This window comes from Xiphias gladius, chromosome 3 (assembly GCF_016859285.1).
Source record: "Xiphias gladius isolate SHS-SW01 ecotype Sanya breed wild chromosome 3, ASM1685928v1, whole genome shotgun sequence".
NCBI lineage: Eukaryota > Metazoa > Chordata > Actinopteri > Istiophoriformes > Xiphiidae > Xiphias > Xiphias gladius.
This window is the reverse complement of record NC_053402.1, coordinates 23,621,531-23,765,709: the sequence shown is the minus strand read 5'-3', so window position 1 is coordinate 23,765,709 and position 144,179 is coordinate 23,621,531. Positions and strand designations below refer to the sequence as shown.

The following is a 144,179-nucleotide window of genomic DNA, read 5'->3' as shown; positions in this document are numbered from 1 at the left end:
TGTCCCAGAGTGCTTTGAGGGGAAACCTGTGAGCGTGCATGTCGGCGCGTAGAGCAGTTGCCTTTTTAAGGGCTTCAGCCGCTGCTCACCTCTGGGGAAGAGATAAATCCTCTCTTTGGCCAGCGAATGAGGCTTCAGAAAAGCTCCAGAAGCTGCTTGAAACTTAGACCATGTTATGGACCAGCGCAAAAAAACACCAATCCTAAACATTCAGCTCTTCAGTCTTTTCCTCTGGCACTGCCCAGTTCAGTGAGACGCAGATGTACTCCATCTCTGCCGGAGACACCTGTCCAAGCTGTGAGTCCCCTCTATCAGAGATTCTGCAGGGCGACGGTTGTCTCCGTTGCCCAGCCTCCCTTCGTCCTGCTCCTCCTCCTCCTCCTAGAGGGAGCAGCACTCTCGTGGGCGCTCCATCAAAATAAGACTGGAAGAACCGATCCGGCTGCCCGGGACGAGGCTGTCAGCGGCCTGCGACAGATGGCCAGAGCAGGGGGACAGATGTGAGTCGGCCGCTGGAGTTTGGAAATATCTTGTAAAACGCCTTTTTTTTTTTTTTTCCTCGGATCAGCCCCCTAGCCCCCCCCCCCCTGGAAACACACGTTGTTTGCTTCTTCTAGTCTTCAGTGAATTGCACTTTCTTTCGCTACCTGCGACCCTCCGTCCCCCATCGGCAGAGCTTTCACTCTGACTGCGCTGGCCGGCTGTAATCCTGACTCCTACACTCCGTGTCACAGGAAGGGCTTGTGAGCTCTAATCATTATGTAGTAAGGATTTATCCTCTCATTCTCCCTCCCTCCTTTCCGTTTCCCTCCCTCCACCCCTCCCGGTTCACTTCCCTCCCCCTGCTGTCGGAGCGCCGGCCGCCCTACAACTCTCAACATACTACAGCCTCTTTTTCAGCCGTTACAGTATAATGCATCATCCCTCCTCACTCTTCCCTGAGACCCTTTTATTTGTCAAGTCATTCTTTTGTGTTTTTCGGCTTCTCCCGCTACGCTCTGTCTCTTGTCCGTCTTGCTGCAGCTCACATCAACAGGTTTGTCCTTCAAATGTTCTCTGGGACAAACGGAGGCAGTGCTCACCTTTTTCTTTCTAGCGTGTGCCGTATGTGTCTGTGTAAACACGGTCTGCATGAATGTCTACGTGCCTGTGCGGTATTTGTGTACTATATATTGTACCGTACTGTGCGTTTTACCATATGCAGGCATGCATTAGAGCCTGAGCGACTGGCCGATTTCAGCTTGTCAAAGATGCATCGCGATCGGTGCACGCGTCGGCCAATAACCAACAAGAAATTTCGGCACAGAAATTGCCAAGGATTTGTTTGAGGTAATTTAGAAACTATTTCATGTTTGTCCATCAGGAAGAACTGGCAAGTTTGCCCGGCTCAGTACATACACTACACATACACTACCACAAAAGTATGTGGATAATTGCATATGTCGCTCCAAAACCGAGGATTTAATCTGCATCTATAACAGCCTCCACTCTTGTGGGAGCTGCAGGGATTCAGACACGAGAGCGTTGGGTGATGTGAAAAAGAAAAAGTTTTACCAGGTGAAGGAAACAAAAAAAAGTTTTACCGGGGTCATTTTTGTTTTTTTGGTAAAACATCCCACTCATAGGGGGATGTTACTCTTTTCATCTGTGATAATGGGGGGAAACAAACCCTGGTCTAACGTCAGTAAAGCTAACGCTAGCGGCAGATTAGTACTGTTTAAAATACATTTCTAGCCAGAAGAAAGACATGACAGGAGTCTTATGTAACTTGCTAACACACAGCATATGTACCTTGTGTGCCCCTCTTGGGGCTCCCATAATATTGGCCTCAAAAATCCAGTGTCTTTTTATTTCAGTCTTAATGTATCGGCATGATTACCTGCATTTTCCTGTTTGTTTATACTTCTTTCTTCCCGTCACTCCTCGTTTCCCTTTTGTGGTAACTTTGGGACATTTGGGAAAAAAACCACGTCAAGAAGAAACCGACTTTTGATTTTTCCATTAATGCGTCAACGCCCACAAACTGCATCCTCGGGTCACTGTTAGCGCTGCATCCTGACTTTGTTTCCTGTCTTACGCGCGCTTTAAAAATTGACCGATTCTCCTCCTCTCGTCTCGGTTTCGGGAGCGTAGCGATTCGTTTGGCTTCGCGAATAAGCTGCCTGGCTTCATGACCCTCGGGACCTGAGCCAAAAACCTTCCAGCTTTGTTGTTAGTGAGGAGATCTTTTAGTTTGAAGAGATTTGCTGTCCGTAAAGATATCTTTTTTGTGCGTGGGTCCAGGAGTTTCGGAATATTTGGGACACATCACTCACTGGAAAGTGACGGGGTAGACGTCACCGTCTTATGTTAGTAAAGCCCACTTCTGACTTCTAGTGGTTTCACTGACCACTCGAAGCCTTTAGCGTTTGTGTAACAGTATCATTTAGGTTTATTGTGGATGAGATAAATGAAAATGATCCTGCAGTCCTAGAGTTGTCCGGGTCTTCAATGATTCCCGCACAGCTCGATTGCAATAATTTAGGACTTTAATTCGAAATTCCTGCTATTGTTAGAGAGTCAAAAAAAAGTTAAGTATTTGATTGAGTGCCCCCCCGCCCACTACTTTACACGACAATGATGCTTCTGAAATTCCATAATATTTTAGTGTTTCAGCCTGAACTCCGCTTTTCCACCTCACCCTTGAGTTTCAACAAGTACAGAGCAATTTTGGCCGCACCCACTCAAGCACTTCCAGGTCACAGTTGTCATATATTTCACTGCTAAGCTGCAAACAGTCTCCCCCGCAAAGACAACTGAAAACTGCAGCAGAGCACAAGAAACAATTCATCTTAATTTTTTTCCCCCCCGTGGATGAATCCCTCGAAAAACGAATCCTCTCTCAGAGGCAGGAGGACATCAGTGGGATTTTATGAGCCTGTCAGGGCTGCACTGAGGGATGTGTCAGCGAGGAAATATTTGTTTCTCTGCGGACGATGGTGGAGGCTGGGCAGCATGACCCCGATCGATCGCCGGACCATAATAAATGTCCACGAATCCCCTGCTTGTGATCCACAGCTTATAGAGTTGGCTTTCCTTGATCGATTGGTGATCGATAAGGCAAACAGATGGGACTGTAAAGCAAGAGATAATTACGTGTCGGCCGGGGTTGGGTGGGTTTTTCGGGTTGGGTGCTGGTTGTAGAAGATAGAGGGAACATCCTGTGACTGCGGTTTGTCAGTCGGGCACGTGGTACAGAAACAGACTGGACTCTGCTTAATGCTGACGCACACACTACTCATACCTCCAGAACTTTCACAAGTCAGAGTTAATGCTAATATGTACGAATAAATCCTTCTGTAGAAATACGTGGACAAGATTCCCATCAACATACATGGAAACAATTACTTCTTTGATTTTTTTTTTTTAAATGAAAATCTTGTCACACAAAGATAAAAACAAACAACTTTTTGGATCATTGCAGACCTTCCATTAACTTTTCCACTACCAGAAGCCAAACCTGCCTTAATATTCATTCAGACTTCCTTAAATCTTTGTAGAGTTTTTATGTCATCGTGGCGATTTTGAAAATTTTTTTTGAGGCAGTAAGTTTTCCTTTGTGGAAAATGATTGAGTCTGTGGGGGGAGGCGCGCATTGCTGTCTTCCACTGTGTTTTCATGACACTGCCACTGGGGGGTGCCAAAGTAGGAAAGTGGTTCTTAAAAAGTATATAAAAGTACTAGATAACTTGTGGCTGCTCAGCAAAGGTTGCATAGACCCGCTTTGAGGATCAAATTCAGTTATTTCACCGATTCCGTGTACATTCCCCCTTAACCTTAACTGTACCCGTACACCTGCTTTTACCTCCGTGTTTGCATGAGCACGCTGGGCACCACATGCGTCCTTTTGTACTTCAAAGTTTTGGTTGGGTGCAGCCTCAGAAATGAAAGCGAAGCATCGACCAGTTTCAGTTCAGCTCGGGAACGGTGGTTGCAGTGTATCGTGATGTGGAGCGCGCTCAGCATCGGACTCCGAGCGAAACCACAATGCCGATGGCAGAACGTGTGCAGAAGAAAGCGCCGGATGAAGGTCTAACCTGTCATCTACAGCGGTGTCGCTGCTGCTGTTTTCTGCTGCTACTGCGGCTTTAAAAACACAGTAACCGCCGTGAATGATATCGTTTCTGGTCACGTTTACATCGCGTGAAATCTGAAGCTACTCCAGCGCCGACCGGAGATGATTCAACCCTCGACCTGCCCTCTGAAGGATGTATGACTGATTCGGACAAGTCTGAACGCTGTAAGACTTTAGGTAATATCCGGGTATATAAGCAGTTTAATACGTAAAGGTTTTGGGGTATTTTGGAGAATAAATGAATAGTAATTAATAGTAATCTAATGAATTTCCGAATGAATTTACTGACAGGAGAATTGCTGGTAAATGGACATTATTTTAGAGCAGTTCTGATCTCTAATGGTCCTTCATGTGACCCTGAGTCGGACTCTGACAAAAGTTCCTCTTGACGAGACGAGGCTCTGCGGCCAGACGCGTTCTGCACACTGTTACTGTAGACTGGCGTTCACAGCGAGCTACGAGGCTTTGGCCGAGCAGGTTGGCCAAGTGAGGAGGAAGTAACACATGTCAGGGGCAGCAGCAGAGGGAAAAGCAGGCATATGCTCTCTCTCCGTGGCCTGGCCTTCCTGCTTGACTGGACAATATGGCAGAGGGGCACACGTGACCCAAAATAATATCGCCACAGACGGAAAACCAAACGTCATCTCAGCCGTCGCTGTGGCTGAAACTCCTGACATTTACAAACACGCTCCCCTCTTTTCTGTCAGGGTTTGCTTGGAGCCGTTTTCAGTGGTATATTCCTGTGACCGAGGCGGAGAAACACAGCGAGGTAAAAGGCCAAACTTGGCTGCTGCAGATCCCGTGAGGGATGCTGAATTTATCCCCGTCATCATCAAGTATTGACCAGTGCCATCTCAGCTTACACCCTAAAACCTGAGTTTCTCTGCTGCACGGCGAGGCTTTTCTGTCTCACTAAGTCCAACACTGCTGCCTCTGACGCCAGGGTATAAATGTGCTTCTCAAACATGTTGTTTGACTGCAGTCAAGCTTCTTGAGGTTTTTATCCTCCTACCAAGAATGAACAGCATGTGCATGCACTGCAGTATGTAGTTTAATACCTGCTTCAGCATCTTCCCGGTCCGCATTGATCCAGGTATTTTAAGATCCAAAGAAGTCTGGATTCAAACGAGGTTCAGTTTCAAGGTTTTTTTTAGTTTTCTAGATCTCTCGGTTACACGTAACCATCGTTTCAACAGCCGGTACATTATTTCATTGTGAAGAAGGGCTTTGCTACATGCTGATTGTTTTGTAGAGGCCTTGTCTGCGGTCAGTTACGGTCAGCGCTTACCCCGGTGATGAACACGGTGCGATCTGTGCGCGACTGCGTCACCATAAAAGCCGCCCCATGTCTCGTCAGCCGAACCCTTTTTGTTCATGAGGCGGCAGCAGCAGGAAATGTTGGGGTTGTATTAGCAGTAACCAATAATCTGATACGGCTCCAGAGGGCGATTATTGAACCAAGAGGCTTCTGTCAATGAGATCAAATGATGAACAGCAACCATGAAGTACGTACATGCATCGTAACCTGTTAATCCCTCCTGCCTATGAGGGCAGTCTTAATCACGGGACTTGTGGACAATCGTCAGTTACTGAATTTAAAATATGTCGAATGACCTTTGCTGAAAAAAAAATGCAGACTATAAAATAATATCCAAAATTGGGGTTGAAATGGTAAAAATATTAAGGATTATAACGTTTAAGTATCAGAATTAAAAACAGAGTTCAAATTTGCCGTCAAGTGAAATCTTTGTATCCAGATTTTGAGATTTTCCTGCTTTCAGGTCAGTTAAAGGTTAAAGGATCACGTGCTCCACACGCTTTGAGCGAAATCTTTCGTGGGATTTTATCCATATTTGTCTTGATTAGATGTAGTCTCAATCTGCAAAGTCGTCAGGTAAACATTTCAGATTTACCTCTGAAATGAAGCGGAGGAAAAGAGGACGTCTCCTAAAATGGACATCTGAATACAGTAAAAGTCATCAACACAACAAGTTCATGGGAAGCTGCCCTCAAAGATGAAGCCACGTCCACAGCCAAGTGTTGGAGTCTGCTGCTCTGGGACGTTAGTCTCCATGCCCCCAGGTCGTTTCTCTGGGGTGCCGTCGTCTCCAGGCTGCGCACTGTGGTGTCGTTCGGCTCTTCGGATTTCCCCTCACCAGCCGGCGCTTTGTGAAGCCGCTCTGAACGCTGGGTTCGCTGGGTGTCCTGAGGCTTGTCCGGCGTTTCCATCCGGCAGCCGGGGGGGGGGCCTGAGAGCCTGGACACAGCCTGTCGTGCCATTAAGCATCTGTACTCTCCGGGAGCCCGTGCCAAGCCGAGACCTGTTGCCTGATGGATGACGCAGCCACAGTAAACCACCCAACGTCACTGTTCAGGCCGCTGGTCCGTTTTCTCTATTTGCTGCCATGTGTTGCCAAAAAAAACGGGAAAAAAAAACGATCTGTATAAACAGAAAATGAGGCTCCGCTGCATTTTTATAGAACTTGTCTGTTATGCAGGAAAGTGTGGATCCTCATTTATCACATATCTACCACCTGCAGCTGAGCCTTGCCTGGCTCTGTACTTACAAATGAGTGTTCACACACAGAGCTGATGTATCAGTGTCTTGCAGTCTCTTACTTATAAACTTCCATCGTTGTCAAAACACACGTCCCGGTGGCAGACGCGTGCTGGTGTTATCCTGTAACTCACAGAACTCCAAAGACGAGGGGAGAGATGGTTGCTGTCCAAACCCATTAGCTGAACACTAAACCCCTGCGTTTCCAGGCGGACGGCTATCTCTAGCTCTACAGCACGCAACGGGAGGGAAGGAGCGTTAGCGCAGAGGCCCTGCAGCAAACTCTGCACCCCATCAAAACATCGGGTTTCAAGCCCGGTTTATCGAAATAGCCGTGAATCTAAGATCGCAAGACACAGTCAATCCTTAGACCCTTGGTTTGGAAGAGGAAGGACTGCGCATTAAAAATTTCAAAAGGAACAAAAATCTCAGGAAGAGCCGCAGAGCAGCAGGGATCCTTCTCCCGGGACAGAGAGACGTGTAATAGCTGTCACTCGTACGGTGTAGACCCTAAATGACCATGTGTGTAATGACATGGGAGGCACCAACAGTGTTGGTGTTTGGTTGTGTTGGCAAAAGTGAATGAATGAAATGTGTCACTGTGCCAAACAAGCTAAACAAAAAAAACAACAACTAGTTTCTGGTAACATGTAGAAACAAGGCAACATGATTTTTGTATGTTAATGTAAATAAAGGAAAACGAAACAAAAAAAACAGCCTTTTGTAATGTTTTGGAGTCACTGCAGCCAGATGTGCACACACCCTTTAATATAAAGAGAAAGCTTCAGATTTCTCTTGATGTACCAAATGAGGGCACAGCCCACCAAGACAAACCTCTTCCAGGCCCAGTCCTGAGCCGTAAGGGACAAACTCAGCGGTTGCTCTCTGAACCAAAATTCCAGGATGCTCTCTGCGGGCGAGCATCACTTGTTAGCACCAGCCCCGGGACCTCACACACACATGCGGCGGCCGAGAAGTGTGTCCTCAGCACCCGTCGGGACAGCTGCGCTCATCCCCAGTGTGCCAGCGCCCTCTGCAGGACGCTCGGAGGGCCAACCTGACACCATTCAAACACTCTCTGATCCAAAGCTTAGCCCTTCAGCGACAAATAGTGGAGATATCAAAGGACTGGAACCGTGCATTTGCAAGGAACCGAACATGTTCCACTATTTTCCATGCTCTACACGCAGGGCATCCAACTGCACGGCCCTTTCTTGGCTCCGGTACCACGGGGGCAGGCTTGCCAACCATTCCTATAATCCACAGGGTGAATAAAAATGGATTTGGCTGGAACAGGCGCCCAGTAAGCTGCCTTAAACCAACCGGCAGGATCGTCCACAGCACAGATTCGCTCATGTACATCCTCCTTTTTTCACAGGTCACACGCTCCCCGCTGGTAAACGCACACTTTCACCCCAAAACACTTGATCTGAAACTGGACATTGGACTAATCAGACATCAACTGCCTGACTAGCATCTTGCAATTCCCCTCTGAAATCCAACTAAAACCCAAGGTTCAGTGTTGAAAACAGAAAGAGAAAGATTTCACTGAACATAATTTACTTTAACTGCATCCTCAGGTCATCAGTGCCTCTTCACGAGTGCACTAACTGAACACGCGATCCCTCTTGATGACGACTTTCCAGGCGAGAAGAAGCAGCGTCGCTGCACACGTTAGTGGGGGACGGAGGCCTTGAGAGTGAGCGATTGTTTCCTGGCACAGCGCCGTCTCCTCTCGCCGTCTCCAGAGGCCTCGGCCGACAGACGGGTCACAGCGAAGCCACGCTTTTAAATCCGGTGTGCAGATGGACACCAGTGGTGGTTCTAAATCCTCAGCGCCTTGGCACCGGGCTGACGCGGGGAGAGAGGAGGGAGCAGGGCTGGACCGATGCATCAGGTCGATACTGCAGCTCTACTGCGAATCACATTGTGGACACTTAGAACAGTTTAGTTTACCCCTGGTGCCTGAGCCTTCCTCACTTATCAGTCAGGGAGGAGTTTCAGGGCGGAAAGCATTTCAAGGCTTTTGGCATTTTCGCCTCCATTAGATCACAAGAGAGAAAGACGGAATCCACGTGTTTACCTGCCGAAATCCCGCATTTAAAGTGATATAAATAATCAATATTTTTTCTAAGGTGGGCTTCACTTGTGCTAATTATTTCTAAAATGATTCCATTGTGCTCAAGTAGCAGCTTCAGAGATTTGGATTGTAAAAACTAATAAAGTGAATTTAGCTTTACTGGATTTATATATTTATTTACCCACTTGCTGTATCATCATTTTATTAAATTGTCTTCAAACAAACATTAAAAACAACTAAAACTTAATAATTTAAAGGTTCACCCAAATCACAAACTCTGTAACTTGGCTGAACCTGCCCTTCAGCTCAGTAGAATTTCATTCTAGAGTTTATGTTTCCCGCGACGGTGTGACGATGGTTTCAGGGGCTTTTCCTCACGGCTGCTCTCACATCCAGGAACTCTAGCTCCAGCTCAGCGTCCGGACCTGCTGTTTTCTGTGGGTGAAGATTGATTCATTTCTTTATTTTTTTTACTAAATCCAACATATGCGCTTTCAGACAGGAGAGCATGTTGTCTTAAGCTGCGGTGCGTTGATCACTGTCCAGTGTTTTAGAGATACTGGGTACAACCACAAAATGTCGGCTGTGAGCGGCTTTCAGAAACAGTCATACTCGCACGTGGATGGCAGGGATGATTCTGTCAGAGGTCGAGCTGTGACGGACCGTGACATGGCAGAGTCGGCTGCAGCGGTTTGGGTAAAAGAACAACAACTGTTGCTTTCATTCCTTTGGAAAGGAAACCCCCTTGGCCCTTTTCGAAAAGCTCACCAGACCCAGACTTTCTTGTCGATCGCTTCCACATCTGACTATTGTTAGAGCCATTCATGTGGGTTTGAATCTCTCTGTACCTGACCTCCCCTCCGAGCTCTTCTCCCGCTGAAAGTGCAGCTCAGCAGTAATGAGCTCGCAGTTCTTTTGGCTGTAACAGAGATAATTTTGGGAATGGGTGAAAAAAAAATTAAAAAAATGAAAAAAAAAATTTGCTGCAGGAGGCAAGTTAAAGATCCCTCACTTCTCTTTTTAGCCTCCTAACGGCGAGTGTAGCAAAGGAAAGAACCAGATCCCGGAGGCAACGTCTTGCGCCTTGTTCCAACTTCTTCTCCACCGGATCCTGCGACTCAACGTGCTTCACTTGATCAGTGTCTCTGGGAAGGTGACTGGGTCGCCAGGGGGTTTCTGAACAAACGGGAGTCCGCTGGATGATAATACTGGTTGTCGTTTCAGCCGAGCAAAGTCACTCATTTTGTCACCGAACAGACAACCTCAGCTCGAGTGAGGCGTTGACCGCTTCGCACGCTGTCGCTTGAGAACACATTTATGACGGCGTCTCTCAGCTCTCGCCCAACCGGGTGGGGTTTAGTAGCCAAAGGGTTTGATACATTCTTTGTATTTGTTTGGAAATCTGACTTCTGTTTTTTTTTTTTTTCATGAGAAATAATGTACTTTATGTACACATTTATTTAGCTGACAGCAGTTTTTTGTTATTAGATTTCAGTCATATATTGAGCAAAAATTCCTCACTAAATGTGAGGAACTGCTGCTTTTCACCGTCTTGTCTCATTGTAAACTGAATATTTCGAGGATCTCGACTGTCGGTCGGACAAAAAAGACAAATGATTGTGTGTCTTAGAGCTTTGGAAATTTTTCTCCAGGCATCTTTCTCCATTTGTGAAACTTTTTTTTTTTTTAAATTAAAGGATAATCCGTAAATTAAAATATGATCAGATGGGTCAATCAGTAATGAAAGTAACCGTTAGTTGCGGCTCCATCCCATGAGAGCTTTGGTATTACCTACCCCGGCTCATTAGTGTGTTTTCTCACACACTCCTCTCTCTCCTCCTCCCTTTCCCATTTCCTCCTCCTCGGCCTCCTTTTCTCATTTGTCGGTCCGTCTCTGCCGTCGTCGATACGCCGCCGCGTGCCAACAAAGTGGGTTTTCTAATGCCCAGCTCTCAGATCGCCCAATTCCCCGCCTGACCTTGCATTACCCACAAGGCTGCGGGTCAGCGGCAGCGCGCTCACCTAATCCCACAAATTGTAGCTGGAGCTCCTGTTCTGTCGAGCCCAGCACTTTTGTTTCCATTTATAGCGCAGCTCTTTTCAGGATTCTTATTATTTTCCTTAATAGGTTGAAGGAGGGAAGGTGAGTTTGAGCACGGCTGAATTCCTAATGACAGCACCTCCACACTGATGTAATGGGTATTAAACCACAATCATATTAAGCCGTCCAGAGTGGAGTGAGTGTCACACAGGCCAGTATTTCTTCTTGCCTTTGTGCTTCATGTTTGAGGGTGGGGGCGCCCTGCTGACGAGGCTGAACGCACCTTATTCAAAGGTAGTTTACGACGCGGCCCGGCAGGCCGAGAGACACTCAACGAGCGCGGGACGTGTAGTCACGTCAGTGGGACGCCCGCTGCCGGTCGACCGTAATCACTGCAACTCTAGACAGGACGTCTGCAGCCTTCAGCATAAAACTTTTCAGCACTCAAGCTTTTAAAACTCTGCTTCACGGGAGCCCGTTGCCGCTGGGCAACTGGATAGAACCTCACGCTGTTCAGCAAAACTTAGTTCAAAGCCAACAGAAGTTTATTTTCAAGTGTCGTGCAAAGCCCAGAGTTTCTCTAAAGATGCCAGATATAACAGGCTGAATTTTGCAGAGCAGTGCATAAACTGGTGCACAAGACGTTTAGAATATTTCCATTTGATGGAACAATGCAGCCATTAAAAAAACATAGAGACTTTGAATATTTCACACAGCGTAAAGATCATATTTATATTCGATACAGAACTGGAACAAAATACCAGGGAACGAACGTGATACTGTCAGAAAGTGTGGAGTGAGATTGTTTTAACAGCCGTAAAGCTTCTCTAGAGAAAACAAAAGGGGGAAACTATGTTGGGGTTAAAATGTAATAACACATTACAGGTAAATGTGCTGTATTCACTTCAGATTTCGATTCAGATTCGCAGCAGCATTATCAAAAGGAACAGCACAGATCGTATAGATTGACTCCTTCCGCAGAGTTAATGTTTCCTTAACCTCTGACATTGACTTTCATGCTGTGTTTCGTATAATGTCCAGGTTCCGATGCCGTTGCCCCCTTTCGAGGAGGGAAAGAACACGGGGCGCGTATGGAAGTGAGAGGCATCATCAATAATGCAAAGCTGAGGGGGACGCTGCAAATATTCAAAACCGTTGAGTTAATGGACAAAGTTAAGAAGTGAAACACCAAATTCCCAAATTTTCTACAAACGCCGTCCTGCCCGTCACACACACCTGTGCGAAGTGCTGGAACACTTTGTCTCCCTGTGTCGGGACCAGCATCCTCTTTTACTTACAATGCCACCATCTTCTTAAGTAAATCGTAGTTTCTGCCAAAGTAAAAAACAGAGAGGAAGTAAAATACGACACTTTGAACATTTTATTTACTGTGTGTAAAGTACAGTAATAGACGCAACTACTTTCCTTCCCCCCCTTGAGCTTGTTGCACACATTCAAAGCACAGCCGTCACTGCATTTCAGAGGCTTTTTTTCCCGGTGGGCAAAAAAAAAACCAACCCTAATGTTGGAGTTAACCGTGGGTGCGTGCGTCCGGTGTGCACGTCACAGCTACCTGGGACCGACGCTGTTGCCCAAAAGGTCAAAGCGTGAGATGCCCGTCCTCCCCGGATGTCTCGCTCGCTGTGATTTTTAGGCGTGCGTGTCCCTCTCCTGGACAGACAGTGCAATTACGGCATGTTGGGTTCAATCACCGAGAGTCGGACGCCGTGCGTGTCTAAGCTAAATGCTGCCAGAATGAGAATGTCGGATGACCGAGGCTACAGAGGGAGCATGTCATGTACAGCTCTCGCCTTTTGTGTCCCTCTTTGCACCTGCTTCATTTATTCATTACTACTTGTTTTTAACCTGACAGGCTTCACCACTGTTTCATGAAATGGCCCCTGTTCTTTCCCTTTTAAAAGGCTCTCGGCCCCTCGTCGTCGAGTCCAACGTAAAACTTCTCAGAGCGACGTTAGGTGAAGCCGCGCCGCAGATGGCACTCGGCTGGGCCGGGCGCCGCGGCGTCGGCGGCAGACGGTGGAGTGCCGTGCTGATGGACGCACTGTCTGAAGCTCCAGACAAGAAACCTGCTAGTCCCCCTTCCACTCAGAAACTGAGGAAGAAAAAAAAAGGAAGCTATTTGAAGATGTCATCGTGGGTTTTGGGGGAACTTGCAATAAACATTTTAGACACTAATGATCGATTAATTAATCATAAAATAGTGGACAGATCATTCGATAAAATAGATACTATTTAAAACTATAGCACACAGTGTAGACCCCGGACGACCCAGAGACAAAAGCACGCTGGCGTATACATACCTACAGTACACACTTATATACAAGCACTTGCAAAGGAGGACATACTTAGAATAAAAGAATGTAGTAAGAAAATACAGAAAAAGAAAAAGCGAAGGGTAAAGAAATGCAACGACTGCGTGCACCGGAGGCAGACGTGCAAAATGACCCTCGGATTGATTTGCAGCTATTTAGGTAAGTCTTTGCATAATCGATACTTTTAAGTGTACACACGTGCACCTACTGCAAATACACCCGGCTGCCGGTTTATCAGGTCCACCTACCCAAAACTAATGCAGTGTAATACGACAGTCCTGCAATAAGTCCTGCTTTAACAATGATAATAATAATAATAATAATGATGATGAGAATAATAAAAACTTGCTATTGAAACTAACTGAACGCAATTCATACAAAGAGATGCAATACAATGTACTTCACTAAGTGTCACAGCAAAGCAAAGGAAACCCTCTCGGGGGTTGTAATGTTCAGTAACTACCTCAGAGAGGTTTTGAGATAACACTGAATTGTGATGCGTTTTACTAAGATGTGTTTCCAAAATGTGGCGGACAGAATATTAGAAACCCCCCATCAACATCCTCCAGTGATCACACGGTTGAATCCACGGCTCTCCAGAACAGTTTACAGTTTACCTTCATAGACAGAGGATTTAATGCAGGACCGTTGTTCCAGGCCGCGTCTGCGTTAGTTACCTGGTGACACACAGTTTGTACTCATATACAGCCACAATATACACAAACAGTGCCGGTCAGAAACCGCTGAGATTAAAAAACTGAGATGAATTAGAGTGACGTAAATACTTCATAGACTGAAGAGGGAAATGTGTTATTACCTGGTTCAGATTCAGGAGTAATTTGGCTCGTGAATCACCTTCGTTAGTGTCGTTTGCTGCCAGAGTGACACGAGGGAGTCCTGGGCCTACAGAATGGATGGCGCCCACAAATATTTGAGCTGTGTTTTTCTCTGACACCGACAGACTCGCCATTTTGTCAGCCGCTCTCTGCTCCCCTCTGCTAGATGTGCCGTGACTTGATATATCGGGTCCTCTAGCCCCTGCCTTGGCTCAAGTCCAAGGCCCATTTTTACAGATGGAGTTTTACGTTGGCCATTTTAGCAAAGCACCCTCCCCATAAAGCCAAAGTGTCTCATCGCTTCATAATTATGTGATTATGGTCAATTGCTGTGGTTGGGGTGACAGATTCTATTTGAGCCCAACAGATGCTTTTATCATATTTTAGATCCCCATTTGACCTTAATCAACCGTTACATGTATGAAATAAAACGGGGAGATAATATTTCACTCCTGAGATGGATCAGGTGTCTGAGGAGACGTGTGGCTGCGAGGGGGCTGAGCCGAAACGCCCCGGCTCACACAAATACGCGGCGGTCGGAGCTGAAAAGCGGTGCAAGTGAATGAATTACACAGCAGCTGCGGCCACCGGTGGAAGTAAATAAGACAGATAGATGGTGCCACCAGGTGGGAATTAGACGACATTACACTTACTGTGTGGGAACTTGTGAAATAATAGAAAAAAACACATAAAACAGTCCAGCCGGTGGCTCTATACAGTCATTCATTGTGTTTTTGTGCTGTTGTTCGGTCACATTATCCCATCTCAATATCATTTTACTATAGTTGTTGGCTTTTGCATTTCAAACAAACGCTACAACTTTCTTTTTTTTTTTTTTTCCATTGCGTACAGTGATAAGTCTGCTTCATTTCACTCTCCCCCGGTGCAACGTACAGAGGAAATAGGCTGAAAAACATTAAAACAAATAGCTTGCGGTGGTGAAATGGTTCCGGTAAGATCAGTGTTGAACAGCAATGTGATGACTTTTTTTCTGGCCACGAGTAGTGTAAGGGATTACTATTAGAAAATCAGTTACTGCGACACAGCGGGTAGCGTCGCTAACTTCGGTTGCTTGGGCGTGTCGGCCGGGGACGTTGGCTTGTTTGCGGTTGTAGTTTATTAGATGGTGTTGATGATGTGAAGGGGTTGAAGGAGACTCCGCCGACACCGCCTTGATTGCATATAAAGGTTTATTACAAAGAAGTACAGCGTCAAGTCAAGCGTCTGCAGATCTGCTCGTGAGAGGGTGTGAAGCCGATGAACCGCTCTGAAAACAGGCCTCGGTCACCGGCTCTTAAATGAGGCCGTTGTTTTCCTAAAAACTGTCACTGACGTATGGTTTCCCTTCTGAGGACCTTTGACCTACGGCCTCTGAGCCACGCCTCTATTTTCCATTCTACATATATGACCATTCACCTCACGGTCTGACTGGCACCTAGGCGACACAGGAGGGTCGATCAGCTCTGCGTCTGTGTGTTCAGTGGAGAGTCTGGTGCGGGATGTGTTGGCTTGCTGGAGGGGCCAGAGGCTAGGGCAGCTAGCTTTGTGGCACTTTGTGTCAGGTATGAACTGAGCGCTGCAACAGTTTTTTTTCCTGAAGACTTGATCTCGTCACTTTGGACGAGAGCGGCGGCCGAATGAAGAGATGTTGCCTAATCTTGTTGTGCCTTCTGGCTTGCTAACATTAGCCACTGGTAAGTCTTCTTTTGGGACTTACCTGGTTTTGTTCAAAGTGAAAAGTGATAGTATAGAATAGGGCCCATGTGGCCGGTCTTGCACTGCTCGTATTAGGTGCTGTAGCATGAACCAGGTCATCTCTTGCTGTAGAATATGAAACACATTACCTGTCGGAGTCAGAGACCGGATCGTCGGCGGAGCTTCATCTGGCAGCCCCGAATGTTTGCAGCGTCCGGCTCTCACCCAGACCCTGCCGTGTTATTTTTCCTTCCTCCTTCTTTTAAAACTTACAGTAAACAGCGCTGCTCCACGTGTCACTGACGGCAGAGTATAAGTTACTGCTACTGCTGAAGTTACTGCCGATAAAGTTACCAGTAAATGGGCTCAGCTACTCCTGAGCTTAGACTTTTGCTTAGATGAATATTCGGGCTCGACACCTATTTAAATATTGACAGGCCTAATGTCGCCCTTTCTACAGTACCACAAAAAAAAAAAACCAAACAAACCCCACAGTACCTGTATTTTCATGGTGATAGAAAACCTCTTTCCGTTACTGACGCTAACTTTCCCTCGGGCAGTAGGCGCTTTGGATTCCGCCATCTTTTCTCCTGCGGTCAGCCAGCCCGGTTGTTGGTGTCGTTGCCTCCAAGGATTTGGGATGGCGGAGCTTCTGAAGGAGCACTGGAGGAGGGGGGTATTTGTTTGGCCGTTGAGTTCGAATATCAACAGTCTTTCTCCGGCATTGCTTACTCCTCCGTAAGGCGTAGAACTTCTCCCCCCAGAGGGGATGATGAAGGTTCTGATTTGGGCCAAACCAGCCGTGTGTTGTCTAGCTCATGACCGCTTTAAATCTCCTCTCCGTACTGGCAGTAATAGCGGCAGAGCTATCACTGTGATCACTGCATCTGTGTACGCACAAGCAACAAGTCCTCCAACCTGTCCCTGCCCTCTGACAGGACCCGCAGGAGCATCCCCTGAAATGGCGAAGTTGCCCTGGAGCGGCAGGCGGACCGAACCTTTGTCGTCACGGTTGCAATAAGAGACGCGAGGTTAGGCTTATGGAAGGGCTACAGTTCGGTCAGGTTTAGGCACCAAAGCTACTCGCTTAGGTCTGGGAAGAATGATCATGGAGTGGGCTCAAGTAATTCCCTAAGGTAGGATGACCTCCGTTGTCACGGTTACAGCAATACAAACACAGTTAAGGTTGTGGCTGAAAGAAGCGACGAGGGAACAGCGGCCTCCTGTGTCGAAGTCAGCCACCCTGACCCCGGTTGTGTCCGAGGTTTCTTCCTGCTGACGGGGAGTTTTTCCTCTCCACCGTGGCCCGGTGCTGGCTCATGGCGGGAACTGTTGCGCCTGGCGCTATACGAATAAGATTAAATTGAATAGATTGAAGAAAAGAGGAGGAAAATCAGTCATCATGAACCATTGCAAGCTTCTGTGTTCATTCTGAGTTGGCAGAAATAGGACCGAGCTACTAAGTATTTACAGAGGAGTGTGTTGGTCCACACTTCCACTTCTCTTTATAGATTTCCATTTTCGGTTCACAGTCTGAACATTAGTACCTTTCTGTTTTAACCCTGATTCTGATCGTTCAACCTAATTGATGAAAGAAAGAACTAAAAGTCTGATTTATTTGGATTCTTGGTTGAGGCCTCAGGCTAATAAACACTCCAGAATTCACAAAGTGCTGCACAGCATATTCACCTGCTGAAAGAGAGTGTGGGCAGGCTGCATCGTGCACATTTTGACGTGGCACAAATAACAACAGTGTTTTCAGGATTTTCAATTTTTCTCTTTTAGCTGAGACAAAAAAAAAAAAAAAAAAAAAAATCCCATCTCCCCTTGTTTGTAGACACTCGGAGGATTAAACAAAGTCAACAGTGGTGGCGAGGCAGTATTTACATTTCTGTTTTTTGCTTCACCTCTTCCCCCCGAAGGCCTGCGTCCGTGTTCCTCCTCTCGCAGGCTTCGTGCTCCGAGTTTGTCTTCGCTCCGGTTGGGTAAATGGCGGCCTCTGCGACAGACAGGTGCTCTCCATCTTGCAAACCCCGAGGGGGTTTGGCATAAGACAAATGGGCCCGGGAGCGTCGCCACGCCCCGTTCCACCTGGCTCATCTCTTACGGTCGCAGCGATGCTGTGTCGTGGGATTTGTAGTCTTGCCGCGAGTCCCAGTCTCGCCACCAGCTCACAGAAACTCATCAGTCACCACAAAACCGCGCCGAGACACAGAGGCTGTAGTAGACAAGTTTATTAATGATAATAATGAGGATGATGAGGATGATGATAATATTAATAATTAGTCATAATTATAATAACGTTAATGTCATAATAAATAGAACTCTTCATCTGAAGCACGTAAAGAGAAGCATACAGAAAGAGAAAAAACAAAAACACAAAGTTCAGAGTACAGAGCCAGAGGAGGGGGCAGGGACTTCTAGAGACATTTTTTTAACCTTTCAATATATCCATTTAATTTTTTAACATTTTTAAACTTTATTTAACTGGAACATTTACAAAAAGGAGAAAGAGATAGATTTTAAAAAATCCTTATAAATAAATTTTGTCATTATTAGAACAAAATACAAGATTTCGGGGAGTCAGAGGATGTTTTTTTTTTTTCTTTTCTTTTTCCCCCTGAAAGGACAGATGGGGGAGGAGGGGTAAGGACAGGTGAGGGTTATTATGTACATAACACCAGGAATACAAAAGGGGCCAGTCGACTCACGTACTAGATGGCTAGGCGGGGAGGGGGGGCTGGGATGGTGGGAGGAGGGTGTCGCATGGGGTGGGTATGTCGGGGGTCAGGGGCGAGGCGTGGGACTCTCGAGGGAGGGGAGGGGGGGGCATCCTGCTAGTGTCACAGCTCAAGCAGTTGTGCTCAGGAAGATCAGGACCAGTTCGTTATACTCAACGCATCAGAGGGAAAGAAGGGAGGGTCGCTTTTTACCCTGCCACCCCCCCCCCCTCACTCCATCCCAGGGCTGAGGTGCAGGCTGGAGTTTCACAGAGACGCAGAAATCCACTGAGCGAGCAGAGACAAACCACCACAGTTTGGTGAGAGTCGGAGTGAAAACTACCTGGACGAAAATGGCACCTGAAAAATAAAAAGATGGACGATTTTCTTAAATCCCTACCTGACCACTGATGCTAGCAGAGCTACTAACGTGGAAGACCAGCCAGACTAGCTAGTTAGATTAGGTCACTTAAAATCAACATATCAAAAGATAACGTGTGATGTGAATAAAATCTCTATGACTATTCATCATCACACCGTCAAAACACAACTTTTCTTTCTTTCTTTTGTTTTTTTTCTGTTTTTTTTTTTTTTTTTTGAGTTATTTTGCCTCCAAGCGGCCCAAACAACTTCAAACCAAGCAGCCGAAATATTAATCATTGCAGCTTTAATGCGGCTACGCTGCATTCCCCCCCCCCCAGTTTGTACAAAGACGGCAAAGTATTGTAGAGCTAGCGAGCTGCGTTCCTGTCCATCGGCTGTTTGCTCAGTAAGAGTTCTTGACACATGCTACAGGAAATATAATATTTTTATGAAGGTTGAAAATAAGTAAATGACCAAATACTAAAGAAGACGTTATGTACTGATGTGCCTAACTTAGTGTTGTACATCATTGATCTAATTGTGAACTACAAAAGACTGCAGATGAACACGGGCTTCGAGCTAGCTTTAGTACAATACTGAGCAACACTGTACACTGTCCCTTACTACTACTACTACTACTGCAAATAATGATAACAGTAGTGATCACAATAGAAACAATGAGAGGTAAAGATACACGGGGTACAGGAATCTGTTGAGTTCCAGTTTGAAAACCAACCTTTCAAGTTGCACAAACTAAAACAGCGGCACCCTAATATCTGGCACGCACGTCTGCATGACTCTCCCGTAGAAATGCTACATATTGACCTCTAACACCAAATACAATTAAGGGTTGAGTCATAACAGTTTCTTATATCGTGTAAATTTAGCCAAACGCCGCTCGGACAGAGGAGAAAATGAGCAGCGATGCAGCTCAAATCCCACGAAAAGAGTCAAACCAACACCGAATGTCTGTGTGTGTGTATCAAAGCCTGATACATCCTATTCCTCTGAGCTCCATTAGTGTCCAGAAACGATTAAAAACATATCAACGAGCCACGGTGTTAAACTGGGTGACATGTTCCTTCATTAGCATGAACACAAACGCGCGCCAAATGCGCATTATTCCACTGCTGAAAACAGTCCCCAACGGATGCACTATTTACTCCAGTGTGTTTGATAGAAACTACATTGGCCAGCTGTTTGCTTTGAGAGATTTACGTCTTCAGTGGGGAGCGGTGGGGTTGGGGCAGCGTGCCACAGAGAGGCTGGAAGGGGGGGGCCAGAAAGCATCGAGAGACGAACTAACACATGGCTGGTTTGGGGCTTTTCCTGGGATTTGTTGACAAAATTGAAATGTACAGTATAACATAATAACACCAGCCTTCCCCTTTGAGATTCGATGAACTAGTAGCTAAGTGGAATGAGTAGGTAACAGTGGTTTCTTCCAAAAACGTGCCTGTCACACCTGACATCACAGCTTTTTGTTGTTCTTGTTGTCGTTTGTTTGTTTGCGAAGTGCATAGATAAATTAGTGGACATCATGTGACCGAAGCTTAATGATAATCAGCTAAAAAAAAAAAAAACTGTGGTTCTTTGTCTCCGCCAGTGAACTCGACCGCCTCCCAGGAAGTTCCCGTCAAAGTAAAACTCCAACCTCCTGAGTCTAGTTCTGACCCACCACAAGTCTGCAGTGCCGCAAGCGGGCCAGACTCAGAACCATGTGACTCTCAGAAACAAACCTACTGGTATGAAAATGCTAAGCCTGCATACGATCGCTGCATGGGAGAACAAAGGACCGACTTTACCCCAATTAGACTTCACAACAGTTAGTTGCCATGATATAATATCTTTGTAATATATGAGAAGCTGTCTACAGATGAACAGAGGTCATGTGGGTAGGAGCCCTGATTCAGAACAAGTTTTTTTTTCTTTTTTTCTTTTCTTTTTTTAAACCTGAAATAGGATGAAGTTAATCAAGAAGTGTGAGGTGAGATTTACTGTACAGGATATTAACAGTACACACTGTAGTTTTGTACAGGAAGTCAGGAGCTTAACCTAGTGTTTTACCCTCTTGGAACAATTCACACAAAACCACTGCCAAGTGGTGTACCCTGAACTCTCAAACAAAGTTGTGCTTCACCCGTACCTGCTCGCCTCTGATGACAAAGTTTCTTCTCAGGGCCAGCAGGTTATTTCCAATATGCAATAAAACCTCCCGCCCACCAGGGTCAGCATGAGAACGGCAGTTCATAAACCGAGGCTTCTGCAGGAAGCTGCGAGCCGGGCTCCACCAGCGGGGCTCGTTACATTAGCAGAGGAGCGAGCGCTTCCTCAGCAGTAATGAGCAAAGGAAATCTGGGTCACGTCAATACGCATCCGGGCTCCGCCGCCATCACCGAGTCCCGCTGTCTCCTGATCAAAGAGCACTGAGACTGTGTGTTCAAATCATACTTTGGTTCAAGTAAGAGAAGAAAAATCAATATTCATCAACTTTTCATTTGACACCTTGCGCTAATTAGCAAGTCTTCGCAGCTCCGGTGAAGGGCTGAAATTACTGCAGAAGTAATTCTTTTCCTGAAGTGTCTGTCGGGTAAAAGTAGGATGTGATGTTTTGCTGTGAATGGGAAAATATGTTGTTTGCGATTGTGTGCGTGTAATTCAGAATGTGTTGTAAATCTGTGGTTCGCTGCTTAGGGTGTGTGTGTGTGTGTGTGTGTGTGTGCGCGTGTGTGTGTTGTTTCGTGGAGCAAAGGGGTGGTGGTGGTGGTGGGGGGGGGGGGTTTGGGGGAGATCAGTTCACACTATCACCATCACACTTTCAATCATATAACACATGATCACATGTTACAGTAAATATCAGGGACATATTTAGTTGGAGGGGGGTCTGATATCTATGTTCGGGGGCCAGAGGCTTTCCTGCCCACCCCCTCTACTCCCTGACATCACCACAGCCCATATAATAGATATGTATATATATTTATATACAGAAAAAGAATACATACTTATTGGACACCCTAGACATTAAAGTACATTCAAAGAACTGAACCATCATTCTTGTTTAAACACGTTTACAGTGACTCTCCTGATATAAATAATTAAGGTTTCGCTTCCACCAAATTAAAACTTTTTTTTCCTCTTTAAAAGTTTTCAGTGCGGCAAAAAAAACAAACAAACAAACCCAAAAAAACAAAGAAACACACAAATAAATATTTTCAGAATACACTGACAAAAAAAATTGACATATTTCAGCCCTCGTTCCTTCTTACCGTTGGATGGGCACTACTGTATTTCTATAATGTTTTATCTAGCGACATAGTCTATATGCCTCAGGCTTGTGTTTTGGTTATGCACCTGCTGATGTAGTACAATGGGATTATTCGATTATAATTCAATTTGTTACATGGACGTTGATGAGTTATTCTCGGCAGGTGGAAACGTGCATCCTCGGTAGTCGTATGCACCTTGTCATCGCGTGGGTCTGATAGTTAGTCCGTCGGTGCAGAGTGACACAAAGGCTCGGGCTCGGAGTCTGGCAGGTGAGTAAAGTCGGCGACTTCTGCGCCATTTTCTTTGACTAGTCCTCAGTCATTGACCTCTGCTGGGGCGTGGAGAGGGGCAGACCGGGGAGGCTGGGTTTTAGACCGTCTCGCCGTCCCGCCGTGGCTCAACCCCCCACTCCCCAACGCTGTAAACCAGTGACGCTGCCCATTGGGGAGGGCGGGGATGCCCAATGGTGCTGCCAGGAGGAAGTGACATCACAGACAGTATCCACAGGGGACGCTGCTAACAGTAGGCGCTGCCGGCCAGTGACACCGCAACAAGGAGGAAGGAGCGGCATCACCGGCCTGAAAAAGGAAGGAAGTAAGGACGGTGGTCGGGGAGGTTGGAAGGAAGAAGGCGGAGCAGTGAGACCAGGAGGCTGACCTTTGACTCCACCCACAGGAAGTACAGCGTAGAAAGTGCTTCTGCCTGGGTGCCGAGCTCTCCCTGCCACCTTTCTGTTTATGTTTTTGTTTACACGACCTCGGCGACAGAGCAGTGTGCCATAGAGAGAGGAGGGGGTGCTCCTCCCTCCTCCTTCCTGCATACCACAGAATCAGCATCAAGGGCCAACTGTTCATCTCCCTTACCAAAAAACATAAAAACAGATTTGTACATATATACTGCTTTATACACACTTTTTACCATTGTAAATCACAAAAGTATAGAAAAATAAAATGTTTTATAATAACGGGACACTTTTCTCTCTCTCTCTGTCTTTTTCTACCCGGCAAAAAGGTGGTCCCTGGTGGAAACTGGCTCACTCCGTCTGTCAAGTTTGTGGCTGGTTTGACACCGCTGCCGCGGCGCCACTTTGTACGCCTCCCGTCTTCCCTCGCCAGCCTCAGTAGAGGGACTCCTTCTCGTCTTCTTCTTCTTGTGTTATTTTCTTAAAGCTAGTTCTCCTCTCTTCGTTGTTTTCATCTGTGATGTCCATCAATACTGAGTACAGCTCTTCCTTTTGTATTTACTGGAAACAGGGAAGAAAAGCGGGGAGATTGGTAAATATGCAGAATGGCACGTGTCTGATAGGCATACATAGTGAGAGGTGCGATGAAAAGTCAGTGTGAAGCAGCTCGGTGCAAGTTTATTTCTCTCTAAACAAGTTCTTAGGAGTGAGGATCCTGTCACGGGCTAGGTAGCTATTTCTTTGAACAAAAAACATATATGGGATAATGTATGGAATAAACAACACACACTTGCCGCAACAAGATTTTTTGCATCTATGCAATGTACACCGTTACAATGAGGAAAAGTTCACAAGGCAAGGTTAAGACACAATCGACGGAGTCGAGACAGCCGAGAGGAAACAATGTTTAAAACTCAACTGCACAAAAGTTGGAGAGCAGAGAGACAACAGCTTCATTCACTTTTCATCCCGCGCTCGTAATGCGGCATGAAAGAAGCGGGAGCAGAGGCCTGCCGCCTGCACAAGGCCTAGCGCCGCTGCTCTCCCCAGAATAAAGATCAGAGTGCGCTGAAATCACACAAGCGGAGATTTGGCAGTTTGGCAGTACAAAGTGAAAAGTCTCAGTGTAACGGGGCAGGATGGAAGCAGAGGAAGCAGAGGGTGGGGTGCGTGCAGGTCGGGGGCAGGCGAGGAGGACGTCCCGGGACCCCCGTCATGACAGATGCTCGCTAATTCGGAGTGATCTTCAGCAGCTCCGTGGAGCTTCTGACAAATAAATAAATAAATGAATGAAAGAAGACGAGGCTTTAATTTTGAAATGGCTTTGTAGTGCATTACCCCCCCACACACACACACTTCTATCCCAGAGAGACAACGGTCTACCGAGTGGCATTCTCAATCAGCGTCTCCTTGTGTCTATCTCTTCTCATGGAGGCACTGGCCTGAGCTTCCCCACCTCCCCTGTCTATCCGCTACCTCGGATTTACTGAGTGCTTGCCGGGGACCCACCATGCAAAAATATCCACACGCAGTCTTACGGCTCAGCACGGAGGGAGCACAATAGCGCGGGTGCTACAAAGAGTTCTCGCTGACAGGCGGCCTAGAACTGGAATATATTAATCACCAACGGATATGAAGGATTCAGGAGAGGGTTGGATCAGGCACTAGAGCCTGTGCGTCTTCCAGTCGTTGTTTGTTAAAAGAAGTCTGTCTTTAGAAATGAAAACTTGAGCCTACTAAAGGGTCACTTCACCCAGAATACAAAAAGAAAAAGGCCTAGCAGTATCGAGCCATGCAGATAGTTTTTGGGTTTATTGTCCCCGGCTTTGAGATGTGTGTTTCTGAGATTCCCGCTGCCACCCCAGCACAGTGGAAGTCGATGGAACGTAGCTCGCGGCGCTCGCGGCATTCAATTGTTGAAACCGACGTGCTCAGCAACACCTCGTCCTGCCACACACAATGCCGAGAGAGTTCAGTGCGATGCAATCTTGGCCTGATAGTAGGATAACTGCCATTTTGCCGTTTTGCCCTGACCAGTTTTAATCGAGTGGAGCATCCATCACGTCAACGTCATTTTCAGTCGACAAGAAGCTGCGGGATTGGTCGGTGGGAGCAGTTGCCTCGACTCAGTAACGTACACGGTCAGGTTGAGCTCATCCACGGTTAGCACTGTTTATGTGGCCATTTTTCTCTCACTACTAGCCAGCTATCTAGTAAGGTGGTGTCCCCATTCTTAACCCCGCCAACAAAGCTCTCATTTTTGATTCTCCAACCAGGGAAACGTCCGTAAATCAGCACAGGAACAGATATATTTGAATTTCTGAAAAAAAAAACAGCGGATGCAGTCTGCAAGTAAGAAGTAATAAAGGTGGGGCTACTGCACCCTGAGAAAACAGAAGCAAGAGACAGAAACGTCTCCAACACTGATGCAAATGCATTGGCGTCCCACTGAAACGCTTGGCAAATACAAAAAAGGCTGTACAGAACAATGGAACTGAGTACACCTGCGAGAATTAAACAATAAACCCAGTAGTATTTTGCAAAAGGCTATCACAGAGTGTAAAAACTAAAATCCACCCGTTTTGGACATTATGGACGAGTCCGTTTTTAGAATTCTCCGGAAATCTTTGTTTTCTCCGGTATGACTTGCAACTTTTCTGTATTTGCTTGTGTTTTCTCTGTTCGCAGGACGTTTGGTTGTGCAGGTAAAAAGTGTGTTTTTCTTCATTTGCTAATGTCGTCAATTAGGCGGCATTGCGTCGAGCGCTCATCCACCGTAGAAAAGGTCCCTCTTTACTAACTACCTGCATCGCCAGACACCGCTGGAGGTGAGAGTGTGTTTTTAAAGAACCAAACAAAGCACACACATTGAGAAAAAGCAATCCAAATGCAGATATTGATGGAAAACCATTAAGTTGACAACAACATCCATGTGCGAAGGCAGACATACTCTTCTTATAACTGCTTTATTCTGACACTCAAAACAATCAGAGATTACTTATGTCACATATTGACAACAAAAATAATTCATGAATAAAGAAAAAAAAGTCATAATAGTATACTTTTACCTATGAAAGTAACCCAAAAGAAACTTACTTTACACCTTTCAGACAATATATTCTCATTATAGAAATTACATACAATTCAAGAACAAGTTCAGCTGAATTGAAAATACACAGATAACCCCACTTCATATAGGAATACATATAAAACAGTTACTCAGAGAATTGCGATATATCGTGTGTGTATATACATTTAAATGTATTTACAAGTACTGTAACTTTTTTGCTTGGTTCTTTTTTGTACAAATCTTTAAGGTGGATTAATAAATGCACCTGCCAGCTTATCAGGGCTTAGTGAATACTAGTAGTAAATATAAATGATGGGTAAAGAGTATTTTCGGCTGATATGTAAACTTATCTCAATACTACTATTAATAAGTACGAACGAATGTTTGGACCACATAGAGGTCTGGTTGCATATTAAGCTGGTTATGGAGTACAACAAAAGCAAAGTAAACCAAAAAATATCAAAGTGTTTGTTTTATAAATTCACATTTAAATTACTTTTGACTTACTGTAAGCATAATAAAACGGCTCAGACCTCTACAATACTGATACCAGAGTTATTTACATGTTATGTTTTTACCATTTAAGCCTTGATAAGCTGACACTGAAACAGTTAAACAATGCTAATTTTATAACCTTTTCTGTAAACTGTAGACAAACCCGTGCAGACTGATAGGAGCAATTCCAGATGACAGAACCCAGACTCGTCCCTGTAATAACATGACAGTAGGAAAGTGTCATCTGGCCTCATGATGACATATTTCTTGGGACAACGTACTACGTGCGCCCACAGACATGTCTCGGTTTTTGTTGCGTTGCGGTTCGGCAGATGACCGACGGGTCTCTGACACTGGAAAGAGCGGTGATGCTGCAGACGCCGGTTACTTTTCCGGAAAGGCTTGGGATCGAGGAGCTTAATAAGAAGCTTACAGATACGGATGAAAACGGGTAAAGGCGGCCGGCCTTCAGTTTGTCCCATTGCTCGGCTCGCCCAGCAGAGAGTCCCGAGCCGGTGGAATTATTGCCCATGGTGCTGACGCCATTCGCGTTACCCGGCCTTTCATGATAACGTTAACAGTGACCCGTGTGAATCACGGGTCACTGGGACAAACTGTTTGTAATCTGATGTCGGTGTCGATTTGAGTTGTAAAGTTCCAGTTTCATGGGACCAAAGTCTTAATTTGAATAATTCGGTCGAGCGTCCGTAGCTAAATGAATCTGCCACCTTCTTTTTTTCGACGCCAAGCAGCGCGGTTGGGTGTTAAAAGCGTGCACATGCGCCACTCGCCTGTTCAAAGCGATGCAAGAGGACACAATTATTTTGGTGCTGGCTTTTTGTTTTGCACATTTTTTGCCGAGAAGAATTTTGTGCTTTGGGCTAATATCTGAATGATTTGATTACGATCGGAGATATTTGCATATAAATCAAGTTTTCCCTATTAAACATTCAGTGATCTTTGACGTCGCTTAAAAATATGATATATTCTTAATGCAACATTACATGCTGTTAATCTACGAGCAGAAATTATAAATTCAAGGGGGCAAATTAATAATTAAGTTTAGTTTTTTTCACACAAGAGACGAATGCTTGACAGATGATTTAAATGATTAACTATACTGTAAAGTTTGAGTAATCAGCTAATTAATACGTCAGTCCTGTGATAAACACTGTCATATTGGAGATTGTAGTTTATGGTGATGTTTTGGACTTCATTATGTTGTGGGGTGTTTTCTATCATTTGTGCTCCTCCACATGCTGTGTATATGTACATATGGTGGCCAAAAAAAAAATGAGGAACACCCTTTTTTGTTTTTTTTGCTTTCTTGTTCTTGCTTTCTTTGTCTCCGGGACCATCTGGCTCCGTACTCATTAGATCAACATTGACATAGCACCATTCTGACGTTGTTTTTCGACGGACTTCGTGTGTTTCGGAAGGTCTCAACAGACCCGACAGCCGGACATATCCTCACTCTGCGTACAACCTTGTCCCTCACCATGTTTCCTTTGCGTATCGCATGCAAAGGCGCGAGCATGTTCCGCTCAGACGACGTAGTTAAGGAGACCAAACGGGTCAAACTCCCGAAAAGCCAAAGTAGTTGTTCGTTCCTTGAAACGAGGAAACGCTGGAACACGTTCAGAGCCTTCGGTTTTCCTGCCACTGACAGATCTCAGGTCAGAGTTAAACTATCGTGATGTTATTACAGGGACTTAGAGTGAAGTCATGTTAAACTATTAGCTTGCTGCAAACTACAGTATGTTAGCAAACTGCATTCACTTCCTCTTTCTCTCTTCTCCCTTACACACACGAACACACACATTCTAATGCATATATATATATATATCTATATATCTATGTGTCTATATAGATATATATAGATATAGCACATAGGTCCACACATTCAGATCAGAAAACCAAAAAAAAAAAAAAAGTAATTCATTCCAGTCTAGTTTACTAATAGTGGTCACTAACTGAACATCCACACATGAACTCTGCTGCAGAGTTTATATGAGAAACTCCTACAAATGCACAAACCGGTTCTTCCCATTTGAAAATGGTAAAAATAATATTCAAAGTTTGTTTCGACTAATATAAAAACCCCAAATGGTGCATACATACTAGCATATAAAAGGAAGAACAATGTTTCTTTACCCACATAAAGATTTTCTTTGACTCATGAGATAATGGGTTAATTTTCTTTTTTGATATACAACATTACTCTATAGTATTTTAACATCTTGACTAAACATAACTAGCTGTATATGATACCTTTATAAATATGTTACATCTCAGAAAGGCTCGAAAAAACAAACACAAACCAAAAAAAACCCAAAAACAAATAAAGTGCAACAAACAGATTTTTCTTTTGAGACCACAAACACTTTTGTGAGCACGTATAAATGAAATATTATTGGCAATAGCTTTGAGTCGTATTTCCATAGCTGCACTGAAATCTTGACAGCCAACTGTAGCTACACAGAGATCTTCTTTTCAATCCGCCTCACGTAGCACAAAGTTGTAATAGAAGCCAATGCGCCGACTGCATGTCGACTAAGAGGCGAGCACGGCTGCTCTCTACACACATTTCCATTGGGTCCCCTGACTCCTGGGTGCTTTTATATGATATCTCACTGTACTTCTGTGTGTATACAGTGTAAAATGCGTTATACAGTATATGTCTACACACACACACACACACACACACACACACACACACACACACACACACACACACATATGTATATATATATATATATATATATATATGTATATATATCTATACATATATATAAAATACATCAGCTTTAATAAAGAACAACAGTACAGTCTTATTTTATCATCCTCTCTCAGGGTCTCTGCTTAAACAAAAATCAAAAATCAGCTCTTCCAGAAAGCCGTGTTGCAAAGAGGACAAACCTGCTGGTTGTGTTAGTAATGAAACTATCCTGCCTGCTGAGAAGTGAATAGCACTGTATTCTGGTTTGTGAGTTTCAGTTAGCTTATCCTGAGGTAAAACATTTTGTGCAATGCTTAAAAAAGAGACCGGTGACTTGTAGCAGAACGGCCCTCTGTCAGGTGGACCCGCCTCAGTGCTGCGTCATTGCCGTGTGTGTGAGTCGATGTGGAAAATGTTTGGGACACTTCATCTGCCACGGTGTATTAGTGAGGATATGCAACCGTATCTTCTGCAAATGGAGTTCATATGCAGCTATTTTGCATGTACCGATTACGTTTTGGGGAAACATACGCTTGACTGACCAGAAAAATAGAAACCCAGGAATAATTCAACACAATCTAGTCGGGCACCGCAACCACTGGCTATTTTCATGAGTGACTGTGTTTTTGTTTTTTGTGACCGACTAATCAGAGAGTCTATGAAATCACTGCGTCCATCACAGTTTCCCAGAGTTTGTTTTGACCAACTATCAGTCTAAAACAAATTTACGGTGATACACAACAGTGAAAAGCAGGAAACGGTAACTTTTAGGCATTTTCCTTAATGTTTGTTGATTATAAAAACACTCCATTTTCTATCGATCGACTAATCAGTTAACTGACTAATTGCACTATCCCAGTAAAAGGGTTCTGTGATAAATTTTATTTACAGGCTACAGTTTACTGTTACGCGGGACTGCGTGCGAACCGAATATTCGCAACACCGTCCAATATAATGCGTACAAATGCGACATCAGGAACTAGAGCTACAGAACGTACACGCGACTAACACAGAGACATCAGACGGAACTACAATCCTAAAATCTGCAAAACGCTCAATGCAAATGCGAATGAAACTAGATTTTCCGGAGTACTGTCGAGGAGCGACTGGAAAGGGCACTCCGCCAATTTTAGACATGGAGTTGAACTTCCTCGTTATCGGGACTATCCAGCCTAAGAAAACACTTCCTCCGGAGCAGCCTTATAGAGTCTGAAAAAAACAGCACTGACGTCACCAGGGTTATCATGGCTTGAGCTTGGAGTCAGAGTACTCCTCCTGGGAAAGTAATTTTGGGTAGCTAAAAGCACAGGGTTCATTTGCTCTGTCCTCGCATGCAATTAATGACGCCAACACAGGCTGGTGCTCCTGCACTCAGCACCCCTATTTGCCTTTGGCTCCACTTGTATGAAATGCAGCACGGCCCTCGTCCCCGAACGCAACTCAGCCAGCGTTACATTTCTCCCAAAACACAAGCGCCAAAGCAGAGTAGCTTCATGTAAACGTCGGGTCATTGGCAGGAGACCGGGCCGGATTATGAGCACTGCGAGTCCGAGACAGAAACCGGACCCGCGTGACCCCTTACTCTGCATGCCGTCATACCACGTGGTGCAGCTTGTAAGACTCTACCGCAGGTGCACAACAGTGGGACACTCCAACGTTTAAAGAAAACAAAAGCAATCAGAGCAGTGCCGTCTTTGAACTAAGAATTACCAAGGCATGTTAGTCAGCATTCGGACTCGGTTCCTTATGTCTGCATGTTCAATGGAAAACAGAAGGTTAGAAGGGTAATTAACTGGGATGGATCAGTGCCAACCTGATCAGACCTGGTATGTTTCCTGTTTGTTGTGTGTATATATATATATATATTACAAAAATGCCCCAGTATATTCTTAGTCAGATGACAGCGGCTGTATACACACACCTCTGAGCATGCATCATGCGTGCTGCAGTAGGCTCACATTGGTTATGGTGACACAGCACCCATATACAGCAATCAAGATAATGCACATGTGCATAAAACTTTCCAAAGGAAAACCAAAAGCACAAAATGAATACAAAACAAGAGCAGACCAATGATGACATCAAAAAGGTTGTTGTAGAAATATCGGCTTGAGAGGGTGTCAGGGGAGGGGCTCGGCATGGGGACCTGGAAGCTTTTAGTTTGATTTAGCTCCCCACCAAGGACCGCTTGTTTTGCGCTTGTCCTTTTTTCTTTTCTTTTTTTTTGTGTTTAGATTGTTTTTTGTCTGTTTGTTGGGGTAATGTCTCTGTCTTTTCTCGCTTTTTTTCTTTCTTTTAGTAGGGAGTGAAGCGACTGTACCCTCCTCTGTATAGGCTAGCCTGCAACATCAAAGATGAAAAAGTACCAATCAGTATTCAAGTGACAGCAGCTTTAGTCGGTTTCTCTTTCTCCACAAATTTCCTTCCTTTTTCCATGCACGTTATTTATTTAAATTTTAATATCGTAATAATGGTTTTCGTGTCGGGTATCGTCAGGAGGCGGATGACAGTTTGACATGTTTAAGCCAAAAATTGGTTTTGTTGAAATGATTGATTGCCTAATGCATAGACTGTGGGTGTGTGTTAGGAACAGGGTCATCAGGAGGTACGTTGAATTTGGAGCTTAACTGGTGCAGTTGATGGAAATTAATTGTTGGATTTTTTTTTAATACAGTAGTTTAGGAAAAAAAGAAAAAACTCCTAGAGACAAGGGGCCTGGGCTTATGTATTTTCCTGAATTTAATACATTAAGCAATAAATTGGAAAATATTGTGCTTTGTGCTTTCTCCACTTAAAGAAATCCGTTCCTTTTCAGGCTGTAACAATATCAGAGATTCAACCAAAGCAGAATAAGTTCAGAGAGGTTTAATCACAGCTCCTTTTCAATTCTAGCAGAGGTGCCTGCACCTTTCTGGAGGGGCCAACCACCACAGGATATTAGTCCTTAGATTTAGCACCACGCTCAAGATATCTAGGGCAGGCACACACATAAAGCATGCACGTGTGCCTACGCATGCACACCTGCACATGCGCGCACGCACACACACACAGTCTCTCCTCTCATCTTTCGGTGGCTCTACTGCAACTGGGAATTCAGACAAACTCCAAAGGCTACTGAATGTCTTCAAAGGCTAATTTTGCCTAATTTTGGGAGCCCTCTTGCTTGTACAGAACTTTCATCCATATGTGACGCTTCTGTGTGCTGGAAATGAGTAAAGAAAAATTTCCAACCTCAACCTCAGAGGAACTAATTATTGTATAGCTTTTAAATGCAAAAATGCCTCCTTTCTGCTGGAGTGCCATTAATCAAATATGATAAAAGAATTAGGAACCAAACGGGTCTTTTCTCTTTAGCTCATGGGTTTATTTGATGTCGGCCGTAGCAAGGCCTTCTCCCAGAAGCCTCGCCATTTGGTCAACGCCACAGGAACACACGCACACACACACACGCACACACACACACCCCTCCTTTTCAATTCTAGCAGAGGTGCCTGCACCTTTCTGGAGGGGCCAACCACAGGATATTAGTCCTTAGATTTAGCACCACGCTCAAGATATCTAGGGCAGGCACACACATAAAGCATGCACGTGTGCCTACGCATGCACACCTGCACATGCGCGCACGCACACACACACAGTCTCTCCTCTCATCTTTCGGTGGCTCTACTGCAACTGGGAATTCAGACAAACTCCAAAGGCTACTGAATGTCTTCAAAGGCTAATTTTGCCTAATTTTGGGAGCCCTCTTGCTTGTACAGAACTTTCATCCATATGTGACGCTTCTGTGTGCTGGAAATGAGTAAAGAGAAATTTCCAACCTCAACCTCAGAGGAACTAATTATTGTATAGCTTTTAAATGCAAAAATGCCTCCTTTCTGCTGGAGTGCCATTAATCAAATATGATAAAAGAATTAGGAACCAAACGGGTCTTTTCTCTTTAGCTCATGGGTTTATTTGATGTCGGCCGTAGCAAGGCCTTCTCCCAGAAGCCTCGCCATTTGGTCAACGCCACAGGAACACACGCACACACACACACGCACACACACACACCCTCTCGAGCCTGTGTTAGCTCCCTGAGCTCCCAACACACACAACATTAGATATTTTTAGGGGCCAAATCCTGTCTTCTACTTTCATCAAGAGGACGATTAAAGTGTCAGAGAAATGGAAGGAAATTTGGAGGAAAAAGAAGAAAGAATAAAAAAAAACATTCAAGCACATTTTTTTTAATTAAGTAAATGAAGAGGAAAAAAAAATGTCTTAATTAATGAAAGCTTTTAGCTAGCAGCTGCACCGGGGAACTGAACGCTTTTTTTTTTTTTTTTTTAATGTTGTTGAAAAATCGCATGCATGCCGGAATGGTAAATTCAGTCATTTCTCAAGCAGAGAGCACGCCTCCGATCAAGCTTGTGGGCAGGAGGGGAGGGCGAGACGACTCCCTCCCTCCGTCTTGCTCTCCCTTTCATGTCCCACGGCACACTGCTGCATGCGTTTGATGGTCCTTAATCTCTAGGTTTGGTCTGTGAGCTGGGTCCCATCCCCTCATCGTCATAAAACAAAACCAAAGAGAAACTCTCTCTGTTTCAAAAAAGATGTTCTTTTATTTATCATCACTTTTCATCTTTGATGTTACAGTAGCTGCAAAAGCTAGCTAAAAACAGACATTAACAATTCAACTTCATCCCTTCAAGTTTGGCATGGCTGAATGGAAAAAAAATAAGATGATCCCACTCACTACAGAGTGAGTTGAGTGATATAGGATGAACAGAAAGCTCGGAAATGTAATTGTTATGTAAGATGCAAATGTTGTGTTCAACAGAAGGAAAAAAAAAACACTGCAGTGATCACTCATTCTCATTTCAGGGGGTTACTTGTATCAAATAAATATTGCATGAGGTGAGCTTGCGTGGCATAACGTTAGTTAGTTGGCACTACGTGTCTGAGAAATGTCCGCATGCCGGGGTGTTACAGTGCTGCTCAGCGCCACTCAGGGGTGCCGGATAGCGTGACAAAAACCAAATCAGTTAATGGATAAACACACAAATAAAAACCAGTGACCACTGCAGTCTCCGGTCTTTATTTTGGAGTGTGAGTCGTGTGTGTGCTGGCTCGTGTCGTGATGCTTCACAGAGGGCACAGACGGTGACAGGCGGCGGTCTCATTGACTTACCATAGTCCCCACACTGTATGTGGCAGCGGGGCCAATCGTGTGGTGGTAGGGGTCTGCTGTTGCATAGACTCTGCCATAGCTGCACAGCGGGAGGCACAGAGAACACGGTCATTGATCTATCATTGACGAGGAGAGCAGAACATTTATGCATGCTTGTTTAATGCTCAACCCCTCAAGTCAACGCTTTCAAGTCTCTAACACAATCAGTTATTTCCCTCCTGGGCTTCCTACATTATACAAGGTGGTTCAAAAAGGAGAGTTCAAAGGTTTGCGAATTATACTTGTCTTTTCATTGTCATCTTGATTAGGTGGATGGAATAGTTAATGAGCACAGAGAGAGGGAGACTGAAAGAAAGAAATATGCAGAGAGGGAAACACAGTTGGTGCTGGAGGGCTTGGTCTCTCACCCTATTCTTGTTTACCCAGGCTGCACACTGGGCTCACACCCCTGTCTTTTCATTGTTACTGGTTTGGAACTAATCCTTCCAATTTCCTTCTGAGACAGGACAAGATGTGTCTGCCTTATTTATTTATTTATTCGACTTCACATATTCCTTTATTTACTTTCCTTTTTTTTTTTCCCCTCAATGCTTGCTTGCAAATGAGGGTCTGCATGGAGCAGATAAGGCACACCCAGCCAAGGACTGAGGGCACCAAATCAACCAGGAATAAAAAAAGTGGAGAGAGGAAGAAATTCTCCTAATGGAAACAACAAGACGTACAGCACTCGCGCCTCTCGCAAGAGCCACATCGAGTTATATAAGATCTCAATATGGCTTGGCCCGTTTGAGTCCGGCAGCACCCAAGGTCAGTGAGCAGGACGTGAAATCAGAGGGGCTGTCTCGGCTCCTTGGGGAGGAGGCCGGTGCCATGAGATGGTCAGGGGAAGTCTCCGTGGTCCTCTTATCTTCAGTGAGCACTGAACCCCACAGGCCCTGTAAGGCTTATATACTGTATCTACAAAATGGCTCTCGCAAGAGTGGCACCGCTGACGACCGGCGGGTCAAACCACCCCGTGCAATGTCACAGAGCCTCAACAGAGCTGGCAGGGTCTCTAAAATGTGACTGGCTCTTCACAGGGTCTCCTTGATTCATCAGACTAGCTGTTATGAACCCTGTTTAGTTACTTAAAGGGCTTTGGTAATGCAGCCCGTGAGCACCGTAGGCTTTTCAGATAATAAATATTTCATATTTCACCGGAGTTTCACACGCCTTCCACAATCCCGGTGACCTCTTTTTATGATTGGCCGACTCCTCCACGGTTAAATCTGATAAGGTATTGCCGAGACAATACCGACAAACCCCTATTGATCCGATGGGCATGACCGCTTATTCAAAAGGAAACAAACAGACAAAGCAAAACAAACAACTTGGGGGTGAATTACATTAAATCTCAGGGAAAAGTATAGGCAAGAGAAACAGGAATTAAATCACTCTGAGAGAGAGGAAAAAAAAAACGCTGTCCAATTTCTGCTCTCGCCGAGCACGGCTGCTCATAATTCGAGCTGCGGCGAGGCCTGATAAATCTTACATTATCGATATGATCTTCAGGCTCTCAGGCAGGGTGTACGTTATCACAAGTGACATGCTCAATCCTTCCCAGATTAGATTCCCAAACCAGCCCACATCCCGGCTGACAACGGCTTTCAGGGGCCGAAATGAATCAGCGACGCCTCCTCAGACGGAGCACACCTGAACCAGAGTGACATCACTCAGAAGTGATAGAGTTCCTGCCGCTCCATCTCTCCCTCTCTCTGTCTGCCTACCTCCCGTCCACAGACCTGAGGCCATTCATAAATACTGCAGTGATATACTCACTCTCCCATCACAAGCACAGAGTCACGACATATATCACCGCTTTTCTCATTGGGTCCAACAAGGTTAGTTTTTTTTTTTTTTTCTGTGTCTTCTCTAGCTCTAAGCTAAAACTAATGCAGCAGTTTGCCTAATAGATAAGATCACTTGGGGATAAAAACCCCAAGAAACCAAATATAACCTATATTGAATATTATAAAATGATGGTGAAGCGGTCCCCCAGTCATCACGGACATTACACATCTACATTTGGCCTGTAGATGTTTTGCTTTTTGTTCGAAAAACACAAAAATCCACCCTTTGCTTTTAGATTTGAATCTGTCACTGTATTTTGTGGTGAGGCGTTTTGTGATGAACACATTTTCCATCAGTCGTGCGTAACTTCCTCTACTTGACAACCTGCAGGTTCGACTTGTTGCTTTAAAAGTGCCACGTGTACGTTTCTCTCTGCCGCTGAACTTGGTTTCTTGCCGGGAGCGGGTGGTGGTCGTGGCGGTGGTGGCGGTGGTCGCTTACCAAGAGCCTCAGCCATCATTGCATTTACACTAATAATAAGAGCGTACTATAATCTCTGCTCTGAGCAGCGCTAGTTCTGCGGGGAAGCCTGGACGCTACAGTGACTCGCTAGGTGACGAGACGGGCCAGGTAGGCCGGGGCTAGCCTGTTAGCATGCTAACTTCAGTAGACGAAACGAAGTGATAGAAATAGAAGCAGAAGAAGAGTTGACACTGGCGACGCTTTCCACCGATGGAGACGGCTCGTGGCGAGTGAAGGACCGAAGTTTGATCCTGGACTGGCAACGTCTCTTCCAGACTGGTACGTAAACAGCTGTTAATGCTAACGTTGGCTATGTAGCGATAGCAGAAATTTACATACACCAGTTTCAAAGTTCCCATTAACATAGAAAGCTTGTCCTACATAGGATAGATGTGTCATTCTCGTATCATTTTACTCTAAACTCAAAACGTGTTTTATCGGCATTACATTTTGTTTCCTATGTCTGCTGCTGATAGAGGAAAAAAAATCTCTCTGCCTGCTCTTTCGATGGGTTTCTCCATGTTTTCTTGAGCACTTATGCAAAATAGTCGCTTAAGAAAGAGGCTCTTGCTCGCGATGATTTGATTTAAAAATTTTTCCGATTGCATTTGAGCTGTGAGGGAAATCTTGACGTGACACCAGATTGTCCACGATGGGCATAAGAGAAACAGACCAAAAAAATAACAGAGTGGACACGGAAATTCCAAATATCATCAGTCCAAGTTTTTCAGGGTGGTTACATAATGACTCACATATTGATTTCTGATATAATTAATGACCTATAAGATCTGGGACTGTTGAAGCATGCCGCAATTTGTACATTCAATAGTCTTTGCACGATAATATGGTACATTGAGATTAATTGCAGTCTCTCAATGCAGCCTACTTATTAAAAAGTTGAAAACTGGATGAGAGGGATTCTCACCTGTCACTGTAAGCAGCGGTGGTGGTGGGCTGGGCAAATCTGTATGCTGCATAGCCACCCTGTAAAAACACCAGCGTTAATCAATGATGAGGCACAACCTGCGCGGCAGAAGGTTAGATCTCATAGACACAAGAAAACACAATACAGACACGGAGCTCTGCATCGCCTTAATAGTCAAATGTCACCGCACGGCATTTTGGTCCTCAGCCCACGTTCCCCGACTGCAAGTTCCCCATCGGACACCAGAGGGTGCTGTTCGATGTTTGGTGTGTTGGGCACGGGGTGGCAACAGGGGAATGAATCATGTTCTGAGAGGCAGCATATTTTGGGGGAGAGAATCATTGTCACGCTAGAGGCTCATCCCAGGGGCAGCAACAGCATAACAGGCCACGTGAGCCAACTCCCCAAATTCAGCCCATTTTTAGATTGAGGAGGCTCTGCTCCTACATTATTGAAGAGCTCCTTTTTCCTTTACACGACCCCCCTGGCTCACAAATGAAGTAAGAAGGCAGAAGACGGTCGGACCGTTGGGGAGTCAGGACCGCTGTATTCATTTGGCAGAGTGGGAAAGGAATTAAAGACCTCATTGTGGAGTGCTGCTATTACTCTCTTTGAAAAATGAAGCTGTTCTCCCACTGTTTTTCTATTAGTGCCAGTAGAGTGTGTGCCCATCTGCGTCCATACGGTGGATAGGTGGCTTTTAATAATGCATGTTTTCATTCATTTTTAAACTCTAGGGGGAAGACGTCCGATGGAGAGCGGGGCAGAGAGGCGACGGCGTGATGATTGTGGCCACAGCTGCACATGAAATCAGGTCAGGGGCGGCGTTTGAATCCCTCTCCCCCCCCGTTCCCCTCAAGATTCTCCACGGGGACAGGAAGTCACTGGACTTGAGGCAGATGACTTCCTGTGGGGCGGCCATGCCTGGGGACTGCGCTGATTACAGCAACAGCCTGAACAAACACATCCAATAAATCACTCTCCCTCTTTGTCAAATCCTGCACACAACAGTGCAGCACATTTGTTATTTCGTCGTGCAGAATGCGTGTGTTTGTGCATTCATCTGTGTGTACGCTAATGTGTGTTTCTGCATAGAGGTGCTTGCATGCATATGTAGTAGCATATACAGTGTTCGTAGTGTATTTTTATACGTGCATGCATCCAATTTCCCTCTCTGCTAATGTATTAGCAGGTCATCTATTTCCAGTGGGAAGCTTTGACATGTCAGCCGGCCGATTTTGACAGCAAGCCGGTGTCCACTGAATGATTGTGGAGGACAATGAGGGCTAAGGGACAGCTTCCTTTTGGTCACCGGAGACATTCACGCACACTCAGCCAGTCTGAAGCAGCGCAGTGGCCAGTGCCAAAACTAATGACAGTAAAACACCAGGGGCTGGCCTGACGGGTTGAGTGATGAACCGGCCGGGCCTTGGTCAGGGGGCACTGGGGTGCAGGACTAAGCTGGAGGTGGCAGAACAAGTGTGAGACACAAACTGTACCGCTGAAAGTTCGCAGCCCGGGTCTCGTGCATGGCGGTGGTTGACGCTACAATAAAAGCCAGTGAAATACAGTCCCATCATGTGGGCTGGTGTGCGAGTCATATATCACCGGGTTTCAGCATTTTGTTCCCAGACACTGGTTGTTGTCAGGGTGAAAGTGAGAGGCAACTGTCACTGCTGCTGTGCCCACTGTCATCTCGCTTGCAGTAGAATCAAAGGGACAAATTACATCCCCCTGCAAACGTTTGGACTGATGTCAAAGTGGGGCAGCGTGGTAATTTCAGCATTATCTCCCAAGCGTCCACGCTTTTCTCTGTCAAGGGCGATGTGCAGCAGGGCCAGCCCCTGATGTGACCCTGCCTGCACGGACAGCTCCAGAGGGACGGCTAATCCCTTTATCTTCTACCGTTCCTCTTATCTCCCACATGGTGATGGCTGGAAGGAACCGGCTCTGCTCAGGCCTGCACAGACCCCCTGGGGCAGGCAGGGATATCCCAGCCAAACCCTCTGAGTGTACACAAACACAAAAACAGGAGAGAGGAGGAAAAAGGGCGGCGGGGGAGGGGGGGCTGCAGAAGACAAACCACCTCAAAAACCCAGACAAATCTAAAGGAAGAAATGACCTAACTTGACACGGGACACTAAGCCCGGGTCTGACTGTTTGCCAAAGTCTGAGATCATAGGAAGAGAGAAGAGAGAGAGAGGAGGGAGGAGCTGAGGGGGTTTTAAATTTTGTTGTCGGGTTTCTTGGCACAGCAGACAGAGACCTAATCGACACCGGCTTGGCAGCGAGGCTGAGAGAATGCTGGGGGCTGAGGAGATCACGTTTTTGTCTCCGGGGCTGGGCTTTTTGTCTACTTTACTTCTGCTTCATCTGCGCAGGCAAGAAGAAAAAACACATCTGTACTTACATAGATCTCTGCACCATAGAAGCCATCTTGGTACACCACCCTGTGAAATTAGAGAACAGGAAAGGAGTGTTGATTTGGAGTCTATGCGACCCTGCTCAATCTCAGCCCTTGACATTCTTCCTATTTCAACCATTTGTAGGTCTGTGGGGTCAGCTCTTAGCAGCTTTAGTGTACTGTACCACAAATAATGAAGGACACATTAAAGCGAAAAGTGCAACCGTTTCACATCCGCGTCCAACTTTCTGCTCTGGTAAAATTGTTTGTCTTTCCAGTTGCTGCAGTGTTGTCAGGAGGGCTGGTGGTGGTGGGGGAGAGGGGGGGAGGACAAAAGGAGGCAGCGGAGGAGCTCCGTCACATGACTCCGCTATATAAATCAACCAGCTGCCATCAGTAGCAAAGGGCCCTGGAGTGGGAAGGAGGGGAAAGGGGACATGGGATTTCCAGTCCCGGCTTCAGCAGTGAGTCTCCTGCAGTAAGATGGATCCTGATCTAATCACAGATAGACAGCTATACTGGGCCCACGGCCGGCCTCCGTCAGACCTCTCCCACGGCCACACAGACCACTGCTGATAAGAGACGAGTGTGAGGCAGGCTGCACAAAGCCAGGAGATCAGCATAGGCCCTGGTCACAGTCCAGTGAGATCTGCCCAGTAATACGCTATCTCAGCTCTCTACAGCTCTCTACAGCTCTCCCTGTGGCTTTGTTAGTTCCTCCTTTGTCAACAGACAACATACAAATATAAGGATGGGCAGAGATAGGGTACGTACATGCCTAGATACCAACAATGATTTTACTCCCCAAAGACCCCTCTAAGAAGATTGACAAAGTAAATGAACAGCAATGCGAGATAGCTAGTATTATTACTTAACAAGCTACATTAGTTAACTGTTTTTGATATTTCGCAGCTTTCCAAAATTAACAATGCGTGGTCTAATCCTATACATTAACTCGTTTTCAACAAAACTAGGATAATTTTTTTTTGGAGGCATAACACATAGGTCTCTCTTCTCTGAAACTGTGAAATTATGACTAGCGTGCCTAAATTGAGACAGAAATGCAAATACAGTGCATCCAACTCCAACATGTGCATACAAACATGTGATTGGAGCAGGAGAGTCTCGTGTAAAGTCACACACACTCATACTACAGCACGGACAGGAGTGTTTTCTAGATACAGGTTAGAGATTCCATACTCACGCTCCGTAAGCTGGGATGGGTGGTGGCGGTGGAGCTGTGCGGAATGTGTTGTACACAGCCCGCCCCCGACCTCGCAAGTGAGCACCCCTATAGGCCACCGTAGCGCCTGTGGCAGGGTAGGGAAACCCTGTTACTGTGGAAGGAAACATGCAAGGAAAGAGAAAATGACTTTCAGAGAACATCCTCGACTTGGCATTGCTTACCTTATGACAGAATACATTAGAGAGAGACGTGTGCCACTGCTTTCCCTATGACAGAATGCATTATGGGGAAGACAAGGAAACAATAGATTTAATCTTTTCTAGGTGCGCCTCATCGAGCACTCTCCCCTTTCCCAGCTCGCTGCTTTGTGCCGTACTCAGCAAGGATCCACATTTGCTGTACGCATCCTTTCCTGATGCCTGGCGAGGGGCAGCCTTGAAGCATAGGCAGGTAATGGATGCAATACCACTAGTTTCGCACCACGGCTTTTGCATAGTTTAGACGCAATGGGCTAGCAGCGGGGCAAACGGTGGGAGGGTGGACGGGGAAAAGGTAGAGGGCGTTTCTAGGTGTCGGGAAGAGACAAATGGGAGGTGAAGGTTGTTGAACAACCTGACTAGATGTTCAGAACTTCCCCAAGGGGATATGGAGCAGATGGGCTGGACACCCAAGGCCCAAACCTCAGTATGACCCTCATCTGGAAACCCATCTGGGACCATCTTCAGCCAATCGCACACCTACATACGTCCTCTGCTGATGGCTACCAGCGAATCAGAAAGGGTGGGTTGGGGTGAAAGGCTTAAGGGTGTTAGTAAGGGTTGGTGTGATGGTGCGGCAAAATGTCCGCGGTCACAGATTAGAGGACAGCTGATGTGATCCTCAGCTCTCTACTTAACCTTCAATCAGTCCAGTGGCTGTCTGATTACAAGCTGTGGAGGTGCATACAAACACACCGATCTCTAGACATGATTAAGTTGGCCTCCTCTCTTCCAGCAATCGAAATTCCCTCACATCCCCCTTCCCACTGTTCTTCCCCCGCTCTCCCTCCCCCAACGGCTAGTCCATCACAACACAGTCATCTCCATTATTCTTCATCCCCAGCAACGCCTCCTCATCACCCTCCCCTCACCTTATTCTTCTTTATTCATTTCCATGACATGTTTTGGGTGAATTCATCACAGACCGCTTCAGTTCTCCAATCAGAGATCACTCTGTGATGGGGAGCCGTCAAGCTCCTGTCTGGTTTTGTTGCTGGAGGGGGGATGTTGGCTCAGTTGGGATGAGTAACACAGGTTAATAACATGTATGTATCCACTGTGTTTCAGATGAACCCGCTGCCACAAAGGAGACAGCAGGCCTTCCCCCGCAGTCGCAGATAAACTAGACTGCAATGAAGATCCATGGTAGCTCGTATATATTCTGTGGTGTGTAGGTTTCTGCCTTGGGAGTAATGGTGGATGCTGGCGTTACTGTGCCGTGTGCAGTGTTAACCCTGCAGGTGGAGGAAATCAGTGAACACCCTAATGAACGATGCACACCCTAGCCCCGCTGCTTCAATAAAGCTGACAGGGAGACAGATTAGTAGTGCTTTTAAAAACACAGAGAGCCAGGTTTAATGTCTTCTGCCATTAACATTACGCTCCATTAGTGGGTCTGCACACATATTCAAACTCTGCGTCTCATTTGGCTAGGTAACGCCTACGTAACCCCCCCTCCACACACCCACCAAGGTGCAGGGCACTTTGTTTGCTGCCAACATACCAATAGACTGCCTGGACTCGCAGGGTGCCCCCTTTCCCCCAAGTGATTTATAATGCTGACCTTGACATTTAAATTAGTCTCTTTATTTGGAGCAGTGGACATATGAGCATAGTTGCTAAAGGGCAAAAAACAATCCTCTTTTGGAGGTTCCAAGGTGTTTTTTTTTTCTTTTCCCTTCTCTTAACAAATCGTTACTGTTTCCCGGCCCTAGAAAGTCCAAATGCTTCTTTCTTTCTTTTTCTGAAATTTGTATGCAGTATGCATGCACTGATGTATGTGAATGTAAACTCATAATGAGTTGGCGATAGGCTACACTGCTTCAATAATACCCCATAAATCAAAGGCACGGTCACACCTTAGTAAGCCCGTGAAAAGCAACAACAGCCACGGTGTAGGAGAGCTCAAACCTGGTCTAGCCACCAAAGTCAAACACCTTTTCCGGGAGGGGGGCTGGAGAAAATATGAGTTATGTGCTGGAGGGCGACTGGGTCACACTGCACCTCATATGTCATATGTGTCAACTTGAGAGAAGCTCAATACCTGCAGAGCCAGTTGGACCTGAGGTAATCCAGCTCTGTGCCAATGATGGGGTCATAACCGGCTCCCATAAAGAAAGATCTGATTTTCCACAAGGTTGATCTCTCTAATACGTCCTGCTCAAATACATCGGGCAATGAGCACTTAATCCACGCACTGGGGACCAAAAACAGCTTAATCTAATCAGGAGTCTGGAGCTTAATTATCTCCCTAACGTACACTCCAACAATGAGAGGATCTGTCCACATATATTAAGATGGCAATTAGCCTTTCTTTTCTGTCATTTACACAGCTGGTAGCTTCTCACAAGTCCTCAAGAAAACTCCACCTTGGTAGCAGAAAATATGAACTTGTGAATGAAAAGCTACTCATCTCCTGTCTCCTAAGGAATTAGGCTGCTCTGTTAGCGGGGGGGTGTCCATACGAAGGAATTTCTGAGCGGCAGCTGTCCCTGGTGCTGAAAAGATCCACCTCAAGGGGTAATGCGGAAAAGTTTGCCAGTTATTTTAGGACGAGCTAAACAGCGCCATCTGTGCTGCGTACAGATCTGCCTCTTAAAGTCTTTTTTCTTCTTTGTTTGAATCCGTTTTCCACGTTTTGTTGAAATATTAATCTCTGCTACTGTTTTTCAACATAAGAAAATTGATGCCAATTTAAAAATCTATGTACACGGTTACATGGATCTGTCTTTGTGCATGTATACATGATACCCACATCCAATATACTTAAATATAAGTCAAACACAATTTGTAAACACAAATTAAAACTTGCACATAGACAGATCCACACACTGTACCTGTACACACCCCCTCACTATATATATATATATATATATATATATGTATATATATATATATATATATATATATATATATATATATATATAAAATGATAAACTGTATATAAAGACACATATGTACATGTGTGACTAAGCCAATGAAATGGACCAAAACAAAGACAGTCAGATGGTCATTATGTTATATATGGATAGACTTATATAGATGAGGCAGTGGAGATCAGACTCTGGGGTAAAACGCACAGTAAAACAGGACAAAGGTGAGCACAGATACTAGATGCCTACCAGCTACCACACACCATGATTTGTGCCACTGCCATGTTTTATTGCCAATCCCTCCATTTGACTGGGAACCCAATACCCCCCTCCCCCTCTCCAGCAGGGCTCTAGGGGAGGTTTGGGTGTTAGGTTGCAACAGAGGACATGGACCCGGGGTTGGCGCTGCCTGCCTGTACCCTCCCAACTACTCCCTGCCCCCCTCTTCCATCAGTAGGAGGAGCCAATCTACCCTGGAAGAGGTTAAGAGCGGGGAACCGGCGTGAGGCTCTCATCCGTCATTCTCCTGAATGGGTTTTGAGGACAATAAACCTGTAGCGCCAGGACGAATGGAGACGAAGTGTGCTGTCACTGAGCCAGGATTTATGGCTCCCAATTTTACTGATCTCCCGCACAGAAATGAGGACTGATAAACAGTGATTAATCGCCTTTATATCCCATTTTACTCCCACCAAAAGTATATTAACTGTAGCTATGATGATTTTCCCGGAACCTGTGTTTTATTTTTTTGCTGTTTTTTTTTTTTTCTTAGGGAGGGGAGGAACATCATAGTCACAGGCATGGTCAGTGTTGTTTTTTTTCTTCTTCTTTTTTTTTTATAGTTTAACGGCCTTTGCTGCTCATTAGGGTGGTTTTGTTTCAAAAATGTATCTCTTATTTATGTTTCCCATCTTCCCAGCTGGCAAGCATATGTTGTCGTTTAGGCTTGGCAAACTCCAGCGCCATGTCAAGACGACTTGAAAAATTAGCAGCCAATAAATCACCCGGCCCCTCCTGCTTCCCCTGCCTGGAGTGGTGGACCACACTCCCTCTGATTTATGAGATGATTTGGGAAGTGTGTGTGTGTGTGTGTGTGTGTGTGTGTGTGTGTGTGTGTGTGTGAGTGTAATATGGAGAAAGTGCGCATGAAAGAGGCGACATGTATTAGTGTCTGTGTTCTACATAGGTTATCTCTTTCTGTATGCTGGAATGCTTTGGTCTGAGTGTAAAAACAGGGCAGGGGATAGTGATGTATGTATATATGGGTCAGTGAAGTGACTGTCAATATAAGTTAGACTTAGTTCATGTCCAGATTTTTAATTCGGTGTAAACTCTACCTGACCCATGACATAATTTTGGCTTGAGCATGTGTATGCACCTACAGAGCGGTGCGTGTATGTTTGTGTGCGCATGTGTAATTATCAGGGGAAGATGTCAAAACCAAGGGAATAGTGGGGGGAGGAGGATGAGGTGGGTGGGAGGCAGGGGAGGAGGCATGGAGGGGGTGAGGGGTTGGGGATGAAATAAAAATGATAGATGACTGCTTTCTGTCATGGACAGTTATTTAGAGGTTCGCTGTAAAGCTGTCCGGGGAATGAACAGATTTTAGTCTAATGAGCAGAAAGGAAAGCCGTTAAAGTGGCGCGATGTGCTCAGCACTTCTTCCAAATGAAATAGTACCATTTCCCCCTCATTAAAATGCAAAGGGTTCATATAACATACAGCAATAAAGCTGGCATGTCGAGGCGCAGAGAGATAGGGAAAACCCCACTGAGCTCATCTCATTCCTCCATTACTGGGACCAGAAGGAATAGCGGCCTTCGACAGGGTAGGTGCCAACAATATCGCTCACTCAATCTCTCTTATTCGGTTAGCTCTGTAAAAGTCAATCTGGCGCACTTGGCAAATCCATCCACAGCAGCAGCCTCCACAATCTGATAACAGTTGCAGGGGCGCTTGCTCTTGAAATCATTTTTTTCAGCCTTACAGTTGCACACCGCGCAAACAATGGCTCAGGCTCCTTCAGCCACTCAGAGAGGCTTGGATCATCCACTGCTTATCTGGGCCGTTCTCAGATTCACTTTGATTTGAGGGGAATTTCATGTTCAGTAGGTTCAGGATGAACCCGATTGTAGAAATTCAGGGGTCAGATTGGGATAGGCTGCGGCTGATAGTGGCCCCAGCTATGCTGCAGTGCATGAGGTGGAGGGTAAAGAGAAAATCACTCCAAACTCCAGTAGCAGAGGCCTGTCAGAAGCTGCGGGTCTCTTACCAGCATACAGTTCAGGACCGTAGACAGCTCCCACCACTGGGTTCAGCTTCCAGCCTGGTGACCACAGGAGAACTCAACTCACAGCGAGAACGACACTGAAATTTTAGTTATTTCTTAGGTTTGACGATGCAGGATGGCACTTACCGTTCGTGTAAGGGTTGGCCACTTTTTTGTTTGTCATCACTCGTGCTGTTGCATTGTTCACCTGTTCAAAGCCACAAAACACACGGCCTGCGATTAGCGACCTTCACGTTCACTACACCGGTATCCAGGATGAGCCGAAAGCAAGCAGCCGACCAAGATGAAACAAAGGCAAACTCATAAAGTAATAAATAAATAAATGATTATGTAAATATGTTTGCAGCACTTCGCTGTGATTGAGTTTGGTTTACCCTTTCATGAATTTATTCATCATTACAATTTTCTTACACATGATTAAAATACTGGAAAGAAGGGGAAGGCATGCACCAATTACCCACAGGTATGAATTAAAAAAAAAAAAAAAACAGAACAACCTCCAAAATCAGTAATTGGTTGGATAAACAAATGGATTCTAAAAGAAAAACACAGACAGTGCTTTGATTTTCGTCTGTTGACCTGATGAGAATGACTGAGTGGGGGCTTGGCTCATCGTAAAAAAAAAGAGCAGCATTAGAGCAGGCAGCACAGAATGATGGTGAAAGGGAAATGCAGGTCTTATCAGGTTTGACGGGAACCCAGAGGATGATAGCATGCATTCATTCTGCATTGTCAGGTAATGATGGACAACTGGCGTGTCCAGGTTGACATGTATGGATCCTGCATTCTACTGAGAACAAGTTAAACACACCATTATGCATGCATGCGTCCAGGCACACGCACACACAGTACACTCAGGGATGCAGATATCCACACACACACACACACACACACTCACGCACGCACGCACGCACGCACGCACGCACGCACGCACACACACACACACACACACACACACATAGCAGCCACATGCTAATGCATGGGTTTGTAGTTAAGTTTAGGAGGCAGCAGGCAGGAAGTAGAAAAAGATGGGAAAAGGGAAAAATGAAAGCACCTCTATTTTGCGTCCCTCTACGATTGTACCGTTTAGTTTCTCCCGTGCACGATCAGCATCTGTGCTTGTTTCAAAAGTTACAAACCCAAAACCCTGAGAGTGCCACGTTAGCCACCGGTTGAGAGAAAGGAGAGAAAGGTTGGACACACATACACACCCACACATATTCACACACACACACACACACACACACACAGAGGAAAAAGAAAGGGGGAGGGAGGAGAGAAAGGAAAGAGGTGAGAAGACAGGAGTAGGTGAGCAGCAGAGTCGAGTTGTAAGCAGCCAGATTAATTAGAGGCAGTTAGTGAGGCGTCAGGAAACAGCAAACAGAGAGATCCGAGGAGGAGAGGATAACGGTGACATGACCTCACACAACAACACCAACAAACCTGCCTGCTTTACCCAATTAAACAGCGCAGCACCGGTGCCATGGGTGAATGTCAGGAAGCAGCGGATGCAAAACACTGTGTTAGCTGCCATAATAGTCGTATAATTATCTACACAACTTCGGCAGCGCGGCCGCTCAAACGCCCCCCTCTCCCTTTGAAGACATGGGCAACAGGGGCAGGAGTGAAGAGGAATTCTCCGAAGAGAGACGTTAACTTGATCTCTGACTATTTCTAATTCACTGCCTTAATAAGTAGGGCATTTTTATAGAGGCAAAATTACACCGGTTCACTGATGCAAAAAAAGTGATGTGGTGTCGCTGCAAATACCATCCTCTGTGACAGAGAAGAGCGAGGATATTGACTTTAAACCCTGACCAAAATATGCCCAGCCTCTCATTCCTAGCCCCCTCCCCCCCAACTCTCTGTCTCCCACGCTCCCCTGGGGGGTTTGTCACTTCCTTGAGTTATGTGGACTGGGACACTGGACCTAAGCTCTGTAGCTGAAGCATTAAGATATGCTGGCCAAACAAGTCCCATTCCTTTGGTTTCTATATATACTTGTGGAGGTATGGGCAGGGGAAGAGGGAGCATGGCCGGCGCTGCCTGATAATTGCTTTAGGATGTAATACATGTGAGAGACGGCGAGCAGCGTGATCTCGTATGCATACACAGGATCTCCGGGCTGCTATTCCTAGCATAAATAACACAGGACCTGTCCTTGGGGAAAGAGAGATAAAGAAATAAATTCAAAAAAGGAATTGAGGGCAAAATTAATCCTTTGGACATTCACCCGACTGTGGTTACCCCCTCTATCTTTTTTTTATCATGCGCAAATAATTAGCTTACAAGAGGGAAGAGTGGAGCCACCATTTTTCAAAGGAGACAAACATATTGAATGCAAATTGCCAAAGCTTCATAGGAAATAGATTGTTTATTAATGGCCTGGTAGGTTCATTATATAGCACACTGGGTGCGGGAGAGAGAGAAGCATCATGGGTAATGGCTTTGTAGGGCACAAACAATAAATGCTTGTTACGGTGGAGGAGGCAGGTTTATCCGGTGCTCAATCTTGTCTGGCAGAGGGGGCTGAGTGCAGCAGTGTCGCCTGGTTCCAGGGCTCCCTGCATGCCTGTATACGAGCCCCAACTGCTCCCAGGTATGAATGGGAATCAATAGTATTCATGCCTCAACACCCAGCCAGGGAGGCTGTCTCCTTTATGAATGGAAAGCTCTGGAGCTTAGTACACTCTATTAAATGAACAGCTGGATGAGTAGCACTCGGCTGTTCACACCTCCGCAGGCTTCACCTGTCCATGGTAGGTGGTTAGGAGACTGATACTGCGGTAACATAGCAGAGCTCTGGCTATTTTTCTGGTGGCTTGTAGGTGCTCTTGGTTTGGGAGTTCAAATTAGCCTTGAGAAACATACGGCATGTACATGATCAAAGTTGTACCGAAAAATACGCTGTTAAAATTAGATTTTAAGAAGTAAAATTTGAGTTTTTATTCACTCTTTTGGCAATTTGGCAGAGACTTTTATCTAAAGTGACTTACAAGTGAGGCAGCTTAGGGCGCAGTGTCTTGCCCATGGACACTTTGGACAAGAGGAGCCGGGAATTGAACTGCCAACCCTGCGATTAGCAGACAACCCGCTCTACCACCTGAGCCACAGCTGCCCTTTTGGTACATTCAGTATTTTTGATTTTTTTGTACAACTGACCTTAAAGGATGCAGCTGTTTATATTCTATATTTTATTCAGATCAGCAAATCCCAAAAAAAGGCCAAAACCAAAGTACTGTGTGTGCAAAGCCAAAGCCTGATATATTGTATTTCTCTGTGCCATAGATGCTCCATTGTTTTCCAAAAACTATTAAAAACACATCAGTGAGCCCCACTGTGGCACTGGGTGACATGTTCCTTCCTCACCATGAACACACACACTGTATTTTATTCTGACTCAGTCCCACTTACACTGTCCTGCTCCCCCAAATACTCCAGATGTGCACCAAATGTGTAGTAATCCGCCACTGAAAATAGTCCCCAACCAATGCACTATTTAGACCTGTGACGTTCACTAAAAACTACAGTGACCAGCTATGTTAGGGAAATACTGAGCCTCTTTCAAACAGAGCTCTTAATATCTGTGGCCCAATTTGAAACGTCTACATCTTCAGTAGGAAAAAATGGGTTTAGGGCTGAGAGCCACAGAGTAGGGAGGTCAAAAGGTGCAGAGAGAGAGATGGACAAACACATTGTTGGTTTTGCTTGTTTCATGGGATTTTTTATAAGAAATAAGAAAATTATAAATAATGCCAACCTCATCCTTTAACTGGCTCCTTTAAAATCTCCAAGTATATTGGCGTGAATGTGGACCTTCATTAAATGTGTAAAACTTCCAGCAGTTGAGGTCCTGTTTGTCCAAAGCTTGAAATGCTAGTTAATATACTAATATTAGCCTCCAAGCTTCTTTTAACTACATTTATTTTCAGAACATCTCCGAGGACATTATTATTATTATCCTGAATTGTATTACACTCACAACAAAATGATAAACCTAAATAATGTAGAGTCTTTTTCATCAACACCCAGGCTTCAAAGAGGACCAGGTCCCTAAACAAGTGGTTTCAATTCCATAAACTTGAGGACCTGCACCCTGCTTTTGGATTAAGTGAATTGTGAAACAGCTCAATACTGAATTGACTGACAGGGCTAATGATTCACAACTTGGGTTAGAGCTGCAACAACAAAAACAATAGGGAGGGAGGGAGAAAGAGAACGAGAGGCATGGTGGATGCATGTCTCCAGGACCAGGCTTAGAGACCACTACTCCCAGCCAATGTACACAGTACACTAATGCCATCATTAGGAAACAGAAGAAGTACATGGTAATGAAGCAGCTGGTGTTCTAGTTCACTTACCTTGGATCCTCGCTCATTAAAGATAATCTCCACATCTAAAATCTTTCCAAATTGCTGCAGAGAGAAAAGAAAAAGAGAAGAGCGGGGCAGAGACGGAGTTAGAAAGCCTCATTGCCTGTGAATTCATGAGAAGGACGACTGGAGAAAGAAAAACCATTAAGACAATATGGAAATGTTACTTTTGTGAGGAAATGGTGGTCAATTTGCATTTGTTAGCTCGGCAAACAGTTCTTAAACCTCGCTGGCAAGCTTTAAAGAGAGAACTCATAGCTGCTGCTTTAATGCATTTTTGTATTTCTATCAATACCATGTGAAATGAGATCACAGAACCTGTGAAAACACCGGATCTTTGATTGCACATTAGCATTTCTGATGTTTGTGTGTTTGCTTGCTTTAACACAAAGAGAAAACAAGAAGCATCAGATGATATTTTGATGTTGTCTTGAGATATGGAACCCCCCCCACCTCCACCATCACCTGGGGAAAACTCAATTAGTCAAGTCTGCTGAGCGGATAACTGAGCTCTGAGTGTTGGAGAGTTTGGCGGATCAGCTCAGACTGTTCCTTTCTCTCCTTTTATATGCCTCCCTCTGTCTCTTCTATTCTTTACTCTCTCTTCTTTGTTTGTGCGCTCTCTCAGTCAACAGGACCTAAGGGCTGGTCCCCAGGGGTTAACATGCTCCAGCCTTTCGATTTAACAGGCCTGCCTTCGGATCATTAGAAAACAGAGGAATGAAAGTAAACTGTAAGTTCCTCTAATGAGTGGAGTGAGAGCGACTTTTAATTGCTGTCTACAATGGCCGTATTATTTCATTAAAAGTAATTACCCTGTCAAGCGGTCCGCGTCGCCTTCATTTCGGCACAACAGGGAAGAAATGGGCCTTCCATGTGGTCGGCGCTCAATGGGAATGGATGGATCGTTTGACTGAACCACTATAGGGGTTAGGAGTAGCTGGCTGTAATCCGGCTGGAGTGAGTGGGCTTGAGGAGCTGAGGGTTTATGGGTTAGCGACACACGTATAGCCCCTCCCACTTGAAATGGTAATGCAGTGTCCTCACCACACCAAGTTCAGAAAGGAAAAAAAAAAAAAATCTCCCGTGTCAACAGGGTGTATTTCGTTCCCTATGTATCTGTTCTTCTTGAAAAGATATTCCATAGATCCCATCCACACATCTGCCTCATGTGGCGCTCAGCTCCGCTGATTCAAATGGGGAGCGTTGGCTCAATCACACACACAGGCATTTATATCCCAGCGTGATGCCCCTTTCTCGCCTGAGATGACAATGCTTCCCCCATGCAATGTGCAGATGCTAATTGTTTTAACCGAGCGTAATGGGCTTGTGGCGTCGATTAATTAGTTTCAGAGGAAGTCATCTTTGTGGATTTCCACATGGCGCTGGGGACTGCTCGCTGCTCACCAGTGATCTCATGCACTTCTATCCCCACCCTCCCACTCACACACTCACACACACACACACACACACACACACACACACAGAGAAACAGCTGCATCAGCAGCACCGATAAACAATAGCTTCAATGGGAGGAGTCTCCAGAGGGAAGACTGACGTCATCTACGAGGCTGCAGTCAGGTCCATGACTAAAAACAACTCAATATCAATATGAAAATAAAAACCTAAAAAGAAGCATCTGCAGGTAAAACCCACACCAGTGGTTTTACACGTTTTATCCCCATTATCACATATACATAAGTTTTATATTACAGCTGATCATGCTGCTACATTTGAGAAATTTGAATTTTCTTTTTTTTTTTTTAGGTTTCCATTCATTTCTATTTCCACATGGCTTCCATTACATCATTGAGACATCCCAAATCATTCGGCACTTAAAACATATTATGGAGAAATAGAAATTGGATTACACAGCTGAAGTGAGTTTAAAAGAGGCACTTACGCAGAAATGAACAGAAACCAGTGGAGTAGTAGCACAAAATACATCAAATAATCGAAAAGTGTATGGCGTGCATACAAAGAAGTCATCAAAATGTATAGTACTCAGGACTTGTAAAAACACGTAAACACACTGGTTAGGTCTTTTGATGCGGTGTGGACTCTAAGTGTGGAAATTATGATACACTGATTTTCCTGTGCCTCGAGCCTCTTAGTGTGGAAGCAACAAACAAGATCAAGGCCACTGTGCCACAACCTTTGATTAGCTTGAATGTCTTTAAGCTCTTCAGAAACCTATAATTACACTACAGCAGCCCCGTGTATTCAAACAGTAGTGTGCCAGTGTCGAGCATGTTCAGGCACAGCAGTTAGTGTGACAGCAGGATGGGGGGAGGGCAGAGGTCCTGATTGCTCCGGGAAACGCTGTGAGAGCCCTTAAAAGCACTGAGAGAAGCGCTGCTGAAAAACCCAGTCTCATAAACGAGGGCACCCTCAAGTAGCACAGCATGGGCGCTGTACAGGGATCGCTCGCACTTGGAGTGTTTTCATTTCCCCCGCACTCGCTAGCTCTCAGAGATCACAGTTTCTAATTAATGATTAAGGTCCACTGTGGTTGTCCTAATGAGCCCTTCATTCAGCGCCTTGTTAAAGGCTCACAGGTTTCTCCACATGCGTAACCCTGTGGCGTGCAGGGCGAATCCCAGGCCCTCCCTGCTTGTTTTAGGGTGCTGACTCCAAAAGCCTTCTACTGGTGTTGAAACCATCGCTGCCGTCACCAGAGAGGGTTTCTCCATGCTGTGTGGGAGCAGATGGAGCTCCTGGCGGGGCTTAGACTTCTCTAGTGGGCCGTGCAGAACCTCCACTCTCCTCCTCCTCTGTCTTTCCCGCCTGCATGTCTGTGGGTTTCACTCATGCGTAACAGTAATGGCGTATTGAGCCGGTGGCACTCCAGAAGCCATTAGAGCTAGAGGGATGAAGCTTTCCACACGTTGATCACACAAAAGCCCATTGTGGAGGCCATGTCAGAGGGTGGAGCAGACCAGCTATCTCCTTGCCAAGCACTACCCAAGACAATCAATCCCGCAATCCTCCACTATGCCAACCACCAAGAAGGGAAGGGGGGCATGTAACGGGAAGGAATGGGCAACACATGGGGTGAGGAGGGTGATTGAGGGGGACTGGGTGGGCTGCGATCAATTTTGTAGCGTATATCTGCATGTGCCGGCCAGGCACACAAAGCCTCCGAGCTAATTACTGAGGCGATTTGGATTCCGCACGACCTGCACCAGAGCTGGGAACAATAAAGCCAACAATCAGAGGGAGAAAGAGAGAGAGAGCAGCCATGTTGTCTGCAATTTATAAAGCCACAGCCAGGGCTGTAATTAATATCATCAGCTGGATGTTGTCTTCATAACGATGGGAATTAACGCCTCTGGGTTCTAATGGTCCAATTAGCGCATAACATTTAAAGTACATTTTTGGCCATCGTCTCCGTTCAGATCCATTATCGTTATTGAATTTGGGATGTTTGGTTCAATTCTTATTTAGGCTTTTGTAAGACACTAGGGTGAGCTGTTGAAATATTCATTGCTTCATTAATTGGGCAAGAGACAGAGAGAGAAAGAGAGAATTTCTGTTGAGGACCTTTGGTATGCTGATATGTAATATGACTGCATTTGTCTGCAGCCGACTGCTCAACTGCTCTGTGTTTAACCTCTAAATAGGTAATCAGGAAAAATAATTTCTTCAGTCCCAATTTCAGCAGACAGTTTAATGTTCTGCGATGTTCTAAAAGGTGCTTAAGGAGCTTTTCAATGTGGATAACAAAACAATCCTGCGAGAAACTCAGATATATGTGTACTTCCAGTTACTGAGATAGAAGAAATTGGAGATAATGCCGCTGCTTTTTTTCCCCCCTTATTTTTGGCCATCATTCTTATTGTTAGTAGTAACACTGTCCTCATCAAGTTCAAGTTAATTACCGGGATTTGGGAACATGGCAACCTAGCTGGATAGAAGTCTTGACAGGGCAGAAGACAAAGATGAAGGGTAAAATTATTACTGTGGTGGGTTCCATATATCAACTCACTTCAGCCTGGTGTCTGGCCTGCAGTGCAGCAGTGAGTTTTTTTTTAAACCACACATCAGCACCTGATTGGGCCGTTTTTCTCTATTTTTCCTGACTTGTAAAAATTCAGAAGGCACTTTTTTTTTTTTTTTCTCCTGACAATGTAGTTACCACATGACAGTTTAAGCGCTGGCCACACTCATTGAATACGTGGGCTTTGTTGTGTGATTTGGCCCCGCTGCTCACTTTTCGTGAAGCTTAAAGGACCAGTGTGCAGGATTTAGGAGGATCTATTGGTAGACCTGGAAATATAATGTTCATAATTATGTTTTTCATTGGTGTATAATCAAGTGAAACTAAGAATTGCCACGTTTTCGTTAGCTCAAAACGAACCCTTCATATCTACATAGGGAGCGGGTCCTCTTCGACGGCGGCCGCCATGTTGCAGGGCTGTTTTTACGTTACCTGAAGGCCACCGTAGGTTCTACTACACGCTGGGGAAGGGAGGAGTGAGGGGAGGGGTATTCAGTTGGCCTCAGTCTACAACCTCACTGCTGTAGATGCCACTAAATCTTATACTCTGGTCCTTTAATAAGCCAAAAAAGTCATAAAGTGCAATCATTTCTTATGACGTTAGCGGAGGAGCTCTTTGTGTCGGGGGAGGTGAGGCTGCTCCACTACCATCGTTTCAGTTCTACTGAATGTCAGTTTTACCTCCAAATAACTGGTTCAGTTTGTCTTTAGATAGTCTATAATGTGCTATTTGTTTACAAATCTGCCTGATCACCGGACTGCTTGAGTTTCAGACTTTTTTGCCGTGTAGTTACGGCACGGTCAGATCTTTAACTTGATCATTAACTTGTCAATTAGAGCCTTAACATAATCGTTAGATAAAGGCCAAACTCACGAAAATAAGACAAAAGCTGTAATAAACTGGAGTTTTCCTCCAAGGTACTCACCCCAAACATTTGCCTTAGGTCAGGGTCCCGGAAGCGGAAGGGAATGTTGGAGACATGTAACCTTTTGGGCTGCTGCTTCTCTGAAGAGTCTGAGTGCTGGAGCTGGAGCTGCTGAGAGCCCTCTGTTTGCGTCACATCATCTGTCTGCCAGAGGGAAACAAACAGAGAAGAGATACAAGCTGCTCATTAGCTGCTACAGTATACTGTACCTCCCGGCCCTGAAGTGGGGAGGGGGGGTTGAAATAGGACGGTGGCGGGGCGCGGGGTAGGGTTGGGAGGCCTGAGTGACTAACTTACTCAGCGTCTGCCATTTTTCAATCTGGTAAGAAAGCCAAAGCGATAAACAGCGGATGACTTATAGTGTCAAACCTGGGGTTGTGCATTACAAATCCACTTATTAATCTCTTGCACTTAGCTCTTGAGCAACAGGGAAGATTGAAGGCGCTGACAAAAAGGCGTGGATACAGATCCCACAGAGCCCTGACATGTCTAGACTAAAGACACATTATTGGTGACGTTTGCACACAGGCATCAGAGTGCGAGGCCCAAAGCCCTAAGCGTTGTAGTTTCCATCATTATGAGAATGCTATGCTGACATTTCTATATAAATGACGTGTCTGATGTCAATGACAAATTCACTTGTTTCCCTCTGTGACAGCAGTGATGGATTTCACTGAGGGTGCTGGTGGCTTGTCTGTTTAGATGGACCTTGTTTTTGAGGCAGTTTCTTTTTCTGATGTATTTTCTGTGGGCACAACTCCGATGTGGGACAAATCTATCTGCACAAGTCCTCATGTTTGGAAAAATAGCTTGTTTGCGGTTGTCTATCAAAGTGCATTTGACTGTTAGACAAATTGTTCACGTAGGAGTTTTCTGACCTGTCATCTCTGTGGCTGAGGGCTGGTTAACTTTAAGCCACTAAAAATATTTGTTTAAATGAACAGCTCAACATTCTGGAGGTTATGTTTATGTGCTTTCTTTCAGAGAGTTAAATCACAACATCAATATCAATCTCATGTATGAGCATTAGGTATGAATCTAGAGCCAGGAGGCATTTAGCCTAGCTTAGCATGAAAACTGGAGGGAAACAGCTAGGCCAGCTCTGTCCAATGTTAAAACATATGCCTATCAACACTTCTAATGCTCACTATTTAACATACATCTGGTTTGTTTAATTCATACACAAACACAATTCGCAGTTTTGAGGTTTAGTTATGTGCTGGAACTATTTTTTGCCAAACAACGGCAGGGTGCAGTGACTTCTTGGATTCTTGTCACAGTGAGTTTTCCAGGATTGGTACTATCATGTCTGAGACTTACCAATATAATGCTAATAACTCACTGTAACCCGGCAACCCGCGCTAAAGCTGGAGACACCGCACAGACATACTGAACAGATGAATAAACTGCTGTTTGTCAAGAAATGTCTGCACCTAAAAACCACAAACTGGCATCTTTACATTTTTCTCTACTTACAAATAAAACAAACAAGATACACCCTGTTAATTAGTGAGCTTTATAGGTGATGGTAGGTGTATTTGAACTTTTGGAGCGATCCAGTCATGGTTAAAAGAGACCAACACCGGCTGTTGGCAGGAGACAGGAGGTGAATTGGAAAAAAGTGGTGTCAAAGTCAGACACAAAATCATTTGCCTTATTTCCACCCTAAGAGGTTTTGCAAATCTATAACCGCATCGCACCACTTCCATCTTTGTTTCTGAGAGAAGACAGTAATTGCTCTTATGACCACAAGAGGTCACTACTCAGGAAAACGTTCTGACTTCGTTCTGAGCATTTGAACAAACGACCGAAGCTGAGCTTTTCCCGGTGGGCGCAGTCTCCATTCCGCAATAGCAAGCAACTGCTCAAAATGAACAAAAATGAATCACGATTTAGTGCTGGTGACTCTGGGAAGGGGCTAAATAAAGAAACGGGAGGGAGGAGGGGAGACTGAGAAATGAGAGAGTGGAAGTGGCAGATATTGGGCACAAAAGCTGTTTGAATGTGATATGTAAACTGCAAGGTCTCCTGGGAAGTGCTCTCTGAGCATGGCAAACACACTAAACACTGGCTGGGAAGACCCATGCACAGACACAATCTTGTGCTGAGATACAGATGTTAAAAGGGAGTAGGTTGTTGCCAGAGTACAAATGGTCCACATGACACAAACACACACACACACACACACACACACACACACACACACACACACACACACACACACACTCTGATAACCCTCACCCTGCTCTGGGGCTGTCAGATGGCTGCAGGTCTCTCTTAGTGATACATTTCCCACCATTTAGGAAATGGGGTAGGGATTTATTCATTATAATTCATCATCACAGTATTATCATTATCATCATGATCGTAATGATGATCGCCTTTATTATTCTCATTATCATAATCACAATCTCCACTGTAATGGCCGTCATTTATTTGGTTTTTATGGCCCATTCCTAGACGGTGACATACATTGTTAACAGTGACAGTTGTTTGATTCAAGGTCCCACTTTGTCTCCCCTGCAGCCGATCCAGGTAGGGCAGGTTGGTGGCTGCTTCCCGAGTCCTGCCTGGGCTTGACGGTATCCGGACCAGAGGTTAACATGTGGCGAAGGACACGGGAGTCGGAAAATGCACCGAACTGGCCGGCCGGCTGGTAAGGAGTGGATTTGTGACAGAGAAGCACGGGCGGAGGGGTCTTAACTCTGCCGTGTCCTCGTGCGCTGGAGGTTAATAGCCTGAGTAGCCATGTTGGGCCCTGGGGGTGACACATTGCAGACAGATGCTGGGACCGTGGAGGGTGACAAGGTACCAGAGCCCCGCGGGTCAATCTGTTTCATCGGTCACACATGACACTATCGACCTTTAGCGTATGTTGCCAGACTACTGAGCACCGCTGTCCTCCAGCCCTGTCTGTCTGGCTTTTTATCACGGCAAGCGCAGTAGCGTGTTTGCAAACATCCAGATTAACTTTCACTCTGCGCTCAGACAGGCCAGCAACGCGCTGACATCAGGGGCAAATACACATACGGAGAACACAAATATCCCAAGCAACCCCAGAGTGCATCCTACTAACTCAATAACTTGGAGTGTCACTGATATCAGGGATGCCTGCCTCCGCGCGCCGCTCCCAAGGCACCAACCCGCCTGCCTGGCTGCGAGATGGTGGTGTTGCAGTGGAAAATAATTACCTCCGTATTACCATAGGAGGCCACCTTCAGTGGCACTTTACTGTCCCGACAGCTGCTGTCACAGGGAGGAGGAAGAGGTGGCATGCAAAACACACCGTCGCCGCCAAAGCCAGAAAACCAGCGAGTGAGAGAGCTGTCAACTCCAGAAACTCTCTGGCTTCCTGTTCAGTCATTTCTCTAAAAGACTCCCTCGCTGTTATTTGCAAATCGCCTGCAAAGTGCTCTGCTCAGCACTTTCCCCCTCCTCACAGAGTGGCATTACAAGCGCATAATTGAAACTATCTGATTGGAATGCTGCCAAGCAGGTAGATTACATCCGATTAAATTGTGGGGGGGGGGGGCACTGAGTCTTTGCTCACAAGAATTATAATGCCTGAGCTTTAATTCATTATTTTCCTCTCCCGGTCCTCCACTGTTTGTTTTCTTTTTCTAAAGAAGCTGCAAATATATCCCCTCCATCACCTGAGAGAGCAGGGGGTGTGAAGGGAGTGAGTTTGGAGTAGAGGGGCTGCCCCCCCCCCCCCACTCACTCCCCCCGAGTACGGTAGCGGTAGACGAGTTCCTTTAGGCTTTCAGGAGACAGTAAAAGTCGAGATGATCAACTGTATTATCACCGGTTCTTTGAGTAAAAAGTCGCAGATACAAGCCTGGATACTGAAGGAGAGAGGTCAGCTACAACTTACACAAGAAGCATCACTGAGCTTAAATTGGTAATGGTGGCTGAGGGTTGTGGGTATTGTAGTGTTTAGAGCTAGCCTCCATGCTAAGTGACAGAAAAAGAAATAAAAAAATAAAACAACTGAAAGTCATGGACAACCATTAACCTATAGTATCTTTAAATTATACGTTTGGTGATTTCTGTAGTTTTTTATACTCAACAGAATCCCTGAAAATACCAACCCAACCATGAACGTATCTTACTAACAAGTATCGTGTCTGTATCAAGGCCTGGTTTATCTCATTGCCACTCTTTGACATGTTCCCTCATCACCATGGACACACAAGCTGTGCATTCAATCTCGCGTGCACCTTCCTGCTGCCCCAAATGCTCACTAAACCGGATGTGGATTCATCCGCAGCTAAAAATAGTCCCTAACAAAGGCACTATTTCCTCCTGTTTGTTTGAGATTGAACCTGCGGTGTCCAGCGTTTTCAGGAAATCACTGAGCCCCTTTCCTTTTCAACACTTAAACTATATATTTCTGAGCTGTTTTTAAGGATTTATGACTTCGGTTGGAACAGATGGGCTCGGAGCTGAGAGCCACAGACCGGGTAGGGACGTCAGAGAGTTTTGAGAGACTCACTAACACGTTGCTATTTTGGGGGTTTTCATGGGATTTGTTGACAATAAGAAAAATACAGACTAGCACCAGCCTTATCCTTTAAATTATCCAGGAGAGTTTTCATGTTGAGGAACATTGAGGAAATCTATAATATCTCTGAAATGGGAATTTACAGGGGGGGGGGGGATCAGCGGCTCCTCCCACTTGCAGATAACACAGACGTCCCCTTTTAATGGTGGCCTACATGCTGCCATCAGCACCACCTCTGAAAGCTACACCCTGGTGGAGTCTCAATCCCTTAAACACTGTTCATGAGCGACGAGAGAGAGTGTGTGTACGTGTACGTAATGGATGTTTGCATGCGCTCGCCCATGTTTTCAGCATGCCCCCGTGCGTTCACCCGCGCGCACGCGTGCGTCTCTCTATGTTATCACAGTCCCCCAGAATACCCTTTGGAAAGTCTTCATGCCGCTGACACGGGCTGTGAAAAATCTGGAATTGAGTGCTGCCCTAACGCCACTGCCTTAATTTGTTATCTGAAAAGGGAATGATTACTCATGAAATTCAACCAAACCTCAGACTATTTGAACTGAGCCAGATAACGAGCTCAGTTTTTTTCTCCCCCCCCCTTTTTTTTTTTTTTTTTTCTCCAGCAGAGCTTCCTGGCAGCCCTCTGCTACCCTCATCTCTAAGGATTTGGAGAAAAGTTGGGGGCTGCCTCTCTTCCTCAAGTCGCCTGCTTTCAAGTCAGCTTGTTTGAACATGGCACAGAGCGAGGTCCCAGAGGTCTGGCTCTGGACAACGCCACCTTCCCAGTATAGACGGGAGACTGGTAGAGACAGACAGAAACAGAGAGGAGAAGTGAAAGGCATCCCAGCGCCTCATTAAAACATACACTCTCTCCGTTCTCTGCAGGGAATTCACACAGAATCCATACATTTCACTGAATTTTCACTCTCTTGACTCTTTTAAGTCTTTAAGTCAAGAAGATGTGCCGAGTAAAGCATCGTCGTGGGGTAGAGGAGCTGAGCGCAGCAGAGTCGAGCCAAGGGGGGAGGGTGGGGGGGGAGAGTTGCAGCAAGTAGCTGATCTGCTCCCTCAATCTGTGTTTCTGCAGGGTGCCCTAATCAAAGGCACCCGGTCCGTCTGTGGCACCCAGAGCAAACAGGCTGGGTCTGTCATTAAAGCTGGGGAACACAGCGGTGGGCGACACTACACCAGCGGCCCCCGAGGATTAGACTCTCTGTTTACACCCCACTAATCTCATCTCTCTGTCCTCCCTAGGAAAAGATGGGTGGAAGTGGGGAGAGTGTGGATGCGGAGAATGAAGATGGAGGAAAGCGGGGACAGCGCTGGAGAGGAATAGCACGAGGGAAGGCGAGGCGAGCTCTCATCTCTTCATGGCCACCGTCTCTGGGCTTTCTTCACAGCGGGTGAACAGATGAAATGAAATCAAATGCGAAATGGAGAGAGAGGGGAGATGGTGAGAGATAGAGCGTGTGGGAGTGGTGTGCAGAGTCGGAGGGGGGGAGAGGGAGGAGGAGGAGGAGGAGGCTGAACCTCCTGCCAAGTCTCTCCTCACTTTAAACTCACTTGTGTGTCAGCCATTACTGTAAGTGCGGAGCACAACCATGGAGCAGTTGGAGAGCGCCACACAAATCTTCAAATCAAACATTGCTACATTAAAGGCCGATGATAATACGCTATGCAATTCCATTGCTGTGCTTGTGCCGTGTAAGCACTTTTCTGTCGCCAAATGTTCGTAGCTGTACAGTGATTGTGAGGCTGGGAAAAGGGAGTTATTAACATTGTTCTTTATAAGTGACCCAGATCCCTCTCAGGGCGGCTGTGGCCTCGCCGTGACCTCTCCCAGCAAGTGTTTTCAAGCTGAAGGAGGAAAGAAGGTCTGAAGGTCTTATTTTTTTTCATCTCTGCCAGCATTATCCGTCTTCCCAGACGTGTCTCTAAAGTTTGGAGCTAAGTCGTCCTCCCTTTTATCCACATCTACCTCTTGTGAAGGTAAATCCCAGGTCAAGGCATTTCATGTAAGAGCATCAGTCCACAAGAATCAAATGTATAATATATAACTTAGAATTTCACTCACTTCCCAGCCGTGTATCACAACATGCAGCATCGCCAGGTGTTTGTTGGAGTGCCAATACTTGAAAACATATGCACTCCTACGGTGAGTTGAAAATGACTGACAAACGGCGCATAATCAGGTCCTGACACGGTTGTGCAGAGGATATCATCTTATGTTTAAATCAGACTCTCAAACATTTGGACGCACTTACAGATAATTAGTGTCTGACTAAACAGCAGTCGGTTCTGGCTGCGTCGAAAAGTGCATCTCCCTTTTGCTCCTTTAACTGTGACCAAAAAGACCGGAGGGGGGGTTGGTGCGTCCTCCTTTCAGAGGTCCTGAATCATTCATGTCTGCAGCATGTCAAATCTCCTTGACGCAAATGAATAAAACAGCTCAGGTTTACAGGTTTTTTAGGGAGCCCCAAATGGCTGTTCATAAACGCACTTTCATGTCACCAGCACATCTTCAATCAAATTCACCTCCATCGTCGGGGACCGAGCTTTGCCATGACATCACAATCCTCTGCTACCCACTAATGTGCTTTACTGTGGCTCTCAATCTGCTTGGCTCTCACTCTCAAACCTTACTTTTTATTAAGAAAGGTAATGTTTGCGTTTGTGATGCAGAAAACGTGAAAACAGCCGAGTGAAAATTGTCAAAAAACCAAATTGCCGAGTGAAAAAAAAGAAAAAGAAAAAGAAAAACGGACTTGGAAAGTGACTAGTGTGTGTATCTGGGGCTTAGATGCCCTCCATCACAACACTGTCGGTATCAGTGCAGAATTTTCATAGCAACTCTGGGTAAACATAACAGAGCTACAAAACGTCAGTTAATAAAGACAATTAAAAATTCAAATACATATTAAACTAATACAGAAGGACCGTATTTGCATATTAGGTCGAATTATTTGCTAAAGTCTGTTGCTGTAATCTGGCGACACATCTTTTTTAAAATCACATATAAATTTGCATCGAGGCACAAAATAGGAAGTGGGGAGACTAAAGCTTTTCGGGCTTCAGGCAACGGTAGCCGACGGAAAGGGAAACTTTCCTCAGCGAGACAAGGGGAGCGAGGGAGGGCAAAGAAGCAGCAACCAATAATAACATTTATCTACTCTCACCCTGTGTGAGAGAGAAGCTGCCCATCATGCTGACATTTGTCTCTTTCGTTAATGATAAAAAAAATGTCAACAATCACAATTTTGGCAATTTTACACTGGTGTTAAAGATAATACATACTGCCTTCACAACAGAAGTTTTGAGTATTAACACTATACTTTAACTCGAGACAGTTCATACAATGTTATGTACAAAAGAAAAGGTAAAAAAAGATAGTATTAATGTATTTTACTTGCTGACAGTCTGTGGAGAACAGTGTTTGCAGATGATGAAGGACACTGACCGGTGCGGTCGTGGTGGCGGTGATGGCGGGCGTGCTGTTGTCAGTGCCGGCCGGCTCGCTGTGCGTCTGTGTGGGCGTGTAGAGGGTCATGGCGTGCTCAGGGACCCGGCTCTGCCCGGTGTAGTCCTGTGTTGGAAGCGGGTGCGGTGCCGCAAACTCTGCGGGGATGCCATTCTGTGGTGGAGGTGGGTACTGGGCTGGGGTGTACGGCTGGGCCATCGCTTCTGGGGGGTTGGTGGCCTCTTGGTTACCCTGTGACAGACGCACAAGAGGAGGCAAGTGTTAGAGCTGCCGCTGGGATTCAAGTTCAACCGGCGCTGAAGACGTGCGAGTTCCCCGGCGCACCTCGGAAGGCAGCTCGGGAGAGTTGTCCTGCAGACCAACTAAGTCGGGGGAAACAGCCATCATATCACATTTCAGCTCAGATTAGGGAATTCCTTGATCATTGCTAATGAACACAGTTTATGTTGTAGAGCAGGGCTCGCTGTTGGAGGGGCAAGAGTCAGGGGGAATCTCAATTGCACTTGTGGCAAAGCACAAGTGGAAAGATCAATTAATTGATAAAATTTTGATAAGGGCTTTTGATTTCAATGACAGGTCTGTTAAACTAGCAGCCGCTCCCTCTCCGAGCTCCACTTTCCTACCTCTGCCTCGCTTTGTGAGCTTTTCCCGCTCACCACCCCTGCCTGTGTTTCTGTCTCGGAGTATCATTTGGAATACAGGTGAGAAAACGGGTCCCGAGTTTTGGTGTAACAGTAGTTTTGTTTTTTTGTTTTTTTTAACCTCTTTGAAATCTCAAATGCACTAAGGTCTAATTTTAAGTAGCCATACATGAACCTAGGAAAAATAAAATGTCCAAAATGTGCAAAAAATTCTCATTTGGATCAGGAAGGGTTAAGAACGTGACCAAGCGATGAATTTAAATAATCACTAGAGAAACAGTTCAGTCGGTGCCCAGAAACGGTTTGATACCAAGCCTTGTCTTATTTGTATTACCCTCCCTCTTCCCTATGCTTCCAGAACACAGAATATGTGTTATCTACACCACATATGTTCTTTAGTCTCTGCTTCTGACTTAAGTGATAGATGGCCCTTTGCAATGAAGCGGTTTCACAGACCCTTTGTCTCGTGTGGATGCTTGAGATGATGAGCTCCAGAAATAATGGACTTTTCTGGCTGGTGCACATTGTTAAACTCAGTAATGGCTGGACCACAGAAGTGCATGTCTTATTGTTGCGAAGCACTAGGCTCTGCGAATCCAGACTAATGAGCAGAACTGCGAGATCAGTGCTGCTGGAGCGGATATCCATCCCGACATTAAAAACACAGAGGGAAAAGGTGAGACAATAACACCAAAATCCAATAACACCCCCTGCAAATACCCTCAATCAAATTTAAAGATACAGATCATGCGAGCTCAACGCATAACTCTTTCGATAAGAGCAAAAGGAGGAAAAAGCACACAATAGCAGCCAGAAGTAAGGGTTTATGATTGGAGAAAAACAATAACAGTAAACAGATAGAGAAGTTTCTGTCTCTTCCTTTACAAGCTGGCTGGGGATGGTGAGATAGGAGATAAATGTGTTTTATTCTCCTCTTTTGCTGCCGTGGTGTTTGGCCTCCTCCTGCAGAATTCCACAGAAAGCTCTATCTGGGCAGGAGGAGGCTGCGGTTTTAATGAGAGAGCCGAGCAACACTGCACTGTAAATGTAGTGCAAATAACTCTACTCTGACGTGTTGGCAAACAAACCTCAGCATAAACTGTGCTCTGCCAATTAAGGAAATGCTCCATTATCTAAATGAAAAAAGAGCGAAGCCCTGAGAGGGGAGAAGGATTGACCAGCCTCCTGCAGCCTGCTGGGCCTCAAGGCTGCTCCTGCTGCAGGAGTGGACCCTCACTCCTGCCTGACCTAATCCCCCTTCTCTTTTTCATTATACTACATTTCTGTCTCCTCTGTCTCTCCCTCAATCCCTCCTCCCCCCCTTTCCCTTTCATGCTCATCTCTTCCTCCCCCCTCTCTTTTTATGCAGAAACTTTTTTAATCTCTACCCCTGTGCTCTACTTTTCCTCTCCCTCCAGTCATGGCATTATATAACACACTTGCATTCTAATTCAAGGAAGCTCTTGATGTTGGCAATTTTCAACTTCTAAGCGCCCATTTTAAAGGAGAATGGGGCTGGTTACCTAAAAAAAGATGCACCTCCTGGTGTGACAGCTGAAAGTACTACCAGATCCTGTGTCCTCCTTTTAAGCAGCCCGAGCAAACCCTCAACGCATTGATACCCAACAGTCCAGTAGAGACAGAGAGCTCAGCAGCCGGGAAACAGGAAGGTGCAGTGTTTGGCCGTTCATCAAACACTGCTCGTGTCATGAGAGAGATCAAAGCTCCAGTTCTGATCTTGTAGTTAGTCACTGTCAAGACCGATGCCCACGGTCCCGATCAGTGTTTTATAAGGATCTGCCGAGGAGCTACTGTGTGCGTGTTTATATAATACCGAAGTTGCGATCGGCAAAACATCGTCATATAAGCATCAAATCCTTATTCCAGTTTTGAGAAACCTCATTATGCCAGCCGGGCTACTTAAATCTGGGATACTGTGGCACTGTAGGCCGCCGAAAAGCACAGACTCATTCGTTTTTCAGTGAGACATCCGCATTAGCACAGTAGGGGTCTTGAAGCAGAGGGCTCTGGCAAAGCAGCGCAGGGTAGGTCTCGACTTTTGCTGCAGTGCATTGTGGTGTCGTACTGAAACGAACCGCTTTGTCCACTCGAATGTAAGCGAGCGCACTACTATACGATGTGAACCATGTTCTTCTAATGTATGCCTCGCCATTGCCAAGATGTGGTGATTTCTGGGTTATAAAATTCTGCATTCTTGTACAGTGGCGCCACGAACAGCTGTCCGATAAGCCTCCATGTGTACTCAGCAGAGCAACATGCCCCCACCAACCTGGTGCTTCCTTGGGTTTCCGATTGCTGTTTGCTATGTGCACAGGAGTGTTCTCAGTTCAACGTATCAAAAAATGATGACCCACATGCGAAAATGAAAGTGAAAGTCTGCAGGTAAAGGGTGTTGTTGCTTTTGCCTTCCATTACTAGTGATTAGATATCGTGGTCAATGCAGCGGTGTCCTGGTAGCCAGGGATCAAATTCGGTTCATGACTGTGGCTAAGATGCGCAGACGGTCGGAAAAAAAAAATGTGTAAAATGTTGGAATCATGTCTGCACGGAGCCTGAATAGCCAGGATCCTTTTCGCTCCATGTACATGTCATATCCCAAATTTGATCAAACCAGGATAAGACTTAAAACCGGGACACTAGTGTGCATGTTTTAAAAAAAAACAACAAAAATTTGAAAATGTCGACTTAATCATCAGGTGGTGCCGACTATATTCCAAGATTGTTTTCTCTGGATTCTTGTCTGGTCATGAAATGAATCCCATTTCCTTAAGAACATGACATCTTTTGAGTGCTTTGTTCTGTTTCCTTTTTCCGCCGAGCGAGTTGTGAGGGAGCTTTTGATTCTAGTTTCTTGTTTACTGTATCTTCAGTTATTGATTTGACTGTTCCCTAGTTTAGAAAAGCCCATGGTTTAGTTCACTTTCCTCACTAGCGGTACTGTTCCCCGCTCTGTTTCTTCTTCACGCCTCAGTTCCTCTGCATTAGTCAAGACATCTTCTACTAAACTTGTTAAAGCATCAGCTGCCTTGGAGTGTCCCTCTGTGCTCGGGTCAGAATCGGAATCGTTACATTCAGGGGGGCACGCGGAGCCAAGTGACACACAAACGGGATCGCAGCCTGGAGTTTGGCATCGGAGAAAGAAAACTACCAAAGTGTTATAGCACCATGCTGCTGTGTTTCAAAGGGCAGCAAGGCAAAAGCAAGGAGGCGGAGAGTACAGGCCTCATTAGTGAAACACAAAGTAACACTGGCTCTCGTGTGATCTTCGCCTTCCTCTGATGTATGTGACAAACGAGTTATTCAACTGGAAATGAACTGGGAGAAGAAAAAAGGCCCATGCAAATCAGGGGAGTTGGGCTCGTCCCAGTGCGACCGTGCGCCCTTTTCGCCGGGGCTGACTCGCTGTCGTCAAGATAATCCACGGCGCCTAATGAAAAGCCCCCCGTGACAAACCAGTCAGGTACACAGCACATCTCATTCCGCCGAAAGAGATTGCTGTTCATTATTGCTGCGAGAAAGTGCTACAAGTCGTTGTTATATTGGGATCCTGGCGAGTGTTTCTCTACCTGCAGCCCTGTTTATGGGAAAAGAACAGGTCCCTTTGCGGCACTTTAAAGCCCCCCTTACATGGCCCGCTGCCATGTGCCGCCTAAACCTCGTCTCCACGGACATGATGACGAAGAATAAAGGCAACCAGAGAGAGCAGCCTTTATCGATCTCTCATCCTTTCCATTCCTCTTCCCCTCCTTCCCTCTGTCGCTCCTCTCACCCCTTCTACTCCTATTACTGAAGAGCACAATAAAAAACACCATCTCTAATCTTAAGCACTCTCCTTGCGTAAAATTGGATTGGAAACCCTTTACTTAAGGAGATCACTTTTGGAGCGGAGTTTTTGTTTTTACAGTCAGCGTCGGGAGCCAAAGAGGTCAGGAGGTGCCTTGTGACGGTGTCCACTGCTGAGGCTGCTGGTCTGAGAGAAACCCCCGGCGTACAGTACTCAGAGAGAGCCGGAGACTTTCGCTGGTGCTAACCCCGGCGTAGATGGTCAAGGCTGTATTCCATCTCAGCAGGTACAACGACTTGGCCGCTCGCCAGCGATCCGTGATCCTCTTTAGCGGCGCTGGGAAGGGACGGTATTGAGAGGCCGAGAGGAGATGGGCTGCGCAAATACCGGAGCTGTTAGGAGGAACTCATATCGGCAGAGTGCTGCACTGAGTCATACGTGCGACGGAGGGTCAAAGAGCAACGCGAAAGCAAAATACGGCAGGCAACTAATTGCGCTGCATCGAATCCGGAGGGAAATCACTCAAATGGGAGCGGGCTGATCAATCTCGGCAATAGGAGCCGTGATGGAGTGGGCAGCTTTATGGCTTCAGCTCCGTCACATGCGGCTTGGATCATTTTTCAGCAAAGGCCTTACTACTTACATGGTTCCTACTGTATGACACTAATAGTCTGAAGCAAGAAATGTTCCTCCTGATTCTATACAACAAGCAATTCGAATAGATTTATGAACAGCTCTGCGGTGTGTTTTTTTTTTTTTGTGCAAAATCCAAACAGCACGAATAGTTTAATGTTGACTTAACATAAAGTATTGCTGTCTCATTCAATCACGGAAAATGTACACAAGCAGCTCCCTTTGTCAGATTACAGATGACATAACATTTTTTAAGTGAATCCTAAGCTTTTCAGTGCCTGAAAATTGTTCCCGTCTCATCCAAAGCATCGCGCGCTGCTCTCGAACAATGCTTACTGGGTTTTAACGACCGCCTCACAGTGACAGTGGTAAACTTGTGACAAATCCCGCTGGGCCGTCACGGCACAAACCCAAGCGGAGTTTAACAGCGAATGGTGTAACGCCGTTCAGCGGAGGCCGACGCGCGGCGATCAGTTGACGCAACACAAACGAAACACTGAGTGGTTTCCAGCCAGCTGCATGAAAGCCTCTTGTTGTCCCCGGCTCCGCCGCTGATGCTCGGTTAATTGTAGCCCCGCACACAGACAGCCAGGCAGGCGGGAGAAAAGACGGCCTGAGATGATTTCCACAGGCAACTGGCATTCATTTTGTCTTGAAGGCGCATAAATAAAGGCTGTCTAGCCGGGTCCATTTTAATTAGGCGAGCCACATGATCTTACTCCAACTCTCTCTGTTAACACTCACCAGAGGCTGCGGCGTGTGTTAATTACAACCACATGCCACACAGTGAATCCAAGGTGAGCCGGAAAACAGAAACTCAGAAGAGGTAAACAACAACAACAACAGCAGCAGCGGCAGCAGCAGCAGCAGCAGCAACAACAACAACAACCACAACAACAACAACAACAACAACAAAACACCTTCAGCTGGGTTTCTCATGATGAGGCACATATTTGGTGCAACGGCTATTCCCCTCCCCCCCGTCAACCAATTACAGCACGATGTTGGGAGAGAGAGCGGGGAGATGCGGAGACGCGGCCCAATTTAATGCAGATTCACAACACTCCCCCACCACAGCCAAACCCCAGCATTCCTCACCACTACAGTAGGTTTCTGATTTCAAATAGGCTGGGGAGAGGGTTATTGTTTTGTCTCACATTTCCTCCCTTGCAAACTCCCATCTTTCCATTTTTCCGCCTCATTTGTGGAAAAATCAATTCATGAAAATAAACACTCGGTGTCTTCGCTCCGGGTCCAAGTCAATTTAGATTTCGTACATGTGTCTGCCGCTCTTTTCCGAGAGGCTTAATCGTTTTCACACGTCACATATGTTTCATTCCCTCTAACGTGATTCTTCCTCATTATTGGGAACACTTATTTGCTCCACATCCTCGGATGGAGGTATTAGAAAGAGAGTTCATTTTCCCCAATCCCTTGCTGATTTCTTCATTACACTGCAGCGGAGCCTCGTACCGAGATGGGACTGCTCTTAGCAGTTCAACTGCGACCGTTGCCGCACCACAGAGATGCTGGAGTGCCACTTAATAAACAGAGCAGACAGAGGATCGCTTTGAACTCCCGTGACATGTAATGAACCTGTCTGTCTCAGCCTCAGCTCTGTCTGGGCTCAGTCGCTGCACAGTAAAAATGCAGGAAAGGATAAATAAATAAACAAGAGCACATCCAAATAAGCCTAGAGGCCCTGTGAAAAAGCCATCAGTTACACATGGTTAGACTCGTAGCATTTTGCAAACGCCATAAGAGGAGATAATTGTCTGTTTCAGTGCTGCTGCGTCTTTTGTTGCATAACAGATATTTACAACTGGGACTAATTACTCCAGACTGGGTGTCAAAATTTGGATTAACTTGTGGGATGCATCCGGTTCGGTGTTTCGACGCATTTATTAGCAAGAACAGACACTGTGCTGCCTTGACCCCATCAAAAACACACCAAAGAACTTTTTCATCTGCTCTTCCCCTCTGTTTTCTCTCTAAAGTTGGCAGGAAAAAAAAGTGATATTGACATGTATTCTATTAAAAATCCTCTCAAACCGAACGACTTCTTCGAGATTGCTATTGATCACTAAGACAAAGACCCGAATAAAATGAAAACTGATAACTGAAAAGTGGGATGTTCTCTCATTCTGGTCAGATAAACCCGTAAATCAATCCCACAGTGTCGTCATGCCAGTGCACCGCTCTTCGGATTACAGATGAGTCTTCTGTAAGTCCGCGGGGGATAAAAATGCCAACATTTGTTTTAGAATCAGCTGACTGTCATGTTAATTCAGCCTTTTTAGCACGCGGGGGTTATGATACAGGGGCCAGAGTTCCTCGTGGGGACAAAATGCCATTACTTAAACATGCAGGAATCTCGACATGACATTCCTTGACCGCTGTGACAATGGCAAACATATGCAAATGAAGGAGAGTGCCAGTCTCATTATGACCCTGTCACAGAGACTCTGACACCTCCCACTGGACCCCGAGCACGTCGGAAAAAGAGGAAAACTGAGAGAGAGAGAGAGAGAGACGGAGAAGAGGGCTCCGGGATGACGTTAGCTCTGCCTCTTCTCTCTTACGGCTCCCTTTGTAATCTACCGGTCTGGTTTCCGTTGGCCCATATGCCTTAGTTTTTCTTTTTTTTTTTGGTCTTTGCTCTGCAGTGGAAGGAGGGACAGGTTTACATGGGCGGGATTCTTTGAAGTGAAAATGCAGACTACTCCCCGCTGTAGCCAAAGCTCATCTAATCAGGGGCTAATTCCAGTTATTAAGATTTGAGAGATAACTTTGATTCATCACAGTCCATCTACCCCGATCGGTTAATCACTGTCGCGCTAAGCTCTTTTTTAGTCATCCTTTTGTTTCCGCTCCCTCTGGCACACAGAGAGGGGGAATAAGAGAGATAGAAGAGAAGGAAAGGGAGAAGATATTAACAATATTAATGACCCGTGATTCTCGTCTCCTTAATGAGAAGGGTTATTAACTGTGATTATCCATGATGAAATGGTGGTAATTCTTGAAAGCTTGAGAAAACTTGTACAATTGCTTGTCTGCTGATTTGCTCCTGTGATGTTTAAGAAACAAGAAGGTGAGCGCAGTGAGAAAGAGAGAAAGAGAAGTTAGAGGATAAAGAGGCAGGGGCAACTCGGGGAAACGGAGATGCTCGCAGCAGGAGGCTGGGAGCGGTTTTCTTTTTTTTTGTTTTTGTTTTTTCTTTCTTATAGGAGGCTAAGGCAACCCTCTCCAGTCCCAGTGCTGCTGTACTTCACCCAGTTAAAATCTGTCTTCTTCACAGAGATGAATCCAGAACTCTGAAGCGTTTCTCGCTTTTAAAACCCCTGGCACAGTGTTGCGTCCGCCGTCCTCTCCCGATATCTCCTGCGGTGGCTAACGAGCGGGCCAGCGTGCGCACCCAATCGCCCAGCTGCTGCTTGACACTGCTGCATGGCTGTTTGAACACCTATGCCGCTCTCGCCAGATCCCTGATACAGCATTTCTCCCCACTCGCCCTTTTTTCATTCCAATTATAGGAAGTTGCATGCTTGTGGAGTCCCTGTCGGCTCCATGCGATTCCCTCAACGGAGAGGAGGGGTGGGGGGGGAGTGCTGTCTGGTGAATCATTGATGTGCACTCAGACTGTTTCATTGCAGATCTGTGTGTATGTGTGTGTGCTTATGAGGGAAAAAGGGGGTTAGCAGCAGACAGATAACAATACTGAATTATGCATTTCTGTCCCTTGCAAGGAGTCGAGGGGGAGATGGCGATGGGGATGAGCCACACTCTCTTATCCCCGGGGACAAATTTGGATAGAAAAGAGCTAGGTGTGCAAAAGTCGAGACCGCTGTGAGCAGTACCCGACCGCCTCGGGCACCCGTCTTTAGCCCGACGAACTCCTCGGACTGTGATGGACAACCGCAGACGAGCCGCCCGTTGACGCGCGGGACATCAGTTCAGGAAACCAGGCGACGGCCCCGTTGTGAAGCCCGTTCTGCGGAAGCAATGCTAACAGGCTGGAGTGGCAGATTTGCCAACTTATTTGTGAGATGCTCCTTTTAAAAAGCACCTCTGGGAATTTAGGCCCCGGCCACGCGAAATGTTATCACCCTCCCAAAATTACACTGTATCACAGAAACACCTGCTGGGCCCATTTTAGATAATAATCCCATTTCTACATGCCAGTACAGCTCTCAGACGGGAGAAATTGGATTGTTTGCATTACTGACCTGTGGAGCGAGCCAGTCTGGGAAAAGCGACAGCCTTGAGGCTTTATTAGATTCAATCGGGCTTTCATAAACAAAACCTTAGTTTTCAAAAAGGTAAGAAAAATCTACTAAATGTGGGTAGGCCAGCACTTTGTGGACACACTCCATTTATTTTCTCCAATTAAATCTCTTTAATTGGATTGAGGGCTGGCACCTGGTTTACACTCTGTCAACCACGCAATCCACAATAATTGATGCCAGAGCCATGGTGTGTGTGTGTGTCTGCGCGGGATGTGTGGCGGGAGGGGGGGGGGGATTTAGAGCATGTCTCACTAGTCCACAATTTCACTGTGATCAATTTATCAATGGCCCACCTCCTGTCCACCAGCGTCCACTCCACTGAGATGGGAAATGCCTTTACACTGTGGTGTACAAGCCAACGTGCAGCCACACACACACACACACACACACACACACACACACACACACACACACACACACACACACACACACACACACACACACACACACACACACAAGAAGGGGTGGAGAGAAAATTCAGATCCTTTAAGTAAAAGTAACAATACTACAATGTAAAAAAATACTAGTATCATTCAATAATACTAGTATTATCAGCAAAATGTATAGTAGTAGGCCCAAGTAGTGATTTTGAGGAAAAGTGGCTCCTTTGAGTGTCATATTATTATTGTGTGTTCTGTTAAAGAGGCATTAATGCGAAAGCATCATTTAATGTTGTAGCTGTTTGAGGTGGAGCTAATTTAACTACTTCATCTACCGTTGGGTTATTAAATCTATAACTATGCATCATATTTTAAAAGCTGATGATTTAACTATTCACCGAAAGCATGTTCCTTACTTTGTCCTGTTTTCCGTACGTCTTGTGAGAATTATTAATACATTTGTTTGAACTCTATTAACGAATCCAACAGTGTATTGTTAAAAGCAGTGTGCAGTCAAGCACAGTGTCTGCATAGAGTCGTCTTGAAAATACTTTTGATAAGCACTGCGCAGTCCTGTACGCGAAATCCCCTGTGCAGTAGACACCTGAGTTTCAACCACCGCTAACGAAGCGGATTTACATACGTGGTTGCGAGCTCTGATACATAGGTGAACACGCACACCTACAGAACTTGGATCCGCTCCCGAAACACAAACGCCTGCGCGGAATACAAATGGTGTGCACCCACATGTGGAAACACGCGGCGATACAAATCCGAGAGATGCATCACGGCGCGCTGACAGCATCTTTAAGACACTTTGAGAAACACCCGGCTCCTGAATACCGAGCCCTGCCGGCGTACAAATGGAGAGAGGCAGAGACAGAGCGAGAGAGAGGCCAAGGGAGACCCGACACAGTAAATAAAAATACAATTTCCTCCAGTGACATGCCCATTCTGTTGGAAGCCTGACTCTAATTATTCTAAGCACTTTGAGGGATGGCTTTCCACTGCATTAATCTACACATCCCACTAGCCCATCCGCAGTCGATGCACTTTTAACTACCTGAGGACGCCTGGAAACTCTTCCTAAAACCTCGGGAGGAGGAGATTGACTTTGTACAGTGATGGGGTAAAGCAGGTTGCCTGAGCGGATCTTTCTCTAAATCTCACAGCACAACACCATGCAACAATTTTCATTTTCAATTTTGAATAGCGTATCTCTCCCTCCCAAAAAAGATCAAATTCGAAGGGGGGGATGCACGTCGTGCGGCGCGGCTCAAAATAAGTCTGTACACACACACACACACACACACACACACACACACACACACACACACACACACACACACACACACACACACACACACACACACACACACACACACACACACACACACACACAAAGACACACACACACACACACACACACAGACACACACACACACACACACACACACACACACACACACACACACACACACACACACACACACACACACACACACACACACACACACACACACACACACACACACACACACACACACACACACACACACACACACACACACACACACACACACACACACACACACACACACACACACACACACACACACACACACACACACACACACACACACACACACACACACACACACACACACACACACACACACACACACACACACACACACACACACACACACACACACACACACACACACACACACACACACACACACACACACACACACACACACACACACACACACACACACACACACACACACACACACACACACACACACACACACACACACACACACACACACACACACACACACACACACACACACACACACACACACACACACACACACACACACACACACACACACACACACACACACACACACACACACACACACACACACACACACACACACACACACACACACACACACACACACACACACACACACACACACACACACACACACACACACACACACACACACACACACACACACACACACACACACACACACACACACACACACACACACACACACACACACACACACACACACACACACACACACACACACACACACACACACACACACACACACACACACACACACACACACACACACACACACACACACACACACACACACACACACACACACACACACACACACACACACACACACACACACACACACACACACACACACACACACACACACACACACACACACACACACACACACACACACACACACACACACACACACACACACACACACACACACACACACACACACACACACACACACACACACACACACACACACACACACACACACACACACACACACACACACACACACACACACACACACACACACACACACACACACACACACACACACACACACACACACACACACACACACACACACACACACACACACACACACACACACACACACACACACACACACACACACACACACACACACACACACACACACACACACACACACACACACACACACACACACACACACACACACACACACACACACACACACACACACACACACACACACACACACACACACACACACACACACACACACACACACACACACACACACAGATAGATATACTGTAATATGAAAGATTGCTCACATTCTGATCATGTTTATCAAAATCTAAACAAGATCAAACCATCTTTGAAGCAGCTCTGTTCTCTGATCGAGGCTGTGTATTTGGCTTTGCTGCACTGCAATCTCTGCTCTTTATAAACATCTGCCCCCTCGGCGGAGAGAGAGAAAGAGAAATATAGAGAGGCGGAAGCAGAGACCAATCTTTCCCAATTCATCACCACTCATTTTTGAGTACAAACTTTGTATTAACGGGGCTTCCAGCTGCTCTTTTTCCCCCCGAAGAGCCACAGAGGCCAAACTGCGCAGCACATTATGAGGAGAGTGACATTCTGCTGCGAACCGGGGGGGCAGCTTCTCTCTGTATTCGCTATCCTCCAGACAAAATGCAGAATAAGGACGAGGCTGCGACAACAAGCCTCATTGTCACCGTCAAAGGAGAAGGCTGGTGATATTCTGCATTTCTCTCACTGTCAGCAAACATTAATTGATCCCACTGACAAGTATACTTACAGTGCACCGGTTGGCCATGAACACGGAAACTGTATTTTATCTCGACTCAATCCCACACACACCGTCCTGTTCCAACAAGTACTCGCTAGAGCACCAAAACCGCCGCTGAAAGTAGTCCCCAACAAATGCACTGCGCACTATTGTTTGATGAACATTAAACTAAGGTGACCAGTTGCTTTGGGAAGTTACTGGACCTTTTATAAAAAAAAAAAAAAAAAAACCCAAAACTATATGTTGTGAGCTATTTTAAAAGATTTACATTTTTAGTAGGAACAAATAGAGTAACGCCAGCCTTATCCTTTAGGAGCTACGGGACTAAAAACAGAGGTCAAGAAACACAGAACACTTTGGACACACAACTTGTATTTCTGTAGGTCTATGATGCCTCATTCGAATAGCTCTCATTAAAAGTGTAATACTCAAAATGCAATTTTCACCGAGAGGGATGCATTTGTTATCAGCGGTAGCAGAAACCTGAAATTGAGAGAAATTTCTTCTGCCGCATATATTATTCCTCACACTGGCTGCAAGCATGAAGTGTTGGCAGGTAAATTAGCTGTCCTCTAAGTTAGTATATCCAACCCACGTGCCCTTCGGCCAAGCACTTATTGCCTAACTGAGCTGCTTGGTAGCCATCAGCAGGACACCGAGACTGCACTGAGAGTTAGCGCGCACAACCGTGTGAGAGCACTGCAGGGCGATGCCCGGAAAAGCATTTTACATACTCAGCAAACACGCGTTGAATTTACAAAAAGCCTTGAATGAATAAACAAGCAACCAAAGAAATAAATAAATATACTTGTCATGTTTTTATTCAGAGGGAAATGACTACACTTGAGGTCCGAGTATGAGGGTTTTGTTCCCAAAACTAGCAGATTACAAACACTGATTTACACTGTGGAAAAAGTGGCTGCATTACTTTTTTATTCAGGCACCTGATCAAGGGACTTTAAAGAACGGCGGAGATCAGAAAATGAGCCAGTTGCAGAAGGAAATGCTGCTGTCAGTAGGCAGGAGAGTAACAAAAGAATGGCTTGTGTACAATTCTGTAGCAGCATTAAGGATATAAACAGTGTAAAAAAAAAAAAAAAAAAAAAGGGAAATGACATGACGTGCAACTGAAGAGAAGCAAATGAAGTGAAAGTGGCCAAAGTTTGTATGATGAGGGAGGAAAAGCGTTATTTGTAATTTGTCACCTCTCAATCCAATCCAGATGTTTTATTTCTATCTTCTTTCTGTGAGCCACTAATGCTGGGATCCTGATCCTCTTATGTCTGGCTGTCCCGGTCTGGTCCTGGTGATGGACAAGCAATAAATGGTTGTGCATGAGCCGGTCAGTGTGTAAAGACCACTCAGTGAATGAAAAGCATCTTTTGAACTATGTCTGCTAATGGTTGTTCTCTACTGTTAAACACAGTGAAGAAAAAATAGAAACTGTTTACTGATCACACTCATTTAATCTCAGTGTTTTAATAGTCAATCAAAACGAACCAAGAGCGAACAGTTAATACTAGTAGAGAGCACAAGAAAAGGGAAAAATTAAAACAAATATAACTGGGTTTCATAGGTTTTCCCACAGTCAAATGGACAAATACAAAGAAAATGATAATTAACCCACATAACCAGATCACAGTACCAAAACACGTATGTTGCAATACTGTTTGCATACTGCAAAATATTACCTTCAGCCATAGGAGGGCTTGTCGGGTATCCATTACTGATGAGGGCTCTTGTTTAATTCACACGGTCTCATTTCCAATCACAAGTACTTCTAATAAGCATTTTTACCTCTACCAAGGTTGCACATTCCGCTCTAATAAAATCTTCACTCCACATCTGTATCAAAATAAACATGGGGATAGACAGTCACGGGATACATTTGCTTTTCATTCAAAGAGGTTTGGTAGTTCAGGAGAAAATTCTTAAAATTTTCTTTTTTGTAAAACAAACAAACAAAAAAAAAAACACCAACTAGTGGGCCAAAAAATATTCACATAAGTTTTTGAACCATTTCCCAACTTTCAACAAATTTTGAGATACTTTATCCCGCTGGCTAACAACCAAAACAACCACTAAATTGGACCAAAAACCCTCCTCAGCAGAATTAATGATCTGGGCCCTTATTTATTTGATTGAAGTTTTGGTCCAAACGCAACAAACCTGAATCTTATCACACAAGCCTGTTTGTCTGGTGACATCTACTGGTTATTCTGGCCAGAGTGAGATGGATACATTGGTGTAAGTCTACTGGCATCTGTGTGTGTGTGTGAGTGTGTGTGTGCGCACTGAGGCTCTGAATACACTGCTACTATGTGGCAGCTGACACAATGGAAACAGATTGCCACGGTTGCTCTGCAGCTCTCCATCACATCGCAGCAGATAGAGGGAAGGCGAGGCCCAAGGGTCAGCGCCGTGGCTGCCCGCAGACACAAGGCACCGAGCCCAGCCATTACTGTTAGCTAATTGGAGTTTTCCTCGGGGTCAGGCTAGCCATCTGTGGTGCCTTTACCACCGAAGACCCCCACTCAAACCCCCCCCTCCCCGCATCATTTTTAACACAATGTCATCGCTTGACGTGGCTCTCTTTCTCTCTTTCCCCCTTTAAGAACAGGGGGGTGGTGGTGGTGTGTGTATGTGGGGGGGTTAGTTGGTGGGGATTGGGGGGGGATTAGGGAAAGACTGCGATCTCCCTCTACCATAGCTGGTTAATAGGAAAAGTCTCTGTCTCCTCTGTGCACCATTCATCATGTCAAATGGTAATATCTTTAAAGGTCAGGCCGAGTCATAAAGAAAAAAGAGCCTTGGCTAAACTTTCCCTGGGATTTCCAGAGGTCTAATCACCAATCACCAAATCTGAAGTGCCTCTTTTGATTGGCTTTTGATGGCCTTGTTTCAAAGTGAATGATTACACAAAAAAAGGGGACATTTAGAAGACCGGTGGACAGCTAATTTTTACGTAGTAGCATGAAGTAAATTCTCTGGATGAAATTAACCAACTTGACAAAAAAAAAAAAAAAAAAAAAAAAGGAAAGAAAAAAAGAAGAAAATAGAGGCTGGTGGAAATGTGAAAAAAAAAAAAAAAAACTGCAGCGGAATGATTTATCCAGGCGTCTTCAAGCTGAAAAGCAGCTGGCTGCACAAAAAAGGAGCATAAAGGGTAGATAAAATAGAAGAAGAAAAGGTGGCGGGAAATAAAGGAGAGGCAGAGGAGCTAAAGACTGGTACTGTCTGACAAGTGTCACACTTGCGCTTCGATCCAGCCTTCCTCCTGCGCTAATGACTGTCAACACGACAAGCAGGGCCGTCTGAAGGGGGAGAAAATTACTCGCTGAAAAGCAATTGACTGACCCCCATCATTTCTCAGGGAACCAGTGACCTGTGAATATTTCATTATGGGGAAAGTCGTGAGGCCCATATAAATGGGGGGCAGAGGGGGTGTTGATCTGCCGAGCTGTGCTGTCCCGAGCCGAGGAGGGAAACCGGGGGCAGACCTGCCTGCACGCTTGCCCTGTAGCCTTCTCTCCACTCTATTCCTACGTTGCTTATTTTAGCTGGACAATGAGCATAGGCCAAAGGAATTGGTTACTGTTTGGAGATATATTTTTCAACAGACCAGGTCGAGACCCGATGTAGATAAAAGGGAAGAGTATCTGGGTGAGAGAGGTTCTTTGTTTACCAAAGTCCGAAGAGAAAAAAAGAGGATTTGAAGGGGAAGAGAAAGAAGGCTAAAAAGAAAAAAACAAAAAAAAAGCGAAATGTTTTGTAGGTGTGGGTCAAAGCAAGCCATTCTTTTACCCTCTGCGCGACATTCGTCTTACACAGAGAAACATCAGAGGCCTTGGAATCGAGAGGGGCAGCAAGAGAAAGAGAAGACGAGAAAGATGAAAGAAAATCAATCCCTTGGCAAGCCTGATTGATCGGTGGAGTTTTGGACAATTTCATCAGGAGACTCCACTAACCAGAGATGACACGACCCATATTGGAGGGAGAACGCATTGTGGAGATTGATACCCGCATTAGAGGCATCAGGTCGGATAAACGCGGGCTCTGGCAGTAAATACACTGGGCCCGCGTGCCCCCTCAATGACGACTTAATGCCAGAAAAATCCTCGCAACCCACACTTCACTTTTCAAACTTTGACTGGACGGGATAATTGAGTCAATTAGGAGCACCTTAATCCATGGAAGGGATCTTCAAAAGAAAAATATACAGTCAAGGTTTGGGTTTGGTCTTAAGGATATAAATAAAGAGAGCCCGGAGATTGTCTCTGTTTATCCAACGATGGGGGGAAAGAGCAGAAGGATTATATCTGATCTCATTCGGGAACCTCATGTTACATATTAACTTTTACTCTTGACGGTTTTAGTAAAACTTTAATTCACCATTTTTGGGGGAGTAACACTATTTTATAATTACTTTGTGACAGTTAAGTATTCGTCAACATTGAAAGAATTGTTATGTTCCATCTGCGCTGTGACAAGCTCTGAGATAGTATCAGGAATGACTTTAATTAGATTAGAACGGGAGAAGCGAGTATAATATCATTTTCTGGTCATTCTGACATTTCTCTTTATTCACCAGTATTTGAAAAACAAGCCTCAAAGATGGGAGGCGAAAGAAAGTCAATAGGCACGTCATGATCTAAACTTCCACTGAATCCACCTTGGTGAAAAGCAAGTTCTCTGCTCTCCGCCGTGTATGTCAAACCAATGGAGGGAGGAAATGGACAGGGTGAACTAGGGGGAGGTGCAGAGGGACAGAAGGAATACTGCTGATCGAGCAGATCGAGCAAGAAAGCATGAAATACTGCGTTACAGAGGGAAAAGGACAAAAGCAGCCACCGGGGTCTGATCATGTTGGCCTGACAAGGAGGCCGGGGGTGGAAGTAATCGAGGGTCACACAGGCCAGATGACTGATTCGGTAACGTCAGGCAAAGCGGCAATTTTTGCGGATGGTAAATATTTCAGCATTGCTAGAATCGTCTGGTGGAGGTCAAGCAAGCTCTATTTTAAAACACAATAGACAGACGGCTTTAATAAAACATCCCACATAAACACACATACCAGAGCCCTTCGTAGGCCATTTTCACACACGCACAGACACAAACACACACACACGCACACACACACACTAACTCACAGAAAACACACCGTTCTTTTTCTAATGTTTAATGGTCTAATTTTCTAAAGGGATGAAATTCAGGTCCGTGCTTATAAGCAAGTCGAGGACGTGACAATGACTGCCGGTGACATTTCGCAAGGATCCATTTCACACATTTTAATGCAACAAAAAGGCCTTCGCAGTCCCTGTCTCATATCTGGTTTAAACCCAAAGCCTTAAAGAGCATGTAGGATTCTTTTTTTTTCCTTCTCTAAGTGCACTGCAGACGAGGGGTAAAAAAAATAGTAAAGTAAAATAAAAAAAATAAAAAACCTCCTAGCTCCCAGCTCATCAGACTGGCATCCCTCCAGATGAGAACTGGAGTGTCTCACTGATATACAACACCAGTGCCGGCGTGACAGTGCACATGGATCTCGTCCATGTATCGCTGGCTGAACATCACTTGCAGCAGCTCCTGCAGGCACATCCAACTCAAACCCTTTGTTGACTACCCAGAGTGGCCGTGTTGTTTGTCCATCAGCACAGGTAGCTAGTCAAAGCACAGAGAGACAAAGCCTGAGTCTGGTCCAGAGGCTTTCTCTGCTGGGCCCCTCCTCCCAGGTCCTGTAAACATGGCAGCTGATGTCAGGAGCCACTGAGTGGGGTTGGAAAAGCTGTGATGCCCCTTTTACTCCCCATCCTCACTTAGTTTGCGGTAAGGCAGCTAGGGCGGCGGTGGAGGGTGGCAAACGAAGCTTGTTATAGTGTCAAGAAACGGGATCGGCCTCTCGTCCTCTGTTTCACATTACTGCATGTGTGCAGGAAAGTTTATTAAAGCCCAGGTGCAGATGTGAACTCCTCACCTGCTCTGCTTTCATCGCTGTTGGGGTGGGGAGGTTGGGGTGTCAGCTGCTTTGCTGTGCTTTGAATGCACGGAGATTATGACCACGAAGGCTACATTGTCCTCAAAGGGTAATCAGAAGCCGAGGGTGGACGGGGATAGGGTGGCCTGGGTGTGGGTGGTGGTAAAGAGCTGGATGGTGGATGCTCATTTATCAGACACCTCCAGGATAACCTCCCTTCTCTTTCTTTCTCCTTCATCAAAAATGTGCCGTGCATGAAAAAGCCTCTCCCGCCTCTCAACCAGCTTTGCTTTGAGCCTGAACCTGTGCTTTCTGGTGCACCATCCTTGTGGCAAATTAGTACTTATAATGAGCTGGAATCCAGTCCTCAATGCCACCATTAAAAAGGGCCCATGGGTCCTAGGTAGACTCTGTGACAGGACTATTGGTGTGTTAAAGTGGTGAAATGCATACCCTGAACTCAAGCATGCACTGGCTGAACTCTTGACCCTCCCCCGCACCTCACCCCATCCTTCCCATCTACATCTCACATCGGTCCCCTCTGACACAGTTCTTAAGAGCGGTATTTGCTGATCCCAGAACCTATTCACCCATTTACCCATTTTGAAACAATAAAATGGCCGCAATGACTTCTTGGACCGGATTCAATAGGTACTTCAAGAAAAGGGAAACCTGCTGGGATTGGCTTAAATGATGAAAACTATTGTGCTCAGAAAGAATCAATTGGTGCTTTTCAGCGTAATTCGATTCTATTCACAAAGGGGCTTGGGAGGCAATCTTAAAATGGAAATGCTACTTTGCTTGGAGTGGGTGGGGAAGAGATGAAGGGAAAGAGGGATAGTTTGCATGGCAAGACACCGTCTCCTAAGCATAGTACACCTTCAGTCCTGTCGGTATGTCTCTTACAAGCCACTGTAGAGTTTGTGCTGAGTGCAACAAAACCAAAGTGGGTTATGGTTTTCAGCCAAATAATTACAGTGATGTGGGTGGGATTCACTTCTTCCCTTACATTTACCACAAAACAGCCTCGCAGCAGCTAAAGCTTTGATTTGATATCTGCTCACATTTTCACAAACTGCGCAATATTAGGGCAATTTAAAAGACCAGCATGTACAGCTGGGACTACAGATCGGTTTCATGAAAGCAGAACAACATAGCAGCATTATCTGTTTTTGAAGGAACACGAACGCTGCAAGTTTAGGTAGTTACTAGCAGCCAGAGAGCCTTACAGGTATTCACTGCTGGGGACTGTGTTACATATGGTTGCATAAGATATAAAAAAAATGACATCTTCTGAATAACAGCATGTTGTTATCTAATCATGGCAGAGCTGCAAATTGGTACATTGAGCTGCTTTGATAAAAGAAGGCCAGAGGCCACAAAATACAAGCAACTTTCTCAGGCTTTAATCAGAAATGGCACCTTTTTCCTGGATTAGGCTCTTGTAATTTTTTGTCTGCACCTTGAGTCAAGCTGGTGCACAAACTGCATTAGGTGAAAATAACTACACATGCACATGTTGATCCTGCACAGGCAGAGCTATGATGTGTGAAGAAGGAGATGAATGGTGGAGCAGAAAGGAAGAGCTAAAAACCAACTCCCCTCTCGAGCACCAATCCAGCAGGATGTCGCTTATCTCTCTGGCTGGTAAAGTGCGGTTGAGGCTCCGGTAAGCATACTTAACCGCTATCTGTCACTCTACCTCCTTCCCTGTCCCCCTCACCTGCCTCCCCCTTTGCTGCTCTGGGACCGGCTCAGTTTCAACCTGGCTGCGGTTGGAGACGGACAGGATGAGGTAGACGGGGAGTTGGACTGAGTCTGCAGGCAGGCGGGGAGTGTTGGATGTGCAGGCGGGGGGGGGGGCGGCATTGTTAGAGGCTAACCCATGGGGCTGTTCAGTTCAGGGGCCCTTCTCCTCTCCCTCTGTCTGTCTTGGCAAGAGAAGAGGCAGTGTCTCCTGCATCATTAATGAAGGCGGTTGACGCCCAGTACAGCAGTGCCCAGCAGCCAAAGTCTCTCCTTCCTGCTACCAGCCTGGAAGTTTGAAAGAGGAGCTGATGTAGTGTATATCCACACTATGGTAATGACAGGTATGGTACACTATGATAATGAGGTAAAGCCCGGCCTCACTCTACTTTGGCAGTCCATGCTGTATAATCAGCTGTGACCAATAAAACAACTCGGGAAATGGAGAGGTCTGCTAACTGTGGGCTGGCACACGGTGGACGCCATTGTGAGGTGTATGAGTAATAAAGAAGGCATAGTCAAAACGAATCCATCACATGAAACCTCTGAACATGAAAGCTGCTGTCTGTGTCTATGAAATTTAATCTCGACTGACTAGTGAAGAACAATGAACTAATTAAAAGACACTTTTTTTTTTTTCAAAATTCAACTTTGATTGAATCCTGGATAACTTGCATCTCAAAGAGAGATGGAGGCTCCTTCAGAGACTGTTTACCGTAAAACGCACAATGGAGACAGACAGAGGGGGGAAAAAACTACCTCAACTCTCCTTTCATCTATAGTGAAGACAACCATGTCACAATTGTTGCCTCCTTAGATTTCCTGATCAAAGTGCCTTAGTTCAGTTCCAAGCCTTTAAAGCACAACCATACTTCATTCTGGGAGTTGAACTCTGAAATCGATACTTTTTTTTTGGATTTCGGCTGAAAATTGCCACTTCCCAGAAATCTCAGCGAGCAGCTGACAACAACGTATAAACTGTGTTTAGAGGTCCAACCTGTAATTCAGAGATAAACACATGGTAGCCCCACTAAAACATCTGAGCCGAGGGACAGGGAACATTCATTCTGAGGCTGAATATGAAACATCCTGGTGTCCAAAAGCAGGGCTACGGGGTCTGACGGTGTGTTACAGTTTGTCGACAGTGACGAAATTCACGTTCGTTCCCCATCAAGCTGGAACGTCAAGAATACTAAAAGTAACTAATAATTAGTAGCTGAATTCCCGTTGTTCAAAAAGTGCATGTGCAAATGGAGGCATGCAGAATGAGTAAGAAATTGTCTTTGTATAGCGTACGATCTCATGTCACAGTAAGCGGATGGGTATTTGACCCCTTAATGCACCTTTGGAAATGAGTAGGTATGAATCTAACATGTGGAATTTTATTTTAGAATAATTATTAATGTTGTATAACTTTCCTACTTTTCTTTTTAGATCTACTCAGAATGTTTAAATTTGGTTCTCTCTTCTTACTCATTTTCTCTTAATATAAAACACTTTGAACTGTATTTCCTCCTTGAAAGGTCCTATATAAATATTTAGGTTATTATTCGTTATTATTCATTTATGTGAGTATACGTAGGTCCGTTCTGTTATCCGTACCATCGGTAGAGTGATGAATGTGAGTCCAGCACTGTTGAAAAAATTTGCACTGACTGTGTAGTTTATACTTCAAAGCCATCAGAAAGAGACAGCCATTGTTGACTTTGTCTTCATCGGTAATTTTCACTTTGAAGCAGCAATATGTAAGTTTTTGCTATCGCTACATAGCCAACGTTAGCACGCACCAGTCTAGAAGAAACATTGCAAGTTCAGCATCTAACTTCGTTCCTTTACTCGCCAAGAGCCGTCTCCAGTGGTGGAAAGCAACGCCAATGTTAACTCCTGCTTTGCTTCATATTTCTATCACTGAAGCTAGCATGCTAACAGGCTAGCCCCGGCTCGTCCCTTCTAGTAGTACTACTCTGCTCTAGTGAGTCGCAGTAACGTCCAGTCTGCCCTCAGACCAACACGAGAGGATGAAGAAGTAGCGCCGCCCAGAGGACGCAGTCTAACCTCTCGTCTTGTAAATGCAACAGTGGCTGAAGCTCTTGGCAAGCGACCATCACCACCCCCCGCTATCAGCAAGAAACCACATTTGGCGGCAGGGAAAACTTACATACGGCGCCTTTAACTGTAACAACATAAAACCATAGCCTCAGACCTAGAGACAGCCAAAAAAGGGGGGAGACAAATGAGAGGCAGGAGTTAATTCTGACTGAGGATTATTCCGTTTCCATTTGTGGTCTTAAACAATAAGCTTATTACACACTTGCGGATACACCTTTTTTTTTCCCATATAGAAGGCAATTAGCAATAAAAGTAGTTGACCCAGCTTTGCTAGTAAGCCTTCAAAGCCTTCTGTGTTGATGTTGACAAGCTGCTTGAATACATAAAAATGCTTGAGTTTGGCATTAGGTAAACAGCTACATGAAACTGTGGGTTTTGTTTACTTCTGCAACATATGGACTCGATTGCACAGTGTACTGTATGGTATGTGTAGATTCAGAGAAGGCCATTAAATATTTTATTTCACACCACCTGTTTTAGAGCAGAGTGCTTGGGCAATCAACTCGAGAATTTTCCACAGCTTTTCACAGAGATTTGTTTGCTTTGTCAGCAGGTCCGACTAAAGAGTAACACGGGGGTATAAAAAAACTGAAGAAGTACCGAAAAGCTGAATTTTCGTCCTACTGCACTGCGTGTAAATTTTAAAAAAAGGAAAAAAATGGAAAGAAATATGCCTTCGCTAAGAATTCAAAATTTCAAGGAGTACTCCGCCAAACACGCATTCAAGTATACAGATAGACTGGAAAAGGGACATTTGTGCAACTGTTGACAGAGTGCTTGTCAGTTCCATTCAATTGTGAGATTTCACAAAGCGGACTCAATGCTAATCGACATATGAATGAAGCCAAGGAAGCAAGATTATTTATGAAGTGTACCACTGCAGCCCTCCACTCCCAGAATAGCCTCCAGCTTTACTGTATCTTCGGCTCTTTGTTAGTGCTTTGCCTCCAGCCTCAGCCTGCTGCATTTGCGCAAAAGCGACAACAAAACACTTGTTTTTAGAGGGAAGAGCCCGAAATCTGATTCAACTTCAGAGGATTAGAGTAACAATTGGGAGCTTGTGCATTCACACGTGCATTCAAACACACACACACACGCACAGAGACGCACACGCTGTCTCTCACACACACGTGCAGGAGCAGTCCTTGCCCAAGTGGGAATGAACTGCTCCAGAAAGGCCAGGGCCTTGGCAAGGTAATTAACCGAGGGTGCTTGTTTCACATGGCAGAGTCCATTAAGTGCCATGTCACACTGATGTCAGCGTAAAGGTAGCGCACGCACGCACGCACGCATGCCACGCACACACAAACACGGGAACGCACACACTCTGCTTTCAAATGTGGGCAAGAGTGTCCGAGGTGGAGATGGCGAAGTGAGAAGGACAGAGGAAAAGGAACAGGGAGAAGTGCCTGTGGCTTCTCTGGGCCTCTCTAACCGATCCTTCCCTAATCAGCAACCCCACTCCCCCTCCAGGTCCAGCCATCGATCGGCAGCAGTACCACCTCAGTGCCGTGATGAGGAGCGAGAGGGGAAAGGGATGTGATACCCCTCTGTATACCCTCTAATTGCCTGTCTGGGTTACCACCACCCAGCTATCCCAGCAAAATGGCCCCCGCACCGACCGATGGAACAACGATTCTGCTGGCAAAAGCTTTAAAATGGGCCCCGACGTAAGCCCATTAGGCACGGATGACCACACCAAGTGCTCCGAGAGTGGGGGGGCCTTGGGACGAGTGGGAAGGGCTGCATTAGCTGAGGGAGGAAGTGGGTACACTTGGCCCCATAACCGCAACAGTGAACAAACCGCGAAGGCACCACACACCTGAGAGTGTATGCCTGCTTGAATGCACGCAGCCGTGAGCCCACACACACACACACTGAGGCGTATACCTTTCTGTGCATCTCATACTACTGCTGCATCTCAGATAACATTGTCCCCACTGAAGAGACTTCCACACAAGCTAACTGAGGTTTATCTCCCACTTAACAGATGAGCCAAAGGAAACAAGAGAGGCACTCAGGGACTGAATGAAGAGAGAGAAGGAGGGGACAAAGAGGAGGTAGGCACGGGGAGAGACAAAGCAACAAAGTCTCAGAACAAAAAAGTGCCAGTGCAACAATTGGGTTGTCTGTATCGGGCTTGAAGTGAAACTGCTCGATGAAAAGATGCAAAGGAAAGGATGATCATTGCAGGCAGGTTTCTCCGACTGCTCTTAAAATGATGATCACACTGAGCACTGCCTTAAACCTGATTGCATGGAGTGTGTTTGCGAGCGGTGGACCGTGGCGGAGCACGGTGACGGATGGATTTGCGCCCGCAGCCCTATGAGCTGCCGTTACGCTGCCCAGAGCAGCAGTCCAATTAAACGAGTAAAGGCCTGGATGCTAAGACCGAGGAGCAGGGGCCGCATAGCTTTGGACGGCGAGTGCTGAACTGAACACTGTGCTGATTTGTGCACTGACTGTCCCTGAGAAAAGGGCCATGTATTTTTAATCAATGTCAAAGTGATGAAGTGTGTGTTTGCTTCAAAAAATCCCCTGACAAACACAAATAGAGAGAGACAAACTCCCAAAGGGGGCGTCTTTGTGCACGCACACACACACACACACACACACACACACACACACACACACACACACACACACACACACACACACACACACACAGATATAGAGTGTCAGAGCGCAAACGCTGGACAGAGAACATTCCAGCAACTGACCCCAACAGCTTCCTTCATCTTACTTTCAGTGTACAACCTGATATTAGAACCTGTTTCTTTATTAGGATTATATAAACTGAACATGAAAAGCGACCTGATTTGGAACGCAATTAACACTTTTTAATAACAATAAATACTGTTTGGATAAGTTGTCGGCTGGCCGATAATTAGAAATTGGCAGATCCATGGCCATCCCTCAAGACAGACACATGCTGACGCTTCTGCAGGTTATCTGGTATTGGGAATCATTCCTGAAGCATAAACAAGCCAGGGAGATAGGCTGGCTGCCCTCCAACAGCCTGTCTCCTCAATTTTACAGGCCTCTTTTCCCCTTTCAGCCAATTCAGCCCCAAATATCGATCAGCAGAGAGAGAGAGGGGGAGAGAGAGAAAGGAGAGTGAGAGAGAAATTGAAAGAAAGAGGTGGGTAGAAAAAAAAAAAAAGAGAGAGGGGGGAATTGGAGAGCTGGGATGGGGAGAGGGAGGAAAGGTAGAAATGGAGGCCAAAGGGGTGAAGTATGTGGGTACGTTGCAGAAAGGCAGAAAGTTTTCTAGTGAAATCCGAACTGTGTGACATGAGTAAAAGAGTGTTTGGTGGGCAGAGTGGTTACGGTAGAAGAAAGCAACGAAACAGAGGTGTGAAAAGGATGAGAGATCATGATGTGTCTCAATTCTCGCAAACAGACATCTGATACTGAAAGCCATGGCGCCATAATCAGATCATTAACCCAAAGACCACTGACCTAAGGGGAATGCTCAGTGATCCTTGACCGAAATGCAGAGTATTAAGGAGGCTTCTGGATGATTGCTTCAGAATTATGGAACCACAGAGCACAGCCAGGCAGGCTTGTGGGCGTAAATGAAACCACAACACCAATTCGGTGATACATTATTCTCATAAGTTCTCTCAGTTTTTATTGGACTCTTTACGGTCTTGCCCCCCATTTGGACTCCACCGTACTGTATGTAATCTGACAAGGGGCTTCAAGGGCTTGATGTGATTACACGAAATGAAATTACAGCACATTCACTGCGCCAAAGCACTCCGCCTTATCAAAAGAACCAACTGGAATGCTACTTAAAGAACGCCAGATGTTATGTGGCGGAAGACTTGGGATGGTCTTTGACCCTGTAGGAGAGCCAATCAGTATCGACAGATCCAAGGGCCTTCGGCAGCAGGGGAGGGCGGAGGAGCAAAAAGGGGGCCGGTCAAAAGGCAGGCTGTACATAGTTTTACACACTATAAAATATTCATTTGCTAAGTGGTACAGCATTTTGCCCTTTGAGAGGTTCATGCATTGTTTAGGCAGCGGAGCAGAGGAGGAGGCCGGATGGTGGCAGAGGAAGTGCTCGGTAATGGGGCCAAACAGGAGTGCTGATTTATGTGCACAGTCACCCAGGTAAAAGAGAAATAGAGAGACAGAAAAAATAGGGGAAGAAGGAGCGTTTCACCTACGTTCTATCTTCAAAATCAGTTCACCTTCTCTGCACTGCGCCGTGTTTGGCCCAGCAATCACCGTACGGCGATAGTTCGGTGCTTGCGATGCTGAGAACTCCAACCGTACTCCGGTGAAACCTTTCCTAAATTCCGTCTACTGTATTTTTAATTGCGTGTGTTCTCGACTGTCGATTAGGTCCAAGTTAAAAGCCACCTCTGGGGCTGGTCTTTTTCGGTGAAGTAGCAGATGGTGGGCTGTAGAGCGCCACCCAGTAGCGCTGACGTGTGTGCGGCATGTGCCACACAGCCTCCCTGTCTGCTGCGCAACACAGTGCGAGCCCGGTGATGCTGTCATCGGGGTATTATGAATATTCTGGCTCGGTTACCAAATGTTATGGCAGCCATTAAGTCACATGAAAACAAAAAAAACAAGCTAGAAACAGACCATTACAGATGAGAACTGACTAAATTCTCAAAACGCAGTGGCTGAGTTGAGATATTGTCAACTGGGTCACCTCTGACTGTCTGTATATCAGCACACCCAGGCCTCCAGACCTGTAATGCAGCTGCCCCTCCCTGCATCTCACATTCACAACAATAGCATACGCTAATGCTTGGGCCAGAAGTGGTCGCCACATTCCCGGCAAACACAACCCAATCTTTAACCTCTTTACGGTGCGCATGATATACTTTGCAAGCAGGGGCCAAGGGTTTATCCATTATGAATGAGACCCATATTACTCCAGGCATTAGCAATGTATGAGCTGGGCTTTAGAAACACAAGGTCTGGGGTTTTTCTGCTTGCCTCCCTGCCACTCCTTCCTTTCCTCCTCTCCTTCCTCGCTGTTTTCTTCCCTTCCTAGCCACGTGCTGAGCTCTTACAAAGCCTCTCATGGATGCCCTGACTCCTGCCTGACAGCTCGTCTGGGCTGAGCCCCGCCTGTCTGATCAGCAGCTCCATGAACGCAGGGCGTTTGAAGAGGCAGGGCTGCGCCCGGGGCTGAAGCCCTCCACTGATCTTAGCTTTGCTCGCTCTCCAGCTCACCACCCCTAACCCAGCCGACCCTCGACTCAGCTCCATCGCTCGCTCTGCCCTGTCTTCCCCAGTCTGATCTCAGTGCATCTACTGACTCTGTGATGGTATCTGATTTCTCAAAGCCAGCCAACTGAAACTTTAATGAAATGCACGCATGAAGAAAAAAAAAAATGACATCAAGGCAGAATATACTATTGTGTTATTCTTACCACCCACGTAGCTCACAGCTTTCAATGCATTTTTTCATTAATCATAAATTCACAAAGGCTTAATATGGATTGTTTTGTTTGTTGATGTGCATATAAGTACCTGTTATTGTATGTGCTAGTCTGCAGTTTGTTATAACGAGGCCGTGTGGGCAAATGCCAAACCGACCGCAAAAGCATGTCACAAATATGTTCAAAGTTCATGAACAGAAGAAAGTATGGCCAACTTCATTACATCAAGCACGATTCCTTCCTCATCACATCTAACACACTAATCGATGAGGGTAGAGCTTGCAAGGGAGCGGTAGTGATGACTAGAGCACCTTTACTGCTTACTTGAAGCATTTTGGCAGCGCAGAGTAAGGTGGGAAGATGGAACAAGTGCTCTCCACGGAGCCTGGGGCTCCCCGGGGCTGCAGCCCTCATCTCCACCTCCTCTCTTCGTTCCCTACTGCGGGACAACGAGATTACAGCAGCCCCCAGGGAGAGCCCAGCTCCCGGCAGGCACCAGAGTCCCCTGCTGGTTGCCTATATGAGAAAGAGAGCGCAATTCCAAATCCCTCTCATGTCCCCACACGGGTCGGCCTGATAAAGATTATGTCTCACTTTTAAATGAACAAAACAACACTCTCAAGCCATTAACCTCTAGTATAGTCTTGCACTGCATTTCTGGAAAACTGCGATGTGATTACTGGCTAACAGAGTCTGAGCAATGTGGCTACATGTGGTTCCAAAGCCCCTTAATGCTTCGAAATGTACAGAATGTTATGAGCTACAAGGTAAAATAGGACAATGTTGTCCCCGTGTAAAAGGGAAATTAACATAGTTTCACCTGGGTTTCAGCCACAACAAATAGCGTAGGACAGGAAGAAGTGTGGTGAGCAGCCGAGCGGCAAGAGGCCCGGACAAGGCCTATTATGACAGGAAGCTCAACTCATCAGCCATTCAGGGCGCTGTAAGAGGAGACATAAATCAATGGTGTGCCAATTATGACACCACACTGAGCCGTGTGAGTGCAGGGAATTAGCCGCACAAATCTCAGTATCAGGTTCAGTTAGATGGGCTGCTCTGGAGTGGGGAGGGAATGCCAAAGAAAAACCACAGGGAGCACAGAGAGGAGGCAGGGAAAAGACAAGAGACCAGGAGACCCAGGAAATGCTGAAATGTGAGGCAGCTCATTACAGTTGATAAGGAAATCAGCCAAATGCATTCCTGTTTATCTCTTTTGTTCTTTTTCAGCCCATAAAGTCATAGCATTCGTGGAAGGAAGGAAGCTGGAAAGGCCCTTCAAGCCCCATGATCAAGTCCTGACCGAACCAGCGATGAGGCAAAAGCATCTGAGGTAAAACTGGGAGACTGCAGTCACCACACATCAAGCGTGGTTCTTATATTTCATTCTCTCACACTGAAGCTTCTCTCTTAAGAACATCAAACCTCACATGACACCTCCCCCGCTACACACACCCTCACAGAGTGCAATCAAGCGGGTGTCTCGGCCAGTCTGGGGGAAGCTTGGAGCACAGGTTTGAAGCAGGCAGCAGCGGCGTTCAGCTGGGCCTGAACACGATGCCTCGACACCACTGAGCACGCAGCTGTATCCCAGAACTTAGATTCTGATTAAATGGAAACAGAACAGCCCATTAAAGTCATTAACATACATCTAGAGTATACATGGGGGGATGTGCACCAAAGGGTGTGCACGCACAGTAATGTAGCGCATATATTAAGGAAAGATCCGCAGATAGGACTTGAAAGAGCATATCTTGCAAAAGCTTATATATATTATTTATCACTCAGACATCAAAAAGGAGACTTTGTAATGACCTTTTTAATTCATATGCAAAGGTAATGCAGATTCTGAGACTGGAAATCCACCAAAAAGCACAAGAGGCTTTAGCATGACTATACTGGCCTGGAATGGCATGGTTTTCCATTTCACAGCTGCCTGTATGTTTAATTTAATGTCACACTGGATACGGTGCTGTTTTATCTCATAGGCTATCATGAAGCATAAATGCTTCTTTTAATGTCTGAGATTAAGATGTGGTAGTTATCTAGCTTGTGTGAAAAGAAGGGAAAAGATGTGAGAATAGAACAGAATGCGTGACTAATATGGGTATATTGAGTAAAAATTGGGCAAAAAAGTAGAACTCATTGACAAAATCCTTTAAAATAATTTCTGCAAAGCTAATGGAATTTAGTGTAGAGATATTTTTTTCCCCAAAATTTTATCAAATACATTTACTAAAGAAGACAAAGATATGAAGATAATGAAGCAAGAAACCAAATATTGCTAACTAACTTTTCTTTTGCAATATTTTAAAGAACTAATATCGCTCATCGAGTGTTTCAGTAGCACAAAAACAAGTATTAGCATACACTGATGTGTAGACTGGCTGTCCAAGATGTGTGATAGAGATGTGTCCGCTGCGTCTGATAAGTCATCGCCTCCAGATCTCACACATCTCGGAGCAGCGGGAGCCGGAGTGTCACTCTGGACTGAGAGCTATTTGATATCCCCGGCGAGCTGCTCAGGTCACACTCCTCGCCGGCGTGCGTGTTCAAGTCATCGAACATCAAGGTTTGTTGCCTGCAATCTCTGCTGATTTTGGATTCTGTTCGTTGGTTGATAAATCATGCTACTTAAAGTTTTAATTGTACGCTGACCTTGATGAAATGAATGGGCATCATTTATCAATTAGGAGTGCAATGGGGTGATGTAGGGAGAAAGCGTCTGCTGACAGAATTATTTTTCATCTCGTCTTTGGCTCGGTCGGCCTCCCTCTGTACTGTGCACCTTTAAAAGGGTTCTCGGGTTGAAACCATTTTCATCTTGTGCTGATGAGGTTTTTTTTTTTTTTTTTTTTTTATTATCATCATTATTATCATTACATTTTATCCCGCTCGTGAAATCCCTCCCCTCGGTACAATCCGCAGCTGTTTACCAAGTATAATTCAAAAGGAAAAAATAAAGAACGAAATGTAAAAAACTGAGAGAGAGCTGGTATGACCAGTCTAATCTGTGCGTGGGTGCTTCAGTATTCTTGCACGGTATGGCTTTTCATGACACAAACATCAAATCCCCAGAGAATACAGCTGCCGCGATGAGATGTGTTTTTATGAGGATTTAGGCTCCGGAAGAGAGATTTGAGTATTACCTATTGTTAAAAATGTGCAATGTTAGGAGAGCTGCAGCAGTGGAGGATGAGGATATTAAACAGGCCTGTTAATGTTTTACACAGTGTTGCTGATGCTCCCGTAGACCTGTAAAGTCTTGACAGTCACTCTTGGTGTTGAGTGGTACAGGAGGCTCTTACAGAAAGGTAGCAAGTGGGAGGCGCATGAAGGAAGATAATTCTGCTTTTCTGAGGGTTTTAAGGAGCTGCGCCCCCCCCCCCATCAGCCATTTCTTACTCAGAGCAGTCTAGCATTAAGAGGGACATCGTTTTTCATCCCTCACAAAAGGCTCAGTGAGCCCTGTCTTTAACTAGCTAACAACGGACCAGCCTAGCCTTTAGTTCTTCAGACATCTAAATGCTGGCGGCGTTCACTTTAGTCGGGCAATGGGAGAATCGGCTCGGGCCAGTTTTCTAACCTGGAGTGTAGTCCAGCAACGGACCCAGATAGACGTGGTGTGACCGAGAGCCAGAGAAGCCCAGTGCCGACCTTTTGAATGGTGGGCTGCCATTCTCAAACACCGGGCCCCAGATTGTCTTCGCCCTCAGCCAGATGAGAGAGCCTGCTCATGTGTGAACAGCCCTGACTGCCTGCATGGGCTCGCCAGATCCAAATGCCCTGCAGGTCTGAGGGAGCATTTTACAGCCTGTTTAACAGTAACTTCAAAAATCCTCCTGTCCCATTTTTTTCCACACAGAGATTTCTCAGACATCAGGCCTTGGTTGCTGATTGCCTCTGAACGTGGTGTTGATTAAAAAGTCAGCATTGTTCAGGCTTTCTTGTTTTCTCTTTCTTGTGGATCCTGGGAGTACAAACAGCTCGATAGGCTGCGTGTGAAAGTCTTCAGGCCTTGTGTCTGACGAGGGACCTATGGTGAGAGAGAAAGGGGCCTGCTTGCCCAGCTTTTGGAATCCAATAAAGTGCTTTATTCCAGGGCTGGGGCCTACGTGAGGCTAATCTTTGATCTGAACTGGAAGCTGAGGGCTCCGGAGTGGGCCACGCTGCCCGATTATTTATGGGAACTTCAAAGGTTCGCTGATCACACTTGTGTCTCTTATCTAGCAAGCGAGAAACAGCCACAACAACAAAAAGTGACTTTGCGAGGAGACTGGAAATTCAGAGCACGGAGAGAAAGGTGGGGATAAAGGCGTGAGCGTTTGAAATAGAAGGGGGGGGGGTTTCTGCTGGGGCCCTGTTGGGAGATTTCCAGATTAGAAGTGATCAGTGATCATCATGTATATGGGTCATCTGCCTGGGAATGTGCCTCTGACTCCGTCCGAGAGACAATCGGACATGAGGAGGATAAGTTTTGCTCCTCCTTCCTCTCCATTCTCATGGAGGAGAGGCCGCCAATGTCAGGAAACCCCGCTCTCATCTGTTCCTCAATCCCTTTTTTTGCCCCCCCTCCCTGCCTCTCGCCGTCTCCCTCACGTCCACTCTGGCTCCCCTCTCCAGCCTTCCTTCCACTATCACCACCGCCACCTCCACATCACATCAGAAATGTGACTGGCCTCAAACTGCTGACTTGCTCACAGTCCATTGAGTTTCCTCTCCTTATCAAATTACAGCCACCTCAATAACCCACTCACTGCAGCACGCCGGAAGAAATGAGGTTTTCTCCACCGCCCGCCCCTGGCACTGCACTCTTTCCCTCGCTTTTTTCTTCTCTCACATTTTTCTTTCAAAAACAGCAGACGGGGGAAAAAAGGGAGGTTGTAATAGGACGGTAGCGGCTGATGTGAATGTTGGCGTGTATTTTCGAGTGGGCATAAGATTGCAATGTTACATGCGCGAGTGGGGCAGAGATAGCCCATCGGCTGCACATTGCTGATTCGCAGACACGGGCCGATGTCCAGATGGCAGCCGCCTTCCGGGAGAGTGTTTTTTACTTCCACCCCAACAACTGCTCTGTTGCAGCAGCCCACCAAGACCCCAGTAGCCTCCTAGCATCAGCCATCCTGGGTCGCTTCTCCTCTCTGAGCCACCGGTCGTCATAAAACGGGCCGCCGTATCACTCTGCATCCCCCATCACCTTCCTTCCTTGCAACGCCGAAAAGAGAACTACCACTATGTCACGGTGGAGAAAATGACACAGTCCCGTCACATGTTATATACCTGCAATGAGAAAGCTTTGGGGAGCCTACAAAACAGACCATGCAAGGTCATCTGTCTCATTTTGTGAGCGAAGCTGCAGTTATTACAAAGTCAAAATGAAAAGCCTCATCCCCAGGTCAGCTGTCTGACAGTTGATGGATGTCATTTAACCTTCCCATCAGCTGGTTACTGGTTTAGACACCAAAGTAAATAAGGCTAAGGGAGGAAAGTTGAAAACACCTCTCCAGGCCTGGGTCCATTTTCTCCTGATATGAAATAGTCGCCTTCACAGAGTAATTGATTATTTTTTAACGTGAGCAGCATTGATGTTTTTTGAGGTCGTAATTGCCCCTGCGTTAATGAATGCAAATGAGAGTTCGGGATAAATTTACAGGAACTCCCTTTAACCACCCCCCCAAACACACACAGACACGCACACACACACACACACACACACACACACACACACACACACGCAAACTACTCCTCCAGTGTGAATTAACATCAATATTTATCTTTGTTCTATTATCCAATTCTTACCTCATTCACATGCTAATTGCTACAATTACCATTAAATAAGGGCCCCGGTTCAGAGGAAATAACCTGCTGCTGAGCACTCGAATCACTGACTCGTCACCTGTGTGCACACGGTGCAAACACACACACACCTACACAGATACAATGACAGAGGACAGAAGAAAGAGACGGCATGTGAACATCTGCCTTGTGGTGGATTCTTAAATCCCACAACACCCAACAAAAATACAACGCAACCACGAGTTTATAGATATTTTTGGAAACCTGTCCTGTCCGTGGCATCTTGGTTAGTTCTCTGACACGAGAAGACAGCAACAATAATTGATCGGAGGAGTAGCCCGAATTGAGAATGAATGCTCATGTATAATGATTGGAAGAAACCCGGGGATGGTTAACATGAAAGCCCAGCCGAGTGCCAGCCCCAGTTACCTGCAGAGCCGCAGTCGACGCGCTCTTCCTTCACCTGTTTTATTGGAGACGACGCCGGCGTGTCAGTGACAGCGAATGTCCAAGCTGAGTGGGAGTGGATTAGATTAACTCCCCTGTGAAAGAGCCTTGTCTGCTTCCATTGTGCATCCTGTCTAGTTAAAACGACACAGGTATGCCACGGCAATAAGCAGGTGCGCTGACAACAGAGTCGTGTTGGGAATACTGGCACTGATTGGAAAACCTATAGAGCATTCTTCAAACACAAACACATGCCTGACATACAACTTCTAGCCCCGTGAGTAACCGTCTTACATGAAAATCAAGCGAGTGAGTCTTCGGGGCCGCTCGGGTACAAACTGTACTGCACTGCGCCCCCCCGGACTACGTTTGGTCCCCTTGGTGGGCGTTTCTCTCTCCAAAGACATCCATTTTGTAAATCGCCACGGTGGAAAACCATTGCGAAGGTGTTATTGAAAAAGGCCTTGCCAGGAGTAGAGGCCAGAGATACTGCCGCAACCATAATAAAGGCCCAAAAACTTAACTGATAGAGACACGGAGCCTGGTACTAACTGAGTTGTAAACTTCTCCCAGGGCTGCAGTCATGCTCCGCTCTTCCAATCAGCCTGTAACGTGGAGAGTGAATTCAGACCTTGTCAAGAAAAACAAAAAAAATAAATAAATAAAAAGAGAGCGAGACATGATACACGGAAAGAGAACGCGAACAATGCAAACTAAATAAGTAAAAAAAATAAGCAAAGGAAATCCAATTCTCCTCTCAGGAGCAATATCAATGCCTTTGAAACTTTCTGAGAAAGAAACCCAAACTCTTTACTTTTGTAATGAATGGAGAAAAAAACGACTTTAGCGACCGATCTAAGGATGCCTCCTTGGTTTCTTTGGGGCGTAAGAAAGGTTTCCTAGTTCAGTACGTACAGGGCGCAAACCTCCCTCAAACCGAAATACGCATCAAGAATGATTACTGATGTCAGAGCCGCCATCTTGCCTTTTGGCCTGGCCTCACGCTCGTGCAGCGCAATCAAGGGGGAGCTGATGACCTTTGCTGATGGCAGAATACCTTATTGCGAAGGCCTCTCAGTCATAAAGTAGTAGACACGACGTGCAAGATCTATTAGTTTGCTCTTTTCTCCGCAATAATCCTGACAGAACAAATAATATTCAGGCACATTCCGAGCAAAAAATAAAGGGTGAAAAAAATTATCATAATCATTCAAAGTGATGCTTGGGAATGAACAGAACGAATGTGAAAATAAATTCAGTTTCGATAAATCGACTGCACTTGCGGGGCTGAAGTGAATGGAGGCTGTGGAGTGGATGGATACCATGAAGCACCGTCGGTCTTACGCACACAAACCTCCCTCGTAAATTATCTTGAGCAATGTAGAATTTATGAGGCAGAGATATCTCACTGCCGGCCTATCATTTCCATGGCTCTGTCACCGTAATTCTCTCCAAAACTGCCCAAACCCATAGATAAAAACGGACACTGCAGCTAGAGATGAAAAAGCGAGAAAGGGCGAAAAGGGACAGTAAGTGAAATAAGTGAGTCTGGGCGAGGAGGACGTGGTCTTTTTCTGACTCAAGTGCCCACTACATCTGGGTAAAAGCGACCAGGAAGTATGCAAAAACAGAGTAAAGGAGAGGACAAGTGTGACAATTAGAATATGCTCTGTTTACGTTGCGTGAAATCAAGTGTCGGGGGAATTTGGTGAATTGGAAAATGAGTCAAATTGCCAGGCATATGTTGCTTACACCTTCACCCCAGCTGGCGCGGCTCCTCCGCTCAACAATAGCTTTTACCTTTTGAAATATGTTTGTTTCTCTGTGTCAGTGGGAGTGTACGTGAGTGTGTGTGAAGAGATTTGGGGGAGCTTTTAGAGTGCTATCATAGAGTAGGTGGAGGACGGTGGAGTGTATCAGAGAGGGCAGTCTGCACATGCTGGCCTGTGAGATTGGATTCTCACCCATGAAATGTAAGCACACAGAAAAACGCTCTGCAGCAACAACCTCCAATTTACACAGCAATTTTCCACTCGCTTGCGACGGAACTAAATCGCATTTGTCTCCCTGCCGTTGATACCACAGTGCCCTAGAATTTCATTCATATCCAGTTAATTAGCACTTCCTCGCCCGGCACCAGAAAGAGCAATCATTGGACAAAATGTGCAGAGTAATTTATTACAGTTTATTACAGTTCATTGAGGAAGCCAGAATGTGTTGGATATTAGAATGATTACTTGTGTTTGCGCTGATAGCAGTCTGTGTGACGGGAAGAAAAAGAAAAGAAAAAAAAAGAAGTTATTTACCAAAAACAGCTGGACGGATAAATTAGGCCCTTTCTCTACATGACAGTATCTCCTCCGACTGCGCTGTTTCAACATTTCTGGGTGAAAAGCTACGTCTCTCAAGCTTCACTCCATCCTTTGAAAACGTTAATTGCTATTCATTACTCGCTATTGCTGAATGATAACAATGTTGGAGTTACAATTCTAAGTCATTAAATTAGAAGGAAGGGGATGAATAGGAGGAGTGGGCAATGGAAAACCCTCATCCCTGTTGAGCCTTCACAGTTTCTTACGGTTTAAAGGGCCGCCTCACCCAAATTGGGAACAAACGGCTAATTTTCTCACTTACCTCTGGTGGTATCTAACCACGCAGATAGTTTTGGTTGGATTTGCCGGGAGGCTTTCGGATTTTTGCCTGCCCCCACGCACAGTGATGGTGAAAGGAATATCAGTTGTGGTAATCAACCGAAAATGAAAACCTCGCCAGCAACGTCTTCCCAGAAACGACGTCCTCGTCGTCCTCGACTATACCTTCAGCAGAAAGTGGTTCCTCTGAAATCTGTTCACATCGAGGAACCACGAATGAAATTCTATTCCCCTTCCTTGTACTGTCTTGGGGGCAGAAATCTCAGAGACTTATATCTCAAAACCTGGGAAAACTAAAGCAAAAATATCTGCAAGGATAGTCTCCATGTCTCTGGAGATCTAGGCTTATACAGTGCTAAATGTTTTTGCCGAATATGTTTTTGGGGAAACACCAGCAAAGTTTTAGTTAGTTGTTTCTTTTTTTTTTTTGTCCCCCGGTCCAGTGTCGTGTGATTGGACTTGCTCTGGATTTGATGGCTGGCGCACAAGGCCAGCGGCTCGCGTCCCTGCGCTACCTGCGCTTTGGTCGCCAGGAGCGGATCCTGAAGTAAAACATATTAAATGGGCTGTCGGTGAACGTTCTACACAAACATTTTTTGCAAATATGTTGATTAAAAATGTTTCTTCATTACACTGATAGAGAATTTAATCAGCGCAACATAGTGTTTCTTTCAAAACATTTTCGCCGTTCCAATTACGTAAAATAGGAACATAAATTTTTAGGAGACAGGGTTGATGGCAAGATACCACCAGAGCTAAGTGAAGAAATATGTGATTTCTTTTAACCTGTATTTATTTTTATGAAATGAAATTACATTTTTATGTACTTATTCATGTCCTTTTCTTTTTTTTGTTTGTTTTTTGGATGAACCCAGTTCTTTAAGACTGAATATCATCAACCTGACAACTGGCGCCGATCCTGCCTCCCGGACCCCCCATCATCCCTAATGCAGCACTCACCCAGCAGCTGCAGCAGCGGGCGGCAGACATAAACACATTCATGTACGGCTGTGTGCACCACCGATCTCCTCCTCTAACACACACAAAACACGCTCCTTCGTGAACTGGCCACGCCTGCATCTGTCTCTACGCAAACACACACACACACACACACACACACACACACACACACACACGAGCCTGCGGAGGCTGTAATCTGTAATTTGTAAGTTCCATTTGTTTTTAACACACACCAAAGCAGTGGTCCTGTGGGACCTAATAAAACCTCATAAGCACATGGAGAGGAAGCCTGAGGCGCTGCTCTTTCCCACAGATCTCACCTTGATAGATGATTTTAGAAAAACACAGAGGCGTGCTCCACTAACAAAGTGCTGCGAGAAAAAGCAGTGATATTTAGACTCTCCGTCTGAGGAGAGGAAAAGTGAGGAGGAAGGAGATGAGGAGGAGGAGGAGGAGGAGGGCTCTGATTTGGGATAAATTACATGAGCTTCTCTCCTTTCTTACTGATTACCCAAAGAGAAGCAGAGTAATCAGTGGGATACCTATTTGGTTGCCTGCGAGGAAAGAGGATAAAGTCTGAGCTTTTCCTGTTTTTTTTCCTCTCCTGCTGTTTCGTGCAGTGCAGAGCTGAGATTAACTAAAACGAAGGCCCCAGTTTTTATTTTGAACTCCATCCCATATTCATTTGTTTCGCAGCGTTAAAGGGACTGGCCGGTGGAGATGTGCTGGGAATCACGGACATTACTTTATATTACTTTAGGCCTCTAAAAACGAACGTGCCGTAACTGGCAATTTCGGACCCCACCTATGCAATATAGAAATAAAAATAAAAATAAAAGGGCTCATTTAATTTGGAGAAACAAAAACAATGATGAATCTGCCCGGGTGGAGGTCATCTCCTCTCTGCGCCACTTCTCCTCTTGGTTTCATTTCAGAATACCTGTAGACTTTTTCAAGGAGAACTTGAAATCAATTTCAAGCCCCATTTAATTTTATACACCCGTACATGCTGACCCACAACAGCATAGTACAAATATTGATCTTCTTTAGCAGGTGACCCAGCGTGCCTCTTAGTAGTCAAACACTATGTACAGTTGCATCCTTTAAGAATGAAATCAACGAGGGGAAAAAATGAATTTCTTAGGCCTGTTTGATAAGAGAAAATCTTTTCTTCGAACTTGGTTCCCCCGCAACACGCCTGCTGCTCTGATAAAGACGGATAATGACCTTTTGAAAAACAAAATTTCAGTGTTTGCCTGGAGATGCATTTGTCAGCAGCAGCAGCAGCAGCAGCAGCAGCAGCAGCAGCAGCCTGTCTTCTGGTGGTTGGGGAAACAGGCTTGCAGAGGCGCAAGAAGGAAGCGGTAATAATGCTTTGCTGTTCACCACTGCCATTAAGCCGCTGGTGATAAAAAGGTGCAGTGCTTTTAATGGCTTGTGATAGCTTTTTTTTTTTTTTTTTTTTTTTTTTTGGCTTTCACTTGTGCGGCCAGTCTGTTAACTCAGCACACAGGGTAATACGTCTCATTTGAGAGGATCCTGCCGAGAGGAGAATGCTTGAAGGACAGTATGAGAGTGACACTACATTATAAACATAATAATCACAGCTGGCTAAGATACTGCAGTAAAGAAATAATTGGACTCAAGCTGGTCTGGCTGCTTAAGCATTTTAATGTGCCATTTGCAGAAATAGAAAACCTCAGGACAGATTATATTCTCAGGGGGGGAAAAAAAGGCTACAAACGTTCTCCACTGTGAGGTTATTCTCCCGTCCTTATCCTCCTGTAACAGTATGCATGCGTGTGTGTGTGTGTGTGTGTGATGTATTGAGAGCTCCCGCAGTGCAAAGACAGGGAGGTGTTGTGTCATACGTCTTGTCTTTCTCCCCCTCGCCGGTGCAACTCGCTCGCGGTCTCCGTTTGGCCTAAAGGAGCACTCAAGCGAACCAGCAGCGGAGATTTCAAAACCAAGTGGACATTCCCGAGATGGATTAAACGGCCTGGGCGGGAAATAAGGCCACCGCAATGCAGAACTGACAGCAGTGAGCGTCAATAGCCCACTGTGACCAGCGGTCTTCGTCTGAACCTTTGCATCTTTGTGAGGTAGCCCATCAAATCACAGATTAGTAGGGATATCCAAGCTCAACCTTTTTTTTTTAGTACCGATCAAAAATGCATTTGATAAACTGTTAAGTACAGGAAACTGGCATCAAATATCTTGTCAGATCTGAAATCCTGTTGACCAGGTTTAGATTATTTTACCTAAGCAAAGGTCTAATACGGCTGCTTGTGTTTGGACAGCATTGAACATCTTTTGTTGAATTAAAAAAAAAAAAAAGGGGTTTAATAGAAAAATGTTTTTTTACTTTCTGAAAAATAATTTATCAAAAAGTCTCATCTCAGCACTGAAACGCAGGCACTGCATCACCGACACTAACAGAGGATTTCAGATTAGCAGGTAACACGGAAAGTATTTCCAGCGGTTTCATATTTCCTCCGTTCTGTGTGATCAGCAGCAGTAAATGTTTAACTCTGATGTTAATTAAAAGCTTCATTAGAGATTTGCCACCCTTGAAAAAAAAAAAAAAAGTTGGTAATTATTGTGAGGTGAGGACATCTGCAACTGCAGCTTTGTTTTCCAGAAGTGGAGTATATTAGCATCAGCAGCACCGGGAATGCTAATTCACTGAGTCTATAGGTCCAGAATATAGACAGGAGCACTCCAGGCTAACGCTCAACATTAATGACTGGAGGATGTTTAGCATTATTGGCAAAATGTAAATACACATTTATCGATGCACTGCATAGCACTGTGAATGCAAAGCCCTGCAAGCATCCACCTACAGATGACAAGAATTCCTCACTGGGAGACAGATACGTATAAATATGTAGGCTCAAATATGTACACTCACATTAAAAATACAGCCAGAGACCCAAAGGAAAACCTTTGTTGGTGAGTAAATCTATTGCACTGTTTGTGCCATTCTTCTATACAGGGAACAAATTTAATTTTGTTCCATTTACAAAGGTCTAGTGGAGTAAGACGGTGGGTAGCCTTAAGAAAAAAAAAAACCACACAAGTCAGCCTGACTGTGAAGTCTCTGTGAAGAACAAGGCAGCACTCGCTCACACACCAAATGAAATTTCAAAATAAACGACTGAGCTGTGATTTACAATTCTCCTCGGGGGCAGAGAAAAGTGAGAAAACATTTCAATCAGTCCCTCCGCCTTTGTTATGCTGCTATGAATCAGCTGTTTAAGGGACAAAACAGCTGAAAGGCGGCAACAGAAAGACTCTGAATGATTTCACACCAAAACATAGAACATATTGAGAGGTATATTCCAGAGCCCATGAAATTGAGTTTTTTTTGATTTGTGCCTGATTGAATCTGAGCGAATTGTGCTCAAATAAATTGCCAACACAACAGAGAAAAATCGGATAGCTTGTGAAAATGGATGCAACAAATGCCTAAATCATAAGATCTGAGTTTGACTTGCAAGTGGTTAAAGTACGAGCCTGGGGTTTTTCTATAGTCCTCCTATTGTTAACAGCTCTCCCGAAAGACCAAAACCAACAACGTGTTCGTCCGTCACTCGGGGCTTTTTGAATTCCTCCCCCTTTCTGATGCTCTCTGCCCTAAGTTCATCGGCTCGGAATGAGAAAAGAAACCTTTGAAAACGACCCACATTTCCATAGCTTCATTTTTGAAAAGGCTCAGTAATTTCCTCAAACAGTTGGGGGCTGCAGTCTGTAGACAATTTGACTCAAACCTGAGGAAACCGTGCGTTTGTTGGGGACTTTTTTAGATGCAGATCACTACACATCTGGTGCCGTAGTGAGTATTTCCTGCAGCGGGGCAGTGGGATTGGGACCGACTCAAAATGAATTACAGTAACCATGTTTATGGTAATGAAGGAGCGTGTCACCCAGTGCAACAGTGTGGCTCGCTGATGTGTTTTTAATAGTTTTCGGACAACGATGGAGCATCTAGGGCTCAGAGGAATCAGATTTATCAGGCTTTGGATTCACAAACAATATTTGTGATAGGATCCGTTGTTAGTTCTGGTCATTTCATGGAATTTTATGAAAATAGCAGAAATATGGACGATCACCAGCCTTCTCCTTTAAAGATGGTGGGAAGATATGAGATATATAGTAAGAGTCTAATAGCGGATCGAAAACGAACCAACTAGTGTGTGTTAACCCTTTTCCTGAGAGGTCAGGACGGAGGTGGCGTGGTGGGGGCGGTGGTCTCTCTGAGCCCCATTTGAAGCCCAGCGAGGCCGTGGCTCATTTCTCAAACTCATCTCCAATGCACCCACACGGGCCTAACGAGAGCCCATGTAGGGACAAAAACCTATTAGGCCTCCCCAGTTACAGACAGCATCTCCATTTACAGCTGTCAATAGTACAGCTTGGCCTACAATAATTATCCCCCAGGAAAGAGCCGTCTCTGCGCGGTTCGCATTAGTCCGTCCCCGCGAGACCGCCAACCTGAATCCTTCGATATCTAAAGTCCCCGTGAATAGTGGCGCTTTGGGAGGCAGGATCAAGGCCTGAACCGAGGGGGAAGTGTGTCACGAGTATTCCCAGTCCTCTCCTCTCTGCATCCCTCGCCTTTAACCAGATGTATCGGCGTGCGTGCGAGGAGGGAGGGAGTCGGCTCCAGCACAGTCGTAGTAGGAATAAGAGGAGGAGGAGGAGGCCGCTGAAACCAGAGAGCCCGGGCAATTCCTCCCAGGATCCGCCGACATAAAAAGGATCGCCTCCTCTAGGTGACCTAACCATTTAGAATGATACCGAAGCCGTGTACAGTTGAGGGGGGAATTCAAAACAGCCTGACCAAAGAAGCCACAAAAAAGAAATCAATAGATGCACCAATAACAATAGACATCAGCGCGGTGGAATGCCATGATAGAAAATCCAATTACAAATCAAAGGAAGGCAATTTTAGAAAAAGGGGAGATCTCCGGATAAGTCTGAGGCAAAGACAGAGAGAGAGATATGACACCAAGACAATAACAACTGCTGCTTTTTCCTCTTTAGACATAAGTAACACCCTGCTTCTCGCCCAACAGCATCGTCTTAGATAATAGAGTTACATTTACGAGCGTTGCCATATGCCCACCCAGTGGCTGGTAAATAGAAAATCCATGCGATGCCATGTTTTTATGGTTCTGAAGACAGCCACTAACTACCATGAGCAAACCTGAGCTACCCCGTCAGCTTCGGCTTGTACCATAAATATATTTATACTTTAATACAGGCCCTACAGCGGTGAGCATTGCATCCTTTAAAAGCCTCCCCGCACCGTAATTCATAACTCCTTCAATATCCAGAGCCATAACTCACGAAATGAGCCGCCACGATACAAATTGACGGCGGAAGAAGTGACATCATCCTGCGGAAGGATGAAGCCGGCACCCCGTGCGGTGGAGAAAACTCTCCCCCTGTCGCGGGGAGGAACGGCCCCTTCAGCGGCCGTGCGATACCGCCACTTTTTTGTAATCAGAAGCCCACAGTTCTCCCACCACGCCGCAGGGAGTCTCTCCTTGTGTTAATGAAAACAAACATTTAGCCGGGATTTATACGCACCGCAGCTGACTACAAAGAGCATCAAAGCAAACTGCCTGAGAACACACACCCAAACACTGCTGCACACAAATAAAGGCAAGGTATGCTTTGCTAATCTTTTATGTAATAAACTCCTGTCTTCCTGTGATATCATGCGGCGCCATGTTCACACATAATAAGCAAAGCTGTTCGGAGCCCAACTTAATACAGTGTCTTATTTGAAATGCAAACAAACTGTGAGGCAGAGGCTATCACCTCAATCTATTCCCCTTCTGTTCTCTGGCTGTCATCTCACACGAGCCGACGCTGCAGCCCTGCACTGTGGCGAGGGGGAGAAAGGAGGAGAGAGGCGGCGGTGCGGGGGGAGGCGGGGAACGCGGCCAGCGTCCTAGGAAGGATGGTTGATGTGGGAGAAAAAGGGAGGGTGGGGGAAAGACGCCGGCCTCGGTGTGATTCAGAGGGTTGTTTCCCCTCACGGCACTGCAGGGCGAGGATTTACCGCAAAGAGGAGAAAAAAAAAAGAAAAAAGAAAAGTCGAAAAGAAAAAGAACAAAAGCTGCTGATGCATTGAAGGAATTTGAAACAGAAAGGGGTGTTTCTTGAAAATAGCAAACAGGAAGTTTCAATTTCAGCTGTGTCTTGGACTTTTAACAGGAACCTACTGTGGACGTAAACACACACACGTGGCCGGGTGCGCGCACACACACACAGTCGAGAGGCTTACTGGCCGTCCAAAGGATTTGGATGTAACGGGAACGTAGGCAGGTAAACCCACCTAAACTCAGTTTACTCACATCTTACTTGGGGAACGGAGCTCAGAGAGCTTTTCACAACTTCACATATGAAAGGCAGCAGTCGTGAAAATACAAACTATCAAAATGGTACAGATATGAAGATGATTCTGATTAAATGAAACCAGTCTGGAAAAAAAAGGTTTCTTCATCACATTTGCAGATCATCGACCTGAGGCCATAGATTATCCTCGTTTTAGTCGCCTCCGCACACACAAAGCCAGAATTCAATTTTACTCTCCCAGTTTCCTTAGCATGAAAATAGAGGATGGGAACTGCGTGTGGCTGGAACCTGCTCCACATGCGTCACCCCATCCCTGGCCGGCCGGTGGGGTTTGCCCGCTCTGGACAGATGGGTGGGAGGGGGTGAGGGCCATTACCATGATGGTGGGGGAGAGGGGGGAGGAGCAGGATTCAAAATGAGAGAGCAGGAGTTTCTGTTCTGAGCAGCCTCACTGTTATTTCCCCCCCATCACTGCAGCAAGACACACTATTTACTGCAACACATGCTGCCGGTAGTAAAAACCGAATTGGACGCTCGCCCCCCCCCCCGCCACCACCCGCCCAGCCCCCATCATCCCAGCACTAACAGCACTCCCGTCCCCAACTCGCCGAATTAAAACATGTGAATAATTCAGCAGCTAGACAGGCACACGGTCTCTTAAGAGTCACCTTGTTGTTGATTTTTCACCTCCCTTCAGAAAATTGCAGTCTTCAGGTTTCACAAAACAAGGGGATCAGTGACGGAATCAATTTCCAAAGGAGGAGGGAAAAAAAAAAAAAAAAAAAACCCAAAAAAATCAATGTTAATTTGCAGAGATATGTAATTATTCAAAGGGTTGTCAATTGGTCGTGATTACCATTAGAAAAATGAACGGGTGTAGAAACGCTGTAGAGCTCACGAGCTCCATTTATTAATAAATGAGGAAGTTGTGGTGTAATTTTACAAGTCTGAATGCAGCGTGTAATTCGTTTTATTCCTAAACCATTTTAGCCTGTAAAACATTCTTAAAATCAAGGGGATATTGGGACAAGGATGCGCCTGAAAAAAACAAAAAAAAAACAAACACGACGAATAGAGATGAGATGAGCAAGAAATTGAAATTCATCACTTAATATTTCAGAGACAGTTTTATATTTGTTTTCACATCACAGACGTAAAATGCCGTCAAACTGGAGCTCAGCACAGATATAGGTCTTAACGCGATTTAAATACCAGGATTGTGGCCTCATATAATGACTAATTCGTGTATTAATCCTGAAGGCCTCGCAGCTCCAACTTCCAGATTGTAGGGGTTGAAACGGAAATGAAATGAAGAAAGAAGAAGAAAGAAATAATCTGGAATCCGGTTCGTAAATGTTGAGCAGATCTAGGCCGGGGTCAGATTAGGTAACACCATCAGAATTTAGACGCCGCACACCAGTACAAAATGTAGATAAATGAGCTGTTTCTGCATCATTTTGAACAAGCAGCTAAAAAAAAAAAGGCTGGCATCCTTTTTGCATTCAGAAAGCGATGAGATGAAGAAGCAATTTCTTAGAAGTCTTTCATTTTAAAAAGCCACCTAACTGGAAACTATCCTTATCTCTGCAGCAGAGAAGTGATGGGAAGTGTGAGCACAACAAACTGACCGAGAAAAATATTTCCAAGCACAATGAGTCATGAGGCAACTGATGTACACAAACACTGCGTGGTCCCACGTCACGGTAATTGACAATTCACTGCTTTAATTTCATTCGGGGGGGGGGGGGGCGGGAAACGAGGAGAGAGGACAAGAGGAAATGAATAACAGGACAGTTGAGAGGATAAATTAAACACACACACACACACACACAACCCCACCTCATGTCCCCCTTTCCCCTCCACAAAGGCAGGGTGAGGGTCAAGGGTGAGGGTGGGTGAAAGTACCCAGGGTAACGGCACAAAGCGAGCGCGATGCTATCACGTGCCGTCGAGGAGCGCACGGAGGAATGAGAGGCATGGATGGAGAGCGAGCGAGAGGGGAGGGAGAGAGGGAGAGAGGGAGAGAGCCGGGGCGACGAAAGCGAGCTCCCTTCAGTCTTACCTCGGGCAGGTAGAGGAAGGCAGGGGGACACTGGAGCGAGTGAGGTAGCATCCCGGAGCCGGAGAGCAGCAGGCAGCCGGAGTTGGCCATGGAGCTCAGCGTGGGGTGACGGGACGCTTTGCGCATTTAGCAGGGAGATCCTTTCGCTCTACTCTCTTTCTTCCTCTCTCTCTCTCTGGCTCGCTGGCTCCCACTCTTTCTCTCTCTCTCTTTGGATCCCTTCCTTTTTTTCTGCCTCCTCCTGCCTTTTAAATTCCCCCTTGCTTTGCTGGCTTTTGTGTCTCTATTGAAGATGTAGCAGGAAGGCGAGCAGCGCGCAGACAATGTGCATGTTCCACCTTTATCACTATAGCACTCTCTCTCTCTCTCTCTCTCCTCTCTCTCTCTCTCTCTCTCTCTCTCTCACTATCCCTGGCGCGACTCTGTTTACTTTGAGCGCGATAAAAGCCAACATAAGCATTCAGACACAGAAGGGGAGGTTCTGTGCAAGCCGAGGAGGAGGAGGAGGAGGAGGAGGAGGGGGAGGAGGAGGAGGAGTTGTAGAGCCAGGGTTGGGTAGGTTGGGGTGGGGGTATAAAAAAGGTGGTGGTAGCATTTGGGGGCGGGTGGGTTACTGAAGTCCCCAGTGGATTCATACATCAAACGGGGCGGCTGAATAACAGAGGGGATGTGAATGACATTAGAACAGCTGATCCTGGGCATTAGCACCTCCTGGGACACTGCATGCTGCCTTTTAATTGCGGCCCCCCCACCCCGCAAACACATACATAAACACACACACACACACACACCTTTGGTGGCCAGCACCACCTCACTCCCCTCCGCCTGTGTGTGCGCACTCAAGGACACACTCTGTACAGCATGTGTAGCAGACATATCTTTGAAGCCGGGGGAAAATGCATTTAAAAAAGCAGGATGTTATTAGGCCCGGTCGTGACTTCTTTCTTCATCTGCTCTTGCATCTACCGAGCTGTAAACATGCATCTATCCAAGCATGTACCGTAGAGCACGCTAAACCGTACAAGAAAAACAACTCAGAGCTTCCTTTTAACGCGTCTTTTCAATTAATTCCGTTTGATACCGATTTAAAAGTAGCAGGCGAAGAGGATGCACACGTTGTATGGAAGCCACTTGGTTGTGGAGACTCCATTACTTCGAAACTGTAGGAGAACGCAAAAAAAAAAATCCATCTTGAATCTTATGCAACGCTACTCGGGCTTCAAACCCTCGGTGTCTCAGCAGAGATCGGCGAAACATGAGTCATCACCATAGTATGAGAGAGTGAGGTTACTCTTGCTCTCTTGATTTTCTAATTCTTCTTAGTACGATGGTCGACTCAAGACTATTTTTTATTCGTAAAGCCCAAAATCACTGATTTGCATCCCGTTGCTCTACAATTTGTACAATATATATATATATATATATATATATAATATATATAATGCCATACAATATATATCTGTAGATGCTCGAGCATGATGCCACCGAGGAGGAATTAAAGGGATGGATGGAGAGTGATCAAGAGCTCAGCCTTGGTCCTTAGAAGATGATGGTGATCTTTTGGGCAGCATTTTTTCTTTTTTTTTCCGGCTGGTTCCAGACTTCTGAATGGCTGCTCACATCTCTAAATTGTTTTCAACCCTTCAAATAGATCTGGCTCATTGATGGCTTTTTTTCTTCTTTTGAAAACAAAAAACAAAACAACAACAACAACAACAACAACAACAACAACGACGACGACTAAGACAATCAGAGCTCCGTAGGCAGGATTAAGAACAGGGATGTTATCTTCCTGCGCCAGAGCCAGAATAATGGCAACGGAAAAATTGCAAGAAAAATGGCGACAAGATGAGACTGATGCAGCTGTCCAGGGCGTTTTAAGTCAGCTTAAGGCTCGAATGTGCGTCTGTGGGCTGGATGTAATCTAACATGTACAGGAAAGATTCAGAAACATTTGTGTGGCGGTTTTTTTTTTGTTTTTTTTTTACAGCTGTATGGATTTTGAGATGAATGTTTATGCGTTCTTTCTTTTTAAAACCCTCCGTCTACCTTCCTCCACTTCAATTCCAAACGCACAACTACAGAAGTGACAACTCTGAAATCAGCTTATTTCCGCCACTGACGTAAAAGCTAATAACTGCTCCTAGCAAAGTGCCACCACAGCCTCTGTGTCCAGTGAAAATGACGTTCACAGAGAGGATATGTGAGATGCCGCTGATTGGCCTGGGAAAAATAACAACCCCTCCTTAACATAAAATGGCCACAATGCCAGAATGAATAATGAAGTGAAAGCAGAATGGGAACTCCGCAGAAGGAAACCGACTAATAAAACATCAGTAATTCAAATAAATGCTCACCTCTACCGGCAGCCATCTTTATTGCCAGTATACAGTCTCGTTCCTGGATAATTGGCCCTGACTGATGCATAGATCAGTCACCTCGGATATCTGACGTGGTTTAGGCTGAACAGTTTGGCATTGCCTGCTAAAGATGGGAATCCATCTCCCTGTCTCGCCTCTATGTGTTTTTCTGTCTCTCGCTCTCTCGCTCTCCCTTTTCGCTCTGTTAATAATTCAAATGAGCACTGCCAGATCACTCCCTTCAAAGGGGAGTTGCTGGAATGTTCTCAACAGTGCCTTTTCTTTTTGTCATGTGAAATCAAAGCCCTCAAACGCGGTACAGATATCCTCAGTTAACTCCCCACACTGCTTTTCTGCCAATTAAAGGAAGATCAACAACTGCTGCAAAAGGCTCACAGTTGATCACCAACAGAAGAGAAAAAAAAAAAAAGGATCCCAATCATCATCATCATCCTCATCATCATTTTTGTCACTGTCGACCTTCGTCTTCCTCTGTTTCTTCCTCGCGGCGCAATCACCACGTCGCTGTGGCAGCCCCGTAATAATCAGCATAATCATTATTACCACAATCACCATCATCATCGCTGTCACTGTGGACTCCGTCACGTCCGTCTTCCGGGCCCACGTCGCCGGCCTGCTATAGAACAGGATTTACCCTCCAAGGCAGGACTTAAATGTGTCTGATTGTCACTGAGGCTGCATGCGTGTGGATTTGTGCAGGTGTGTACACGTTTGTGTTGAGCCCCTGCTCTGAGATTCAGCTGATTTGAGGCATTACAAGCTTTTAAATCCGGGTTTAATCTCCTCTCAAAAAACATCCACTGACACATCCGCGTTTGTGTATGAGACACAGCTTCAGCGTGACAGAAGATACGGAGTGATTTGTCTTTTGAGCGCCAGTGTTATTTTAATGCGCTCCTCAAAAAAAAGGTTGAAAGCAGCAGTTCTAGCAGTAAAAAGCCATCACATGCACTGGGAGTTCAGTCAGCAATAATCAAAGGCAATACAAGCAGCAACTAATGGGGCCCAAACGATCGGCGGTGCATTCCTGTTCTCCACTGTTTATCGCATGACCACTGATCAATATAGCGCACTTGCACTAATCATCATAAGAGATGACTGTTTATTTCCCTTAACTCCCATCACTCTGACAGTGGAGGAGTATTCAGATCCTTAGCTTAAGTAAGAGTAGCAATAACACAGAGTAAAATAATCCATTAAACCTAAAGTCCGTTATTCAGAAATGCTCTCATGTGAACGTATGGAAGTATAATCAGAAAAACTGTATTTTAAGGCAGTGTTACATTATATGCAACATCATTATTACGATTACTGATGCATCGGTGTGTTTAATGTTGTAGCTGGTTGATTTGGAGCTAATATTAACTGCTTACTGTATCTATTATATATCGGTAAATAGTTTAATCGATAAAGATGAATTGCATTTCATACAAAGATCTTTTTTTTTTTTTAATATGTAAAATCTTAATCTGCAAAATACTAACCCTCAGAATACTCTTGGACTCGACACACTTACGTTTCACAGTTTGCCTCAGTCATTGAAACGTCATTGCCAGATGAATAGGAATATTTAAATGATGTTGTTGTCCTCTGTCATCTCTTTTTCGTCATATTTTTATAGTTTCTTTGTGACCGCTTCTTACTTTTTGCCGCATGTTGGGTTTTATTATCTATCTGCACTTATTTCAGTATTTATGACATCCCTATTGCCTTTAATTGGGCAATCCTATATTGTATTGTACTGACAATAAAGCTGAGCCTTGAGGGTTTCAGTCGGGGCCGCGATCCAGGAGTCCGAGTCCTCCCAGGACCCCTCCAAACCCCAACCGAAATTTGACCAGACACCAAAGTCCCCAAAATGTTTTAAAAACTTCAACTGTTGAAGCATATTCCTGTGACTTTTCCTTCCCAAGTTCTGTTTCAAAAGCAACCTCCACACTGCCAGCAACAATGTTCTGGTGGGGAAATACTGAGGCCTTCAATAAAAAAATAAAAAAAATAAGTGAATTATTGCCCAAAAGTATAGTGAATTTTAAATATCATGAGTCTACAATGACCGAAGTCTCTATACAGTAATATATAATGTAGACGACCTCAGGTTGCTAAACTCTTCAAATTCCCTGAAAAATACTGAAGACATGATCTTAGTGTCCTCAGTGGTTGTTAAAAGTAAAAGGAAAAGGTCGACATGTACCTACAGTAGATGAGTAAATGTACTCTGTTACTTTCCACCGCTGCACTATGCACTTCACTTTGGAGACAGCTCCCCCATCAGGAGGACCACCAGAGTTTGAACAACACAAACATGTCAGAATGGGGACTATGCAATATTATGCACAGACCTAAACTTTGTAAATATGTATTGAAGTAAATAAGGAACTCGCACTCTGTTATACTGCTCATTAGTCACAGTGTGGAGTATAATTAGCCCATTGGAGCCGCTGATGTGATCAGCTGAGTTGTAGAAGAGATTGTTAAATCAGAGGGGGAGCAGTTCAGTTCACCCTACTCCACACCCCCCGCGCCCCACCCCAATGGACACACAGCCAAGACCTCTGGAGATGCGCTCTAAAGAAAACAAAGCAGCAGTGTTTGGTGCTGGTGGATTCTGCTGAGAACCGGCAAGGCCTTTGGAGGGGCACCCTTGAAGTGCCCCTCTGACAGGCTTCCTCATTATCTGGCATCTCCAGAGTGCCAGCCAACCCCGCTGTAGAAGAAGGGGGCACGAGGAAGCCTCGATCAGCCGGCCCTGGGGGTTGTCAAAGAGGGGAGGGTTGTGATCTCACTAAAGGTCCGCTGATTACATCTCGGGCCCAGAGCTTCAGGGATCCCCACTAATTAAAGGTTGTGTCATATCTGTTAGAGATAACAAACCTATGTGGTTCATTTTTTTTTTTTTTTAATCAGGGAGTCCATTTTACAGACTCCCCTCCTCCCCTCTGATATCCGCACTTTCCGGCATCATGTCAGGTTGCAAGCTCGGTCTGCATTCAAGGCTGACCAGCTTTCTGCACCCGGGGTTCCTGTTTAACCTGCCCTCACCCATCTTAGTGCGCCAGCGATGTTGCGGAGGCATCGGGGATCCTTTGTCTGGAGGCATAATTAAAGCTCTCGTTCATTATTCCTTCACTTTGAGTGCAGATCTGAGTAATTAGGAGGCAGTGCCATGGGGGGAGCCGGAGATTTCATGGAAGCACATACCGGCACAATGAAAAACACGCACATAATCACACATGTCTGCACTCATAAAATCCAGAAGTGTGCCTGTAGACGCACACACAGGCAAAAAAAAAAAAGCACTCGTTCAATTTTAGCACCAAATGAGCTGCATTCATCTCCCACCTATCTTTGGATGCCAATATCTGGCACCGAGTGAAGCATGCTTTTTCTCTCCTCAAAGCTGCCATGTAGTAATGCATTGATTAAAAATTTTGATTAAATGGACAGTTAAGGGAGGAACTGCAGGAGTGATCTGCGATCCATGCCTCAATTGGACACTAGCATAGGATGTGGGGCCCTCACTTTTGCTGCGTTTGAAGCTCAGGCACTTGCTTCTCTAATGGATTTTGAAACAGAGCTTGGCTTTTATATGGTGCCATTCATCCTCATATGTTTTTGCCTGCCGCGTCTCACAATCACTGCTTCTTTATGGCAAACTAATGCACCCAGTGCTAAGATCAGCAGGTTGGCTCTGGCCATCGCTCACTGAGCTCCAACCAGATATTAGGACGTTTCAAAAGCTTCCATCGGAGGAGGCAGAGCAGAAGCCAGGGGGCACTGACTCTGCCTCCCACACCGTCATATATCAACCCTCCACGCCACACCGTCTACACCCAAAACACCAACACACACACACACCGAACCACTGCTCCTCCTGCTGCTTTGACAGAGAAGGAGAGGTGGGGGCTGATGGAGCTTTATGGCGGTGGACAGTCAACGTCAATACATCGAGCGTTTTACCACCCTCTTTTCCAAAGGTCCGGCTTGCTCGCGGTTACCAAGTGCTGAGGCCAGGGGGTGTATGGTAGTTTTAGGTGGTGGGTGGAAGACAGAGAAGGGTTTTGTTGCGGCATGGTGGGAGACAACGAACGGGGGGCGATGGCTCACACCCTGTGAGCCCTCTAGGCCGAGAGAGGCTACGATAGGGAGAGAGCTGACGGGGCAGAGGGACGGCCAGGCATGGAAATAATATCAGATCAATGATGAGAAATTCAGTGCCGGCGAGAGTCGCTCTTGGGGACAATGTCGCATGGTGCATGTAAGCGTGTGACTACTGGATGTATATGGAGAGGCTAATGTGTCACCCAGCAAACATGCATGTGCCCATTTTGTCTTCCAAGGGTGAAGCGGTTGGTTAGAAATGAGCTTAATAGCAGGAGTGAAGTAAATACAGGCGACACAAAAGGGCATGTTTGTAGAGCTATACTTGTATACGTATTCTTCTGTTGGTATTTAAAATTACAAGCTAATCTCTGGGGCTAACAATCTCTACCACAAACATTATTCTCTGTCCCTAAACTGTCAGTTACTCCTCTTTAGCAGGAAAAATAAAATGGGCCCACTCACCACCTACACAATAAGAACATATCAAAATCATCCGTGTGAATTCCTGGTGCTGCTGCTGCTTCAAACTAAGACCGGTAACAGAAGTCTACCAACACATGTACACAAATTATGATATGAAAAATATATCATGCAGTCGTAAACTACCATTAGGACGATATTTTCTTGATATTTTTCCACAGGAAGACTAGGTAATGGGCTACAGTGAGCTGCTGAACAGCAGAGGAATACCTGGTTGAGAACACGACTAAAGTCTAAAGGGTTTTCACTACATTTTTCTCATGACTTTTTCATAGACATGTCCCTTTTTGCCCCGTGTTGATGGTAGTATCTGATAGACTTAGGCAGTTCCATGATATACAGAATGGCCCGAGATGATACAGTGCTGGCTTTCCTTTTGATCTCCCTGCAGTATTAGACCATTGCGGGCAAGGTTGCAAATCTTAACGGCTCCGTGGCAATTATGGATTCACAGAAGTTTCGCAAGTCAAGGCGATTTAAGTAAGATAATCTCAACATGCTTTACATTAAAGTGTATGTGTACTTTAAAAGACCCACTCACTCAAAGACAGTAAGAAAGCCCCATCCAAACCACAGACATAATGTAAACCACAATGTGGGCAGGCTGCAAAGCTTTACCACAGAGGATTTCTTCTTCAGTGTGTCAGAGTACCTGGACTTGTCAGGTATTTCATACACTGAATTAGCCAAAATAACAGAATATTTCTATCTGGTAATGTCATGTATAAATTGACTTTCAATTGAACTTCTATAAAATGTAGTTCTCCGTGAAACATTAGACAGTTTATAATTCATATAGCATGGTAGAAGATTTTATTGATGCTGCCCATTCCTAAGCGCAAGGTGTGCATTCCCTCTGATCATGGGCTGCTGCAATAACATCTGTACAGGCTTCTCTAATTTAAACCGAATCCTTATTCTAGCCTCGACTCTACACTCACGACCGAACCATAAACTATCTGCTTGTCAGAGTGAACCCTGCCATATATAGCATCTTCACTGGAGCATGTTGTTCATTTTTATAACCCCGAAGTAAAAGAACACACAACGCACACACAGCCATGCCATACTGTATTCCTGCTACGCTAAGTTTGGTACCAATCAATAAGTCAGGCCAATGTTCTCAAATCCAATCCTCAGGGTCCAGAGTACTACTGCTTCTCTCTTCTTGCCACCTAGTCGTTGCGTTCCCCTGTTGACCCGAGCCTAAATCAGTCCCCGATTCACCAACTAGGGTGGATACTACCTGGCAGCATTGACAACCAGTGGTGCTCTGGACCCTGAGGACTGAGTGTGAAGACACCTGACGGGCCATGCTGCTTGACATACACGTTACACACATCAGGTGGTCGTTTATAGCCAAAATGTCATACAATTGAAATCTATCCAAAGCAATCATTCTCAAAATCTACCGTCATGGTGCATTTCAGATTTCATTGACATCTTGTACAAAAGAGCAACCCTAACCATAATGGCTGCAGCCCAAAGCGAAGTCAATTACATAGATTGGCGCGGTGACATAAAGTGTATTCCATTTGGGAGCATACTGGTCACACCCAGTAATGTTCCCTTCCAGCAGGCATACCTTTGACCATTACTCTAAACAGGCAGTTGGGGAACCGGAGACCTATTTCCCACAACTGTGAATGCTGGTGTGTTGCCGAGAGGGGTCAGGGGTTCACGCTGCAGCTACCATGCTCTCATATTTAGCAGCGGCAGGTGAGAAATGTTACATCAATACTGCCAGACACAGGAGGCCACAGCGACCCCCCCCAACACACACGTATTATGGCGTAAGAATCCGCAGCCAGGCCACGGGCTGATGGGAAATGTGTGAATATACAGGTATGTGTGACTGTAGCTGTATAACTATTAGCATCAAAAGCACCTTGACTTACTCATGTTGAATTGTGTATTTGTTGGATTTGAAAACCTTATTAGTGTCATTGCAGTCTTACCTTAGTGCATTTATGGTGGAGACGACTGGTAGCCTCAGATTCAAGCTGTTCATGTTTCTCCATCTTGGGACCACAGTTCCCACACACCGCACCACTCGATTCCAAAAATCCTGGCATCCATACATTGGGTGAATGTATTAAAACCGATCTCAGTATTTTATGGCTAGTTTAAGGGCTCATCAAGTCCTGGCCCCCAGCTCCATCTGTAACCATTTAAAACCCCTGTGAGCTCCAAGGTATTTTTCAAGCAATACCACTAAAATTCCAGGATAGAGACTGAAGGTGACTGAGCTTTTCCATCGGAGCCTGGAGGCTGTGGTCGTTGCAGTGGCTAAATCGATGTGTTCCTTTGAATTGCTTCTCAAATACCATTTGTTCAAAAAGGCCTTTTCATAAATCTGACTGTTGAATGTTTTATGTCGCATATTTTTCCTATCAGTGTCTTTTTTTCTTTTTCTTTTTTTTGTTACGACGCCTGTTTGGTAAGAGCCTGTGTTTTGAGAAGTGCTACTTAAATAGAGGCTCTAAATATAAAGTGTGTGTGGGTGTGTGCCTCTGTCCCAGTCCCAATGTGTTTCCCTCTGTTGGTGTGTCTCTGGCTGTAAATGTGTTTTGTGTGTAGACACCTGCCAGGCTATAAAACCCTCCTGTGTAGCATGAAGTGCCCGGAGTGCCTGCTGTTGTTACCTAAGATCCAACCCTGCCCTCTGACCACATCACCGGCAGCGTACAACAACGACCCTGCCACCTCCCGCATTCTTCCCATTCCACCGCCATCATAACGTAGCTTCGGGGACCCTCGCGCCGATACTGATTTTCCACGGACATCTGCCCTGGAATGATGGCGGCTCGAAGAGACAGACTTTAAGAAATTCTGCCCAAAGGAGGTGGAAGAAATGTGAGTGTAATATCTCTGAGTGGGAGTCATGAATGTTATATCATACTGAACCAAAACGCTGCGATCACTGCTCAATATTTTAAAAGATGTCTGGTTTTAATGTTGCCCTTTTGAGGGCATAATATCAATGGTTCCAACGGAAAATGTTAAAGTCTGTGGGAAAGAAAATTACTAACATACATATATACATGTGAAGGTGTCATATAGGCAAATGTTCAAACACAGCACCCTTGGCAAGAGGGATTGTTTTTCCTGGTCATGCGTGTCCATTGTGATCAGTCATGCTCATGTTGCTGTATTACTTCCTGTGATGCTCACTCGCTCTTTCCCTAATGCTTCTTTTTCTCCAGTCTCTAAATGCTATCTGTCAGTAGGTGTTGCAGGACTGATAGAGGCTCGTCTGTTGCCTTTCTCATTACAGCGGGAGAGACAAAACCCAGCGAGCGCAGTAACCTTTCATGGAGACAGAGGGAGGGAGGCATCCACACAGAGCCAGCACCTCCGTCTACTTGACATAACCCTATTACCGCTTCCTTAATTTGTCCCGCCGTGACAACTCGCAGCCAAAGAAACGGTTAAAAGAATGAGTGAACAAAAGCTGCATTGCATTATGGGGGGTGGAGGAGGGAGGGAGGGAGTTGTTGAGGGTTGAAGACAATGGGGAGGCAGAGCTGATGCATCAGCCATATTGGATCATTTCTAAAACGCCACACATTATCTGGAGGTGGGCCCCAACATACTCCACTTAACTGATGGCGCTCTGTCTCCGCTCAAAGGGCTCCTTTTTTAAATTCTTGTTGTTCACTGTTTAACTTTTTGCACACCTGAGGTGTAGAGAGCTTAGAGATGCAGCCACGCTGATCAACTTCCACTTAATCAAAGGAATTTGTTAACAGTTTACATGAGCAACATTTCCAAAAAGCTCAGAAACGGCGATAATGTTTTATTCTGTTTGGCCTTGTTTCCCCTTGAGAAGGTCTACTTTTGTTAAATGTAATAATGTTTCTTCCCTCATTTAATATTTACACACACCAAGGTTCTAAAGAAATCTTCAGTGCCTCTTCTTTGTTTCCTAAATCTGTTTGTACAAAATATGATCAAAGCTGCACGCAGACAGAGTGTACCTCAACATGAAAATGACAACACCTCAAAAATAACTAAATGACTGGCAAAATGAATAACAGCTTCAAAATGGCTGATAATAAGAGCCGCTGAAGTACGAGCTCAGTGAAAGTGCCAGACACTCAGACAAATGTGACACTCAATCCTGCATTTGGCACATACTAAGTAAACAAAAGTGTTGATAAAAGGAAGCCAAAGCAATCCTCTTTTGTGCGCAAAATTTGCACAAAAAAAGGGCCTTTCTTTCTCTCCCTTTCTGTGGCAGCCCTGTATCAGCTCAGGCACCTCACCAGGAGAGTCTCAACTCAAAGACAAACACGGTTCCCGATAATCACACACAAATGGTTTCAAATAATAAGCTGTGATGTTTCAAAAAAATGCCCATTGTAACAATCTGTATCACGAACCGATCGAACAAAGGACTGACCTCATCTAAATACAGCTCCTGAAATAGCAATTTTATACAGAATGTTTACTATTCTGAACACCGGGGGGTGTTTTAAGATAACCAAGCACATTCCTCATGCGCTGTCCTCAAGTACAGGGTTATGCGTTCCGTTTTATACTAATGTATACGGTTTTATCCATCTGCACTTCCATCTGTTTGTTCATTCGTTTATTTAAAAGAGGGTAGTGCATATTAATCGACACTGACATTTTGAAAAGAGAAATGTAAATGTGCCGGGGTAACTAACTAAAAAAAACAGACAATTTTATACCCATTAATACACAATAAGGTAACAAGAAGAATACGATACCTCCTACTTATGTATCGTAAATTACCAGTGCAATCAGTCTGTTATAAAATGTCAAAGACAAATTTGGGTAAACCCATGAAAATACCAGTTCAGTCATCAGTGTGGACTTTAGTCACTTTGCAAATTAGGATTTTATGCACCAAACATTTGATCATCTTCTAAAAGACGCGTGTTCATAGATCAAACTACCCGGCGGCATCTGAAGTAGGTAAAATTAACTTCCCCCTGGACCAGCTACAATATAAAAATGCTGCTGAGATTTGAAAGCATCAGAAATGCTAATCCAAATATAATCATGTAATTCTTTTCAATGACTAGCTTTACATTCAAAACGTAAAGGATGAGGCTGGCACTGCTCCTTATTTTCTTACTGTCCACAGAGCCCATGAAAACACCAAAACCAACAGCGTGTTAGTCCGTCTCTCAATATTTTCTGGCTTCTCTACTCTGTCTGTGGCTCTCAGCTCTGAGCCTACTGGTTCCGACAGAATGCGTAAATCTTTAAAATCCGCTCCCAACTATGCAGAGTCATTTCCTAAAACAACTCAGTCATTTCCTAAAACACTGTAGGTTTTTATTTTGTATTTTGTATTTTTATTATTATTATTTTTTCTCCAGCTGTTACTAAATCGGGAGGAAAGCTGCCTTTTTTGGGGGGGACTATTTTCAGCGGCGGACTAACACTTTGGTATTAATTAATATGCTGCTCTAGTGAGTATTTCTGAGTATTTTCATTTGGATTGATCGAAAATAAACTACAGTGTGTGTGTGTTCATGGTAATGAAGGACACGAAGGAACAGTCACTGCAACAGCGAGGCTCATTAATGTGTCTTTGATAGTTTGTGGACAACGATTGAGCATCTATGGTGCAGTGGAATAAGATATACAGTATCAGGCCTGGGAAGATACACACCCACTTCTTCTAAGCAGGACACATATAACGTTTGTTTTGGTATATTCATGGGAGTTGTTGACAATAAGAAAAATACAGAATAGAACTTTTACTTGTAATGGAGTACTTCCCCAATTTGGTATTCCTACTTTCTTTTAAGTAAAAGAGGTGAATATGTCTTCCACCACTGCATGTTTTATGTATCTAGTAGCTGCAATAGTGGTGTGTTTGGAATTTTAATGTGGGGGGGAAAACAAAAAACAAAAAAAAAAAAAAAAAAAAACCGGGTAGCAGAATGCCTAATAATGGCCTCTATGGCTAAAGAGATGGAAAAGAAAGACATTTTGTGCACCAGATAGAAGCCGGGACTCCAGTCAGCACCTGTTTTGCAAGCAGACTGTAATATTTGGGAGAAGCATAAAGTCGGGGCACACTACATAAAAGTGCTTTTTAGAGGATATTGGAGAGTTTGTCTTCCACAGTTAATGGGCCCACCCCGGGGCTACGGACTCAGCGCCGGTCACCCTCGTGGCTCGGGCGGATCGCTCTCCCCCTCTCTGGCCTCTGATCTGGGCCGCGGCGATGGCAGCCACGGGTGTGGGTTCAACACCTGAGTGCGGGAGGCTGTCTGTGTAGTGAGATTAAAGGGCCTGTATCGATCCACAAGAACTCATGCATTTTGCATGAGGGAGACATTGTCAAAGAGGCGTCTCAGATTAAAAAAAATAGTAGAGGGAGAGTTCTAGAAAATATGCTGAACTCTGTGAAAAATCTTAATGTTGGAGTGTTATGCATGTAAACTTGCCTTTATATATTGGATTGTCCATGAACTATCATCGACCCGAGATATTACTCGTTTTTCATTTCTTTCCCCCCGCTGCACCACGCCGTCTTCTTCTCCTCCTCCTCCTCCATTTTTTTTTTTTTTTTTTGGGTGGTTGAAGTTGTAATGTTGAAGTCAGAATGTGAAAAACAAGCCTCCCGAAAAAGAAAAGAGAAAGAAAAACTGGCAGCCACAGAGTGTCTAATGGCGGCAGTGAGTCCGTTGGAGAATTCTCAAGTAGAGTGTGAATTATTTAGAATGTGTGGCTAGTGTGCAGAGCATGAAGCCACCCCGCCCGTCAACCGCCAGGCAGAGTGGCCCGGAGAATTCAGCGCGTAGCAAACATTCGCCCGTCTGAGGTCTCTATTTCTCCTCCTCGCCATTAGTTTGGCGTAAGGTTGGGCTGTCAGCAAAGACGCCGACGAGTAGAACATTTTTTTTTTTTTAGAGCAGAGCAAAAATTTAAATGCTCTCCTTTCCGCTTTTGCGCAAAAAACTAATTTGCTCACGTGTACGTCTGCCAAAAAACAGACAGCGAAGCACAGAGAACTCACTTTGACCCATTTACAGCTCCCATGATGCAACTGATTATTCATCATCAACATTTCATGCAGGCCACCATGCATGTTTAAAGGCACGCCACCGTACGGTACAGAACCCCCCCCCCACACACACACACACACGGTCTAAGAGCCCCTCAGAGCCTCCTTATCCTGCAAGCACATGTCAATCTCACCTGAACGACCCCGATAACAAGACAAAAGCAATCAATCTCTGATATTGGCCGGGTGGGAGAGTTGGGGATAACACAGACACTATCAGCCAATGCCAACAAAGACGGAGATTTTCTGCGCGAGGATGATTAGAAACACGGCGGCTGCTGTGACACGCTGATCTGCGGCAGTTAAACAGAGGCGGCTGTCATCGCTGGCAAATGATGACGCCGAGCGCCGATAGAGGAGATGGGATCTAGGTGTGTGTGTGTGTGTGTGTGTGTGAGGATCAGAAGGGTTGCGTCGATGCGAAACACGGCAACGTTTTGTACACACACGCACGCACGCACACACCGAGGCAGGGCCACACACATGGAAACATCCAGGCGAGTCAATGCAAAACACACATACACTGTTGTTCTGTATATGAGCACACAGCGGTGAGGCTCAACCGGCTCAGGCTTCTGAATGGTTAAAGTGATGTAACTCAGCATTTTAGTCTTGACAAACAAGAATGAAACACTGAAATAAGTGGGAAAGATCATTGTTTGGCATTAGCGCTCTGCTATTTAACACTCCCACCTATTCAGCAAGTGGGGAAAACTCTGGGATGCTTTGGTCTTTTAAGCAGAGAATTCATTTACTTAAAAATATCGAATGACTAAATGAAATGTCCCTGGACATAAAATTGATTGCAGGTTTTCCGGACTGTTTTATTGCTGCTGTAGTCTGCAAGCTAACCTTCGTCATAGTGGAACTGGACGCCGCTACCTGTCTGACATCCAAAACGAGGGATTATTTACATCATCCATTATTTTTTGATGAATCAAATGTAAGTATGAGATAATGATAACTCCATTTGTCGTTCATCCAAGCGAACAGAATTCTTTTAGTCGGCTTAGTCAAACATCTTGGCTGAGCTGGGATGAACTATTTGCTTTTTTGGGGCGTAGAGGTCGTTTTCCTTCCGCTAACGCGCCCACGGAAAAGATGGAAGGCCTGTACTTTCACAGTGCCGTGCCATGCAGGTGCAGATCTGCTCATCCGGAACAACTTGAGGCTCGGTGCCTTCCACACATGGACAAGAAGAGCTAGGATCCGAATCCGTGACCACTTTGTTTTAGTGGACTACCCGCTCCCCTACAGGAGCCATGCTACCCATGCACTAGTTTTGGAGAGCGCGTCAGCAGTTGTACGCAGTATCACGGCATCACGGTCAACAGTGGGAACTGAGTAGAACAGAGTGTAAAACACTAGTTACAACGCATGGACATAGATCAAATTAAACTAATGTCCATGCGTCTGTTGCCCCGGTGCATGCTGGGGGTTTTCCTACACAGCCACCTCGGCACAAAACAATGTAAACCCTATAAACTCAAGTATTAGGTTGTCTCAAGTAAGAAATTGTGATATTTGTCCTCCCCCACCAACTCAATCTAACCCTAATAGGCCATAAAACTTGGGTCAATCTCAATAATTCGAATTGTTGGACCTATAAGAATGACTAAGTACTTTACTCTTTTCGGTGTACACGAGAAAATCATCAGATCCTCACATTTACGACGCGGGAACCAGAGAACGGTGTTTTTTTGCCGAGTGACTTAAACGATCGATTGTGAAGCAAGCTTGTTATTGATTAATATCTTGTGCTACAATTTGCAGCTAATAGTTTGAGCACAAATCCGAGATATAATTAAAAAAAAAAAAAAAATAGTACCTGCCTTACCTTATAAGAGCCATGAATGCACGTGCACACGCGCAGCTGCGCGGCTCACTGTACATACGGGTTGTGTGAGGGGAATTTTCCAGCATCAAAAATCAAAGCATTTAAGTAGATTGTACACAAGCACGTCTTGGAAGCTTGATCTTACTAATCTACAAATGGCTTCTTGTTATTAAACTGCTAATTCAGAGGATTAAAGGATCCATGAGAACACAATCCCCTTTACTTCCTTTCCAGGGTATGCTGAAGGTGGCTTAAATATTAATTAAGCACACACACATGTTCCCCCATTTGCACACACATGCAGCAGAGTATATACATTACTCCCTCTGCTCAGGACTAAGTTTGAATAGCTGGGAGTTTCCTTCTTTCTTTGTCTCCTGTTGTCAAGCAGCTCCCTCTTTTTTTCCCCCCCTTTCTCTAGAACTTCCATTTCTCAGTCACAAACACACACCCGGAGAGCTTGACACACACACACACAAGCCTATTTTCATATCGCAGACAACCATATCTTTCTGATTAATTCCTTTCATTCTTTTTTTAGGATGCTCAGTGCTGTCATCTCCCCGCTCCTCTCCTCTCACATCCCCCAAAATCCTTATTTGACTTCTCCTCTTTTTCTTTTTTTTTTTTTTGCCACAGTAGTTCAGGATGAGGAAATAAACTCTGGTTGCAGAGTACGGCGCTCTGTGTCAGGAGATTTCACGGGCTTATGCAACCAAACTCCGAGTAAGAACACACCTGTATGTGATTTTGGGCAGTGTGTGATGATCTCTGTGGCTTGTTCCGCTTGTATTTTCTACTTGATCAAAAAAAGCTGCATTCAGATTACAGCTCATTGCGGATTCATAAAACCATTTTATGTGGATAATCTAAAGTGTAGCCACAAGATTTGTATTTTTTTCCCATCTGGAAATACAACGTTTCCATTTTGGAAAGAAGTAACAATCTGAATCATTTTTATTGTCCTATATCTCTAACATAAAAAGGACTCGGGCTAAAAAATGTGCTCATTTCGCCAGCTCCTCTATAAAGTACTCGAAATTGTTGGAGTGTCTTTGTCTCTGATTAATACCTTGTCTCCACATTTTTCAAAAAGCAGCGATCTCATTTTTTGATTGAATTTGTTATATATAGGACATTATACATTACATGTAGTACATTAAGACTGACACTAACAATACATTTTGACATGCTTGCCTTGCTGAGGCTGCACAACCTGCTGATAACGTGGCTTTCCACGGCGTATCGCTGTACCCGCGCTAAATGAAAAGTTAAATTATAAACCAATCTATTTCTGATTTTAACAACACCCTCCGACGGCACATTATTTTAAGTGTTCCTGTAAAAAAGCCATTATGAATATAAAACACCTCAAATTATTGTAATATCCTGATGAAAAAGAAAAGTTCATCTCATCCAATTCCTCCCGGTCTTAAAAAGAGACAGTAAATTGACATCAAGTGTCAAGCGTGTAAAAGTCAAAGAGTCAAATCTGCGCCATAGCCCAGAGAGAATGTACTGGGGCCAGCATGAAAAACTACTCACAGCAGATCACATTACCTGCCTTTTTCACTGAAATAAGCAGTGTAATTTATCCTGACCTTTTTAGATTACTGCGAATGTGCTGTCTATGTAATTTTAACTGAAGTCCTCAGCAGCTTTGCTGGTCTGGAAACACTGGCTATGAAACCCGAGGAGGCGGTCGCTGATGGAATCAACGGGCTGGTGCCACCGACACAGCGACGCAACACCACCGAACACATAGCGCGGGACTGCCCGGCATCCAGCGCCATTAACGCACAGGGGAAATCACTTTATGTCATCGTCGTCATCATCATCGCCACAAGGGATTCACCTTCAGACTCTGTTTTCTGGTCGAGACTGATTCCTCACCACCTCTGCTGACGGCTAATCACAAAAGTAGAAGCCTGTTTTAGCTGTGACAAGTGTTTCAGGATTAGAATTTCATTCCTAATGGGTTCTCTGGTAACGGTTTAATTCACTACCTATGTGATATCAATTCCATTATAATCTCATTAAGCTATTGCACACTGAGGTGATTTCGAATGAATGTGAAACAGCCAACCGCACGCTCCCCTCTAATTGAGCAATACTTTTTATTCATTATTATTGCCCATTATTAAATTAATGAACTTAATGGACTTATTTTCCAAATTGCAAAGACCCCTGGCAACATGTTTTTAATTCCATTAGCAGACATATTGAACTAAAAAAAAAAAAAGAGAGAGATACACAGAGGTGTGCGGGCAATTAGCCTACTGCTGCGACAGATCATCAGTGGCACAGTTTCGCTTCTCTCACTAGCGGGACTTTGTCCCTCTCGTCCTGACTCTCTGGTGACAGCGCTCACCTTCACTGGGACCTCCCAGACTCAAAGTCCACGTTTTGCGCTTAAATGTTTCTTAAAAACAAACATTTCCTGTCACAGGCTCCACTCTGCCTCAGACTTGACTCCGTTTGAACCTCTAATCTGTCGCCCTCTGATATTAAGACGCGCTGTACATGACATGGCAACGCATTTGAATATTGTATTGTAAGCCGAACCAAACATAACCTGAATAATATATGAAATGGATTTTCTGAAATGAGATCTTTTCAGTAACCAGAGACCGCCACGCAAAATTGCCCAGAAGATGAAAGGATCTGCATAACTGAACGGCCGATCGATACGTCTCAAACTAAAATGGCAAGTCTTGATAAGGTTATTGAATTTTCCTCTTAATTAAAAAGCATAGTACTGCGCTCTCCGTCAAACACCACGGCATCGCCGATGATGAGAGGAGAGGGTTGTCCTTGTTTATTTGTTCATCGCTGTTTGAAATACGCTGGCCACAGCGTTGGCACGTCATCAATCAGCGCGGCAGAGAAATTTCTTTTCTGTTTGTCTCTGTCATTTCTTGGGATTAGGCTGTCACGGAAGCTCTCGAACCCCAAGCGATGACATTCATATGGATATTAATTCTCATTACGTGTCATTCATCAGCTCCAAAAACTATCAGCATTATTTATTTTAAGCTCACGCTACATCATCTTGCATTTAATGTTTTCCTTTTTCACCAAAACAGAAAAAAAAAAAAAAAAGGGAACTCATCCTGATATTTTCCTCAGGAAATGATGCAACAACAGAGGCAACACCAATGCAACCATATGCCCATGGATTATGTAACATGCAAGACACTGCATCCGTTTTATTCAATGCAAATGTCCAGAAGTGGCACACAGTCTTCCCATATTCTAGTCATGAAAATGCATAATTTAAAAGAGCTGGGACCAAGCTGTTCCTCAAGGGTGCAGAGCGAGCGCTGTATCATATCAATGCGAATATCAGTGGATAGAAAACTCTGCTCCCCGGAGAGGGTGCCATTACATTCAATCGTCAACCGCCGGATAAAACTCATTCCGCTCTGCACAGTGTCTGAATGGCTCTATACATTCTGCAGGGGCCGCGATGCGATAGCGCAGCATGTCAGAGCCGCACTAACGGGCTTTTAAAGCAGGTTAGAGCGCCGCACAAAGCCACCGAGTGCTGGGACAGAACGGCGGAGGCTGACCGTCCTCGCACAGCCTCAAGGACCGCGAGTAAACAAACAGCACAGAGTCGCTGCTCGTTGGGAGGCACAAGCCAAGTTGTTGACAACGAGATAATGTCAGCTTCTATTTTTAGACGAATGGAGGCGTCTTTGGGTGAAGTGAGCCTGTTTTAAATATTAATTCCTTGCCTCTATTTAGCACTATCTCTGTGCACCTGAACAAAAGGCTCAAGAAAGCAATTTGCAGTCAGGCTTCAGCGGCATTATATGACCAACACCAACACTGTTTTTGCTCACTTTTCATTCTCTTTATCCGCAGGCTCGGGGCGTCATCGCTGCACGTCCTAGCTGTCGGATACCATGCTTTTCAGGCTGAGTTGAACTATGTGGAGGTGCTGTCGTTCGGCACGTGAGCGGTCGTGCACACGTGTAGGACGGTTTGTCACATGTCAACATTTGACACACACAGCAAACGTCTGTATATTAACGGACTGCGAACGCACGAAGCCACATGAAAACAGTGTTTAGCCCTTTTCAAGTTAGGTGAACTGATTACATTAGCGTTGATATGGCATTTTATGTAGCCGTACCCGGCGGTGACGGCGGCTCTGCAGCCATTTTGTGAGCGGTCCACCGACGCTCGGGTCGCACTTTTTTTCGCCAAGTGGGAAATTCTCGATATGTCCGACTCAAAATGACAATGATGAGGCTGACACGAGCGGTTTCTCCATCTCAGCTGCACAGAATACAGACCATGTTGATGGGAGCTTCTTCGCCTTAGCAATGTAAGGAATGTCTTGATGGTGTAAAACTGCCCCCCAACGTGGGCTACATCCGAGTCCTGTTTTTATCTTGAAATGTTTGCATTTTGGTTGAATCTACGCCGTGAAAGCTACTAACAGTGTTTTCTGTTCTGGTTTGTCAGATTTATGACACTAGGAGGAACAAGTGCGAGTTTGTGTGTCCATTGACCATTAAGGATTAAAACAAAGGGGAAAAAAAAGGCAGGATTTGAATTCTTTGGCCACAATTGTGTTTCCTCTCACCTGTATTAATATGTATATGTATATTTTTTAGGGATAAAATGACACCCGTGTAACATTATACAGCGTTTTCACTGAGAATTATTTATCAGCTGGGCTTCAGTCATCTTTATGGGCTGGCCCTTTGCACGCCGCTGAATATTTCTGTTTCTAGTCGAAGCTTAAACAGGAGCTTTGACCAGTTCGCACCGGGCATGGAAACAGACACCGGTAGCCACAAATAGACAGCGGGTTATATAATTATCACGGAAGCTACATGAGAACGAATAGCTCTGCTCGACAGACACGCTCAAAAATCCCACTGACATGTGTGGATGCACACACACACACTGGCTGACACCAAGAGAGGCCAAGCCTGACATGAGGTGAGATGAAGTAGCGTTTCTCATCATCCGCTGAGCCTGGCTGTGTCTGACCTGGGGGATGGAGGTAGGCCCGGGGCATGGCCTCAGGACCCGGGCAGCCAGAGTGAAAGGGGGCCTCCGCCGAGACTTATAAAGTCCTCGCCACAATTTACTGGGAAGGCTCGAATTGTGGTGTCCAGTGGCCACAGTGCGGCCCTGCTGTCAGCGCCACTCTTATTTGCTTCATTCCCTTTGACACTGCCTCTCGATTAGGGTCATAAATTCCATGAAATCGGTCAATAACCTATAACACTAATGTCACTCTCCTGCCATTAATTTTACAGCCTGTGTGCCACACTGTTTCTTCACCCTTTTACGTGACAAGGAGGTTTATACTCACTGGGATTGATTGAGAGGAGTATATAAGAAGCTTTGAATATAGCCTTTGCAACCGTAAAGACACAGGCATATAAAAACAGAAAGATCCCCACCTATGTATGGTTGGATCACATTCTCGAAACGCTTTTAATATTCGGTTTCCCTGCAACAGAGTAATCTGGGAAGACTACCTGGAGGATTTTCACATTAAACTTGATGGCGCTAGCTAATTTAAAAGAAGAGTTTCACTTGCTCTCTTTAATGAAACAACCGACAGAACATTTGCACTTGCTCTGACCTGATGCTTTCGTTTTCATGGCTTACTACAGACATACCGCTGACCTGTTTATACCGCGTCGGTTAGTGGTCAGGAGTAAGTGCTTCGAAGTTCCAATGCAGCCCGCACTAGCAAACGCTGATATGTGTAAAGGTGTATGCTTGTTCGTGGACTGAGATTGTGAGTCCAAGTGGCCCCCCGACGCTAGCTCCATTATTTTTTAAACCGAGAGCAGAAACAGTGTGATCAAATCAAACAACCACTGTGTGTTATTATCTTAAATTGCACTGTAAAAGCTATACTCCCCCCGGGTTGTTAACAAATTACCAGGAAAAAAAACACCGCGGACGTGACCTCAGCGTTCTGGACGGTAGCCGTGGCCCCGCAGGTTGTAGTCTAAAGCCTCGTGTATCATCATATATATCATATGGAAATGAAACCCACATCTGTCACCAGTATTGAGACTAATATCTCATTTCTACTGTGTTTATGTGGACAGGGACATAAGGTTACATAATCTGTATATTAGGAGGAGTTCCAGTGAAATTTCCGGTGAACTCTGAGGACACCAATCTCAGCCAACTGATGCGGCTGCTGACAGTGAACTGAGTCCCGCCCACTGGCGAAAGGTTAAAAAGACTCACGACCATTGCGCACTGAAAAAAAAAGCTGCCCGTGCCTTTTACACAGAAAAGTCCAATTCAAAGCGTATTCCAAAACATTTGGGTTCACTTAGAAGACTGGGACGTTGCTTCCAGGCACCACGGCTCTCTTTTTGTTTTCAGATGAGTAAGATGTTTTCTTGTTTTACCTTTGCATGACTGTAACTGCAAAAATAATCATTTTACTCCATAGAGCTTTAAAAACTCAAAAAGCAGTTTGTCAGAGTGATATTATAACAACTACAAAAACTACTGTCAGCAATTTTTGTTTCTGAATTTTAAAGAGTATGAAATGAGTCTATTTGAATATCTGAGTGTAAAACAGTGAAAAGCGCACAAATTACATTTGTTGCTTTGAGAGAGAGGGCAGAAGTGGTTTTCTTATCATGCGTGGCAGGTTGCCAGTGGGTACGCTGCTGCCATTCTCACCGGGGCCTCTCCTCCAATCTTTTCCGTACGTGAGAGCTGACACTTCAGGGCATCTCCATGGCACAGGCGTGTCAGCGATGCACACACCTTCTGCCGCAACGCCGCCGAGGAGGATGAAGGACCGGCATGAGAGACTTCTGGACTCCGGGAGTCTCTCGCGCCGGTCTCACGTTGCGCCGAATTCTCCCCATCCCGTGTTGTTATGATGACGGGAGCCTCGCGTTAGCTCTCCACTCTAATCACTCTCCAGCTCACTCTCACACACACACACACACACCTACCGATTGTGGCTCCCCCCTGACGTTTCATGTGATATACAATGATGATTAAAGAAAAAAAAATAATCATGCGGCGTATTTGCAAGTTGCACCGGCGCTCCTAGTCATGAAATTTAGAAGCACTGTTGACAAAATGCTCGCGCTCTGGAGCCCAGTGGAGTTACGGGCGCTGCGGCGGGCCGACTGCAAAAAGTCAAGTAAATAAATAAGTAATATAAAAATAAATTAGCAGTATATGGCATTGGGCGATGGAAAAGCTCACTTAAACAGATACTTTTGATCAAGTTTATTTTGAACTGAAAAAGGAGAGGAAAGGGAACGTCTGCAGCGAATCAGTGCTGAGGGGTGCAATTTCTTTCCTCGGATCAGCTGAAGCGGGACGTTTTTGGGCCAAAGTGTTTAAATTGCCAAGAAATACTTTTTTTCCTGCTTCTCCCAGCGTTGAATGACACATGCTATGATCCTGAGACATACAGTACTTTTGGCTCTTTGGTCCTACTGTCAACGCTCAGATGACGCCTCTGTCTATTTTTAGGTTTAAGACGTCACAAAATTTGGGGCAAAATCTTTGAATCTTTGCTCCAGTTTCTTTTGCTCATCATTTGTTGGAGAAGCCGCAATCTTAATATTTAATTCTAAGAGTCAGTAAGATGTAAAATGTCTGCTTTGCTTTGGTTTAAAACATTATTCTGCATAATCACACATCCCATTGTGTGCGATCCGCTCATCCGGATTTGTTCATGCAGTCCCAGGTGAAAACAGACAATATCACCTCATGTTTTGGCAAGTTGGTGCGCGCTGGCAACTTTCCATCCTACTACTCTTCCACTTCCACTCCTCATTGTTTCGCTGCTCAAGATGCACTCCTTTACTCTCTCATTCTCCTGAAGAGAGAGAGAGAGAGAGAGAGAGAGAGAGGACCCCCTTTAAACAACGCCGCCGCCGTTAATCATTAAATCGGATTTTTATATTTGCCTCCTCTGGAATGGCTGTAGTTTAATTGACACGGAGCCTCAAATGCGGCGAGGCAAAATGGCCGCTCGTAGTAACAGCTCACAAGCCCCTGGACAACCTGAGGCATGGCCATCCAATCCCACATCATTAAGGCTAGAGTCCTTTATTGTGTTGGAGGCATTAAATGGTGCTCTGGCTATAGCCCTGAAGTCACACTCCACTAGGAGAAAACAGCAGAAAAATAACGGCACAGCTGGATAATGACTTTTCCCTGGGAGGCTGACCATGTGTACAAAAGCGCTAATGATAGCAGGTGCAATAAGCGAGTGCAAGGCTTTTACTGCATCCGGATCTATTTTCCTCTGCTAAACTCGCCAGTGATTTCCCCAGTGTAGGTGTCTTTCCGTAGTTTAAGAACACCTCCCCCCTCCTCCCTCCTCCCCTCCACCCTATCTCTCTCTCTCCTTGTATCTAATCTCTTTATCAGATGTGCAGCTAATATCAAAGAGGACTGTGGTGTGAAAATCCTGCAAGTAAAACCTGCTGTCAGAGCCTAATCACAATTAGCTGGGCTCTAGACCCATTAGCCCCAAGGGGAAGAGACCAAAAGCTGACAGAATTATTGTTAAAGCTACTGATTGCTAATGATCCCACAGAGTAGGAAGGGTGGGGCCCAGGTCTCCAAAAAAAAAAAAAGAAAAAAATGTAAATACGGTAAAATATTTAGAAACTTGTACTTTTCCTTCTGAATTGATTTTCTGTGTTGTCAGAATTACATTGGAAAAATATTCGACCGGTTTAATACTAGATGAAGTAGCCTGGATCTCATTGGCATTAGCGGTTGAACAGATAACCCGTTTCCTGGATGCACTAACTCCACTGCTTCCTTAGCTTGGTAGCGGAGCTGTTACATCAGCTCTGCTACAAAGGCACGTGTGCCATCCAGATTATAAAACATTAAGCTGGAAGTTAATGACTGATTGCAACAGCCGCTACTGAAACTCGTAAGAAAAAAGGAGAGCAACAGCGCAGACAAAACAACACCACGTGCCCTCCCCGGAGTGAATCACCTGCAGTATAAGCCTTTCAAAGAAGCGCCTCACATTTGATGTTAAGCCCCCAAACTGTTCTGGATGTCGGAGGACTTGCCGGGGAGATAGAAATGTCTAAAGTTATTACAGCAGTCAGGTAAAGCGTGTGGCAACGCGGCCCTGTAATGGGGGTGGAGAGCTGGCCAGCAGCATCTAATGAAGGCGTCTCGGGGAGTACTGAAGAGTCTACGTGACACTACTCCTGATTCGCCCGTCTGAGGACACAGATCAATTAATACATTAACAAACGATTGCAAGCACTTCATCTTGCAATATGAAACCAGCGGCCCGGACTCGCTGCCCTCCCTCTCGGAATGGCTGATCGGCTCTGCCTCCGCACACCGTCCGGCATGAATTTCAACATCCTCTGCAGGTTTGGCTGCAAACCTCAAACTGTGGGTTAGTAATCCCTCACCAGAGGCTGAGACCATATGCAGGCGTTGTGGCCACAACACATGCTGTACATGTATGCACTGTGTGCAATAAGGGAGGATACAGTGGTGCTTCAAGCTAGTGTTCATCTAAGAACATCTAAGCTACTGGTACGATTGGCCATATAATGCACCTTATATGACCAAATCACAACAGCCTTGATTGAGCGTCTGCCTACAGGGAATCCGCTCCTGTTAATGACCACTGATCCAAAGCCTCGAGGAGGCTCCTTCCTCATTTTTAAGCCAGTCTTTGTTGACTTCCCTGTCCTCTTTTTTTTTTTTTTTTTTCCTTTCCTTCCGTAGATAAAAACAAAGCATTAACGCAGGCCAAACACACCACATGAGCAGCCTGCGGCACACTTGAATGCGTTGGTCGGGGGAAGTCTAACGTAAACCATTGCTCCTTGCCATGCCATATATATCCAGCCTCCCCATTACCACCATCTCCACTCGACAGCGAGGGCCCTGCACTGCTAAATTATTCATCACGCTGAGGGGAGGACAGAAGCATGCATGGCTTCTCCACTCCATGCCTCTTCCCCTTTTTCTCTCTGTCTCTAATATAAAGGAACAACCGGGTGGAGAGAATGATATACAGGCCATCTCTCCATCACTATGTGGCCATCGCATGAGATGTGCCTCCACTTCCCCCAATTACCACAGTGGAGTTGAGCTTGGGTTTGGGTTGCGCACTATGGCAGACCAGAGGCTCGCTGGCTCGCCCACCGTGCATATGGGGGAGAAAGGTGGGTGGCACCCAGGGGCCCCATGCATAACCTGGGACGTCTTTGTATACACATTCATCTATATCAGTGGGCAACAGGGAAATGTAAGCCAAAGGTAATTGCCCTGGATAAGAACATCTGCTTGGTGAATAAATATTCTAATGAGGGGAGCTTGCAGGTTCCCCAGACTGATGCATGGTTGACAGGCCTCCGGAGGGACCGGAGGTAATGCTCACCACCTGCAGTTCAAACAGGAGACGGTCCCATCCTCCTCGCGCAGCTAAACGCTGGCCGCCTAACACGCGCACGCGCGCACGGCCCACTTTGGATACCGGGGATAGGTGCTAAATCATTGATCATGCGCCGGTTATGATGATACTTTTCTCAGGAGTGACAAGTGTAATGCAATTCTCCTACAGTTTCACTTTTCATGGTGCCTAGCAAATGTTCTGCTGCCGATTGGATGTTGATTTTAAGGATCTGCAGGAAAACATAAAAACCTGACAAGGTGAGAAAATATCCATATTTCTGCGACTTTACTTCCTGCAGTGTTGCGTGAAGCTGGAACCTGAATATTTTTCTAAATTGTCTAAATTCTGCCCATTCACACTTCTCCCGCCGCACCAGTCCAAAAGTTACTGCTTCTGTTATTTAATCAGGGCACAAACACAAATCAATTTTCATGTCTAGTCATCTGTTAGTCGTCTGATTATTTCTTAGTTTAACCGATTAAGAAAACTGTGAAAGGTTCTGTCTCAGTTTCCCAAACCCCGTATACTTTGCTTTCAAATTGCTTGATTTGTTAGCTAAGTACTTTATTGTCCACACTGGGGAAAATTGTTTGTAGCTTCACCGCACAGCGTCAACAGTACAGGACAATTAGCAACATGAGACATTTGACTGGGACAAACAGCATTTGTCACACCAACAGTCCAAAGTTTACCGGAGAATATTTGTCATTTTGTCTCGATAAATGGTGATTAATCTAAATTGTTGTCGATTCATTTTCTCCTGATCATCACAATTGTTTCAGCACTAACCACTTTCACTGTGAAGTTTGTTTTTCATATCAACGTTTTCCAAAAAGCCGATTCCCAACCTCTGAATTTAAACCTAATAAAGTATGACATTGCATTTTAGGGCAGCGACTAAAACTCATTTTCGTTGTCTATTAATGTGACTGGGATTTTTACCGTCATTTCATCGATCATTTAGTCAACAAAATGTCCGACTAGCACAATTTACTAGAGCCCACGGTGCCATATATATATACGACATAAAACTGAGAAAACCTGCACATTCTCAAATGTGAAAAAGGAGTGAATATTAAGAACTTTTGCTTTTGCTAGATGACTTAAGCAACGAATCTGATGAGAGGTTAATACATCTAGTAATTGACTTCATTTCGTCATCTCCGCACAGTCTCACCATTTTTTCAGACGGGATTAGCTAAAAATGTGCAGAGTAATTCTCGTCCTTTTTTTTAGTTTTTTTTTTTTTTCGTACCTGACAGGTCCCCTTCCTCATAAACGTAACCAGGCAGAATGCAATATGGCAAAACTGTCTCGCTGTGGAATTACTGACCACTTTGTATTTTTTGAACTGAAGAAGTCTATCAGCAACGCTGGACGTCTGGCTTCTGTGGCCGTTAAGAAATTAGGTATCCCGATACCTCGAAGTCAAAAAAGACTCTCTGGGAGTTTTAGATACTTTAAATAATAAAATAAGGAGTCGTGTATCGAACGTAACCGGTACACATATGAGCCTGCGGGGCCGTCAACTGTCAGCATTACCGCTTTACTCTATTCCGCCTACATCTGCGTGTGGTCATAGCTCCGAATGGCTGGAGGGAGAATAAGTAATGAAACCGGAGGTGGAGAAAGGTGAGCCGCATCCTCACAGCAAACCTTCAAAGAGGCCAGAAGCCAGTGACGAGACTCTTTCAATAAGCATCAGTGCCCAGGAGAAACGCTTTGACTATCAGGGAGGCCTGTGTTGGAGTGAGGCCTCAAAAAAACGCACAACACTACATTGCTGTATTATTTTCATCGAGTTATGACATAATTTGGAAATCATACACCTTCCTGTCACTTCCACTCTGCTTGGAAACAAGAAGAAAACTTTTCTCGTGGCTCAAATATGAGCCAATTTCTCTACTTAGAGTAATTTTGGCCCCAAAACATCCTCTCTCTCCAGAAATCTGAGCTCCAAATCAATACGCAGTGCTGTTTCATTCATAGCATGCTCAACATGATTTTGTTATTCATTTTTTACCCTCACTTCCAAGAATGTGGAAAAAACATGGTTCAAGTATTAAGTCATTTATAATGGAGTCATCCATGTAAAGTAACTTTTCCTCCCAAAAAAAGACGCTTTCTCCCCAGAAATCTGGCCTTGCCACCGATAGCTAAACACACACACACACACACACACACACACACACACAGTCTGCAGGAGACACATCTGTAACTGGATTACAGTTCAGACCGTTTACAGTGGCAATGCTGGAAATATGTGTTGCATTAGAAAAAAATTTCATTTACATCGTATTTCTGTGAAGGTACAAAACACAAGTTACTAAAACAATGGGGGATTAAAATGGTCTGCAGTGTGCATCGGTAAGAAATAAAAAAAAAAAGAATAGTGCAAATGAAAAAGCAGTGAGCACTGGGCGGCAATTGTTGGTGAGAATACAAAACACTGCAGAGACAAAACCAATCTGACTAATCACACATGATCTCAAACAGAATTAATCAGCAGCTCTAGTTGACAATCTGTAATCATCCTCATTCTGTGCTTAATGTCGCTTAATTCATGAAAAGACAAAAATACGAGGAATTCTGGCTGACTTGGATATGTGGGCAACAAAAAAACAACATCACCACAAAAAGCGTTTGAAAACACAGACACGGACGAGGGAATCAAAACGTGTCCCCAGAAGACCCCGAGCAGTTCATTTTGAGATTCCGGCATTAAATTGGAGAGATATAGTTTCAATTGACAGACATAATGCATGCCGGGTAGTTTGACTGCCAGTGGAAGTTTAATGACAATACTTGTAAAGGTATTAGTGTGGGTAATAATCACACTCCAACATCCTCTCTCATTTAAAGGCTGCATAAATCCGACACGTACACGCAGGCCTCGGTAGCATGAGGCTGCAGCATCCAGCATCAATAAAACACATGGAAGTGGAAAACCATCATCTCTGGTTATGCATGTGGGAGGTGCGAGACCACACACGCGCGCGCGCGCGCACACACACACACACACACACACACACTGTATATAGGATACTGTAGGGGACGAAACACACTCTGACGCATACGCCACACACACATATACACACCAACCCTCCAGCCCATGCTAGAGCAGCGTGAGCGCATAAGAGATCCACACTTCGTGGTCCAGTACTCACCCAAAAGTACATCATCATGGTGGAAGTGGGACAGGTGTGGGCAGGCGGGCAGACGAGAGCGGGGCTGAGCACTGGGACCAGTCCAGCCAGCGTGGGCGTCAAGAAGAGTCCGAGCGTTTGGACAGAGAGCCTTACTGATCCCTGTTCCAGTGAGGTAACCCTCCCTCTAAACTGTTCAATGGGGCTTGACTTGATGTTTCCCCCCTTCTTCTTCCGCTTCTTTCTCTACAAGCAGCTTGTTCTTCAGTTAATTTTTAAAAGCCCCCCGTCTTTCTCCTCTTCTTCTTCTGAGCCAACACAAGAAAAGGGGTAAAAAGCAGATGGGAAAAAGGAAAGATAGCTGGGGAGGTGTTGTAACCTCTTTTTTCTTTTGACACTCTTCCACTCTACTTGCCTCTCCACACCACTCACTTCGAGACTCTCCCTCTGTCTCTCTGCTCTCTCCCTCTCACTCCCCCCTGCGCCGTCTCTTATTGGTGAATGTGAAATCAGTCGGTGAGGCACCGAGGCTCAACCAGAGCAGCAGCAGCAGCAGCCTGCGCTTGACAGCTGCCTCCAGCGTTCCTCCACCGGAGCTGTGTTGCTCTGCATAGAGGAGTGCGCCGAACAAACCGGGATCCTGCAGACGGTACTGTAAAATTCAGCGTCCCGGGGAGGGGGGTGGGGGCGGTGAGGGAGGAAGGAGGGAGGCAGGAAGCTGGGAGTCGTGGTGGAGAGGGTGGGGGGGGGGCAAGCTTGTGTTGATGATGATGATGCTGGTGATAGTGGAGGACTAACAGATCATTCCTCTTTCTTCTTTTCACTGTCTGTGACTGATGCGTTGCACTGAAGTTGTGGCAGTTTTAGTTCATTGAAGAGAAGAAGAAGAAGTCAGTGCTGAAGGAAAAAAAACAAAAAAACTGGTGGATCTCAGAGAAAACCTTAAATTATGCCAGAGGCTATTGGGAGGCACAGCCTATTTTCCACTTGTCTTCCACTTTTAGCTGCTGAGGTTGGCTGTCTTCATGTTCGCTGTGTGCCTGTGCATTTTCTTTCACCCCCCCCCCAGTGCAAGAAAGAAAACTCATAGGCTGGTGACCAGGAGTGTGTTTGGTAAAAAACCCCCTTTTTTGTGACAGATCAGAGGCCAAATGAAGTTGGTGTGAAACACCTTTGTGTGCCAAGCTCTATTACATTACATGCTTTAGTGTGTTTTCCATCTGGTGGCTGTAAAGGGGGAGGGGAAAATGGGAGGGTGGGGGGTTGGGGGTGGGGGGGACTTGGCTATCTTCTAGACAGCACCGTAACAATGAGCCTGCCTCAGCAATTTTCAAAACATATCATCAATACACGACTGGGAGCTCGCGCTTTTAAATATTAACCCTGTGGCAACCGGGGCAGGCTGCGGAGAGCTCCAGTGGTTTTGCGGCATCCTCTAGTGCTGGATCATCCAATGAAACAAAAGATGTCCTGGGGGATGAGCTAATTTGCTGTAGGATCCTAAAGAACATTTGCCAGCTATAGAGAACATCGCCGTAATGAACAGAGCAGATATATTCAGGTTATGTTACCCATCAGTAATTGCCACATAAGGAGGCTGAGTTAAATTTGCAGCTGGCTTTGAGCGAATTGATACACAAGGGGCCTCATTCATATGGCGTCACTGTCATCTTAAATTTATCACCCATTTTATTTTTCTTCCTCCTTCAGAAAGGCACAAGTGAACATTGAAATATGAAAGAGCATACTGGCAGTAAAAGAATGGTAATTAGTGATTTTGCAAATGTTGTGGTGTTTCAGAAGAATGTTTTACTTCACGGATGAATTGCACTTTTGATAAATCCGGAGATGCGTCATATAATTCTTACACCTTACTTTTCTTAATGTCTTTCATTCTTTCCCTACTTTCCTTACGTCTCTGTTACATCACACTCCAGCCTTTCCATTACTTTGCGCACACACACAGTCTCTTATTGGGTGCATTACCGCGCACATACAAGTCCTCCATATCTTTATACATGTCCACCAGAACCCAATGGATTTACATTAGCAATCACATAGTGGGTAACCGCCCCATTCCTACATCAATCTCTGATGGGAAATAAAAATGAAATGCACTTCTCAGGCAACTCGGATTAAGGATCACGCTTTTATCAAATACTGAAGTCTATTTCAAGTCCTGCTCATAAATAACTGAGGGGAGAGAGGGAGGAAAAGAAAGAGGGTGGAGGTAAAAAAAAAAGAAAAAAGAGAGAGACCGGAGGGGGAGCAGCACACGGGCGGGGGTGATATGGATGTAGACAGAGAGCATCATGGGCTGAAGCTAAGGGCACTTGGGGTTGGAGGGATTAGGAAAAAAGGTAGAAAATAAGAATTTGAGGGCATTTTAGCATCATATAATCCCCATGTCTCCTTTCTAGGAAACTCCTTCAATTAGAGATGAAAAATGGAATTCGGGTTAAGATGCCGTTGCTCAGGGTGCAGATCTAGTCTTCCCAGCTTCCTGTCTCCTCTCTGAGCTGCCTTTCTCCCATGCTCCACACTGCTCACCAAAGATGGCTTTCGTGAGTGGCTCTCCCGACCATTTAGATTTCCCACCATAGTCTAGACACTCCCCAGAGACTCTGCCATCCATTATAAAGATAGAGCTTTCAAAGAGATGAGGAAGTGAAGGCCTCACACAGAGCTTGTTCGGCCTAAAATGTCCGTCCGTCTCAGACCCTCACTGACTCGAAATCTGTTGTCTTAATACTTTATGATGATCTCACCTCTGTTGTGTGGTGAAGTGCGTCGCCCAACTACAAACTACACTCAGATCCTGTCGTTAGAAAGACTCCAGAGGAGACGATGAGCCGCACGTCCCCCGAGCTCTCACTCTCAACCCCTGGGACTCCCCGTGGAGTTCTGGGCTACGGTTACGGCTAGTTGGACCTTTTGTCCTCCATCCATCAAACACTCGGCCCTACCCTGTCCGGTCTCAGCTGGTGAGAGACCCGGTTGGTTGGCCACGGACGGGAAGAGATGCAGCACCATCCCGAGTCTCCCGGGTTAGTTTTCTTTAATCACACACTTCACTTTATGGAGTGACCCGCTTTACAACTGGCTGACAAGGATCCACGGCCATGCTCGTTTTATCTGTCTTCATCGGCTCCACAGGTAGGTATTGACATTTCAATGCTAAGCACAGCGCATCATGAAAGCAAGGCTGTGCAGAGTGGTACCGTTTGAAATACGGCACTGAAACAACAGGAAAATAAAGGGTTCTGTAAGTCCCCTCTGAAGTATCAAGATTACAGCATATTAACGGTGCTGCATTTCTTTTTGCTTCTATTCTTGTAGTGACAGGACGTCGTATGAACTGCTGCTGCTAAATACTTGCTAGCACTCAGCTTGAGCGGCTAAACGTTCGGAAAAAAAACCCCAAAATCAAATAAAGTTTTTAAAAACAAAACAAAATGAAAGTATAAAGTTTTGGGACAATGTTTTTATTAGGGAGTATGATGTCCTGCTGTTGAGTGACCAGTGTTAGCTCTATTGGCTCCGTGACCCCCGCTTTGCATACCGCAGCCAGGGCTACAGCTACAAACGAGGACACTGGGCTCCCGTCTTATCTTTCTTATTTTTATTATTACTTAAACTGAAAAGTTTTAGCCACCTGGAGGTTTATCACAGTTAAAGAAGAATTGCACTTGGTTGGTATTTAACTGGCGGATTCAAATATTTTTAGATTCAATATATTCAAATTTGACTGCTTAAAAGCCAACAAGACAAACAAATACATAAAAGATTCACAGGTTCTCCTCCAGACTTCTTAATTCAGGGGGCTTTCGAGCAAGCATTTAGATCTTCATGATGGGAAATTGTGCTATACCATCAAAACATCCTGGCAGCCAATAAATATGCATAAAATAACAAGAAAAACACATGGCGTTACTTATTTTATTTAACTCCAGCTTTCTGACATAGCCTGCATATTTAGCCTTGAAAACAGCAATGTTTTGCTCCCCAGCCCTGGAAGACATCATTAAACATCATTTGTAAGCATACATTACGCTATACGCAGCAAATCGCCCATCTGGTGGTTTTGGAGCTCACTGTCTGGGAAACAATAAATCTATTGTATGGCTCCACGTAAAGAATCCCACTAAAATACCGCCTCCGTGTAGGCAAACATCGAGTATATTAAACACAGCCATGTGCACAGACTGTATGTAGTGTTAATAATGCAGTGTTTACATCTTGGCACTGAGCAGGCAATATTGGCCCAGGGCTGCAAACTGGCAGGGCTGTGCAGTAATTAGGGGCTGTGTGTTGGGGATGTGAAGGCTTGCTGCATGTCATGCTGATACCACTGCTGGGCAGACCCGGTGTGTCGGCAGCGCGCGCACCGAGCGCTCCGCGAGGCCACACCTTTCGGCCGCAGCGGGGAGTCGCACCTTTCCCTTCGACGAGCCCCGCTGCAGCCTGTGAGCTCGGCGGTTGCTCAGCGGTCCGCGATGGGACACGGAGGATGTTAACGCGGTCGTTAGCTGTCTTCACAACATGAGCGATGTCCGTGGTCCATGTGTTGGAGCTTGCACTCGTATTAACCCTTTATA

The 144,179-nt window shown here is 45.4% G+C and overlaps 1 protein-coding gene across 1 annotated transcript; it reads right to left on the bottom strand.

The window, feature by feature from the left end:
• Positions 1-31,247: 31,247 nt before the first annotated feature.
• LOC120785637 (RNA binding protein fox-1 homolog 3-like) lies at positions 31,248-110,252 on the bottom strand. Its single transcript, XM_040120514.1, has 12 exons — positions 110,163-110,252; positions 63,690-63,941; positions 55,729-55,872; positions 50,791-50,844; positions 47,484-47,576; positions 46,556-46,616; positions 46,412-46,465; positions 41,028-41,160; positions 39,830-39,869; positions 37,420-37,478; positions 34,143-34,221; positions 31,248-31,312 (listed from the first exon to the last, which is right to left on the bottom strand). Exons 1-12 carry the CDS (start codon positions 110,250-110,252, stop codon positions 31,268-31,270), a joined length of 1,104 nt encoding a protein of 367 aa, XP_039976448.1. The 3' UTR covers positions 31,248-31,267.
• Positions 110,253-144,179: the final 33,927 nt, after the last annotated feature.

Coding starts and splice junctions, on each gene's coding strand:
- LOC120785637 (XM_040120514.1), bottom strand. CDS start 110,252: ATGGCCAACTCCGGCTGCCTGCTGCTCTCCGGCTCCGGGATGCTACCT. Junction 47,577..50,790: donor TTAATGAGCGAGGATCCAAG/GTAAGTGAACTA, acceptor TGGCACTCTCAG/GGTTTTGGGTTTGTAACTTT. Junction 46,466..46,555: donor GGCCAACCCTTACACGAACG/GTAAGTGCCATC, acceptor TGTGGTCACCAG/GCTGGAAGCTGAACCCAGTG.